Source organism: Eptesicus fuscus, chromosome 5 (assembly GCF_027574615.1).
Source record: "Eptesicus fuscus isolate TK198812 chromosome 5, DD_ASM_mEF_20220401, whole genome shotgun sequence".
Lineage (NCBI taxonomy): Eukaryota > Metazoa > Chordata > Mammalia > Chiroptera > Vespertilionidae > Eptesicus > Eptesicus fuscus.
Genome location: NC_072477.1, coordinates 77,141,052 through 77,267,100, shown reverse-complemented (window position 1 = coordinate 77,267,100; position 126,049 = coordinate 77,141,052). Strand labels below are relative to the sequence as shown.

General features: G+C 48.0%; 8 protein-coding genes across 20 annotated transcripts; 6 read left to right on the top strand and 2 right to left on the bottom strand.

Moving 5' to 3' along the window:
• The first annotated feature begins 4,348 nt into the window (after positions 1–4,348).
• CEBPE (CCAAT enhancer binding protein epsilon) lies at positions 4,349–5,937 on the top strand. The gene is made up of 2 exons (XM_008158510.3): positions 4,349–5,013; positions 5,598–5,937. The coding sequence occupies exons 1-2, from the start codon at positions 4,504–4,506 to the stop codon at positions 5,931–5,933; spliced, it is 846 nt and encodes a 281-aa protein (XP_008156732.1). The 5' UTR covers positions 4,349–4,503; the 3' UTR covers positions 5,934–5,937.
• A 10,822-nt stretch (positions 5,938–16,759) lies between these two features.
• On the top strand, positions 16,760–21,790 carry CIROP (ciliated left-right organizer metallopeptidase). The gene is given in 14 exon segments (XM_054715597.1): positions 16,760–17,054; positions 17,188–17,272; positions 17,363–17,414; positions 17,737–17,880; positions 18,148–18,273; positions 18,782–18,866; positions 18,999–19,144; positions 19,218–19,392; positions 19,575–19,644; positions 19,723–19,819; positions 19,923–20,195; positions 20,393–20,622; positions 20,804–20,983; positions 21,485–21,790. Coding segments are annotated over 14 exon segments (2,166 nt in total). The 3' UTR covers positions 21,693–21,790.
• A 55-nt stretch (positions 21,791–21,845) lies between these two features.
• Positions 21,846–26,477, bottom strand: C5H14orf119 (chromosome 5 C14orf119 homolog). Of its 3 annotated transcripts, none has more exons than XM_028135289.2 (2): positions 26,423–26,477; positions 21,846–23,006 (listed from the first exon to the last, which is right to left on the bottom strand). In XM_028135289.2, the coding sequence occupies exon 2, from the start codon at positions 23,003–23,005 to the stop codon at positions 22,577–22,579; it is 429 nt and encodes a 142-aa protein (XP_027991090.1). In that variant the 5' UTR covers position 23,006; positions 26,423–26,477; the 3' UTR covers positions 21,846–22,576. The 3 variants fall into 3 exon arrangements, with proteins under 3 accessions (XP_027991090.1, XP_008156740.1, XP_054572428.1); XM_008158518.3 differs by lacking the exon at positions 26,423–26,477 and adding an exon at positions 25,965–26,401; XM_054716453.1 differs by lacking the exon at positions 26,423–26,477 and adding an exon at positions 25,574–25,943.
• On the top strand, positions 26,296–59,495 carry ACIN1 (apoptotic chromatin condensation inducer 1). Of its 10 annotated transcripts, none has more exons than XM_008158514.2 (19): positions 26,296–26,607; positions 28,070–28,135; positions 30,093–30,204; positions 30,617–30,736; positions 39,181–39,269; positions 40,447–41,694; positions 42,219–42,434; positions 42,916–43,031; positions 50,098–50,239; positions 53,640–53,682; positions 54,549–54,679; positions 54,818–54,934; positions 55,438–55,579; positions 56,112–56,257; positions 56,606–56,713; positions 56,849–56,956; positions 57,143–57,467; positions 57,578–57,678; positions 58,582–59,495. In XM_008158514.2, the coding sequence occupies exons 1-19, from the start codon at positions 26,296–26,298 to the stop codon at positions 58,912–58,914; spliced, it is 3,975 nt and encodes a 1,324-aa protein (XP_008156736.2). In that variant the 3' UTR covers positions 58,915–59,495. The 10 variants fall into 10 exon arrangements, with proteins under 10 accessions (XP_008156736.2, XP_027991082.2, XP_027991083.2 ...); XM_028135281.2 differs by having other exon boundaries at positions 54,782–54,934; XM_028135282.2 differs by having other exon boundaries at positions 54,546–54,679.
• A 2,559-nt stretch (positions 59,496–62,054) lies between these two features.
• Positions 62,055–70,059, top strand: CDH24 (cadherin 24). Its single transcript, XM_008158519.3, has 12 exons — positions 62,055–62,255; positions 62,437–62,731; positions 62,909–63,028; positions 63,098–63,265; positions 63,412–63,599; positions 63,971–64,224; positions 65,149–65,285; positions 67,660–67,781; positions 67,862–67,973; positions 68,194–68,442; positions 68,970–69,962; positions 70,050–70,059. The coding sequence occupies exons 1-11, from the start codon at positions 62,055–62,057 to the stop codon at positions 69,470–69,472; spliced, it is 2,349 nt and encodes a 782-aa protein (XP_008156741.2). The 3' UTR covers positions 69,473–69,962; positions 70,050–70,059.
• A 5,659-nt stretch (positions 70,060–75,718) lies between these two features.
• Positions 75,719–76,618, bottom strand: PSMB11 (proteasome subunit beta 11). The gene has a single exon (XM_008158558.3). It carries the CDS (start codon positions 76,616–76,618, stop codon positions 75,719–75,721), a length of 900 nt encoding a protein of 299 aa, XP_008156780.3.
• A 6,633-nt stretch (positions 76,619–83,251) lies between these two features.
• PSMB5 (proteasome 20S subunit beta 5) lies at positions 83,252–89,662 on the top strand. The gene is made up of 3 exons (XM_008158520.3): positions 83,252–83,504; positions 84,788–85,094; positions 89,162–89,662. The coding sequence occupies exons 1-3, from the start codon at positions 83,307–83,309 to the stop codon at positions 89,446–89,448; spliced, it is 792 nt and encodes a 263-aa protein (XP_008156742.2). The 5' UTR covers positions 83,252–83,306; the 3' UTR covers positions 89,449–89,662.
• A 15,640-nt stretch (positions 89,663–105,302) lies between these two features.
• Positions 105,303–125,786, top strand: C5H14orf93 (chromosome 5 C14orf93 homolog). 2 transcript variants are annotated; one of them, XM_008158522.3, is made up of 7 exons: positions 105,303–105,334; positions 114,509–115,543; positions 117,620–117,940; positions 122,168–122,229; positions 122,461–122,564; positions 124,660–124,772; positions 125,050–125,786. In XM_008158522.3, exons 2-7 carry the CDS (start codon positions 114,950–114,952, stop codon positions 125,467–125,469), a joined length of 1,614 nt encoding a protein of 537 aa, XP_008156744.2. In that variant the 5' UTR covers positions 105,303–105,334; positions 114,509–114,949; the 3' UTR covers positions 125,470–125,786. The 2 variants fall into 2 exon arrangements, with proteins under 2 accessions (XP_008156744.2, XP_054572418.1); XM_054716443.1 differs by lacking the exon at positions 105,303–105,334 and adding an exon at positions 106,932–106,953.
• The last annotated feature ends 263 nt before the right edge of the window (positions 125,787–126,049 follow it).

Here is a 126,049-nt window from a genome sequence, read left to right as displayed (position 1 = left end):
AATTCCCAGTCAGGGCACATGCCTGGCTTGTGGGCTCTATCCCCAGTGGGGGGCATGCAGGAGGCAGCTGGTTGATTGAAGTTTCTCTCTCTCTCTCCCTCTCCCTCTCTCTAAAAATCAATAGAAACGTATTTTAAAAAGAATCAACCAATAAATGCATAAATAAGAGGAACAACAAATTGATGTTTCTCTCTCCCTCTATCTCCCTTCCTCTCTCTCTAAAATCAATAAATTAAGTAATTAAATACAAAGAAAAGCACACATGTGGCACAGATGTGTGCCCTTCACAGCATCACTGACTGCCCACTGTGGCTGGACTCCAGCTGCTGCAGGCAGGGGCTGATCCTGCCAGATCCCCAGATCCCATGCAGTGTCTGGCACCTAAGTGTTCAAAAGCGCTTGTCAAATTGAAGCCTCAGATGAGGCTGCAGACTGTATCCCTTTAGGAGACACAGATAAACTGCAATGGGTGGTCAAAGGAAGGGCAGAAAGAGACGGAACATTACTTTCCTTGCGTTATCTTATTCAAAGTTTAATTAAACAACCTGATCAAGTAGGCATGACTACTGCCATTTAACAAGATTAAGTAACTTGTCCAAGGTCATGGAGCTGGTGACAAAGGCAGGATCTGAGTCGTTATCTCTGACACTTCCCCGAGGTGCTCACCTGCCTCCCTGTCGGAAAAACTTGGTAAAAGAGGTGGCCTTTGAACTGAGGCAGGTTAGAGTCAGTAAGATAATACACATGCATTACTTCAGTGAATGCAAACAGGTAGCAACTGCAGGAGCAAAGAGAAAATGATTCTGCTGACCTAGGAGGCTTTCTTTCGGCTCCTGAACGATTATACAGAACCCAGGTATACCCGAGCCCTTGATTGGCTCCACCCTCCCCACCCTCCTTCCTGCCCAGCACCCACTCCTCCCCTGCCCAAACATCCAGAGCAGCTCTAGCCTGGCCAAACCCCTCGGTTACTGGGAAACACTGATGTCAGTGAGCCAGCAACGTCAGCCACCAGCCTGGAAGGTGAGAGACCTGAGATCACTTATCTTCCCGGCAGAGCTGTGCGCCTTTCTCATTTCCTGCGGGCTTTATTTGCACACCTCCCTGCTTCCTCCAGCGCCTGTTCGCCCACTGCTGATGCTCTCCCCCTCCCCCAGGGTGGCTGACTGAGCCAAAGAAGGCTCTCTGAGACACACAGTTCCCCCATTTCCCTGTCCCTTCTTGCTGAGGGTATCAAGAACTAACCCATTGCCCTTTCCCCCCAAGATCAACGCAGCATGCTTGAATGACCTTGGGCAGCTCTGCTCATTTTCCTCATTTATAAGGCAACAATAAAAAATACCATCTATGCCGAAACCGGTTTGGCTCAGTGGATAGAGCGTCGGTCTGCGGACTGAAAGGTCCCAGGTTCGATTCCGGTCAAGGGCATGTACATTGGTTGCGGGCACGTCCCCAGTGGGGGGTGTGCAGGAGGCAGCTGGTCGATGTCTCTCTCTCATCGATGTTTCTAACTCTCTATCCCTCTCCCTTTCTCTCTGTAAAAAATCAATAAAATATATTAAAAAAAAAATACCATCTATCTTGCTTACCTTCCTACTTAACTCACAAGGAAACTGTCAGCATGAAAAAGTATATATTTCAATGACTGAAAAAGCATAACACCAGAAAATGCCAGGCCTTCACGGTCATGGCTAGTATTTTCAAAGCTGGGCAAGGAGAGAATTTCTCCTCATTGAGACAAGGCCCTATCAGCCTGTCCACTCTCCCAGTAACGGCACCATAAGTCCTCATCCCAGCTGTGCTCCCTCTTCCTCCTCCCCCACAGACCCCCGTCTGTCTCTCGGGGTCAGGACTGTGGGAGACTGCCCTCTGTCGGCCACCTGATTCCTGACCACAGCAGCCCCTCAAGTCCAGATTTTGGGCCAACATTGCCACCTGATGGTTCACAGAGGCACTGCCGCCAAACTGAATTGGCTCAGCTGTGGTACCTGCTTGCCGCAGGGTCTGAAGAAACGAGGAGAAGGCAGAACAAATCTCCCCATATGGTTCCTGAGATCTGTCTCTGGGATGCACGCAGATCTTCCCATGCCAGGTCAGGGCTTTTATTATTTTATTTTTAAAATATATTTTTATTGCCGAAACCGGTTTGGCTCAGTGGATAGAGCGTCGGCCTGCGGACTGAAGGGTCCCGGGTTCTATTCCGGTCAAGGGCATGTACATTGGTTGCGGGCACATCCCCGGTAGGGGGTGTGCAGGAGGCAGCTGGTCGATGTTTCTCGCTCATCGATGTTTCTAGCTCTCTGTCCCTCTCCCTTCCTCTCTGTAAAAAATCAATAAAATATATTAAAAATATATATATATATTTTTATTGATTTCAGACTGGAAGGGAGAGGGAGAGAGAGAGAAAAACATCAATGATGAGAGGGAATCCTTGATTGGCTGCCTCCTGCACGCCCCCTACTGGGGATTGAGCCTGCAAGCATGTGCCCTTGACCAGAATCGAACCTGGGACCGTTCAGTCCGAAGGCTGGCGCTCTACCCATTGAGCCAAACTGGCTAGGGCCAGGTCAGGGCTTTTATTTATTTTTTTAATATATATATATTAAATATATTTTATTGATCTTTTACAGAGAGGAAGGGAGAGGGATAGAGAGTTAGAAACATCCATCAGCTGCCTCCTGCATACCCCGCACTGGGGATGTGCCCGAAACCAAGGTACATGGCCTTGACCGGGATTGAACCTGGGACCCTTTAGTCCACAGGCCGACGCTATATCCACTGAGCCAAACCGGCCAGGGCCAGGTCAGGGCTTTTAGAGAAAGCACCTCAATCCCTGCATGGAAAGCTCCTGGGGTGCTGTGGTGTTGGGAGGGAGGAAGAGGACACTAACTGGAGGGGTAACTTGTCTGACCTTTAGGCGGCTCTATTTGCATACTTCATTTTAGTGATTAATGCCACACCCATCCCTTCTGCATTTTCCCCACTGGGGCCTGGACCTATAAAACCTTCTAGCTCCCCACAAGGCACTCCCAGCATTTGCTGGTGATAAAAGAGCCAGTAACACACTTCTATGTGTCCTTCCTTTTCACTGAACTATTGTCCCTTTTATAGATATAATTCGACACATAAAAACAGGGACACAGCTGGTGCCTCTGCCAGAAAGGAGTGGGGAGTTCCCAGAGAAAAAGAAAAGGGAAGGGAGAAGGGACCTCCCATGAGACCAAAAGTACAGAGAGCAAGCCCTGAGCTTCTCCTCTTCAGGAGGAGCCCCAGGAAGAGGTGATAACAAAAGACAAGAGCCCCAGGAAGAGATGATGACAAAAGACAAGGCTTCTCAGGCCTCACAAGAGGAAGTGGTCCCAAGAGACGTGCATCGAGGTCAGAAAATGGCTATGCAGAAGGAAAGACAGCAAACCGAGCTGTGGAGAGTGCCTGAGCCCTGCAGCCAGGGCACAGGAAATGGGGCAGAGCCCCAGGTCCAGAGCAGGGCAGAGCTCCAGCCTGAGGCTCTGGCAGCACAGGGCAGCAGGAAGAGAGGCTCTGGAGCCACCAGGAGCGTGTGACAGTCCATTCTTGGGGCAGCAACCTGCCTGTGCCTGGGGCACAGGGTCCAAGTCCTGATCAGGAGCCTCAGCCAAGCCGGGCACTCAGGGCCAGGGCCAGGCTGCTAAAGCTAGCCACAGCTGGAAACATACGAGGGTTTGGGCTATTGCACAGACCTTGTGCAAAAACCTAGCGAATGAGCGGGCTCTGTGCCACCACACAGGCCCTGGGTATGACTCGGTCCCAGAACCTATCACTATTTCCTAAACCCCTCAAACGCCCCCTGGCCTGCACCCAGGAGGATGCCCTGGGAGGTGGGGCTACAAAAGGAACCGACTGCCTCTGGGAGTGGGTGGAGCCCAGCCTTTTGGGGGACTGAGAGAGAGGTGTGTTGAGGGAGGAGCTCAGCCAAAGCCGGGGGTCGGCACTGGAAGAGGGTGTTCTCTGTTCATTCTGACTTGGCACCTCATTCTGCACAGAACGTTTTGGGAGTTGGAGGGAAGAGGACTCTCAGAGGGAGGTGTTGCCCTCAGCAAGGACGCTGGCGTGCCCTGGGCTCCGCGGGGACGGGGCGGTGTGCCCAGAAGCACCAGCTCCTGGGCAGCTCCGAGCTCGGACTTGGATCCCGACCAAAGAGTGCCCAACCGCTAGCTAGGCTGGGGCCCCCATTTCTCTGAGGCCCGCATCCCTCCCTCGGGGTGCGCCCTGCCCCTCCCTGAGTCACCCCAGGGAGAGAGGGGGGAAAAAAGGGAAGAGAAAAGCTGCATTGACTACAGAGGAAGGAAAAGGAAACAGAGGAGGGAGGAGAGAGGCCAGGCAGGAGTGGGTGACCGAGGAGCCCCAGAGGGCAGATCTAGGGCAAATCTAGGGCAGGGGGAGGTCGAGGAAGAGCAGACCGGGCATCCCAAGGTGCCCCAAGAGCAGGGCCCGGGGGCGGGGAGCCCAGGGGGCGGACCGGCCATGTCCCACGGGACCTACTACGAGTGTGAGCCCCGGGCTGGCCAGCAGCCACTCGAATTCTCAGGGGCCCGCGCGGGGCCTGGGGAGCTGGGGGACATGTGCGAGCATGAGGCCTCCATCGACCTCTCTGCCTACATCGAGTCTGGGGAGGAGCAGCTTCTCTCCGACCTCTTCGCTGTGAAGCCATCACCGGAGGCCCGAGGCCTCAAGGGCTCCGGAGCCCCGGCGTTCCCCCACTACCTGCCGCCTGACCCTCGGCCCTTCGCCTACCCCCCACACACCTTCGGCCCCGACAGGAAGGCGTTGGGACCTGGCATCTACAGCAGCCCGGGGAGCTACGACCCCAGGGCGGTGGCTGTGAAGGAGGAGCCTCGGGGCCCCGAGGGCAGCCGCGGGGCCGGCCGCAGCGGCTACAATCCTCTGCAGTACCAAGTGGCACACTGTGGGCAGACGGCCATGCACCTGCCCCCGGCTCTAGCAGCGCCCAGCCAGCCCCTGCGTGTCCTCAAGGTAAGAGCAGGTCAGTTCTCCTCCGTGCCTTCCCGGGGCTGGAGAGAGGCCCCTGTGGATGGGGGAACTCTGAGCTTCCTGCTTACATTCTTTGTGAGTCTGTGCTTGGCGTTGCTTTGTGAAATTGACTCACCCCAAAGCTCTCTGCACCCACCACCCAACCATGACCCTGCTTCCTTCTCTGTGGATCCGCTCCCCCCTGAAGCCCAATGTCCTGCAGTCCCTGTGGCCAGCTGACCTGCCTGACCTCAGGCCCCCCAGCTTCTCTGCCGCCCACCTCTCGTTTCCCTGCCGCCTGCTTCTAGAAGAGGAAATGCTTGCTGATCACAGAATTGGAGACTCAAGATAGATTGAAGGAAAGTACCCTCAGAGAGTGTGCAGCATGAAAGGGAGTTTTAGTCAGAGCCGGGACCCTGTGCATCCGGCAGGCAGAGGCTGCTCGGACTGGGACCCAGGAGCTGGCTCTGGAACCCGTATCCCTTTGAGGCCCAAGGGTGCTCTGGCTGCCGGCCTCGCTGCCCTGCCTCCACTCTGCTTCCTGGCCAGCCCTCACCTCTTGTCCCTCTCTGTGCCTCCCCCTCCAGGCCCCTATGGCTGCTGCCGCGCCCCCCTGCAGTCCCCTGCTGAAGGCTCCCTCTCCAGCGGGCCCCTCGCACAAGGGCAAGAAGGCGGTCAACAAAGACAGCCTGGAGTACCGGCTGCGGCGGGAGCGGAACAACATCGCCGTGCGCAAGAGTCGGGACAAGGCCAAGAGGCGCATTCTGGAGACGCAGCAGAAGGTACTGGAGTACATGGCAGAGAACGAGCGCCTCCGCAGCCGCGTGGAGCAGCTGACCCAGGAGCTGGACACCCTTCGGAACCTCTTCCGCCAGATCCCCGAGGCCGCCAACCTCATCAAGGGTGTGGGGGGTTGCAGCTGAGTCCGGCTGGTAGACTATGGGCACCTTACCCCCCTCCCGCCCCCCCCCCCCCCGCCTGACCCTGGGGACCCCTGCCCTGCTGGCGTCCTAGAGCCCCTCACAGGCCAAGCCTGAGACATAAACCACGGACAAATGGCAGCAGGCGGCAAGGGCGGAGGGCAGGCCTCAGCATTATGGTTCTGAAGCTGAATAAAAGTGCACGATGACTTGGTACTGGGGCTGTACACTGGGCCTGGGCCTGTGTGAGTGTGTGTTTGTGTGTGCGCCTCGGCCACGCAGAGGAAAGGCAGCAAATGGAGCTGTAGCAAGCGCCTGGGAATGCATGTGGCTAGTTCTGCATACCTCTTGCTTCCATGCCCAAGTGAATATTTGGGAATATTTCCAAATATTCAGCAGATACGCTGCCCACAGCTCTCCCCCAAAACACCACCTGGACAGACAGTGTGTCTGCCACTCTGTCTCCCCGCTCCGCCCCCCGCCCCCGTCCTCTGGACACTGAAGGCGCCCTCCTGCATCCCACAGGACCTAGAGCGGCCTCTGGTTACTGTCCTAACAGAGCTCTGTGGCTTGGAGGAAGACCTAGCACCACCCAGACCCTGCTGACCCAAGCCCTGCTCTCCGTCACCTGGAGGTATCACCCGGGAGCTCCTGCCCCAGGTGACCAAGGGGAAAATTCCAGATGACTCTGCTATACTTGTGGACGTTAGCTCTTGATCCAGCACTTAGTCTCTTCTCTCCAGATCCACAGCTTCAGTCTACCCCATTGACGTGTCCCCATGGCTCCCTCCCACCCGCTCCCATCTTTGTCCCTCATCCCCTGGGGCCCTAACGCAGGAGCATCCGAGCGCTTAGGGGATGAATCCGTTGGGAAAGGTCTGGAGGCCTGTTTGTTTATGAGAAAATTGATCATGATCGTGAAACCCCGTGTCCAAAGTGTTTTCTTCTTCACAGAACTCTCACCTAAGACGCACAGTAGTACAATGCTTGAGAGCGTCCATTTGAATTTCCCTCTGCTGCTTACTTAGCTGCGTGACCTCGAGCCAGCTACTTCTCTCCGTGCTGCAGTTTCCTCATCTGCAAAATGGGAGTAGGGCTAGCCCCCACCTCATAGTGCTGTTATGTTCATAGATGAACACGGCCTGTGCCAGGGTCAGTGTGAACAGTTATTATTCCACTTTGCTAGAACTGACAGGACCTCAGAGATCTCATGTAAACTTCTCATTTTTTCAGGTAAGAAAACTGAGGCCTCAGAGACGGGAAGGGACTTAGAATCACACAATTGGTTAGAGGCAGAACCAAGATTAGCTCCATAAAATTATAGATCAAAATAAGGGCTAGAAAAGACCTCAAGAGATCATCCAGTGGGCTTGGCCCTCAGAGAAGCAAGATAATGTGAGCCACATTTTATAGATAACGCGGTTGAGGGCATGAGAGACATTGTCCTAACGCTCACTCAGTCCCTTTGCTGTCTCAGCACAGGCACCTGTCTCTCTACCCTGAGCTCACACCTCCCCTCAGAGGTATACAGCACATGGCAGGGCAACTGAATTCATTCGTAAGTGATCAGGAGTGCCTGACAGAAACAGGGAGACACAATACAGGCTAGACTCTCCTCTAGACCACCAATGACTTGTAAGCCACGGCTGAGAAGGCCTGCATCAGACATCAAGGAAACACTCTGTGAGACGCAGAAAGACTGGGGTCCGGATCCTCCCTGTTCTCCCTTTCTCCACATCCCCAGTGTCAGAGCCTTCCCACATCTTGGGCATTCATGGGCACCATGCCTGCCTTACCCAGGACTCATCCCTCTCCTGCCTTTGCCTTGGTGTCTCTCGAGCACCATCTCTTCTACATCTGTGCCCTGGATCCCCAGTCCCCGGTCTGGTTTGGGCAGACAGATCTGAACTTCACCCACTGGAGCCGTCTGAGTTTGGAAGGGGGAGGTGCCAGTTTCTGTGAATGCCTGGGAGAATCCTGCACCTTCCTTTCAGCCCAGGGGGATGGGTTGCATAAGGGGGGTTTGTACAGAACACCCTGAGTGACTCAACCTCCGGATTTCCTCCTCCCACCTCAAGACCACTGCCCCCTGACTTATTTTCAGGGTTCTGGGTGATGGGACCTGGGTTGCTTCACCATTAACCCCAGGCTTCTTTCCCACAGTTCTGAATTGTGTCTCCTCCCAGCCCCCACCACCCCAGGGGCTCCTCAGGGTGGGTGGCTGGCACCAGGACTGGAGAAGCCCCACTGGGAGAGAAGGGAACACCCGGCCCAGTGTGACACAGAGTGCTGAGCACATCCCATCCTCCGTGGCAGGTCATATTCCAGGGGGAGACGACAGGTAGCCAGATGTCACACCTTTTAAAATTTCTTTTATTTTTTATTTTTTTTTAATATATTTTATTGATTTTTTACAGAGAGGAAGAGACAGTTAGAAACATCGATGAGAGAGAAACATCGATCAGCTGCCTCCTGCACACTCCCTACTGGGGATGTGCCCGCAACCAAGGTACATGCCCTTGACCGGAATCGAACCTGGGACCCTTGAGTCCACAGGCCAACGCTCCATCCACTGAGCCAAACCGGTTTTGGCAAATTTCTTTTATTTTTTAAAGTGTATTTTTATTGATTTCAGAGAGGAAGGGAGAGAGAGAGATAGAAACATCATTGATGAGAGAGAATCATTGATCAGCTGCGTCCTGCATGCCCCCTACTGGATATTGAGCCCATAACCCAGGCATGTGCCCTGACCAGGAATTGAACAATGACCTCCTGATACATAGGTGGATGCTCAACCACTGAGCCGCACCGGCCAGGCTGTTTATTTATTTTTAGAGAGAGAGAGACAGACAGAGAGAAACACTGATCGATCGGTTGCCTCCCAAATGCATCCCAACGGGGTATTGAACCCACAACCTAGTTATATGCCCCTACCAGGGATCAAACCCAAAACCTTTTGGTGTACAAGGATGATGCTCCAACCAACTGAGCCACTGGCCAGGGCCCGATGTCACACTTTTTGAATGAGGCTTTTAACTGACCTCAACTCGTTTGGGCCAAAGTAACACTTCACAAGTATTTATTGAGCATCTTTCCTGTGCCAGGCCCTTGCAAGGTGCCCAGAATACTGTGGTGAATAAGACAACCCCGCTCCCAGCTGAAGGGGTAGAAAGAAAAAGGCAACAAACCAATGTGCTGAGTGTCTTCCTCTGCCCCTCCTTGTCCATCTTGCCACATACCAGCTAAGACAGGAGAGTGAAGTGAGGTGCTTGTCCCCAACCCTTCCCAGGACAAGACAGGTACTCTTCACAGCTCCTCTCACCGGATTCCTGCCCAAATGGCCTGTGGGATGATGCCTCCCCCCCCCCCGCCCCCCGCCTGCTGCCACCAGGCCCACCTCACCACTCCTTGCCGCCTTCCCTTAATCCTGTTCGTTCTCACTTCTATAGAGCACCCTCATTAAATCCATTAATTACTCCATTTGCATATACCCATTGGGGAAATCAAATAAATAGATGGGGAAGGTATTTTAGCTGGAATGGTCAAGAAATGTCTCTCTTGCCCAGCCGGCGTGGCTCAGTGGTTGAGCGTCGACCTATAAATCAGGAGGTCAGGGTTTGATTCCCAGTCAGGGCACATGCCTGGGTTGCAGACTTGATCCTCAGTGTGGGGCTTACAGGAGGCAGCTGATCAATGATTCTCTCTCCTCATTGATGTTTCTATCTCTCTCTTCCTCTCCCTCCCTCTCTGAAATCAATAAAAAATATATTATAAGAAAAAAAAAAAGCAAGGTCTCTCTTGGGAAGGAGACAGGAGTGGGTTGGAGAGGTGTTAATAGGTGGGGGGAAAGGAGGGACATCTAAAGCATTCCTATGGCTTTAGAATCCACAGCCCGGACCCACTTTTCCTTCATGAGCATAGCTGGGGAGCAGGATGGAAGTCCTGTACTGAAAGATGGGATCTCAGGCCCCAGGGAAGCAGCAAGGAGGAAGGCTGTTTGGAGAGACCTCTGAGAGGGGGAAGCTGCCCAAGGTGAGCCTGCCAAGGTCAGTCGCGGTGGAGGCTGCTTGTGAAAGCCTCTCCCCCTGCTCCGTGCACACCTCCCCACCCCACCCCCCATGGATTGCCACATGCCTGGGCCCCCAGGGCCCCCATCCCAGTGTTGCAAGATCCCGGTTGGGGTTGTGGAGGTAGGAAGGGGCCTCTTCATCTCCACCCCCTCCCCTGTTCCAAGCCGGTGAGGGGACTACGGGATGGAGGCGGCTGCAGAGGAGATGCTGAGGCAACAAGAGCCAGGGCGGGCTGAGGGCCTGTGCATCTCCTTTTCCACAGGCCAGTCACTTCCCGTCACCCTCGCCAGCCCCCAGCAGGCAGACCTCTCTCTCCTCTCAGTACTCAGCCCGGGCTGCTCCAAAGTAGCAATGGTCCACCTGGACGGGACTCCTGGTGGCCACTCTCAGCTGCTCCTATAAGCAGGCCTGGCCTGGCCTCAGGAAAAACTTCAGTGGCACATAAAAAAATTCCCCAAGGCTAACCCATGGAGAGATGGTGGGTATTTTCAGAGGAAATGCTTGCAACTGGCCACCAATTCTGACTTCAGGGAGCAGCAGAAGTATCCTAGGACTTGGGAAAAGGAAGGCTTCCTAATGGGGAGAGACCCACCTACAGAGCCTCCCCCTTCTCTTTTATAAATAGAGATCTGGGGTAGGTAGAGGCAAGCCGTACATAGATTGGGTCTGCTCCCCACGCCCCTCAAGCCAAGCTTTGCCCTCAACCCAGCCTCAAACTGTCCAACCCATTGCCCCCACACCTAGCACTGTCACCGCTGGCCAGGCCATCCCACCCTGCTGCAATCGGGACGGTTTGCAAAACGCCGGCTAGCTCCCGCTTTGTCACCATCTGAGGTTAGGACTGTACTCAGGAGATAAGCCCAGGCCCCACCCGCCTGTCCCGAGTGAGACTGCTGGCCTGCTGCAATCGGGACGGTTTGCAAAACCCCTGCTGGCTCCAGCTCTGTCACCATCTGAGGTTAGGGCTGCACCCCAAGATAAAGGCTAGCCCCGCCCACCAGCTCTGCCTTCAAACCTCCCCAGCAGCCTTACTCAGACCCAGAGGTCCTCTCCTCACCTCTTCTTCCCTCCATCCCTAGCCTCACCTTTGCTCATTTTCCTCATCACCATCTTCTCTCCTCACCTCCCAGCTTCCATCCTCACCCTTCCTCCTCCCTCAGCTCCCTCCTGCCTTCTCACTGCAGTCATTTGTTTGCCCCCAAAATACTTAATAACATCGACTCCACACCAGGCACTTTGCTGGTTATGGGAGCTACAGGATAAACAAGGAGGACAGTGCTTGTCCTTGAGGGGCTTACAGATTCGTGAGGGGGACAGACGAACGGAATCTCACAAATAAATATGTAACTCTGAATTGTGGACCGTGCTATGTGGCAAAAGTAAAAAGGTGACTGTAACAGATGTGTATAAGGGCTCTTGATTTGAAAGTGTCAGGAAAGGCTTCTTTGAGGAAGTAATATAAGTGGGTACCTAAAAGGTACGTAGGTGTCAGTCTGGCAAAAAAGCGGGGTTCCTAGCAGAAAGAGTCCTTCCCCGTCACTGACAGAGACTGGGGAGGGGCAGGCAGACTAGACCAAGAGGGGGGGATGAGGTCAGAGAGGGGCTGAGACCACATCCTGCTCCAATCGATGGGATCCAGAGCACCAGAGGGAGGAAACGCCTTCTTAAGGATGATTATTTTTCCTCCTAACGAGACAAAAGGGATGGCAGCAGACACCGTTAGGTTAGTAGCAGGCAGAGGCTGACTTCTCTCTCACGGTGGAAGAAGAGGTGACGGCAAGTGACTGAGCAGGAGGCTCGGAGAGGGAGGCTTGAAGATATACTAGTAAAATCCTAGTTGCCGAGGGTGGAAGAGGAAGCTGATTGCTGATATTTCTGACTTGGAAGCACACAACTAAAGTGGATGATGACAACTTTAGAGTGACAGCAGTCTGTTCTGGGGGCGATTTCCTTCAGTTGTCCTTAGCGGCTCGGCAACAAGTGGATCTTATCCGGGGAGGTGGGATGGACATGACAGACGGGGAAGGGGAGCTGAAGGCACTTGCAAAACAGGGATTTAGTGGTGAACCTGGAAGCTAAGGAGGACAGGACAGATGAAAAGACAGGAAGGGCCAGTGGTTCTTCAATGAGTTCGTAGAACAGCTGCAATGAGCCGACTTGAGCAAACAGACCATAAGGAAAGGAGATCATATCAGAGCGGGATGATTGATTCGGTTATTTCATAGGTGCTACAGTTTCTGGTGATAAGGCTCTGGGCATGACTCTGGGAGTGGCTTGCTAAGGTGGAATTGAGAAGACTTTTAGAGAAAAAAGGGTGAAAGAACTGGGAGATCAGCATCCTAGATGATCAGCCCTATGGTTGATACACCACGTAGGACAACTGCTCTGCTCAGCCACCCTCTCTCCACCTCCCACATTGTCCAACATCCCACATCATCTTTCACCTCTGCCCCTTCCTCATCAACATCACTTCTCCTTATACCTATCTAACTTCCTAGCTCCATGCCCTTTCTCACCTTCATCCCCATCACTCTAACTTCCGTTCTCCTAACTCCACCCTCTCTCATCATAGCCTTCACCTTCTCCTTGCCCATGATCTGTCCTCATCTCCACCTTTTCTCTTCGGCCTCATCTTTCTCATCTTGTTCCGCTCATCACAGCCTTTTTTTAAAAAAATATTTTCTATTGTTTTTTTTGTTTGTTTTGGTTTTGGTTTTTTTACAGATAGGAAGGGAGAAGCATAGAGAGTTAAAAACATCGATGAGAGAGAAACATTGATCAGCTGCCTCCTGCCTGGCCCCCACTGGCTATGTGCCCGCAACCAAGGAACACGCCCGCCCTTGACCGGAATCGAACCAGAGACCCTTCAGTCCGCAGGCCAACGCTCTATCCTCTCCACTGAGCCAAACGGGTCCGGGCTCATCACACCTTTATTTCTCCTCCATGCTGTGCCCTTGAAAAGCACTACTGCATGATGGTTTAAAGCTTGTGCTCAGGAGACTACCTATGTGGGTTCAAATCCCACATTTTACTACCTACCTATGTTGACTAATTTCACTGTGCCTCAGTTGTAAAATTGGAACTATAATGATACCTACATTGTATGGTTGCTGAAAGATTTAAAGTGCTTGGAACAATGGGCACAAAAGAAGTGCCCAATAAAATTATTATCCTCGCCGAAACCGGTTTGGCTCAGTGGATAGAGCGTCTGTCTGTGGACTGGAAGGTCCCGGGTAAGATTCCGGTTAAGGGCATGTACATTGGTTGTGGGCACATCCCCGATGGGGGGTGTGCAGGAGGCAGCTGGTCGATGTCTCTCTCTCATCGATGTTTCTAGCTCTCTATCCCTCTCCCTTCCTCTCTGTGAAGAATCAATAAAATATATTTTAAAAAATTATTATCCTCACACTCTCTCCTTACCTCCTTGCTCTGGCCTCACTTTCATCTCTCACCTCCACTACCTCTCTGCACCTACTTCATACCTCTTCAAAGAGGCAGAGATGAATCAGATTCAGCACCCCCCTCCGCCCCCAGAGTCTAGCAAGGAAACAAGCACAAAAATACATGTCAGGAGAGTATAATAAGAGCTACTTCAAAGATGTGAAAGAAATGCTATTAGTGACCAGAGGATATGCAAACTAACTCAGCCTGGAGAATAAAGTCTCAACAGGCAGCTAACCTCTCTGCTGGATCTGTAAAGACGAGGAAGAGTTTGCCAGGCACACTCAGCAGAGAGGTATTCCAGCAGAAGAAACTCGAGGTGTCTCTTGGGCTTCCTCTGTGAGAAGGTATGAAGTTCTGTGAGTGTGTGTGAAGTTAGGGTGAACCCCTACCCTGGCGGGGCGCACCCTCCTCAGTATGACCACAAGGGGGCAGCAAAGCATAGGAGGGGCTCCAGGTGGGAGCCAGAAAACCTGAAGAGAGCCACACACACCTTGAGTCCATCACCCCAAGGTTTTGTTTACAGTTGCCCTGTCCCAGTCAGGAGAGAAAAGGGCTTCTTCCAACACTTGGAGAGAAAGACTAGGTTTGTCTTAGAGAAAAAACAAGAATCAGTTTTTAAAAAACAGACAAAAAATAAGAGTCCTCTGAAGATTTTTACACATGTCGATAAGAATGGAATATTTCTCCACTGAGTTAAAATGTCTATAGAATATGCACACTTTACTTGACTTCGTTACCATAAACAAGACATTGTTCTCAGCACTTTACAAATCTTACTCCTCATAAAAACACTATCAGGCAAGTACAATCATCCCCATTTTTGAAATGGAAAAACTGGGGCATTTGGCTAAAGTTACATAGATAGAGTGGGCCAGAGTTGGTTTGGCTCCAGAGTTTGGGTACCTCCCTTGTAATGGATAGTGCCAGCCACAGCTCTGGAATGTAAGAGTATAAAAGTCGGCCTCCCCAGCCTTCTCTGTCCTGAATTAGCTAAGTTGCCTTACGTCACCGCACCCTGGACCTGCCTCTTCAGAAGTTAAATAACAGGGTTAGGTTCTGCTCCTTGTCCGCACACTGAAGACTAAGCCCTCTGAGCTATGCCGAGTGCTGTGGACACAAAGCCAGCCCGGAAGCACACCCACCTTGAAAGGGTGCAGGGCGTGGAGGGAGAGCCGCTGAGCCACAACTATAAAAGATGGCAAGTGTCCTGTTGGGAGCAGGAAGGAGAGGTGGCCTCCCCCTCTGGCAGGTGTGGAATTCTGGCTGGAGGTGTTAAGAAAGGCTTCCCAGAGTAATTACAGGGAAGGTAGGAGGAATTAGCCAGGCAGGCAGGGAAGGAGGGGTATCCAGGCAGAGTCAACAGGATGTGAAAGCACAGAATGAGCAAAGAAAACAAAGGGAGTTCCAAGAGTCCGGTGAGGACATCTTTGAATGTTTCCCATCACTGTCCATTTTAAGAGTCTCCTTTCCCGCCCCACATGCCTGTAAGTGGCTTCTGTGAATACAACAGCCTCTCTTTGGAGCTGTCAGTCAACCAACATGTATTTGTTTTTAAAGATATTTTATTTATTTCAGAGAGGGAGAGAGAGATAGAAGCATGAATGATGAGAGAGAATCATTGATCAGCTGCCTCCTACACACCCCCTACTGGGGATCAAGCCTGCAACCTGTGCAGGCTTGACTGGAATCGAACCCGGGACCCTTCAGTCCGCAGGCCAACGCTCTATCTACTGAGCCAAACCGGCTGGGGCATATTTGGTTTTTTTTTAATCCTCACCCGAGGATATTTTTCCATTGATTTTTAGAGATAGTGGAAGGGATGAAGGAGGGGGGAAGAGAAAGAGAGATATCAGTGTGGAGAGAGACACACATCAATTGGCTGCCTCCCACATGCACCTCCACCTGGGCCTGGGATCAAATTGCAACCAAGGTAAGTGCCCTTGACCAGCAATCCAACCTGTGACCCGTAGGTGCCCAGGCCAATGCGCTAATCACTTAGTCCAGTGGTCGGCAAACTCATTAGTCAATAGAGCCAAATATCAACAGTACAACAATTGAAATTTCTTTTGAGAGCCGAAAACCGACTTCTGTGCATGGGCCACGGAGTTTCAATCGCACTGTACGTGTGTGCCCACGCGTGGTATTTTGTGGAAGAGCCACACTCAAGGGGCCAAAGAGCCGCATGTGGCTCGCAAGCCGCGGTTTGCCGACCACTGACTTAGTCAAACCAGCCAGGGCCCAACATGTATTTGTTAAGCATCTACTAAGTCTCCTACACAGATGGAGGAGATGCATTAACCTCTGGCAGTTTAGAGTCCACCCGGCTCTGATATGGGGCTAGTGAAGTGCAGGTGCCTCGTTTGCACATGTCCATGAACTAGCCAGTGATGGCGAACCTATGACACGCGTGTCAGCACTGACACACGTAGCCATTTCTGATGACACGCGGCTGCATGCCGAGGATGAAACATTTGCTGCTCCTGAGGATGAAACATTTGTGACTAGAGTCTTGGAGTTAGTTTTTTCCTCAAAGTGACACACTACCCGAGTTATGCTCAGTTTTTTGGCGAAGTTTGACACACCAAGCTCAAAAGGTTGCCCATCACTGAATTAGGCAGATACCTATGAAGCAAAGAATGTCCCACTACACACACACACACACACACACACACACACACACACACACACCATTATGTTAAAATCCACATTTTAGTTCTGGGAAGGTTCTGAGGTTGTCCACTCAGAATGGCAGGGGAGCCCTGGCAGGTTTGGCTCAGTGAATAGAGCATTGGCCTGGGGACTGAAGGGTCCGGGGTTCGATTCAGATCAAGGGCACATGCCTGGATTGTGGGCTTGATCCCCAGTAGGGGGCGTGCAGAAGATAGCCGATTAATGATTCTCTCTCATCACTGATGTATCCCTCTTTCCCTCTCCCTTCCTCTCTGAAATCAATAAAAATATATTTTTAAAAAAGAAGAAGAAGAAGGGCAGGGGAGTTAGGATGAGAGAAGGAAGCTGATTAGGTGAGTTCCTTCATAGGTGGGCCAGGCCTTGGGAATAACCCTGCCCCTCACCCAGCTCTCCACCTCTGGCACCTCTGGGAAGAGACAACTTTGGCTCTTGTGGTTCACATCCGACCTCCTGGCAGGAATTGTAGATTTAGTCAACAACACTCACATCTTGAAAAAATAAGCAAAAGTGGAGGGAGGAGATATGCAGAGAGATGGTAAAGAAAGGAAAGCCAGAAGCAAGTGAGGCAGGGAAGAAGGGGCCAGAAGAGAGCCTCAGGGCAGGCTGTGGAAGACACGGAAGGAGATGCTGCTGCTGCTGCTGCTGGGGGCTGCCGCCCGCAGGTGTCTCCATGACGAGACACAGAAGTCTGTGAGCCTTCTCAGGCCACCTTCCTCCCAACTCCCCTCGAACTTCCGCTCTTCCCCCCTCCCCTTCCCTGGCTCTCATGATCCTCAGCCCCTCCGAATCCAACCCTGCCATATAAGAGACCCTGTGTCCGGCGGAGCTTGGGATCCTGAGGGAGATGGGATGAGTGGGGAATCCCGAGCCCTGGCCGCAGTGAGAGAGGCTGCTCAGCGACTCCAGGGTGTCCTGGCAGGTGAGTGGAAGAACAGGAGTCAGGGAGGGCTGAGGAACAGAGGGAACTGAGGCAGAAGACCACCACAGAAGAGGAACTGGAACTCCAAGATACTGAGGTGAAATGGACCTTTCATCTTGTTTAGTGCCTCCAGTGCAAGGACCCCTGCTTTTGAGCCGAGACCCTGCACAGTACTGCCATGCTGTCTGGGGAGACCCAGATACTCCAAACTACCACAGGTGAGTTCACGTCATTGTGAATGTGTACAATACCTCTTCAGGGTACCCAGAAATGTCTCCAGCTTACCTACAGATATTCATTCTTTGCAGATGCAGCCTCTTGAACCCAGGGTACAAAGGAGAAAGTTGCCTGGGTGCAAAGGTGAGATTAAATTCTCAGCTTTGGAGATCTGCAGATCTAGAGCCTGCTTAGATCTCTCCAAGACCAACAGCATCAGAATTACTTAATGTGCTCCCTTGCAATACAGGTTCCTGAGCCCTGTGTCCCTTGGCAATTTATTAAATCAGAGATTTGGGGTAGGGTGGGTGACGGTAGAATTCCTTATTCTAACCAGCTGCCTAGGTGACACTAAGACACACTAGACATAGAAACTCTTTTCCCCTCACTCCTAGTACCCAGTTTCCTATTGCCATGTCTTCCAGCACATCTGCTAATCTAGATGTCACATTTCACTCCCTGCCAGATCCCTGATGCCCATCTCCGTGGTTATGCTTTGTGGCCAGAGCAGGGTCCCCCGCAACTGGTCCAGCCAGATGGGCCTGGGGTCCAAAACACTGATTTTCTCCTGTATGTGCGGGTTGCCCACACTTCCAAGTGCCACCGAGAGGTGAGGTTCAAATCAAATCCCTTTTCCCTACTCTGCCTCTCTTCATCTTAAATGAGGGGCAAGGCGCATAAAAGCAGTTTTTATGAAATTGTGCTTATTTGGCGTAACTTTGGACATGCTGATGAAGTTTGGGTGAGGGTTAAAAACCCTCTAAAGTTTATACCATCCCTTGGTAACACTGAACCTCCATTTTCAGGAAGATTTCTTCTGTGTTACCCCACTTCTCTCCTTTCTGCCCATACATTGTCCTGACTCATCCATCCACAGCCCTCTGTCATTGCCTATGCTGCCTGCTGCCAACTGGACTCAGAAGACAGGCCCCTTGCTGGTACCATTGTCTACTGTGCCCAACATCTCACCAGCCCCAGCCTCAACCACAGTGACATCGTCATGGTGACTGTTGTATAGTGACAGGTTGGGTGAGGTGGGGCAGGTCACTCAGCTTCCCATGAAGTTGAAGAACCTATTAAGGATGGAATAGGCTCTCTCCCTCCCCAGAGCACACCGCCCATGCCTTTCCCTTCCCTTCCCTTCCTTTTCCTTGTCTTCCTTTCTGTTCTTTTCCCTTCCCTTCCCTTCTGTTCCCTTCCCTTCCCTTCCTTTTCTCCTCCACCTCCCCACCCAAGGCAAGTTACCATTAGCTTTCTCATTCCCAAGCTCCAAGGATCTTTTCATTATCTCAATAACTTGTTTCCTAAACCTATTTCTTTCTAGGAATTACTTCTAACTCTGTGATTTACCAAACAAATGTTCTCTTACAGAAAAAAAAAAGCGGGGGGTGGGGGGGATGGAATAGAAGGTGTCTCAATTTCTAAGAAGTGATGGGGCAGAGGGGCTATAGAGTGGCTGGCTAATCTTGTTGCAAACCCAGTTCCCTCACTCTGCTGTCATTTGTCCTTAGGCCACACTACACGAATTGCTCCATGCCCTGGGTTTCTCTGGACAACTCTTCAAGAAGTGGCGGGATTGCCCCTCAGGACCCAGCGGTAAACGAGAGGAATGAGGAAGAGGCCTTCCCACAATGTCAACTACAAGGAATTACTACTTTCTCATGAACTTCTTCCTTCCAATTCTACCTCACCTTTCCTCATATTGCCTTCTCCCCTTTCTGTACTCAGTTGGAGAGAACTGCTCTACAAGGCAACAGGTGACAAGGCGAGATGAGTGGGGACAGCTGCTTCTCACCACCCCAACTGTTAGCCACAGCCTGGCCAAACACTTGGGAGTGCTAGGGGTTTCACTGGGTGCCCCCTTGGAAGAAGAGGTAAGAATAAGAACACCTTGGGGTGATGGAAGGAAGAGGGAGTAGCCAGGTAGCAACCAGCTACCTCTTCCAGTAGGGCCCTTTGTCTTCACACTGGGAGGCCCGACTACTCCAAGGCTCTATAATGACCGCTATCTTCGATGGTGCCGAGCGCACTCGACTAGACCCAATCACTCTTGCTGCTTTCAAAGATTCAGGCTGGTACCAAGTCAACCACAGTGCTGCAGAGGAGCTGTTGTGGGGCCATGGTGAGAAATAAGGGAGCATCACAGAGGGCACACATGACCGAAGTCAGCTTGGGGGAAGTGAGAGAGGCTGGAAAGAATATCTGCTGCTAAGATGTAATGGAGGCTGTAAGCATAGCTAGCACTGGAGGAATGTTTGGGGCTTCATTTGTTTTGAATGCTCTTTCTCCGTATCTCTCAAACAGGATCTGGCCTGGAATTTGGCCTGGTGACCACATGTGGGACTGGCTCCTCAGACTTCTTCTGTACTGGCAGGTGTGTGTGTGCTGAGTGGCTGAGGGGCTGTGCAGCTGTCAGTGATCCAAGTGTCACTCTACCATCTCTCCCATACAGTGGACTGGGCTGCCACTACCTGCACTTGGACAAGGGAAGCTGCTCTTCAGACCCTGTGCTGGAAGGCTGCCGCATGTACAAGCCCTTGGCCAACCGGGTGAGTAGGTTAGAAAACAGAGTGAAACTGAGTGGACCTAGAGAGGAGTCAACTTCAAAGACATCGAGACAAACACTACTCTGCCTTCTGCCCTGCTCTTCAGAGTGAATGCTGGAAAAAGGAAAATGGATTCCCACCTGGGGCAGAGAATCCCCATGGGGAGATCTACCATTCCCAGAGTCGTTGCTTCCTTTCCAACCTCACATCACAACTGCTCCCTGGGGACAAGGTCAGACATCCCTCTCAGATCCCACACCCGAAGGAAGAGGAGCTCACTGGCCACTGCTACTTACATCAATGCACAGGGAGGGGAGCCTACAAGGTGCAGTTGGAGGGATCCCCCTGGGTTTCCTGCCCTCCAGGAAAGGCTATTCAGGTGGGTGTCATAGGTGAAAAAGCTGTAACACACTGGCAAAAAGAAACTTGGAAATGTTTGTACAGTGGTATAAACAAACTTCTGTTCATTTTTTACTAAGTAGCCACTGAGCCCAAGATTCTGATCTAGACTGTACATTTTTCTTAGGAGGACTTGAGCAAGTAACTGACTATAACCTGCTACATGTTTCCTTGCAGATACCTGGGTACTATGGTCTTCTCTTCTGTCCCCGGGGTCGGCTGTGTCAGACTAATGAAGATACAGATGCTGTTACTTCCCCACCTAAGAGTCTTTCAACCCAAGACCTGTTATTCAGGCTGTCTTTCGGATTAGCTGGGCCCCCAGGCCATTCCCTAGGGAAGGAAGAAGGAGAAGAGTTGACTGAAGCAATCCTACAGGCTCTGGTGAGCAGAGGAGGCACTGGAAGGTAAAAAGGGGCAATTCAGGCTGAGGATTTTTATGATGGGCCATAGAGAATGCTTAAGTCCTTTACTTCACAACGGTCTTCTGGAGATTTTCTGTTCATCCCACTCCTAAGCCTGCATGTTTCATGAGATATAGCCTTCCAGGGACTAGCGCTCCATTAATAGATCCAAATGTCTATTTAGGTGCTATTTCCACAGCCCTTCACTCACCACTCATCTGGTGTTCACTGTGCATCTGTGGAAGTCCCCTGGTTGCCAAGGGCCTTCGGTTGGTATGCTGCACAGGGCCCTGACCCTGACTCTCCAGAAGAAGCCTCTAGAAGTATATTATGGAGGAGCCAACTTTACCACAGAATATAGCAAGTAAGACAACATTGCAAGTAGATGTTTTCCCCAATTCCTAGTCCAGATGTTTGAAATTTTATTTATTAAGCACCTACTCATGTGTATACATGAGTTTAGACAGGGTTATTTCAGGAAATAAGGATCCCTGACATGATTATCTCAGGCCTATCATTATAGGACACCCCTCTCATCATGATAGTGGAGTTCCCCCATCTCTAGGACATAGGGATCCTACCCACTCCCTTTTTTAAGCACTATCCAGGCACCATGTCTAACTACCTAAACACCAGTTTAGCCAGCCTTCCCCTTAGGCCACTTCCCTCACTGTCAAGTCTCCTTCCAACAATCTAAGATGCTCAAGACGGATATTGGTCATATTCCTATTTTCAGGTTCTAGTCACTCTTATTTTCTGTTTAAAGCAGGGTTTTATGAGCTCTATGTATGATAATAAAGGTAAAGCCCTTCACCTCCTAAGCCTAGGCATTATTCCAAGCCAAATATTACTTCTATGTTCCTAGGTTCCTGGTTACCTCGGGTCATAATTCCTCCATGACCCATCTAGGTCTGTCAATAGTGCTCTGCCTAATGCTGCTTATCCTGGTGGGTGCACTGGGAACCATGGCCTATCAGAAACGAGCTACTCTTCAGGTGGGACCATCTGCCCCTTACCATTCATCAGAGCTCCAAAGCACAAGGGGCTCATTTGGAGGAATAAGGGAGGTGTGATGTTACCCAGAGCATGGTGGGGGCAGGACAGATTATTTCTTGGAAGACAACTGGATGGGAGTCAATCTACTATCTACACTTAATTCTACTTTTCTCAGAATGCCTCTTTTCATACTGGGTTTGCAATGAAAAAAAAAAGGTAGAGACTTAGGATTCCAAAGATTCATTCTTTATTTTGATACCAAAAAAAATAAACATTTCAATCTCTAAAGAATGTCACTTTTTTTCATATTGTTATAGAGCAAACTTACAGAATATCTTCTAACAGCTCCAAGCATATCACATATGCTTTTGGAAAAAGTCATCACTATTTGGATTCAAACACACATCAGTGTGGAGGAAGGAATAACTAATTATCTCCCTCTTCTGATTTTTCCATAATTTTTTCTAAATCATCACAGGAAAGCTAGTAGTTAGGATGTCACATAATTGTGCCTGAATCTGCTAAGAGAGGTGAAACCAGACATCTGAATCCAGCTAAATATAAAAACGGGACCTTTTATTGCCCTTCTCTCCGGCTTCTGGAGTAGGAAAGTTCTACTTTATATCCCCATGGGCCAGCAGTAGGCTTGAATTATGTGTAGGTGCCGTTTGGTTATAGTTGCAAAAGCCATTATATTCTTGAGGGTTTGACATCTCCTGGAAAGAAGTAAGCTAGAGGCAGACTGCTACTCTGGATTTGCTTAGCTGGAAAACATTCACACTAGTAGTCCAGCGGATGTGCTGTAAACATTGCAGTAACCAGGCCTGTACTAGTCAGCAAGCTCAGTCAGTGAATCAGGATACCATCCCCAGACCTTTAAGTGGCACATCTGAAGTTCTCACTGTAGAGTTGTAGTTTCGGCTCCATCAACTATGGTTCTCTTCTCTGATTTTAATGCCTATCAGTCTTTACCAGCTGTAGCAGCCACTGCTTGGTAAAACTTTGCCACGAAGTCTGGCTCACTGACCTCCAGCTGCCTGACAAACTCATTGCGCTCCTCCTCAGCCCAACCTCGAAACCACTGATCCCAAAGACGTAGCTGGCACTCAAAGATACAAGGTGGTCGGTTGGCTCCAGACACACTAAGTTGCTCCAGACCTTCTAGCAATGGCTGTAATTTTCCAGGCACTGCTTTAGTGACCAGGTCTTGTAGGAAACGTTCACGCTGGGGACCTGACCAACTGGCAAACCAGTGAAGAATACACTTCATTTCCTGGGAAGTGATGTAAGACATTGGGGGAAGGGAAGAGTTAATAGAATTGCCTGGCACTGAGGGTAAGAGAGAAGGGAAGGACAGCTGCACCGAAGATGAAGATGATTCCAGTGGCATCCTGAAACATAAAAGCAGTTATATACTCTTTAGATAGATCAACTAAAATATAACTTCCCAACAACAAGGAACCTTATCACATTCAATCAGCATCTAAAAAGAAAATTACTTTGCCTGGCCCACCTGGCCCAGGTTGCGGGCTCAAACCCCAGTATGCGGCGTGCAGGAGGCAGCCAATCAGTGATTCTCTCTCACCATTGATGTTTCTCTCTCTCTCTCCCTCCCTCTCCTTTCCTCTCTGAAACCAGTAAAAATATATTTTAAAGAAAGAAAATTACCAATTCAATTAATTAATTAATTCCGGTAAACAAATTTACCAGAAAACAGGGTCCTTTATTTCAGTTGTTATCCAACTACTTTAGAGAAATCATTCAAGAATAACTTCATTTTATATTTGCCAAACTTCCTCTCTTTTTCAAACCTATTACTCTCCCTAACCACTGTTTCCCTCCATCATTCTTATAATCTAAAAATAACCAACACTTTTTCAAGTAACCAAAAAAATTTTTTTAAATATATTTTTATTTATTTCAGAGAGGAAGGGAGATTGAACTCACAACCTGGGCATATGCCCTGACCGGGAATCAAACCATGACCTCCTGATTCATAGTTCAATGCTCAACCACTGAGCCACACTGGTTGGGCAAGTGACCAAAATTTTTGGACTAAATTCTATTTCATGCATAAGCATGATTCTCCCTTGTTTATTAGACTATAGCAATGAAAAAAAAGAAAAAAAGCAGCCTTGTACAGAACTGTGAAAATGCCAAGGGTGAGGGTAGTTTACACTGTAGGATAAATATATATTTTCTCAAAAAATCTCTTTCCCTTTGGCCATATCAACTCTCAGTTTAGATAATTAAAAATCACTTCTTCACTTCTCCAAGATGTTTGATGCTATCATGATCAACATCTGGCTATTTTCCCTAAATGACATCAATTATGTCATCTATAAAGTCTCCTTGAATGATGATTTCATCCTTATTACTTTGGCACCACAGGAGAATTTTTCAGGGAAAAAGATATTTGTGCTTCTTTAAGATCAATTTCCAATCTGCAAGGCCAAATACTCTTGTTACATACATCTTTGCTCTGGGAATTGTGGCTATGGTAACCTTTTGTGCCAGTCTTCTGTTTTGTTTGACCCCTTCCACCTCTCTTTTGTTTTTTCTTCTCTTCCTCTTTCCCTGCTGTTCCTTGACCCTCAATAATTCCAGCTTCTCCAATACATTTCTTGCTAATTTTCTCCTGCCTATTCCTATGTTTCATGTTGAGTAAAGGGAAAAAAAAATAATTATTAATGTTGGTCTATCACATCTTCCCTAATTGAAAAAAAAAGGAACCCATTTTTTAATCAAGTACATGCAGCTGGTCAGGGAGGACCTAGATACTAATCATTCCAGCAATATCATCAGTGAAGGGGAAATAAAACCATTATATAATATTTATCTATATATATAAAAGGCTAAGCGACCATCCAACTGGCCAGTAGGTATGACACACACTGACCACCAGGGGGCAGATGCTCAACTCAGGAGCTGCCAAGCTGTGATCACTTGGCATCGCGGTTCTCGGGTTATGCACCCTGGAACCAGAGAGGAGGGAGCCCGATTCTGGGTGTGTCACCCGAGAACTGCCCTCTCGCAATCCGGGACCCCTTGGGCCAAGGGACTCCACCTGCCGGAGGGACCCCACTCACTCCACAGATGCCCTTTGAGTCGATGTGCTGCCCCAGGTGCAGCCGTCTGGGGAGGGACCGAGGGAGGTTGGCTCCAGGGCGTGTCCAGCCCATCCCGCCCCGCCAGGCACCTTCTAATTGCACAAATCCTTGCACAGGGGCACTAGTGTGCATATATATATATATGTGTGTGTGTGTGTGTGTGCATATTACTTCTAAAATATGCCAAGAATTTCATATACTTCCTTATACTTCCTGTAAAGCACCAGGAAAAAATTAAACAGCAGAATAAGTGATGGGCGCCTGGCCCAAAATAAGATAACAGAGTAAGAAAAACAAGAAAACAACCTGTTTATATAAGACTGAAAAAAGTCTAGTTGGTTTGGTGGCTTAGGGATCTAACAGTGTTACTACACTGCTGTAGATGACAATTCATGTCTTTGAAAAATTTTCCTTAATGTTTAATATACTACCTATTGAACCCTGGGGAGGTGGCTCAGTTGGTTGTAGTGTCCTCCCATGGCAGATTCGATTCCTGGTCACGGCACACATCCAGGTTGCAGGTTCAATTCCTGCTCACAACACGTTTGGGAAGCAACCAATGGACGTTTCTCTGTTTCTCTATGTTTCTCTCCCTTTCTCTAAAGTCAAATTTTAAAAAGTTAATATAATACCTGTTGATACCCTGACACTGATTTGCATCACTAATGCAACTAGAAGGTCAGCCAACTTGAATAGTTTTCAAGGCCCATAATTGAATCTCCAACAATGAAAACCTTAAACTACTATTGTATATGAGCTATTTTACTGTTTGTGTTTCTTCTGCTGCAAATTGGATTATTTGCAGTAAGAAAGAAAGGAACCCCCAAGCAATAACATCAGTTCAGTACCAAAACAGTCCTGGGAGAGGTTGTCTTTTTTTCAGTGGCCTTAACAGGAAGCAATTCCTCAGAAAGGAACTTGAATCTCCTTTTCGAGGAAAGAGAGAACTTTTCCCAAGTCTTGAGACATGGCTTCCATGGCAAACTCAAGTTCAGTGATCATGAATTAGTTCAACCTGAGTCCGAAGACACAGTGCTGCCACTTGCCCACTTTGGAAGCCACCAAGCCTGGCATTTCAAAGTATGAAAGAACAACGTAGCCTTAGATGGGAGTGGTGGGGATTTAATAGGATGGGAGGCGGCAACTGTTTCCGTAGAAGAGCGGGAGACTTGCCCTACGAGGGTGACCCGCAAACACCGAGTCTCACCCAGCCCAGGGAGGGGCTTCTACCCCGCTTACCTCCCCTTTCCTCTCACAGGGCACCGAGAGACCATCAGAGTACTTAGGCTCCAACTATCGCCACCGCTTCCATGTTTCCTGAAAACCCTAAGCAAGGCCAGCCAGACGGCCCACGCACTTCCGGTCCCGGACCAGCTCCAAACACCCAAGCACCTCAGCGCCTCAGCTTTAGGTCCGAAGAGAGCCGAGTAACTCCGATCATGGTTATGCCAAAGTCGAGGGCTTCCGAATAGATTCGATTCAAAGCCTCGGTGAAACGGAGATAACCGAATTCTAAAAGCAGGGCGAGGGAGGGGGGAGCATCTAGGATGGAGAGAACCGATTGGTGCCGATGTGGGGACGGAAATACCCGAGCAGTTCCGGAGGAACCCGGAGAGTTCTGAGTGGTAATCGAGGGGTTGACTACAGCAGTGGGCGGGGTCAGATCGGTACGTTCGAAGGGCGTTGGCGGAAATTACCGAAGATGCCCGAAGCCGTCGGGACGGACCCGAGTACCTCACGCAAGATGGCGGAGCTGGAGGAGGTGACTCTGGACGGGAAGCCTCTTCAGGCGCTGCGGGTGACCGACCTGAAGGCCGCACTGGAGCAACGAGGCCTAGCCAAGAGTGGGCAGAAGAGTGCCCTGGTCAAGCGGCTCAAAGGGGTGAGGAGACGGCCTTGCCGGGGTGTCGGAGGGGAGCGGACCCGGTAGAGACGAGTCTCTGCCGCGGCGCAGGCGCAGTGTCCGGGCTCGGCGCGAGCTCGCTCAGGCCGCCAGCGCGAACCTCCGGAGCCGCGCGCACGGTGGTTGGCGAGGCTCGCATTGGAATTGAGATAGCGCCGGTTCCCGCCTTAACGGCAGCGGCGCGAGCCCAAAATGGGAGGGTGCGCGCTACTCCCGGAGTGTCTTAAGCTCCTTCCTCCTTCCCCCACCCGCTCCTTGTTTGTGTCTGTGGTTTCGGCGCATGCGCTGCAGAAGGAGTTAAATCCCACTACAACCACCGGCGTTGCTGGCTTAAGGGGGGGGGGGGCGGGTTGGGCTGGGTCGGAGTTAGGGGTATAGTTAGGCGGAGGGGTTGATGGGCTTGGTATCGGTATCCCAAATAATAGGATTGGAGTAGAGTAAAGGTGTCTGATTATTTAGGGGGTGAGGTGAAGAGAACCCTTAATTTGAAGGGACATGGTTAGAGAGGGGTGTATAATTTATAGGGCATTCAAAAGCAATTTGAGTAGATTGGAGTTTGGTGAATATTGGTGAGAGGTGAGGCAGGTTGGTATATGTTGGGGATTTTGAATCGGTTTGAGTAAGTTAGGGTGGGATAATCATGAGGTGGATGGGTGGATTGGTGTGTATAGGTTTGTGTGAATGGAGGGAAGATGAGGATGTCTTGGTTTTAATAAGGGTTAATTAGGACGTGTGGTGGGTAGTATTAGGGCTGGGTTGGCTCAAGGGTTAAGTTGGCAGACCGTTGCTTATACATAAGCTGACATTTCTTGTGCGGGCGCGCGCGCTCGTGTGTGTGTGTGTGTGTGTGTGTGTGTGTGTGTGTGTGTGTGTGTGTTGGAGCATAGTTTACAGAGTCTGAGCTCGTTCTGTTCTGTAGTCTCCTTTTTGAACATTTTTAAATTTGCTAAATCTACGTGTCACTTTTTTGGAAAGAATCTCGAGTAGATCTACTCCTGGGTAACTGTTTGACCTAGTAATTCAATCAGCCCACAGCCAGCAGCCCCATGTTGGTTTCATGTATTTGAAGCTGATTTGAGTATTTGAAGTAATTTTACCTGCAGGGTCAGATTTAGAAGGAGCACTAGTCAGAAGTGCAGAAGATAATAGGGATCATAGCACTGGTTCTGTCACTGATTTTGTTACATAGCCACGTCCCTGATTGTCTCTTGTGTGCCTACATTCTACCTCTGTACATTTGGGAGCAGTAACCATGGCTACCTTTAAGGGTCTTCTGAAGATAAATGAGAACAGTATTAGTGAAGGGCTTTTTAGGTCCCTGGAAAAGGAATACAGTTTAAATGTGTATGGTTAGTTATTGCACTTAACGAAGAGATTGAGGGAGGGGTGGGTGTTTGTTTTCTTTTCCTATTTTCTGACTTTTTGCCCTTTTCTATATCAGGCTCTAATGCTAGAAAATTTACAGAAACACTCAACGCCCCATGCTGCATTTCAGCCAAATTCCCAGGTAAGAAAGCAGGTTATTAGATGGGGTAGACTCTTTAGATGCACAGATACATGGAAGGACACGATGTATATTTGATGCTTAATTCCTTACCAATATTTCCTAAGTTCCCTTGGTCAGAAATGTTCTCATACCAGGACAGTTGAATTCTAATAAAGAATTCAAGAACAGAATCAGAGGAGATGTTAGTTGATTTCTGATACTTGAAATGGTGTGTGCGGAAAAAATGTGGCTCCAACTGATTAAGTGTTGTACTGGGATCTGAAGTCATTTATTTGCCATTGATTTGGGGAAAATAGTGGTCTTTGAATGTAGATATAAAATGTAAGGAAAATGCTTGGCTAAGGAAATACTGTGTTGACATAGATTTTCTAAGTTCAATCTTTTGGAAATCATCCACCATTAAGTGTTAATACTAACCATGAAGTTACTCCTAAACATTATTAATTATTCTGTTACTTAGGGCATACTTAACCTTTGGAAGCCTTGGTTTCCTCAACTTCCCTGTGTATAAGATAAAGAGGTTGAACTAGATCCATAGTACTATAACTACTCTGCTGGGGTTTTGTGGAGTTGCTTTTTGGGGGCTTCTGGGGAAGATACATTAGTCCCAAGTAAGCAGAGATTCACACTCCTCTCTTAAACTAGATTAGATCTATTTTTGTCTGGTTTGTATATTGAGTTTTTGCATAAGATTTTTTTAGAAGAAATCATTCCACAGTTTAAATAAAAAAAAAAACACCTTAAAAGCTAACATTTTAGCTCTATCTTAGACTGTATGATCTCTTAAGATTCTTTTCCGTTTTAAAATCTCATCATTGTAGTGTGTCATGCACTTAAAGGAAAAATCCAGATCTTTGTTATTGCAGTGGTGTGCAGCTCCAGTACTAGATGAAGTCCCAAGATACTGTGGAAAAATTCTTATTCCCTTGTTATTGCCTCATTAAGCTGTATTATAATATAGCCCGTTTACAGAGGTTTAGTTAAGCATAAGACACTGCATAAATTAATCAGTTTATGATTATATTCCTTTTGCATTTTAGTCTTTGAAGCTTTGCTTTTATTATAACTTTTGCAATTAATACATATGTTCTCTAATATGTGCAACCTGCACTTCATCAATGTCCATTGAGTACCAAGAAACTCATCTATATTTTAGGTGAAGGCAAACATTTACTATGCTTAGGAAAGATGACTAGTAACATAGAAAGTATTTAGATTTTTTCCTTTTTCTGGAGTTCTAATAACAGTTGCCAAGCAAGAAGGCTCTCTCGGGTGGGGGATTTGTGGAGAGAAAGCTGAAGGGCAGAAGAGTGATGTGGGAGTCTGTGTTGCAAAAAAAATGATGGGAAGGATTAAGCAACTGCATTTTAAATATTGTTACCAAGTATTTCTTATCACCCAAAGAAAATGGACTTAGAACTCTGTCTGAAGCTGAATGGATATCCCTTTATTTAGTCTCTTGCTTTCATATATTTTAAGTCCTGTACTTGAATTTTGGAGATGTTAAACTGTTCCCTGGATAGGTAGAGATTGGTCTTTTGTTAACAATAAAAGATGAAATAGTATTTTTTCATCTTTTATTTTCCCCTTTTATTTCTTGATATTACTAAAAAATTTAGATTATTTTTAGATAATATTTTCTATTATCTAAAAATTTAGATTAAAAAACATACTTTTACAGGAATTTGTATTTCTTTTAAGTTGTGCATTACTTTTTGGATGGGAACTGAATATTTAAAATAAGAAATTATGTGCTCTTTTTGCCATTTTTTGTGAACCATAGGACCATTTATTTTTATCTTTAACATAAAAGTCACTTAAAAAGAAGCCATCCAACATTTTAATCATCTTTCTTGAGTCCAGATATAAGGGGTAGACCTTTGCTCCATGGAATTTCTTCCTTGCATTTTCCTAGTTTGCTTTCCTAGACTTTTTTTTTTTCATGTCCTCAACACAGATTGGCGAGGAAATGAGCCAGAACAGCTTCATAAAGCAGTATCTGGAAAAGCAGCAGGAGCTACTTAGGCAGCGTCTGGAACGTGAAGCTCGAGAAGCTGCAGAACTTGAAGGTAAGCCCAGACTGTCACTTCTTACAAGGAGTTCTTCATTCTTGTTCCTGTAACTGAGTAGATGGGCCTGTTTAGGCAATTTGGAGAATAAGTCAGCCTAAGACTATTTTATTTGCTTTGATAGTTTATGCCAAGTGAGTTACTATTTACCTTTGTCAGGGAAGAAGACAATTTGACTATCTTATTATAAAAGGATTCCTGCCAACAGGAAGAGTAATAATAATAAGTAAATTAAGCCACCCTTTTAGATGAGGTAGAGCTTAATCCTAGGGAATTTTTCTCTATGTACAGCACTCTTTTTAGTATATACTCTGTATCCATGACTTTGCCTGACCTCCTTCACTCCTCTACATATTCCCACATGCTGAGCCCTTCACTCCCTCCCTGTCCCGACCCAATCTGTACTTTGCAGAAGCTTCAGCTGAGTCGGAGGACGAGATGATCCATCCTGAGGGAGTGGCTTCCCTGCTGCCTCCTGACTTTCAGAGCAGCCTGGAGAGACCACAGCTGGAGCTCAGCAGACATTCGCCCAGTACGTATCTCCCTCCCCACTGCGCAATTTTGTCAATCCTGCGTAGTTGGTGGGGGGAGGTAGTTACACCTCCTTTCATACTAAGCCTCCATTAAAGTCCCAGGAAAACTCTGTGACTTGATATTTGACATGTTTTTTCATGGAAATTATGTCCTTTTTGAAGTCTGCTTTCACCTCTGTTGTGTTAACCTCTCAGAATGTTTTGTAAGGTGGTATGATTTTTCTTCTCATCTGTACCTCTTTAACCTCTTCTACCTCTGAATTTAGCAAACGTCATGACTTTCTTTTAACCTCTTCATCAATTATATATATTTTGAGTTGCACATCCAGTCATCCCTCAAAGGGCATCTGCTACAGTTTATTAATTCATAATTGTTATTGAGCACCTGTTACTCCAGGCATGTGCGAGGCACCAGAAATATAGTAGAGAAAAATAAGTCTCTGCCAGAAATATAGTAGAGAAAAATAAGTCTCTGCCCTAATGAAATCTATAGTGAGAAGATGGACAAAACCAAATTATTACATAATTAATTACAATTGTGCTTTGTGCTATGAAAGTCAGTGCAGAGTATTATGTGAGCTCTAACCCAGTGTGTGGACTAGGTTCAGGCAAGATTAAATTTTTCACATTATTAAGCACTTAGTTTTGCATAGTATCTCAAGCAAAAGTCTGTAAATTGAGCCTTTGTTTGCTAGGGACTACCTATCTAAAACAGTATCCTTTTATTTTTTTATTTTGTTTCTATTTATTTAAATGTATTTCTTATTGATTTCAGAGAGGAAGGGAGAGGGAGAGAGAGAGAAACATCAAAAATGAGAAAGAATCATTGATCATTGCCTCCTACACACCTCCTACTGGTGATAGAGCCCACAACTTGGGCATGTGTCCTGACCAGGAATCAAACCATGACCTGGTTCATAGATCGACACTCAACCTCTGAACCACACTGGTCGGGCTAAGACAATATCCTTTTAGGAGAATATGTATATAAGATGTGTGTACAGTAGATAGCTATATTAAACCAATGTGTAAATTAACAAGTATTTTGAATCAGTGTTATTGTTTTGAATCATTATTAATCATATCAGTGGTCTTGGGGAAGGTGATAATTTCATATTTAACATTTTTGGAATGTTTGAAAGTTGCTGGCTCTTCTGATTAATATAGAATTCTTCCTGAAAATAGATTTTTAGGAGGCATTTAATGATTGGAGAAAAATACATTTTTTAAGAAACTTCTTTTCTCCTCATATATAAAAGTAGCAGACCCTCAATTGATCCATTTTGCTCTCAGCACTCTTTTCCTTGATTGTAAAGCCAAGAGGAAGAGTAAAACTTATAAATTAGTTGTCAGTGTTTCTTAAACAAAAGTCACTCAAAATATGTATTGAATTTCTGCTCCATACATATCTCCATATGTGTATGGGGAGTTAGCACATTTGTAAAATCTATTTAGGGAGAGAAGATAATTGCACATAAAATTAACACTATAATGTGGTATGTCACGTTTTTAAGTGACATATAAGTAGTACAGACACATGTACCATATGAATTCAAGAGTAAGAGCATTCTGAGGACTAGTGTGATTAGAGTGAGCCTCATGAAGGTGTAGGGTTTGAACTAAGCCTTAAAAATGGGTAAGATTTGAATTGGCACAGATTAGGGTATTTTTAGGAGGAAACAAAGGTATAGAGATAGGAATGATTGTGATATCTTTAAAAGAGAGGTATCAAAGGAATCTAGCCAATGTAAAGTATTCTTTCATATTCAAAAATAGAGAAACAATTTAAAAGGTAGATTGGGATAATATTGCAGAAGGCTTTGAAATACCAAGCCAATGTGTATGAGCTTTTTTATTCTAAAGGTAATGGGGGAACCATTGAAAATTCTTGATAGGAACATGATTTGATAAGGAACTCATTTTAAGAAAAAAACCTGTCTCAGTTAGAATGTAATTTGAGCCCTAGCTGGTTTTGCTAAGTGGTTAGAGCATCAGCCTGTGAACTGAAGGGTCTCGAATTCTATTCTGGTCAGGGGCACATACCTCGGTTGCAAACTCCATTTCTGGCTCCCCTTGGGGTACATGCGGGGAGGCAACCAATCAATGTGTCTGATGTGTGTCTCTCACATCGATGTTTCTCTCTATCTCTCCCACTCCCTTCCACTGTCTCTTAAAAAAAAAAAAATTCAGTGGCCCAGCTGGCGTGGCTCATTGGTGAGCGTCAGCCTATGAACCAGGAGGTCATGGTTCAATTCCCCATCAGGGCACATACTTAGATTGCAGGCTCAATCCCCACTGTGGGGTGTGCAGGAGGCAGCCAATCAATGATTCTCTCTCATCATTGATATTTCTCTCTCCCTCTCCCTTCCTCTCTAAAATCAATTAAAAAATGTTTTTTTAACCAATGGAAAAAATATCCTCGGGTGAGGATTAACAAAAACAAACAACCGGAATTTGAAATGAATGTATCCTGACATAGAAATAAGGTTTCAAAAGCAAAGATGTAGAGTGAGGGTAGTTAGTCTCTCAGTACTTAATGTCAGCAGGACCCTGCCTGTGGCTGTCATTAATGGAGGGAGGAGGGGGGACAGGTAAAAGAAAAGGCAAGAGAGAGCTGAAAAATAAAAGAAATGAAAGTAGTAATTATAATAGAGTAAGGGAGAGGGATAGAGAGAGAGAAACACCAATTAGAGAGGAACATCATCAATCAGCTGCCTCCCATATGTACCCCCTACTAGGGATGTGCCCTGACTGGGGAGCAAACCCATAACCTCTTGGTTCCTGGGTCCAGGCTCAACTGCTAAGCTACACCAGCCAGGCTGTTTTGTTTTGTTTTAATTGGTTTCAGAGAGAGCGAAACATCGATCAGTTGCTTCCCATATGCACCCTGATTGAACATGCCACCTTTGGTGCTCACAGTGACACTCCAACTACTGAACCACACTGGCCAGGGCTAGTTTACTATTTTTAAGACTATGGATTCCTGGGCCCTACCCTGAGAATCTCAGGGAATGTGACTTCTGGTTTTAAAGTCCTCTTATAGTTCTATTGATCAATTTATGAATGACTTAAAGATTAGTTTTTCAGTATTATATTTCATCAGGATCCTTGACTTTATTCTGGCAGCCTCCTGTTTATGTGCTGTAGACAAAATTCCAAATAGGAAGGAAGAATCTATATTATAAAAACCCAGTGGCCCTAACGCCGTAACCACCAAAGACCGGCACGGGTGGGTGGGGCTGTGAGCGTGGTGAGGTACACATGGGTGGGCAGGGCTGAGCGGGTGGGTGGGGCTGCGAGCACAGCCAGGCCGCGCGAGTGGGCGGGACCATGCAATTTCATGCGCTGGGCTTCTAGTCTATATATATAAAAGCCTAAGCTACTGGTCACTATGATGTGCACTGATCACCAGAGGGCAGACACTCAACGCAGGAGCTGACCCCTGGTGATCAGTGCACTCCCATAGCGGGAGCGCTGCTCAGCTGACCAATGGGTGCCAGACGCAGGGCTCACAGCTGGCAAGTGCCGTTGTGGCAGCGTGAGCCTCTCCTGATCTGGACTGACAGTGCGAGCCCACCGCAGGCGCAGCAGGGTCGGGATGAGCGGGAGCAGCAGGTGGCGTTGGACTGCCGGTTTCAGCCTAGTCCCCACAGGCCACACCGAGGGACCCCACCAGTGCACGAATTCATGCACTAGGCCTCTAGTTCAGTGGTCGCCAACCTTTTGGACCTCATGGACTACCAGTGGTCCACGGACCACCGGTTGGCGACTACTGATCCAAAGGTTTCCTTAAACCAGCGATTGTCAACCTTTCAGACCTCACGGACCACCAGTTGGCAACCGCTGCTCTAGTTTGTTTATAAACTCCTCCATGGCTTTCCTCCTTGACATTTATTTATATGTGTGTGTGTGTGTGTGTGTGTGTGTGTGTGTGTGTGTGTGTGTATTTTAAAGAGGAAGGGAGAGGGAAGGAGAGATAGAAACATCAATGATGAGAGAGAATCCTTCATTGGCTGCCTCCTGCACATCCCACACTGGAGATCAAGCCCACAACCAGGCATGTGCCTTGATGGGGAATCGAACTGTGACCTCCTGGTTCATAGGCTGTTGCTCAACCACTGAGGCATGCCAGCTGGGCGTCCTTCTTTTTTTTTTTTTTAATATGTTTTATTGAATTTTCTTTTTTTTACAGAGAGGAAGGGAGAGGGATAGAGAGTTAGAAACATCGATAAGAGAGAAACATTGATCAGCTGCCTCCTGCTCACTCCCCACTGGGTATGTGCCCACAACCAAGGTACATGCCCTTGACCGGAATCGAACCTGGGACCCTTGAGTCCACAGGCCGACGCTCTATCCACTGAGCCAAACTGGTCAGGTCTGGGCGTCCCTTCTTGACTTCTTAAGTCTCCATCACTTTGATCCGATTTTCTAAGATGTGGAGAGTCAGTGTCCACCCTCCAATAGTCAGAATTTGTCTGGATTTCCTTAATCATCACGACTGGGTATTCAAAAATCCTTATTAATTTCTTCAAAAAGAGCTTGATGTAGGAAAAGTAGGAAGAAAAATTACAAAATATTTAAAATTGAATATTTAGAATACAGGTTCTTTAACAAAGGGATAGCCCCAGGGGATGGTAGCCAGCCTTTGGCTTACAAAGCATGTGGTACTTACTCTTTTCTCATATTAAATCTGGATGCTGTGGTTCTAGGGAAATGCTAGATAATGTTACTTATACAGCTACCATCACTCAGATTTAGGTTTGGAGTCATTGCCTGGTCTCCATTCTCTTAATTCCTACATTTTATTCCAACTGAAGGATACCCTTTGGCCACAGGCTTTGCTGTGATCTTTAGCTACCTTACTTGGGTCCTGCAGATCCTTCCCAGGGCTTGGTTTTCTAGGATGAAGAAACTACTTTCCAATATGACTCTTACATTCTTCACCTTAATACATTCTACATTGACTAGCAGCTAGCAGCCATCTTTTCCTTTCTCCTGAAAGCTTCTGGCTTTGGAGTCTTGGAGATCTTATAATTGACCCTGACTTGCTTTTCAGTTCCTGAAACACATTTATTAACCTGTTACCACTGTTAGCCCCACCTTTTGCTAAAGGTGCTCAGTTTCTACACGTTACTCACATCTGGTTTAGGACACTGTGTGGCCATCTACTTACAATAGAAGATGGCAGCTTTCCCAGAAGCTTGTCTTCATCATATCAGCTTTGTACAAAGAGCTACAAAGAGATTCCTCGTCTCTTCCTTATATTTTGTATTGCTTACTAAGCTCTTGTTGCATGTTGTCACGTTTTTTACAACTCAATGATGACCAAAACTTTCTGAACAGCCCTGCCCATTTTATCCTCATCTCTTTTTTTCTTCTATATTTATATTAATTTCAGAGAGGAAGAGAGGAAGAGAGAGAGAGAAACATCAGTGATGAGAGAGAATCACTGATGGGCAACCTCCTGCATGCCCACACTGGGGATTGAGCCCAAAACCCAGGCATGTTCGATTCTAACTGGGAATTGAACCATGACTTCCTGGTTCATAGGTCGACACTCAACCACTGAGCCAGGCTGGCCGGGCTACCCTCATCTTTTTGATGACTTACTATTCAAGTGCTTCCCAAGGGGTAATCATCTAGAATCCTGTTACTGCTATTTTACAGTATCAAAATAATATGATCCAATAAAATAGTATGCTGCTTACAATAGATGGAAAAAGAAGCTATTTGCTTATACATACCTAACTTCATACATTTATGTCTGGACAACTTTGTACATGTTCTTCTCCCCCGCCCCCCGAAAATTATGTTTATTTAATCAGAGCATATATATATTTACTGAAAGCCTGTTATTAAACACAAAACATCTCTCATATGACTTTAGATATGTGCTTATAACTCTTGTTTTTATATTGAAAATAAAACAAAAATGTTTCTTATATAGAACTTGCAGTGATAAAAGTATTTGGGATGGATAGGTCTATGAATTTTAGCAGTTTATTGTATTTGAGGAGTATCTGAGAATCTCTGTAGGTTTTCCCTCCAGAGTTTAGGATATTTTTTTAAATTTATTTTTTAATTGATTTCAGAGAGGGGGGAGAGAGAGAGAGACATAAATGATGAGAATCATTGATTGGCTGCCTCCTGCACGCCCCCCACCACGGACCGAGTTTGCAAACTGGGCATGTGCCCCTGACCAGAGTCAAACCCGGGACCCTTCAGTCCACAGGCCGACACTATCCACTGAGCCAAACTGACCAGGGCAGGATTTTATTCTTTTAAAAACGTTTGTTTTCTTGCCCGCTGGTGTGGCTCAGTGGTTGAACATAGACCTATTAACCAGGAGGTCAACGATTTGATCCCCGGTCAGGAAATTATCTATGTATAAGCTTAAAATACCTGCAATTTAAAATTTTTAACCTTCCCTCCAACCTGATTAACTTTTTTTTTTTTTAAACTCTTGAGCACCTGGATAATGGTTTTTGTTTTTTAGAGTGGTTTTAGGTTCACAGCAAAATCGAGAGGAAGGTACAGAGAGTTCCCATATGTCCTTTGCCCCACATATGTATAGCCTCCCCCACTATCAACATCCCTCACCAGAGTGGTACTCTTCTTAAAATTGATGCACCTACATTGACACATCATAATCACCCAAAGTCCATAGTTTACCTTCAGGTTCACTATTGATGTACATTCTCTGGGTTTGGACAAATGTTAATGACATGTATTCATCATTACAGTATCATATAGAATATTTTTGCTGCCCTAAAAATCCTCTGTGCTCTGCCTATGCATCTGTCCCACACCTGCCTTTTTTTTTCCTTTTTATAAAACTATCAATAAATCTGTTCCTCTCCTTTATACTTGCAAAGGAGCTGTGCTTTGGGGAAATACCTTTTTGTTAATTTTATAATTTAACCTATTCCAGGTCATTTAATTATGAAATTATTGATTATTATAGCCACTACATTATTTATTGATTTTTTAGATTATTCTTTACATGTTTACTAAAGAATCTGGCCTGTCACTGTATATCTTAACCATAGATCCTATACACACACCCATAATGCAAATCTTTATTCACTAACCCAGATAAAAAATGGTGTATATGCAGAGATCTTGTTAGTCAGGTGATCATGGAGTAAAGTTTTATAAAATATGTACAGTCTTCTAGTTCATTTTAGATTGTTGAAATATAGAAATAAATCCTGCCCTTGAGTTAGAGATCATACTATCTGCTTTATTTGCCGCCAGTTTAAATACTATTTACCCACAGTTACCATCCTTCATGAAATGTGAGAGAAAGTTTTTTCAGTTTTACATGGAGTTATTATTTGGAATGATCTAGATTGCTAGTTTCCAAGCATTCTTTTTTTTTTTTTTTAATATATTTTATTGATTTTTTTACAGAGAGGAAGGGAGAGAGATAGAGAGTTAGAAACATCGATCAGCTGCCTCCTGCACACCCCCTACTGGGGATGTGCCCGCAACCAAGGTACGTGCCCTTGACCGGAATCGAACCTGGGACCCTTCAGTACACAGGCCGACGCTCCATCCACTGAGCCAAACCGGTTTCGGCCCAAGCATTCTTTTAATATAACTTATTTTTCCTTTAAAAAAATCTCACTTTGAGCTCCATATGTAACACATAATTGAGAAGGGCTTATTTCTGAAACCTTGTCCTGTTTGTTTCTAGTAATTTCTAAGAACTTTAAGGTTCTGAAAACCACGCTTACAAGTACTTACTTCATGAGATTGTTATTTTACAAACTGGCATATTAATCATAATATTTTAGTCAAAACCAGTGGTAGTAATAGGAAATTAAAAAAAAAAATTAGACATTGAACCTAGTGGGATCTTGAGTTTTAATTCAGAATGAGAAAACATTTTATAAAAATAAGTGCACTTTGGCCCTAGCCGGCTTGGCTCAGTGGATAGAGCGTCAGTCTGCGGATTAAAGAGTTCTGGATTCAGTTCCAATCAAGGGCACATGCCCGGGTTGCAGGCTCGATCCCCAGTGTGTGGTGTGCAGGAGGCAGCCAATCAGTGATTCTCTTTCATCATTGATGTTTCTATCTCTCTACCTCTCCCTTCCTCTCTGAAATGAAAAATATATATATTTTAAAAAAGAAAGAACTGCACTTAGTATTTGTACATCTTTGTTAGACAGTTTAAAGCCCTTGGTAGTTATTTTACATTTGAGTTATTTGTACTAAGTGAATTGGCTTTGAGATATTAAAAATATTTCAGACATACATAGCAGAAATTATTAAGATCTTGACCCTTAGGGCTTTATATAGTCTTCTGCATAGAAGTAAAAGAAATTGATAGAAATATGTATTGACCAGTTCATATGCTATGATTGATTATGTTTTAGAAAACAGCCTTGAATGAGTGTTCCATGTCATGAATGTGACTTGATTTTCTTTCATTTGATAGGAAAAGGTTCCTCTGTTTCTGAAGAGAAAGGTGACTCTGATGATGAGAAACCAAGGAAAGGAGAAAGACGGTCATCCAGGGTCAGGCAGGTAAGTCAAATACCTCTTAAAGCCTCTATCTCCTCTTTGATAATGCTTTGGATATCTCCTGCTCTTCCTTCTCAGACTATTTCAGAGTTGGTTTCTCTACATTTCTATTTCTATATACTCATCTTTCTCCTCCCTTTCATCTTTTTTTTTTTTTTTAATTTAGATCTGCTCTGGCCTTAGATTTCTAAGTAATTATTCAGTTAAAACCTTAAAGCTTTATGATATGATGTTAAGTGAGCAGAATACAAAAGTATATATTTAGTCATCTTATTTAAATTTTTCTAGGTGTTCCACTAATAACTTCATTTTTTTCAAAGAAATATATTTTGAACTTATCGACTGATCTTAATGATGGCTGTTGAGGAATAAGGAATGTGAAGAGCAGAGAAAGGGAAGAAGATGTAGCTGCAAATTGAGAATATATAGACATCTACTTTGCTGTTATGGGTTGAATTGCATCCCCTAAAAGATGTTGAAGTCCTAATTCCAAGTATATGTGAATGTGACTTTATTTGTAAACAGGGTCAGGTTAAAATGAGGTTATCAGGGTGGGCCCTTATCCAATATGACTGTATTCTTATGCAAAGGGGAAATTTGCACTCAGAGACAGACACATCCACAGAGAGAACACCATTCGAAGTGTTCAAGGAACTTCTAGAAGGTAGGAGAGAGGCCTGGAACAGATCCTTCCTACTGCCTTCAGAGTTTTGGCTATCACCTAGATCTCAAACTTGTAATAGCCTCCCAAACTGTGAGACAATAAAAATCTGTTGTTAAGCCAAAAAAACACACCCTGTATATATAGTGTAATTATGACTATGGAAAAGAAATAATGGGGGAAAATAAAATATACCAAAATGACAAAAATAATCACATTAAATGATAATAGATCAGTCCCCCCCACTTTATTGATATTCAATTTATATTTATTTTTCAAGCTTGAAGCTAAAAAATGAACCAGAAGGTTCATTATTGTATTCCTTTTGGTCACTATTTTGCTTCTCATTAGAGTCCACATTAGTCATGCTTATCTACTGTCACACTTACTTCTATGTTGCTGAAAGCACGTCATTGAGTTTCTCTTTCCTGTGTGTGTGTGTCATGAGATACTTTTTCTCTTCTGTTGATAGTGAGCTAATATACCTGGAATCGTTGTATATCTGTCTCTTTTTTTTAGGCAAGAGCAGCTAAACTGTCTGAGTGCAGCCAGGCTGCTGAGGAAGAAGAGGATCAAGAAACACCTTCCAGAAATCTAAGGGTCAGAGCAGATCGAAATTTGAAAACAGAGGAGGAAGAAGAGGAGGAGGAGGAGGAAGAAGAAGAGGAGGAAGAGGAAGATGATGATGAGGGGTTAAAATCAAGGGATGCACCAGTTCTGAAACAGTTAGAGGAAGAAAAAGAGAGGGAAGAGATGCCCAGAGCAAAACCAGAAGAGCTGATGGATGAGAGATCCCAAACCATAAAATCCCAGGAACAGGAGGGGCTAGAGAGAGGAGGGAGAATTACAAGGTCCCAGGAAGAGGCTAGTAGAAAAAGTCATTTGGCCAGACATCAGCAGGAGAAAGAGATGAAAACAGCTTCTCCCCTTGAAGAAGAAAGAGAATTAAAGCCTTCAAAAGGCTTAGAGGAAAAATCAAAGTCCCCTTCCCCTCCTCGATTGACTGAAGATCTAGAGAAGGCCCCTGTTATGCTACAACCAGAGCAAACTGCCAGTGAGGAGGAGACTCCCCCACCTTTACTTACCAAGGAAGCATCTTCACCACCACCTAATACCCAACTTCAGAGTGAAGAAGAAATAGAGCCCATGGAAGGCCCAGCCCCCCCTGTTCTCATTCAGTTATCTCCTCCTAATACGGAAGCTGAGGCCAGGGAGCTATTAATATCTCAGCATCCTGTCCAGTTGGCGGGAGGCTTGTCTCTCTTGTCAAGTCCTGCAGACACCAAAGCAGAATCTCCAGCAGAGAAAGTGCCAGAGGAGAGTGTCCTGCCTCTGGTTCAGAAAAGCACACCAGCTGAATCCTCAACCCAGAAGGATCTTGAAACTGAGTTAGACAAATCTGGTCAACCACTCCCTCTAAAAATCGAGGAATTAGCACTGGCCAAAGGGATCACTGAGGAATCTCTTAAACAGCCGTCTTTGGAACAGAAGGAAGGCAGAGGGGCTTCTCATACCCTTCTCCCAAGCCACAGATCGAAACGGTTAGACTCCTCCTCTAGCCGGTCCTCCTCATCTTCATCTTCCAGCTCTAGATCAAGATCTCGCTCTCCTGATAGTTCAGGCTCTCAGTCTCACTCACCTCCAAGATCTAAGCAGAGAGATGCATCTCATGCCAACCCTCGTGGTAGATCCAAGATGGGTTCCAGATCAACATCAGAGTCTAGGTCACGTTCCCGTTCTCGTTCAGCATCAAGCAACAGCAGAAAAGTAAGTATGGGAGTACCCAGAGTGCATTGATGTTCTGTCTGTATGCCAGTGTTTTTCAATCACAGGAGAACCTATCATATTTTCTGGCAGAAATAGGAAAAGCTTCCTTTAGTCCCCAGTTCAGTGATTACTTTCCCCTCATTTCAGAATCTAATTTTCAATTCATTGATCCCTAAATGGGTCCTTTTTCATTTTGAGTCCCTTTGATTCCAAAGAAAAGAATTTGAATTTTGAACTTTTTTTTTTTAGTTCATTTATCCATCTCCTCTACTAAACTATAAACTTCTTGAGGCTAGGAACATGCCTTTTAACATGTGTATTCCAGTACCCAGCACCTAGTGGGGCTTAATAAGTAATTTGTTGAATAATCTAAGAAGCCAGGGAGGTCACTAACTCAAACAGGAATAAACATAGGGACAAAAAGGTTGAAAATATTCAATTGGGTCAGCAGAAGTTGGAAAACCAGTGACCTACTGGACACACACCATATAAAATAATTTGCTTTATGTGTTTCATTTCTTCAGTCTCTGAGCCCTGGAGTCTCCAGGGACAGCAACACCAGCTACACTGAAACCAAAGATCCCTCTTCTGGTCAGGAGGTTGCAACTCCACCAGTGCTACAACCGCAGGTCCTTGAGCCAAAGGAGAGGACTTCCATATCATCCTCTATTCAAGTGAGGCCTATGAGCCAACCTGAGCCAGCCGAAAAGCATGTGACTCAGAGGGTACAGCCTGAACGGGTAGGCTATTATGCCCTCTCCCTAGAGGGAGAGAGAGGATTAGGCATGATTTTCCCTTTTGTCTTAACTATAAAACTGAAAGGTCAATCTGGACAAGGCTCATTAGAAATGTAGAAGGTTGGGGATACCTGTTAGATTCCACTTAACTCATTTCCAATTCCCTGGTTCCTAAGGCTAAATTCTCAGTTCCAGGACTCTCGGGGTCAATTCTTCCACAAAACTCCTTTTTTCTGCTCAAAAGGAAGCCTTTTCCTGGTTCTCTCGAAAAAGAATTCTAATAAAATGATTGCTGGCATGGAAATTCTTTAAGCAATATTCCATTCCACTGTATAAAATGAAATAACAAAGATATATAGAGCTATGTGTAGAGTTGGTACGGTGTATATTCTGCTATGCCTTTTACCAGCTCCAGATTAAAGACAAGAAACCCAGCCGATTTAAGTATGTTGCTATGTTTGTTTTGCTATGTTTGTCCTGACAGGAGAGCCCAAAGAAGTGTGAAGCTGAAGAGGCAGAGCCACCAGCTGCCACACAGCCCCAAACCTCAGAGACTCCAACCTCTCACCTACCAGAATCAGAAAGGATTCATCACACTGTGTAAGTGATATATTTCAACTCGGGTATAATAGAAACTTGGAGTGTGTGGTAGTTCTTGGCTCGAAAGAGTTCTTTAAGCAGTCCTAGTTTCCTTTTAAAGCGTGAAGGCAGAGCTTTACCTGGACAAAGGCTAGACTTCAGTTACTATGTTGGGAGCTACCACCAAAAATCTTAAAGAGAGTCTGAAAAGTGGTGGTGAGAGCGTAAAGAAACATATCTAGGATCACCTGGCCAAAATAGTTGATTCCTTTAAGGAGCAGGCAGCAGAGGCTTCTGTCTCCAAACTCAAGAGTGTGAGGGACTTGACCCAAAACATCTTACTCAATTTTTAACTCATTTACCAGCTACATGTAAGCCCGGAATACAGGTTAATAAAGGATATTGAGGGTCTACAAAGAAAGACACAGAAGGGTGTTGCTATGTTTTAGTTTCAGTATTTTTCTTGTTCATTTGCTATCATTTTATTAGACACAGTTAAGTTAGCTCTTACAGCATACAACAAAATATGAAGTCCACCCATATCAAGTCCAAAGTTAATTCTTGGGTCCCTAAGACTCTTGAATTGATTTTATCATTTAGATAATTAATGTGAGTTTTTTATTTCCTTGTATTTAGTTCTAGAAAAATACGCATGTCAAATTAAATTTGTAATTGAACATTCATTATTCTGAGCCAAGTATTATAAATTAAAAAGCCATTGAACCAGAATTCCTGGCTTCAAATTCTCATGGGAAATGAAAAAGAAAAGCATTGTGAAAATAAGATGCTTAACTTCTAGACATCAGGAATCTGGTACTGCTTTGGTGAATGTCCTATATAGACAGTTGGCCTGAAGTTTTTCCATGATTGTTTCTATGTAATTTTAACACTATACTATCAGTATGATTTTTTCCTTTACGTAAAAGTCTAATAATTTACACTTTTCTGAGAATTTTACACTATTTTTTTACTTCTGATTTTGGAGGGTGGTGGGCAGGTGACATAATTTTATTATCTCATTTTCTAATGACTTTAATAGTAGTTTTATACCCTTTATAGCTTTTACCTTGGCACTGCCTTTGTTACTGTCCATTACAACATTCTTGCCTCTGCTGCCATCTTGTGGGCATTACATTTATTTATTTTTTTGAAAGCCGAAAGTTCATTCTTCCTTTGAAAAGTTTTTGTTTTTCCTTTTTGGGATGAGTACATTCTCTTTGGAAAAGGGTTTTTCTTCTAGGATCATAAAGTGAAAACTCAGCGGATTCTGGAAAGTGTTCAGGATTTCCCCAGCTACACCATCGATGAGGAAATGGGGTGACACCTTCCCTTTCATGTCCATCAACCAGTGATAATACTTGCCTCCCCATCCCCATCCCATGGGGGTGCAGCGTGGCCTTTGCATAATGGCAGTTTGGAAGTAGGTGTTGACAACTTGCTACTGAGTGGGCATGAGAAACTGCCTCCGATGCACTTGGAGAAGCAAGTAATTTTCTAAAAAGCTCTTTGCTTGCCCTAAAATTCTGTGGGTCTGTGAGGTTCTTTCTGGCAACAGAACAGTGCTTTATGCTGTTTTGAAGCACCTTTATTTCTGGATTTTGGAGTCCAGGGCAAATGAGGCTTGGAGTCATATACAGTTTTTCTCCCCAGTGAAAGGTGGCTTTGATCTTCATTTTATGACTAAGGTAATCTAATCTACATGATTCTGGCAAGGTGATAGACAAGTGGCACTTTGGGCAAATACTATGATTGTCCATTGTCGCCTAGACAAGGTTCAGTGGAACAGCCTGTAGATTAGAAATGCATGTGAGTTTAGGAGGAACTCACACACATTCCTCTTACCTGCTTTCCGTCAACTTATCTTGAAATGATCTAGTCAGCAACCTAACGAAAAGACATGCCCAAAGGCCTAAACCCCTAGGCTATTCTGAGAGGTCCTGGTACAACTAATTCACAACACTCCTGGGCTTTCACATCCCTCCTACCCCGCCCCAGTTCTAGTGTTTAGCCAGTGACCTTGGGAACCCTGGCCACTTTTAAAAGTGGGATCTACAGTATTAAATGGGAAAGACCTTTTGTGGCTTAACCTTGGTTTTGCTCCATCTTAAGAAATCACATGACTTTAATAAAAACAGCATAGGGCCTATTGATTCAGTTAAGTGTTAAAAAAAAATTAGACTGTACTTCAAGGACCTCTCACCACTTGAAAGAGATTGCCTAACTTTTTTGCTGTGCTTGGCTAAATACATTCTGATTCTGATTGTGCCCTGAGGAATTTTAGATTTATGGGGTAAGGTATCTTTTTCATTGCTTGGAGCAGGAATCTGTGAGCCTCAGTTCTATTTCAGTTGAGCCCTATTCCAAAATACAGTCTTCTGCCTGCTATGGATATAACAAAAATGTCCTCATAAAACAGAAAATAAGGATATTCTCTTTTTTACATTAAAAAAAAAATAGGGGGGGGGAGAGAGAAAAAAAAAACTTTATGGGAGCAGTTGTAGATTCAAACCTGAAATTTTCTGAAGACAGCCTTACTGTGTATACAAACCTTGCAAGAGAAATTTAGGGCTTTTTGCCTGAATAGGAGGAAGGAAATGGTCCTTTAAGCCAATATGACACCGTAATTGGTACTCCCCAGGGGGGACCTACAGTGCCATTATGCCAAATGATGCATAATAAAAAAGCAGAATTTATTGTCATCAGTAGAATTTGCTCACTGAGAAATTGGTATCTAAGGACATATTCCTCCAAAATCATACTGTCCTTGTTATCTTGAAACTAGTATGCTCCTGAGAGTGTTCTGTATTAAAATCTCAGTGCCTGGTGGTAGTCAAGTCCACTTTTTTTTTTTAATTAACTTTCACATCACCTCATGAATTTTCTACAAAAACTAAACTTCAAACATACGCTTACAAAATTTTCTTTTCCATTAGCCTCTCTGAATTTTACTCATATTTATTTGTTAACTGTAGAGTGATGTTGTTAGCCTCCAAGTAGTAATATCCTTTTCTTCTGGGTTACAAATGCTGTTTAATTATGGGTAGATAACCCCCAACCCTAACCCCCATGCAATTTCACATATATTTCACAGATATCAGAAACATTTGTGTAAGAACTAAAGTAAGTGGGAAGTCAGAGACTCCAAGGAAAAGCTGTGTGGGGCTCTGACACATAGCTAACAAGGCTCTTGGATTGGTCCTGCAAGTAAATTGAGTTCCCTTTTGGGGTAATTTCAAGAATTCTTCTTTTAAAGCCTTGGGAAGTTTTGGATCCTACAAAATTGATTATGGGGCAGTATTACAAACTTGCTGTGCCTTAAGAAGCCCAAGGATAACATGGTAAAATTCTTATTTTTTTAAAAAGGTGAACTTTCCAGTAAAGAAAATTTGTTTTTCTCCAAGGAAACTACTTCTGGAGACGCAAATTGGCAGCTGAAAGTATTTTAGGACAGTTGATGGACAGGGAGTATTTATTTGAGGATTTTTAAAGGTAACATTATTTGTGGGAATTCTAGCCAAAGAAATGTTTTAACAGGAAAACTTACAGTTGAGCAAGCACTTATTAGAGTGTCCACTTGATACCCACAATGACAACCTAATTCAGAAGTATTTACTGAGCATTTCTTTGTGTTAGGCCTTGGGCTAGGGACCAAGGGCTATAGTCTCTGACCCTGAGGAACCCTGCAGGATGGAGGTGAGGGGCAAGTAAACCAGTAGTCATACAAAGTGATAAGGACAAATAAAATTTTTTAAAAAGCTCTATAGGTGACATCAAATGAGATAATGGCCTGTTAATCAGACTTGTATTTACGCACATTCTTACCTGACTTGGGGTGTTGTTCAAGCCAGACCCTTAAGTGTGAACCGTTATTCTGTTCCATGAGATACGTATTGTTGTTATTCCCACTTTACAGTTTAAGAAGGAAATGCACAGAAAGGGTAGAAACGTGCCTATATCACACAACTTGTATGGGCCCTAGCCAGTTTGACTCCAAAGCTCCGAATCTTACTGAGGAGACAGGGGACTTTTATAATAACGGATAAAATAAACTGCATGACCTCTTTAGCATTCATTTGGCATGTAAGATTAAGATTTTAAGCAGCAGGGAGGAAATTTTATTCTTGCCTAAAAGCTCTGGTATTGCAAATGAGATAAACACTAAGCTTTTGGTTAAGTACTCAGAAGTGTTAAACCTCTACTGCTACTAGGATACAAAAGGAGCCCCTTTCTAGTCCACAAATGATTATATTGAGCATCTACTGAATGCTCTATGAATGATGAGAGTCAGCTTCCCGTTTCACATTTAGGCTGGTGAAGATGCCCATAATAATTTCCACTTAGTTCCCAATCACTCTCTGCCCAGCAGATCACCCCCACCTGGTGTAACCGCTCTCTCCTTGCAGTTTCTTACCCACTTCAGAGCCCTCACCTTGGAGCCCTTGCTCCAAGAATTGCCTTCATGCTTCAGCTATCCAAGGTCCCCTTGCCCTGTTTATCCTCTTCTTTTCTGTCTCCAGTGGACTCTGGGGCAGGGTGACCTTATTAAAGACTCTATGAAACAAAGTTGTCTGTCATATCTTCAGAGACACCTTTCCCTCACCCACCCCCACACCACCTACCCCCACACTGGTAATTGGAAAAAGAACTGTTTATCCACTTCTTCCAACATCCGCGGGAAAAGGACAGGTTGGAGTGAAACACGGCACTGTTTGGGGTGAGCAGCCAGTTACTGTAGTGATTGGATGGTACTAATTCTTACCAGCTAGCTGGCTGATCTGGTTTCTTGAAGAGCGGGAGGTGGGCACATAAAAAAAATTGCTTGTGAACCTCCATTCTGTGTCTCTTTCAACTTTGACATTGTTTTCTGCCCTCTAATCGTTTTTTTCACTCCCAGCTCTGCCGTTTTCCTTGCTTCTATTCTCTGGAATCTTCCAGGCAAGCAGCTGTAACTTTGTATGTCCTCTCTACCCAGCCCCCTCCCCGCCCCCTGGGAAGACTAGGAGAGAGCACCCTTTCCCTGCGGGTTAGGCCTGGGTAGCTGTTGTAACCTGAGAAAAGAAGGAAAAAGGCCAGACCTATTGAGCCAGCAGTGAGCGCCCGGTGGCCGGCCGGAGGATAAGAACCGTGCTCACGCAGCGCCGCCCTCCTTCCCCTGCCCTCCCCTCTCCTTCCCCTCCCCTCCCCTCCCCTGCGGCAGCGGGCCCTCCCCTCCGCACACGGGCTGCTGGGTAAGTGGCAAGATGGCTGCCCTGCATGTCTCCGGCTGATCGCCGCTGCTCCGCTAATACAATAGAGCCAGCCGCTACCAGCAGCCTGGCCCTCTTCCTCCTCCTCCTCCAGAGAGACCAATCCAGCCGAACTCGGGGTTTGCCGTGAGGACTTAACGCTTATCTCTTAAAATCCAGATCTATTTTAACCTCCCCTCACCACCACCACCACCTCCCCTTCCATTTACCATTTTTTTGGATCCCCAGTTGCTCCATCTCGATTTTCTCTCTCTGGATCGGGTGGCTGGGGAGGAGGTGATGGGATCTTGGGACAAGGAAGGTGTTTTGTTTTAATTTTTAGGATTTTTTGTTTGGTTTTTGTTATTTCTTCCATTCCAGAAAGGGATAAACAGCACTTCCAGGGGGAGAAAAAAAAATCATGTTATCAGAAAGCAAAGAAGGGTGAGAGCTTCACATTTCCATGTATCCTCTTTCCCCACTGACCTAGCCCACTTCGTCTTCCTTCTCTGCCCCATGGCTTTCATTCCGTCTTTCGTTTTGGTTTGTTTTCAGTCATTCTGCTTTCCCCTTTGTCCTTCCTGCCTGATTTCTAATTGGCCCCACTTGTCCTCTCTCTGTAGGAAATAGGTATTTTTTGGATAAGGCTTTTCTTTAGATTTAGGGAGTTGAATCTTGTGTTTCTGCGGGGGCCTGTTAGCTGGGGGCACAGTTCCGAATTTCCCCTCCCCCCTTCCTGTGCATCCCTCCCTGCTTGCTCTGGGAAGCTGTTCTGACCTCTGAGTGTCAGTCAGCCTGTCGGCAATGCTGAATTTCCTGGTGGTGATTATCAGCCTGGGAGGTTTGGTTTCCCTTCTGAGACTTAGGCCCTGATCATCTCAGTTTGATTTTTTTTTTTTTTTATCCCAGTGTATGGGTGATAGTGGGGATGAGATTAGAGGTAGAAGTTAGGGGTGAAGACAGAAAAAGGAGAGGAAAATGGTTTATCTGAAGTAAGTCTGGTATTCATTGCCTTAAATGAGAGATAACGTGTGTGATTGGGGGAGAGTGGAAGTGGGTTCTGCATTTGTAGGGGCAAGATGCATGAAGTGGGGGAGGGTGTGTCCTGACTGGGAGGCTGCTCTCTTTATCTCTTGGAAGTTGGAATGAGGGAATGGGAGAAACTGGGCGAAAGCAGAAAGTAAGAACAATTCCTACACCTCTGAGCAGGTAAAAGTGGCCTGATTTCTTCTCTGAGCTTTCATACTCTCTCCAGCAGTTTTAGTTTTTCCGTTTAGATGAGAGAGGGTTCTTGTTGAAGCTTGAACCCTCACCACCCCTAACTTCCCTACAGCCCCCACCCCTACCATCTCTCCAGGTGTCTCCAGATTCTGTGGGTTAGTAGGTCTTATTAAGCAGTTGATTAAACACAAGATTGGGATCATTTGCCACAGCCGTGGTCATTCTTTCTCCCAAGAATCAGGCTTCCCTTAGTTTGTATGCAATTTTGTAAAATACAGGTGCCTGTGACTAGGGGACAGAGAGGCCACAAGGTTGTAGACAAATCACAGTCACTTTTGAGGGACTGGGGGCTGTTTGTCTTCATGTAAGAGTACCTAAGAACAGTTGGAGTCCTGGCCCAACAAATAACAGCTTTATCCCATCTGGGGTTGCTCTGATCTATGCACTTCCCCAAGGAAAACTTTCCCACTTTTCCTGAGGGCGGGGTGGGGGGGATCTCTCATCTGGTGTGAAAAGCAGCTCTCCCAGCCCATCCAAGAGATGAGGCATGGAGGTTTCCTGATCCAAAACCTAACATTTTGTTCTCTCTTCCCCTTGGTTCTTTCCTGCTCTTCTCTCCCAACCTCTCCCCATACTGGCAGTGAGGAGAAGGAGGAAGTGACCATGGATACAAATGAAAACAGACCTGAAAATGAGGTGCCAGAGCCCCCCATCCCTGTTGCAGACCAAGTCAGCAATGATGACCGCCCGGAGGGCAGTGCTGAGGATGAGGAGAAGAAAGAGGTAAATCTTCAAGCTGCCCATTGGGTGGGAGGAAAGGAGTGGACCTAGGGGAAGGAGTGGACCACCCTGGTGATCCCTTGTCCACAGTTGGATAGCTAAAGAAGGGGATAAGCAGAGACTCCCATCAGAGTAGGGCCAAGGGAGAGTTCGCTGGTTTAGCAGGGGAGACCCCTTGTGATGGGGACAGGGCTCATTATTTCCCCTTTCCTTGATGGGGAAGTAATGCAGTCCAGACCCTGGAAGTTTGTAACTAATGGGAAAGTCAGTTAATGGCCCTTTATCTAAGACCTGGGCTCAGCTTTCCCTGCCACCTTCTCCAGCTTTTCCCTGTGGGAACTCCTTTAGCTTTCCCTCCTTTTAAAAAGTCTGTTACAGCTAAACGCCATCTAGTGGGCTTTGGTGGTTCTCAGCTGACCAGCCATGCTGAGGAATTTTTGTTTGTCATCTGCCCCCCAGTGGTCTCATTGCAGAGATGTAGCTACTTAGAACCCACACCTGGGTTGATCCCAAAGGCCCCTTCTCCACTTCTGTGACCCCTCTACCTCCTTTTTTGTCATATATATTATCCTCCATCCAATTCAGGGGCCTCCTCCCATCAGAGCCAGCCAAGTCCACCTGGCTCTTAAAGTAACAGAAAGAATTAGCTGGGTTTGGGAATGGGGTAACAGGGTGGGAGGGACTGTTGTGTGTGTAGCCTTTCTTTGGTGTGTGTTGCGGGGGGTGGGGCCGGTGAAAGTGATTTGATGTGCAGAATATTATTTATTACAAGGTCCTTCTTAAAACTTTGTCCAAGTACCTCATGTACGATAATCCGCCCGTAAAATATAACCCTGCCCAACTGGCCAATCGCTGATGCCGCCTCTTCCTCTGGACCCACCCGCTGCTACTGAGCTGCCCAATCAGAGCCGAGTCTGCTGTCCAGGTGTCTTGGCCAGAGGGGGGCATGTATATGGGATCCTGTGATGGGCCCCCTTTTGCCTCCCTGCCTTGCTTACATCAGGGGGCCAAGAAGAGCACTGTTCTGGAGAGACTTGTATTGAGAAAGCAAAAAGCATTTGGAAAGGGGTGGACTTGCACCATCTCCCTATTTGGGACACCCCAAGAAGAACTTGTGTCAGTGCTGGGGCGCCTGCCCACATGCCCTTACTCTTTTGAGGACTGTGGGTTACCTCCTTTGCTGCAGACTGTTGGGATCCCTGTCTAGGGCACCAAGACCTCCTACAGAGTCAATGTTTGTGATCACAGTGCCATGCTGTGAAATACCGAGTGGGGCTCTCGGCTTAAGCTGTGACGACTAGGAACCCTGCTGAGAAGTCTAGGGTCTGAGCCCAGGGATTTAATGCTGATGACAGCCCAGCCATGTGTCATCACTTGCTCATCAGATGGACTTTCCTCTGGTCCCTGTTGTCCATGATGAAGGGCAGCATGTTGGTTGCTCCAACTTCTCCATCCCTGGAGGCAGGAGCTCACCCATCCACCTGACTGGAACCACTGTCTCAGCTGGAGTCCCTGAGAAGATGCCACACACAACTCTCAGAAGAAAAGCCTTCTGACCTTGATGCTGAATGTGTGCCAGGTCCTGGGGCTATCACCTTCTACCCCAGGCTGCCTTCATCAGAGGTTCCATGATCCCACTCGGTGAGAGGACCCCCCTCCCCAGTTACAGGCAGAGGAGAAAGGGACTCTGGAGTCATCACCTGGATCCAAGTATTGGGTGGTGGTCTTGCTGCAGCTTGCCACTGGTGGACATAGGGTCCTGCCTGCCTCACGATAAAAGGCCAGGACCATTCCTGCTTCTCACAGGCCATCTCATCAGGGACTGCAAGATGATGCCCCTACAGAGCTGGGACTGGTGTCTCTGCCCCTTTTTCCCCCTGTACCCCTCGCTGAGCCGGCTACCACCAGTGAACTATATTGACATCATGGAAACTGGGCAGCGTCCCCCCACACGTTTCCCTCCCGCCCCCCCTGCGCCCCTGGGAGGACTCTGGCATTGCCGAGCTGACCACCACGCCGTGCGCCCACCTTTTTTGCCAACCCAACCCCCCACCAATTGCACAGCGCCTAGCAGGGAGGGCTCATTCTGATTGGACCGGCGGTTGACTAGATACAGTACACAGTGAGGTGCGATTGGCTGAACTGAAGATCCCAGGTGTGAGATGGTACCTGGAACATTTGTCATATTCCTAGTTTATTTTCCTCTTTATTTTCTTCTTTTTATTTTATGTTTTATTTTAATTTTTTTTTTTCTTTCTTTTTCTGATTTCTTTATTGGATTTATTTATTTATTTGGTTCATGTTTTTCCTGTTTTAATTAAGACTTTTTTCTTCTTCTCACTAACTTACCCATCAAGAGCAGACTGGCTAGGGGTCAGGCTGGCCCTTAATGGAGACCAGGGAGACTTGGTTAGACTACACAGATGGGGTGGTGGGGGGTGGATGGTGAAAGGGGATCTTATCAAGAGGGTACTTCCCTGCCCTTAAGAAGGGTGGTAGTTCTTAGTTTTTCCAGAAATAAGCATTAAGTCTAAAAATGCTCTATTCCCCTTTTCTCTCTCTCTTCCTCTTTTTGTTCTGTCCATAGTCTTTCTCCCACTGAGTGTTTGGGACAGAAAATTACTTGAAATCAACTTTGGAGGTTTCTGGTCCTTGGCAGAGCCCCTAAGGCTTAAGCCCTGTTCAGAGGAAACAGGAAGGCTTTACTAGAGTTGCACAGTTTGAGTGAGGCTCCTGGGGACAGTCTGCCCTTCGTAGAAACCTTCCTCTACCAAAGACACCTTAAAACTCTTCCGGGCACTTTTCTCAGGGGCCTCATCTCCAGTGGGTCCAGTGCTGCCCTTTTCCAGTGTGGTGGGGGTGGGGGTCTGGACAACCTTGACAGCTGTCTTAACGACTCAGAGCCACTGTGAGTGGATGTCAGCCTGGACATTGAGAAAAGGAGGATGGTTACCGTGTTAAAGTTGGTTTCCTCATGTTTTCCCCAAGTTAGCAAGGAAGACCTAGGAGGCCAGATGACCCAGTTCTGGGCACAGCCTGGGCTTGGTGTCCCCTTCCCCCATAGACCAGTGGGAAAGGACATGACCAACAACTTGGAAGGGCTGGGAGGCTACTGAATTCCTCTTCCAGCTTATTTCTGGTTAAGCTAATACATAGTGTGGTATGAGCTAGAGGATTTTTCCCTGCTATGATGTTTGGTTTTATTTTTTTCTCTATTTCTCTAACTTGCATTGATTCTGCTTCGTTTTTGCCGTTTGCTGCTTCTGTTTTGGTCTCTGTCTGTCTCTGTGTCTCTCTCTCTGTGTCTTTGAAGCTTAAGCTAAGACTGCCCCATCTAACCTCTTTCCCCCCTCTCTGTGGGGTGTGTCTCTTTCTCTTTTTTCCCCTTTTCTTCTCTATACAGAGTTCGCTGCCTAAATCATTCAAGAGGAAGATCTCCGTTGTCTGTAAGTCTAGCCCCAAATCCCTGATAAAGGCCAAGAATAGCATAAAAACCAGAGTTCACAGAGAAATAAATTCCCATTCTCTCTCAATGGCATTCTTGGGTCACCCACTCCTGCCTCATGACCTCCACACAGCAAATCTACATCTTTTTGTCATATGTAGGGTTCCATTTTGAAACTCAAAACAGACAATCCTTGTCATTTTTCCCCAGTCACATTTCTTAACTCTAGTGAGGTAGATTGTGAGATGTTTCACCATTTCTTATTTAGTCCTACATGTATTTAGGCTTTCAGGTGTCTGAACTCTCAAAACCAGGAGTTGGTTTGAGGGAATCCTATATAGTGATTACCAGTTTATGCCTTATTCTAAGAGAGTATCTGAGGAAAAGAGAGTGCCCCACACTTCAAACAGTAACATGTTTAATGTTTTTCCAATGAGGAACTCTAAATTGACAAAAGTGTAATAGATCTTTATAACTTAAATGTCAATCTGTAGCGTGAAAATTAACCTAAAGCATAATCAGATCACATCATGATCTTAACTTAGACTTTAGTTATGGTTTTGTTTTTGTTTTTCTGCATTACCATATCCTCCTCAATCTTTCTTCCCCAGAACTTTAGATATTTCTACCACTAAAAATTTAAACTGGTTACTCTTCCTTGTTGCCTTCAGAGATGAGTAGCTTTCATTTGTCAGGAAGTGGCTCCAGTCCTTTTATTTTGAAGCATGGTTTCCCCAGTCCCCAAATATAAGTTCCTTAAGTTAACGTTTTACTAAAATTCTAATTGAAGGCTATCTGGGTGTTGTACGAACCAGTGGAGGGCCTGAGACCATCTAACTTTTGGGTCCTATTTCTTGGGAACAGCAGCTGCCAAGGGGGTGCCAGGTGGAAACAGTGACACAGAGGGGGGCCAGCCTTGTCGGAAGCGGCGTTGGGGAGCCAGCACAGCCACCACACAGAAGAAACCCTCCATCAGTATCACCACCGAGTCACTCAAGGTGAGGTGAGGTGGGAGGAGCCAGGGAAGGGAGGATGAGACACATTGAGGTGGGAGTAGACATGGGCCCAGTGTAACGGGGTGGGGGGTATCTGTGTCCCAGAGCCTCATCCCCGACATCAAACCCCTGGCGGGGCAGGAGGCTGTTGTGGATCTTCATGCTGATGACTCCCGAATCTCTGAGGATGAAACCGATCGCAATGGTGACGATGGGACCCATGACAAAGGGCTGAAAATATGCCGGACTGTTACTCAGGTAAGGCTCCTTCACCCCAGTGTTGAGGGAGGGATTAGTGGAGGCAGAGCAGGCAACCAAGGAGCTATGATGGAGTCTGCAGAGAGTTGGGTTAATTGGTCCTTTTAGGAATCAGTGGACTACTAAATCCAATCTGTTGCCTGTAATAAAGTTTTATTAGAACACAGTCACACCAATTCATGTACTCTTGTCTGTGGCTGCTCTGTGTTATAAAGTCAGTTGAATAGTTGCAGCAGAAACTGTATGGGTCGCAAAGCCTAAAAATATTTACTATCTTAACCCTATGCAGAAGAAAATCTATGGAACTCCTGGCTTAGTTTTCCTCATGACAGAGTTGAGGCATTAACAATCCCAAGATGTGGTGGAGGTGAACTTAATGATGAAATCTTCCCCTAGTGGAAGACACATGCTGGGTCAACTGTACGGCCCTCTCTCACAGGAAACCAGAGGCTGAAAAGAATATGCTAGTGTTTAAGAATCCCTCCACATCTGATTCTTTATAGGTAGTACCTGCAGAGGGCCAGGAGAATGGGCAGAGGGAAGAAGAAGAAGAAGAAAAAGAGCCTGAAGCAGAACCCCCTATACCTCCCCAGGTTTCAGTAGAGGTGGCCTTGCCCCCACCTGTGGAGCATGAAGTAAAGAAAGGTGGGTGAACCACTCATGAGTGAAACAGTGCAACTCCCCCAATTCCCAGAGCACTTTGTTTGGACTTCTTTTAATGTTTTCCAGCTTTATATAGTATTTTATTTATCTGTCTTTCTCTAGCCCTCCTAAGTTATTAAGCTACTTGAGGGCTAGTTTTGACTCGGTATAATCTTTGAATCCCCTTAATGAGATTAGCCTAGACAATACCTTGCACATTATAGGTGCTCAACACATTTAGATGGAAGAGTAACTCCTGAGTCCAGAAAAGTCATGTTGTCCTGGTCCTTGTGGCTCAGGTGGTTGAGTGCCGTCCCATGTACCAAAAGGTGGGCACATGCCCGGTTTGCAGGCTTGATCCCCAGTAGGGGGCATGCAGGAGGTAGCCAGTTGATACTTCTCACATCTATGTTTCTCTCTCCCTCTCCCTTCCCCTCCCTCCCTCTCTCTCTCTCTCTCTCTCTCAAAAAAAAAAAAAAAAAAAAAAAGCCATGTTGTTCCCTACTGAAAACCATTTGTGTGCTCTATTTGATAGTGACTTTAGGAGATACTTTAACACGACGTTCCATTAGCCAGCAGAAGTCTGGAGTTTCCATTACAATTGATGATCCAGTCCGAACTGCTCAAGTGCCCTCCCCACCCCGGGGAAAGATCAGTAACATCGTGCACATCTCCAATTTGGTAAGTTATTTTTCCCACAGTGCAGACGTGTTGAGTTTGAGCTTTGGACTCATACTTCTTAGGGTCAACTCCTAAAGAGACAGATTGAACAAGTTACTTAACCCCACAATCTGTCTTTTCATCTGAAAAATGGGGAGAAAAAAATATCACCTTGTAGAGTTTTCTTAGAATTTGCAGAAGGGCTGGCATATAACGCCTTAGGGAGTGTTACCGTTCTTCTCACATTACTACCAGAGGATTCCTCACTTCTGTGCCCTCAGCAAACTTTGAAGCTGTACTCCTGTGACAGGGGCTTGGGAAATCTTGGTATTAGTTATCTGAGTATTGTTCTTCCGCTTTGGTTGGCAGGTTCGTCCCTTCACTTTAGGCCAACTGAAGGAATTGTTGGGACGTACAGGAACTCTGGTGGAAGAGGCCTTCTGGATTGACAAGATCAAGTCTCATTGCTTTGTAACGGTGAGGAGCAGATGAAGCTCTAGGTTATGGCATGTTTCTTTTTGTGACCAGTGTGACAGGTTTGAGGGCATTGTAGCAAGTGGGCGAGGTTAAAGGCCTTTTATGACCACTCTGCCTTCTCCCTTCCCCCACCAGTATTCAACAGTAGAAGAAGCGGTTGCTACTCGCACGGCTCTACACGGGGTCAAATGGCCCCAGTCCAATCCCAAATTCCTTTGTGCCGACTATGCTGAGCAAGATGAGGTAAGACACTGAGGTAAAGGCAGGGGAGGCCATCCCCTCCTGAGATTCCTTTCTCTCTCCTCCTCCTATTTGGTTCCTTTAGTTGAACCATGGGCTCCAACACCTCTGTCCTCTGGTACCTAGGCTCCTTCTGTGGGAGTGATGTCACCTCCATCCTGACTGTCCTTGTCCCTCCTCTACTCACAGCTGGATTATCACCGGGGCCTCTTAGTGGACCGTCCCTCTGAAACTAAGACAGAGGAGCAGGGGGTACCACGGCCCCTGCACCCTCCACCCCCGCCCCCCGCCCAGCCACCACAGCATCCCCGAGCAGAGCAGAGGGAGCAGGAGCGGGCAGTGCGGGAACAGTGGGCAGAGCGGGAACGGGAAATGGAGCGCCGGGAGCGAACTCGATCAGAGCGTGAATGGGATCGGGACAAAGTTCGAGAAGGGCCCCGTTCCCGATCACGGTCCCGTGACCGCCGCCGCAAGGAACGTGCGAAATCCAAAGAAAAGAAGAGTGAGAAGAAAGGTACTTAGCTGTGGGGCACACATATCCGCTGGTACATGGCAAAGGGACCCAAGTGGGATGGGACACGGGGGCGCTATGCGTCAAGTCTGACTCATTTTCTTGCATCTCAGAAAAAGCTCAGGAGGAACCACCGGCCAAGCTTCTGGACGACCTTTTCCGCAAGACCAAGGCAGCTCCCTGCATCTACTGGCTCCCCCTCACTGACAGCCAGGTGGGTGCTGGCCTTCCTGCCCTGCTCAGCTGCAGCAAGGCTGGGGCCCAAGGAACCGCCTAGGGCAGTGAGGGGCAACCTTTGGAGCTTGGTGTGTCAGACTTCGCCAAAAAACTGAGCATAACTCGGTAGTGTGTCACTTTGAGGAAAAAACATTTTGCAAATGTTTCATCCTCAGGAGCAGCAAATGTTTCATCCTCGGCATGCGGCCGCCTCAGCGGCCGCATGTCTTCAAAAATGGCCACACGTGCTGACACACGTGTCATAGGTTCGCCATCACTGGCTTAGGGTAATAAGGGAGGAAACTGAGCATCACAGAAAGAGGCAGTTTTAAGAAACCGTTGATGAGACTGCCCTGTAGAGAAGCCAAACCTGAGAGTGTGGAGGGAGACACACAGACAGGAACTGTGTGCACATATCCTGGGAAGCTGGCTGTGCCAGTTGTGCTTCTTAAAAATTAATTTCAGGTAGCAGAGAAATCTGTTGTATAAACTCACCCATTTCTCTGTTTTAATATGTAGGGTTTTTGCTTTTTAAATTTGTTTCTTTGTAACAGGCCTTTTGGGAATTTTAGGTTTATGCCACTCAACTAAAGAGAAAAGAGATTTGTTCACATATAGGCAGCTAGGGAAATACCGGAGGCCAGGTATGGATGGTGCCCACTACCTGCTGTGAATGTAAAAGATAAACACTTGGAGGAACTGGGGCTCTGAGACAAGGACAAATGTCATTGCTGTGCCTCCTCCCCCCCCCCCCCCCCCACACACACACACATTCTTCCTGCTTAACAGCAAAGCCAACAGTGACCCTGAGCGAGGAGTGCCTGGTCTGGGTGCAAATAGACAAAAGCAGGACTGATGTGAGCTGGACTGAAATGCCTGTTGCCTTTCCTGCCGGCTGCAGATTGTTCAGAAGGAGGCAGAGAGGGCTGAACGGGCCAAGGAGCGGGAGAAGCGGCGGAAGGAGCAAGAAGAAGAAGAACAAAAGGAGCGGGAGAAGGAAGCAGAGCGGGAGCGGAACCGACAGCTGGAGCGAGAGAAGCGGCGAGAGCACAGCCGAGAGCGGGACCGGGAGAGAGAGAGGGACCGGGAGCGTGACAGGGGGGAGCGTGACAGGGATAGGGAAAGGGAAAGGGACCGGGAACGAGGCAGGGAGAGGGACCGCAGAGACACCAAGCGCCACAGCAGGAGCCGGAGTCGGAGCACACCTGTGCGGGACCGGGGTGGGCGCCGCTAGCTGGGAAAACAGTAGGGAGAGCTGCAGGCATCAGCCACCCTGCCCCGGGGTGGGGGCTCCAGGCCACAGAGGGGTAGGTACAGTCTCTTTTCATGCCATTTGCCCAGTGCTGAAGTATGGCTGCCACCTGTCCCCGCGTACCAAATGGAGCAGTGGCCATCTTCCTCCCCTGTACCCCATAACCTATCTCGGGATTTAGCCCTCCTCTCATTTCCCATGAAGTCTGTGAGAGAGAAGAGAGCTAGGTTAGAGAGGGAGGTGGTGGCCCAGAGTTGGGGCACAGCCAGGAGCCCCAACTTTTTTCATTTTTTCTCCATCCTGTTCACCACCTCTTTTGGGTACTCTCACCCCCTCTTGGGAACAGCTGGGGCCAGGACTGGGTCACCTATGAGCTGAATCAGCATCTCCTGAGTCCCAGGGCCCCTGCAGTTCCCAGTCTTTTCTGTCCTGCAGCCCTTGCCTTCTGCCCACCAGTTTCACTTTATATCCACCTTTTCCTTTTGTTCAATTTTTATTTTTATTTTTTTTATTATTAAATGATGTGGTCTATGGAAAATAATAAAAATCTGACTTAGTTTTAACTAGTGTGTGAGTGGCTTTCCTTGGGTAGGGCCCTGGGTGACAGCCAAATTGTGGATTTTGGCCGGAGCCAGCATAGCTTTTGCAGACTGCTGCTTCCCAGAACCGGACTAACCGCCTCCCTCCCTGCCTTGGCTCTAACCACACCACAGATAGGGGCTACCTCACTGCGGGGTAGAGGGGAAGGCCCCCTAGTCCCGCTGGAGGCATTTTGGTCACCTGCTTTTCACCTTCAAGGAGCCTCCCACAACTGCCGCCAGGGGGCGGCAGCCGCTCGCTCGGTAGGCGCCTGTTAATGAGCTTCCCAAAAAGGCTCCACTCCCCACCTCCGTTCCCGCCAGTCTGTGGTGCCTTGCTTCCTGGGCCCAGCCCGTGGACTCCCTCGACCTTAAGGCCATCCTGAAGCGCACCCCAGCAGGCTCGCTACCGTGTCCTGCACCGGCTCCCCAAATGACGCCGCCTTACGGTCAGGGTCCATACCCGCCCCCGAGGCCGGTCCCCGCGAGCGCCAGCGGGCCTCTCCGCAGTGGCCCCTAACTCCCCTCCTAGCCTCCAGCTCGCCCCACGGCCCCGCTGTGGGGGGCATGCGGCCCCCTTGGCACTCGGGTGCACCCTCCCGCCAGCTCTGGGGACCTGGCCAGGACGTCCACCCAAGTGCCTCGCTGCGGACCCGGCCCGGGAGGGGTGGTGCATCTGTATGCGCCCAGCGGCCTGGCGGCGCCGCCCCCGCCCCCGCCGCGCGGGCCGGGCTGGCCGGGGAGGGTCGGAGGCTGGGCTCTCCGCTCCCGCGCGGCGCGGAGCTGCCTCGCTCCTCCGCAGGCGGAGCCTCCTTCCCCCGCCCCCTCCGTCTCGCTCCCTTGTTCTCGCCGGGGCCGCTCAGACCTGCAGCGGAGCCGCGGCGCCCGCTCGGATCGGCTCAGGCTGCGCCCCGGAGCCCCCGGGACCCGGCAACGGGGGCGAGCGGGGGTGCTCCCCACCGGGCGGGGCCCTTCGACACCGCCAGGTAAGGGCCTGTCCTGGAGCCCGGGGTCGGGGGTCCGCGGAGGGGCAGCAGGGGGCCCGCAGTCTGCGGTGTCTTCAGAGCAGTGCGCTCCGCGGCTGAGAGCCTGCTGCCGGCTCCCTTCTCCCGCGCTCTACCTCTTTCTCTTCTTCCCTCGCACCTCCCGCCCTCTTTTTCCCATTTTCCTCTCCCTTGATGTCTCTTCTCTCTGCCAGTTTGCCATCTCTGTCCCTTCCCTGTCTCCCCAACCCTTCTCTCTCCCTCTTGACCTGTCTTTCCCCATCTCCACTTCCTCTTTGCCTTTTTCTTCCTCTACCTTAGTCTCTCCTTTCCTGTCTCTCTCCTCTCTTTTCCCGCTCTCCTTCCCTTCCCTTCCCTTCTTCTTTCCCGCTCCTCTCCCCTTCCCACTATCCTGTTTCCCACTCTATTCCTTTCCTCCTCGTCCCGCCTCCCTCTCTGGCCCCCGGCTTCCCTCCGGCTTTCCTCTTCCCTCGGGAGGGGAAGGATTATCAGGTGTGTGTCTGCTCCCAGGGAGGATGGAGGCAGCCACAGCTACCTGCGGGGAACCCCCCTCCAGGACAGAGGAAGGAGATGGCCGTGGGAGGGTCCTCACTCCAGCTCCCACCCCGAAGCCCCTCCTAGGCTCCCCCTCCCAGAATGAAGTCCAGGCGGCCTGGTCTGACCCCTGCAGCCGAGGCTGACCTGCCTGCCCATCACACACACATGAAGCCCCTCTGCCCCTTCCCTTCCATTCCCCAGACCAGTACCTATGACTCCTGTCTGCCTTCCAGACACCAGGCAGCCTCCTTTGATCTCTCCTTCAGTCTCCCTGCCATTCTGTCTCTGTCTCTGCTGGACAGTCCAGTCTTGGTTTCACCCCCAATCACGCGGTGTCTCTTCCTCCTCCCTAGTCTACTGGCTCTGCCCCCAACTCTACCCCCTCTTCCTTCAGCTCTGGCCCCCGACTCTGCCTCATAAGCCCAGGTCCCTTTCAAGGACTTCAGCCAGCAGTGTGGGCCAGGGGCAGGTTCCTGGGCGGGGAGGGACTTCCAAGGGCTCTCAAGCCTGTTTCAGGCTGCACTCCTTGTGATTTCAGCCTGACCCTAGGCAACTCCACGAATCCCAACCCCTGGGTGGTAAGCCTTTTCTGGGTGGTACCCATCTCCTCCAGCCCCCTGCTGCATGTCTAACATGGAGTTTCAAGCCCTCCCAGCACCCCCTCGCCTGTTTTCTTCCCCAGCTTCTCTATTCGGAATTGACTGGCTGGAGATTTATCAGCGTGGAGGGCTGGAGGTGAATACAGGCAGAGCCGGGTGGAGGGAAGGACCAGACTGTCTGCTCTCTGTCTTCGTCTGGGTTCTGGGCCGTGGGAGTCTGGTTCCGTAGAGCATCGACCTCTGGTTTAGGGAGGGTGACGTGTTGCCTTGACCCTGAACAGCTACCTGTCCTGCAGGTGTGGATCCATGGGCTAGCCCCAGCGCGTGTGCCCCGCTGCCCCAGTCAGCTCATGCCTCAGCACCTGGGGACAGGGAACAGAGCCCTGCCTGGCTAGAGCCCAAACATGTGGGGCCTGGTGAGGCTCCTGCTGGCCTGGCTGGGTGGCTGGGGCTGCATGGGGCGCCTGGCGGCCCCAGCCCGGGCCTGGGAAGGGGCCCGGCGGGGCCCGGGACCAGCCCTGCTGCGGACCCGAAGGAGCTGGGTGTGGAACCAGTTCTTTGTCATCGAGGAATATGCCGGTCCGGAGCCCGTCCTCATTGGCAAGGTAAGGATCAAGCCCTCCTATGGCCACCTTGACTCTCAAGCCCTGCCCTGTAACTTCATCATTTCTGCAATGACCTTGGTCCCTCAGGACTCCCAACACTCCACTCAGTCCTCGACTTAGACTCTTTAACCTGCTGTTCCTGTGTGTGGAGCCTGCTGCCATTTGCCTCTGACCCTTACAGCTGCACTCGGATGTGGATCGGGGCGAGGGCCGCACCAAGTACCTGCTGACCGGGGAGGGGGCAGGCACCGTGTTTGTGATTGACGAGGCCACAGGCAACATCCACGTCACCAAGAGCTTGGACCGGGAGGAGAAGGCCCAGTATGTGCTACTGGCCCAAGCCGTGGACCGCGCCTCCAACCGTCCCCTGGAGCCCCCGTCAGAATTCATCATCAAAGTGCAAGACATCAACGACAATCCCCCCGTTTTCCCCCTCGGGCCCTACCACGCCACAGTTCCTGAGATGTCTAACGTCGGTGAGTACCCCACGTCTAAACACGCAGACCCCACCTCCTCTTCTCCCCTTCCCCTTGCTTTCTGCCCCAGAACCTAACCCTTCGATTCAGGCCTGCTCGTGTCGGGGTTCCCTTCATCTACTATTCTTCCCCTCTTGGCCCTGCCCCTGCTGAGTGGGGTGCCGGGATCCCCCGCAGGGACATCAGTCATCCAGGTGACCGCTCACGACGCCGATGACCCCAGTTATGGGAACAGCGCCAAGCTGGTGTACACTGTGCTGGATGGACTGCCTTTCTTCTCCGTGGACCCCCAGACTGGTGAGGACGGGTCAGGAGTGGTGGGGCGGCCATGGGAGAGGCACCCCTTGACCCAGCGTCTCTCCCTAGGCGTCGTGCGTACCGCCATCCCCAACATGGACCGAGAGACGCAGGAGGAGTTCTTGGTGGTGATTCAGGCCAAGGACATGGGCGGCCACATGGGGGGGCTGTCGGGCAGCACCACAGTGACAGTCACCCTCAGCGATGTCAACGACAATCCCCCCAAGTTCCCGCAGAGTAAGGGGCCAGTGCTGCCACCTGAGCCATCCTCCGGCCACCCGCCCCACTCCTCCCCCAGCCAGGCTCCGGAAGAAGGAAGTGCTGGGGGAGGGAGGAGGGCTGGGGACCTCTCTGAGAATGTCTCCCCTCCGTCCACCCCCAAGGCCTGTACCAGTTCTCGGTGGTGGAGACAGCTGGGCCGGGCACCCTGGTGGGCCGGCTTCGGGCCCAGGACCCAGACCTGGGGGACAACGCCCTCATGGCATACAGCATCCTAGATGGGGAGGGGTCCGAGGCCTTCAGCATCAGCACAGACGCCCAAGGTCGAGACGGGCTCCTCACTGTCCGAAAGGTTAGCCTCTCGTCAGCCAACACGTGCAGACTCACTCATACCCACCTCCTGCCCCCGGGACCCGCTTCTCACTGGCCTAGAACAGGCTCAGGAAGCTATGTTAGAGCTCAGAAACCATGGTCATCCCCTCATCCTTCAGAGGAGGGCCTGGGGCTCAAGACTTCATATATCAGAGTCTGTGATAGAGCCGGGGGCAGACCCAGAGTTACTCACTAAGTCGTCTGCCCCCACCCTTGACCACCGAGGCCACGGGCCCTCTCTGAGGCGGGCTGAGCCCTGGGTGCTTGTGGGGAAAGGACGCCTCACCCTCCGGGAGCCTGGGCCTGCCCTGGTTTCTGCGTGTCTCAGTCACTCCACCTCCCCCGCCACAGTCCCTAGACTTTGAGACCCGCCACTCCTACTCCTTCCGTGTGGAGGCCACCAACACGCTCATTGACCCAGCCTACCTGCGGCGAGGGCCCTTCAAGGATGTGGCCTCGGTGCGCATAGCTGTGCAGGATGCCCCGGAGCCCCCCGCCTTCACCCAGGCAGCCTACCACCTGGTGGTGCCCGAGAACAAGGCTCCTGGGACCCTGGTGGGCCAGGTCTCAGCCACTGACCTGGACTCCCCCGCCAGCCTCATCAGGTGAGTGGAGGGAGTCAGGGCAGGGCCAGGCCTGGGGGAAGGGGCCCAGTGGCGGTCTAGTCCCTTGGGGGGGGGGGGTTGTGTCCTTTACCAAAAGTCACACTTGCCTCCTGGCAGAGGTCTCCCTCCCTGGGGGCCTGGGGCCAGGGGAGGGCTGGAGGACCTGGCTCAGCACTCCCGACCCTCCACCCATCCCCCTGGGTGGATGGGAGAGGTGCCTCCTAGTGGCAGTGCAAGCGGATGGGATGTCAGCGGCCGAGTGTGACTGGTCCTGGTCGCTCTCCCTGGGGTCACTCCCTCAGCATGTCGCACTGACGTTTAATTCTCACAACTGCCCTATGAAGTGGCGTGTTCATCACCAGCCTTTTCAGAGGCTAGGCCCTGTGAGGTTCAGTAACGTGCCCAAGGTCACGCAGTCGGTAAGTGGCAGAGCTGGGAGTCAAACCTGGACTGTGCCTAGAGAAGAACCCCTCTTTCCCCCTCCCAGCCAGCCAGGGCCACAGCACTGAGGGAGGAGCTGGGATCATTCCCATTCTGAAGTTGAGGAAACAGAGGTTAAACCATTTGCCCAAGGTCCCACCGTGGGTCTGGGGCAGAGCGGAGCTAGAACACAGATCCCGGGGTCCCCAGGACAGAGCCCAGAGTCTGAAAGACAGGCAGTGTCTCCCCACTTCTACCTCTTTCTGTCTCTCTCCCCGACCCCAAGGAAACCCAGGCCCCCTGAGTTTCATGACAGGTATTTAATGTTGATGACTTCCCAGGGACATGGTCTTTTAAGGGGACCCTATGTGAGTTATGGTTATGGGTGCATGGGGCAGGAGGCCCAGTAAGGGGAACAGAGGGGAGGGAGGCAGGGAGCGAGGGAGAGCAGCAAGCTGTGGCCCTGCCCCCAGATCAGCCCCGATTCTGCTCTGTCTTCACCAGATACTCCATCCTCCCCCACTCGGATGTGGAGCGCTGCTTCTCCATCGAGCCTGAGGACGGCACCATCCGCACAGCTGTGCCCCTGGACCGCGAGGCTCGAGTCTGGCACAACCTCACAGTGCTGGCCACAGAGCTTGGTGAGGAGTCCTGGGCCCCCAGGAGGCCCTGGAGAAGGCAGCAGCCTCCTGGCAGAGGGACTGTCCCTGAGCGTGGGGGCGGGGAGGGGAGGGGACTGCCATCCGACCCTCCCCCGTGTACTGGGTCCCCGGTCTGGATCACCACCATCAGGCAGGCCTGCTCTCCTAGGCTGGTGGGTCAGCTAGAGCATTCTCCTGACCTCAAATTCTCTCCTATACCTGACTTTTCTCATCTCCAAAGTAAGTGTAACCTCAAATAGCTCCCAACCTCTAAGAATCCCAGCCTGGCTCTGGCAGACCTGCCCTGCGTACTCTGCTTCAGGCTGAAGCCAAGGGCCAGGGAAGGGCTAGGACCTCCTCTGGGGGCTGATAGGGGGCCCTGGTGGCCACTCCCAGGGAAGCCCTGCAGGGAATCCTCAAGGTAGGGGAGAAGGCTGGCCCCTCTCCCGCCCCTGTCAGTCACCAGTCACCACAGCATGGTTCAGCGGCCTCTCTCCGGCAGCTCTGGCCCCTGGAGGCAGGAAGACCCCCTCCCCTCTGTCAGTCTCCCCTTATCACCCCTGCTCACGCCCAGGGTGTACTACATTTGCTGTGTCCCGTCTATGGGAGTTGTCACTGTGGTGTGTACATGTTTGCATGTCAGTCAAGAGCTAATGTATGTGTCTGTGTGTTGTGCACTTACGTGTGAGTATAATTCCATGTGTATGGAAAGTACATATGCTCACATATATATTTACGAGTACATGTCTATATATATATGTATATGTTGTTGAGTGTGTAGAATTACGTTTACATGATTTATGCACATGTGTAATTGAATGTGTATCATGATAGGTACACATAGCCGGTTGTATCTGTTGTTTTATATATGAGTGTTTATGGACAGATAATAATAACTTATTGCTTACTGTATATCAGGCACTGGTTTAGTACCAAATGTAGATTTATTCATTTAATCATCATCACAAATCTGTGTGTGTGTGGGGGGGGGGGGTGATTATTTCCCCGTTGTACAATGAGAAAACTCAAGCAAAGGCGAGTTAAAGACCTTCCCAAGGTCACCCAGAGATGAAGTGATGGAGCAGGGAGACCCAGTCAGGCTGGAGAGTCTGAGCTATGTCCTTTCACCACACTGCCGTCGTCCGTGTTAAATCGTACTTGTATAGGGTTGTGTTTATGTCCATGCAGCTGTGTGTCACGTGGCAGTGCATGCCTGTCTGTCCCTGAGTGTTCCTGAGTGTATGTATAGTGTGTGTTATGGCTGCCTGTGTACACATAACCAGCTGTGTGTGTGTGTGTGTGTGTGTGTGTGTGTGTGTGTTTCCCCTCACTGTCTTTTCACCCTTATAGCAAGTCCTGCTCCCCGCTGGAACCCCAGTATCAACTAGCAGATCCTGAGCCCTTAGTGCAGTGAGGGAATGGATCCCAGCCCCATCCCGTCTCCGGTGTATCTCCAACCTTTAGCCAGGCAGCCCGTTCAGCCTCCTTTGCCAGACTGCAACCTTCAGCTCTCTCTGTGGGGAGGGGGCGGGGAAGGCTATATTAAAGGGATCAGCCTGGTGGGGGGAGGGAGGTTGGGAAAAAAAATTTAAAAAGGGATCAGCCTAGGAGCGGTGAGCACTACAGTGAGCAGGGATGCGTGTATCCCCATTCTCTCTTGGGGCCACTGGCAGTGAGGAGCAAGGCAGGTAGTGGTGGGAGCCACCTGATGAAGGGATGGGAGAAGAGGGGCCTGCGTCTGCCTGTCGTGGCCAGGCTCTGTACCCTGTGCAGCATGCAGCTCCTCCCTCCCCAAGGTCAATTCTAAGTGATACTCATTGCTGCACCACAGCCCTCCTCTGATGGGGCGTGGTGTGTGTGTGTGTGTGTGTGTGTGTGTGTGTGTGTCCTCCCACCGATGCTGGGCATGAAAATGCATTATCTGGACCCTGGGGGGTGGGGGATACTGTACCCACTGTGTACACTGAACATCCACTTCATGTATGTTGCATTTATTTTAAATGCTGAGTGTCCTAATATATGATATGCCTGTGCTTGTGTATTTCATGGCTATTGTCTAAATGCAACCTGTATGCACCTTCTGTCTACCCTTCATTTATGCTGTATGTGCCCTACATGTGGGTTATTGTTTATGTAAATCATGGGTGCTACCTTCCTGTCAAATGTATATTGTGTATTGCACATGTCTTGGGCACTACATGACTGTTGTATGCACTTGGTCTTGTCCCATTCATTGCAAAATGTTTGCTACTTGCAAATTGCCTGCATATGTGTTGCATGTGCATGCCATGTGCTGCATGTGACATCCATGCCCATGCACCATGTACGTTGTGTATGCGTGTGTGGGGTGTATGTGTTCATGTTCTGGCTTCAGATAGCTCCGCACAGGCCTCCCGTGTACAAGTCGCCATCCAGACCTTGGACGAGAATGACAATGCTCCCCAGCTGGCTGAGCCCTACGACACCTTCGTGTGTGATTCCGCAGCCCCTGGCCAGGTGAGCTGCTGAGACAGCGGGGTTGGGACCTCGAGACCTCTGGCTGCCCACGCCATAAAGGCCTGTGTTCTTCCTCCCAGCTGATTCAGGTCATCCGGGCTTTGGACAGAGATGAAGCGGGCAACAGTAGCCGTGTCTCCCTTCAAGGTCCTCTGGGCCCCGATGCCAACTTCACTGTCCGGGACAACCGAGGTGGGTGGCCTGCCCGTGCTGCCTCCCTGCTCCTCTCCATCTCCAGCCTGCTTGACCCCTGCCCGCCTCTCTGGTCCCTCCTCCCAACAGAGAGGAGATGTGGATTTGCTCATGTTGGCTGATTGTAAACCTTCCCCAGGGGAAGCTGTCTCCATGGGCCAGCCTGACCCTCCTGGGAAGGTATCCCAGGAGATGTCGGAACACCTCCTCTCGCCCACAGACGGCTCCGCCAGCCTGCTGCTGCCCTCTCGTCCTGCTCCGCCCCGCCAGGCCCCCTACCTAGTTCCCATAGAACTGTGGGACTGGGGGACCCCGGCACTGAGCAGCACTGCTACCGTGACCGTCAGCATGTGCCGCTGCCGGCCTGATGGCTCCGTGGCATCCTGCCGGCCCGAGGCTCAGCTCTCACCCGCCGGGCTCAGCACCGGGGCCCTGCTCGCCATCGTCACCTGTGTGGGCACCCTGCTTGGTGAGTCGGGCCACAGTGGGACATAGACGTGGGGTCCAGGTCCTCGGGGAGGTGGAGAGGCATCAGGACCCTGGACTTAGGGAAACCCATCCTAGGGCTTACAGGGACCCTGGTGCCTGGGTTGTCGCCCTGCCTGATGCATCCCAGAGAAAAGCTCTGGCCTCGTATGCCTGCCCTGCTGGTCTGCAGTGGCAGTAACAAGCCATAAAAACTGTGTATTGAGCCCCAGCTCTGGGCCACATGTGGCACTGGGCACATCACTCAATGGCATTTCGCTTCATCCTTTTGACAACCCTGCGAGGTAAATGCTTTCCCTGTTTTCCATACAAGCGATCGATCTCAGGGTCCAAGAGGCTGGGACAAGTTAGGCGACTTCCCATGCTCACACAACAAGTAAGGGCTGGAGTCTGGATTCACACAAGTTCACTAGATGTCACACCTAGGGCTTGCCGCCCCCGGGGCCGCGCTGCCTTCTCCGTCCGCCCTCTGCCTGCCCGCTGGCTCACTGCCCCTCCGTCCGCCCGCAGCCCTGGTGGTGCTCTTCGTGGCCCTGCGGCGCCAAAAGCAGGAAGCACTGATGGTGCTGGAGGAGGAGGACGTCAGGGAAAACATCATCACCTACGACGACGAGGGCGGCGGAGAGGAGGACACGGAGGCCTTTGACATCAGCGCCCTTCAGAACCCCGACGGGGCCCTCCCGGGCCCCGGGCCTCCCGCGCGCCGGGACGTGCTTCCCCGGGCTCGGGCGCCGCGCCAGCCCCGGCCCCCCGGCCCCGGCCCCGGCCCCGCCGACGTGGCGCAGCTCCTGGCGCTGCGGCTCCGCGAGGCGGACGAGGACCCCGGCGTGCCGCCCTACGACTCGGTGCAGGTGTACGGCTACGAGGGCCGCGGTTCGTCCTGCGGCTCCCTCAGCTCCCTTGGCTCCGAGGCCGGCGGCGCCCCCGGCCCCGCGGAGCCGCTGGATGACTGGGGGCCGCTCTTCCGCACCCTGGCCGAGCTGTACGGGGCCAAGGAGCCCCCGGCCCCCTGAGTGGGGCTGCCCTGCCGGCCCTGGTGGGGCAGCCCGCACCGGCCCTCTGAGTGAACCCCCGTGCCCAAGCAGGCGGCAGCAGCCCAGGGGCCCCAAGCCTTTTCCCCATCCCTGTGTCCCTTGTCCCTGACCCGCCCCTCAGGCAACCCTCTCCTACCTCCCTCCTCCTGCGTCTTCTGTCTCTCTCCAGGGACCTCTGTCTCTGGAACTCTGTCTGGGTCTGGGTTGTGTGGCTCTGACTGAGTCTTCTGTTCTGTCACTGTGATTCCACCTTCTCCCTCGCTCTGTTTTTGTCTCTGGATTCTAAATCTCACACGTGCTCTCTGTCTCCCTTGCCCCCACACACATGCTCTGTGTCTGTCTCCTGCCACATCTGCCCCGTTTCTCCCTGGGTCCCTGTGACTGGATTTCTGTGTTTTGTCCATCCCAAAAGCAAGAGAAACTTCCAGCCACTGCTGCCCATCTTCCTGCAGGGGATGTTCTGCCCCAGGTCAGTGCCCCGAGACTGTGTGGGGCGCAGGTGGCCCGAAGCCCTCCCCCACTCACTACCTCTAACCAGGCTCTCCTGTCTTTACAGACCTTCCCGCATGGTTCCATCCATCACTCATGGCCCATCCTGGCTCTCCTGGCCTCCGGCAGAGAAAGGAGCCAGCCCACCCCCAGGGGAGAGCTCCAGCACCACCCCCCCCACACACACACACACACACACACTTGGCTGCCTCCCTGGAGCTCTGCCAGGCTGTTGGCATCCCAGCTCTGGGCATTGTCTGGTGTGCTTCCCAGGCCCCAGCGGGAGGGGAGGGGAAGGAAAGGGGGAGGCAGCTGGGGAAGGGGAAAGAGGGAGGATGGGGAGGAGCCTCCATCTCTAATTTCATAATAAACAAACACTTTATTTTGTAAAGCTGCAGCCCTGTTCTGTTTCTGCACTCAGGCTTCTGTATGGAGCTTCGTTGTGCCAACGGGCGGGAGCAGAGGCCTAAGCTTATTCCCTCTGGCTCATTTCTCTCTCCTTTGGGGGGCAGTCCACGTCAAGTCCCTCTGGATCAGTGGTCCCCAACCTTTCGGACCTCACGGACCACCAGTTGGCGACCGCTGCTCTAGACAGAGGAGGGTTGGCATTGCTTCCATTGAGGAAGTAAGGAAATAATGACTTGTGCCCCACTCCTACCACCAACTCTTTGGGTTTCCTGTTGTTCTCAAACTGTCCTAGGAAATTAAGATTGGCCAGAGGGAAGGATGGAAAGAAGTAGATGGTGAGGGCTACAGAGAAGAGAGGAGGAGAGATGAAAGACTAAGAAGAGCCCTAGCCGGTTTGGATAGTGTGTTGGCCTGCAGATCAAAGGGTCCAGGGTTCAATTCTGGCCAAGGGCATGTACCTCGGCCTTGTTTGCAGGCTCCTCCCTGGGCCCTGGTTGGGGCTCCTATAGGAGGCAGCCAGTTGATGTGTTTTTCTCACACTGATATTTCTCTCTGTCTTTCCCTCTCTCTTCCACTCTCTCTAAAAAAAAAATTCAATAGAAAAATATCCTTGGGTGAGGATTAAAAAAAAGAAAGGCTAAGAGGAAAAGAAGAGGGACTTCAGACTAAGAAAAAATGTTTGTGTGGGGGGACAAGCCAGTCTATCTTGGGGCCTGTGGTGCCCATTGGGGAAAGAGTGGGCCAGTGTGAGATGGCACAGTCACACTGAACTGCTGCCCCAACCTTTAATCCCCCCCAGTCCGTTGTCTTATTCTCTTTTATATATATACTAGAGGCCCAGTGGAGGGGGGTGTCCCTCAGCCCAGCCTGCACCCTCTCCAATCTGGGACCCCTCAGGGGATGTCATCCTAAACCGGCAGTCGGACATCCCTCTCGCAATCTGGGACTGCTGGCTCCTAACCTCTTGCCTGCCTGCTGGCCTGATCCCCCTAACTGCTCTCCCCTGCCAGCCTGATCACCCCTAACTGCCTCTGCCTGGACCCCGCCACCATGGCTTTGTCCTGAAAGACATCCGGTCTACTTAGCATTTACCCTTTTATTAGTATAGATAGAGGCCTGGTGCATGGGTGGGGGCTGGCTGGTCTGCCTTGAAGGGGGTCCTGGATCAGGCTGGGGGTCCCTTTGAGGGGTGGGTCTGGCCTGGGCGAGGGGCCTGGGGCGGTTTGCGGGGCGGCCTGAGTGAGAGCCTGGGGGTGGTTTGCAGGCTGGCCAAGCCCCTGACTTTGTCCAGAAGGATGTCCGGAAGGTCTCCCGGTCTAATTAGCATATTACTCTTTTATGATAATAGACTAGAGGCCCGGTGCATGAAATTCATGCAAGAGTAGGCCTTCCTTCCTCTGGCTGCCGGCACTGGCTTCTCTCTGGCACCTGGGACCCTGGGCTTCCCTTGCAGCCCCCACTTCATCTGAAAGGTCATCTGGAAGGATGTCTGTTCTAATTAGCATATTATGCTTTTATTATTATAGATACGTTTTAATTGATTTCAGAGAGGCAGGGAGAGGGAGAGAGAGATAGGAACATCAATGATGAGAGAAAATCATCGATTGGCTGCCTCCTGCACGCCTCCCCACTGGGGATTGAGCCTGCAACCTGGACATGTGCCCTGACCAGAAATCAAACCATGACCTCCTGGTTCATAGACCAACACTCAACCACTGAGCCAGCTGGCTGAGCCATTGTCTTATTCTTCATGGAGCACAAAGGAGGAGGGTGAGGACCAGAGAGGCAGAATCAAAGCCAACTGGGATGGGAGCTGAGCAGGAGCAGCCAGCATCTCTCAATGTCCACTCCCTGAGCAGAGAAGGGATCAGTGTGAGCACCCAGGCCTCCCTCCTAACTCCAGGCGGGGCTCTTGTAGACTCGAGTAGGTGGGTCAGGACAGGTCCTCGTGTCCCTCCACTCCAAGTGTGGGGTGCTGGCAATCAGAAAAGCTGCTTCAAGGGTTACTGCCCTCTCTCACACCTCCCACCCTTGCCCCAGTGCTGGAGTTGTCATTTCCTCTGCTGAAGGCTGGAACTGGACCCCTGACTGCCCAAAGGCCTGTGCAAGAGCAGCTGTCTGTCCCCTAAAGGCCTCAGGTGACGGTGAGGAAGCAGCACACCCAGCAGGGTGTCAGAGGAACAAGGTCTTCCAGTTCAGGGCAGGACAGGCAAGATCTCTACCCCTTTGGTCTCTCTCTGATATCTGCATCAAGCTTCAGGAATAAGTGGAGAAAAGGAGAACTGACCGTGGGCCACTCCTAGGTAGTAAGGGGTGTGTTGACGTGAATGCATACCTTTGCCTGCTCTTCCAACCCTCCCCCCCTCCCCACACCCTCTTCTGGGCCAGTCCTCCCCAACTCATTAAACTGAGGGGGGGACAGGGCATGGGGAAACAGGCTTGTCAGCAAGACCCTTGGGCTTATCTCTGATCTCAAATACCTTATCTTCTGGAAGGACAGCACCTGTCAAAGGAGTGAAGAAGGACAGGACCATGAAGGAAAAAGAAAAGGGGAGAGGCCATGGGTAAAGGAGACACAGGAAGCAGGACTCCCCTCCTGGGCTGCTCTCTTTGTCTGGGTTCCATCCTCCCTCCCAGTCCACGGGAAGTGGAGGGGCACAGAACGTCCCAGGAGCCTGAGCTACCTGCAGTTCCCAGAAAGCCTTTTGCTGGGCTCAGCTGGCAATCCCAGGCTCCAGACCACCACTCCCTTCCTCTACTCCTCACTCCCAGGGCCTCAGGATAAGGGTAGGAGGGTGTAGAAGGGGTGGGATGAGCCCTGACCCCACCTCCTCTTTACTCCGGAGCAGTGGGTCACCAACCCATGGTCCTCGGACGACTGGTGGTCCGTGAGGTCCAAAAGGTTGGCGACCGCTGCTCTGGAGCATTTTCCCAAAAGAAGTGACGAGGCCTGGCTTTCTCCCCAGTAAGGTCTTGCTCTCCTTATCCAAGTGTTGCTCCTTCTTTTCCAGTCTGTTTCCTGTCTCTGCCCTCAGGAACCACACATGCATCACCCGTCACACTCGTGTGCACACACCTATCCTGGATCACTCATACCAGGACACAAGACCCACACACATCTCTGCACATGGAGAGGCACTCTCTGATGCCTGATTCCATTAAACACTTGAATCCTAGCCGAAGCTGCCCTTCCTCCTAGGCTCCTCCAGGACTAGGCTAGCCAGGGTCCCTGACCCCCAGTTATTCTTTCCAGAGTCCCGCCTTTCCTTCCCTGAGGCTGAGGAGCAGGCGAGGGGTGAGGAAGGGCTGCTGAACAGGCCACTGGCCATATTCTGGACCCTGGCTCGAAGGGCTGGTCCTCCTGTACTGGGCAACTTTTTTTTTTTTTTTAATCCTTACTCCAATATACTTTTTCCATTGATTTTCAGAGAGAGTGGAAGGGAGGGAGGAGGAGGAGAGAGAAACATCGATGTGAGAGGGACACATTGATGGGCTGCTTCCTGCACGCCCGGACCAGGGCCAGGGATCAAGGTACATGCCCTTGACTGGGAATTGAATCCATGACCCTTTGGTCCATGGGCTGCCACTCTAACTACTGAGAAAAACCAGCTAGGGCCTGGACACCTTTTTGCTTTTAAATATATTTTTATTTATTTCAGAGAGGAAGGGAGAGGGAAAGATAGAAACATCAATGATGAGAGAGAATAATGTATTGGCTGCTTCCTATACGCCCCCCACTGCGGATCGAGCCTGCAACCTGAGCATGTGCCCTGACTGGGAATCGAACCGTGACCTCCTGGTTCACAGATCGATGCTCAACCATGAGCCACACTGGCCAGGCCTGGGCACCTTTCTAGAGCCGCTTTTCCCTATCACAATTTCAGCCCCTTCGTCCCCACTGCTTTCCTTCCTAGGGCTCCCTGACCTTTCCTCCCTCATCTCCAGTCATCCCCCCGACGGCCTGCGCCTGGAGGTCTCCTCTGTCTGGCCAGCTCCCGCCTGGATGACCCCTTAGCCCGAGGTGCAGGGTTGAACTCAAGGAAGGGCTAGGGGCTGGGAGGAGTGTCAGGAGGGGGAAGTGGCTGTTATCCGTGGAATGGACGCTGTAGGAGTGGGATAAGAGGAAGACGGGTCAGCAGCCTTCCTTCAGGTCCCGTCTCCTGGCTGACCGTGCTTTCTCTGGGAACCGGAGGGGCCGGGGTGTCCCTCCTGGAGCTGTCAGCCTGCAGCTCCAAGTCAGGGCCAATGAGGGAGCAGGAGGGGCAGAAGCTCTGCTAACCGGATCGTTCCCACAGGCACAGCCATCTCCCTCTTTCCTGCGTGCCCCAGAGGCAGCTACAGGAAGGAGAGGCTGGAAAGAAGGCAAAGGGTAGACGGTGGGCCAGAAAGGAGGATGAGTCTGGCAGCAGCAACAACAGACCCGAAAGAGCAGCGCACAGGTGAGCTGTGGTGCCGTTCCAGGCCCTGGAAGGTAGGGCACATGAGGCTCAGGGCGAGCAGCCTCCCTAGGCTCACCCCTCCCTCCAGGCCCTCGGGATCCTCGGGGTTCAGTCACCCCTGGCCACTGGCATGGGCTTGGCCCACTACTCTCCCCACCTCTCTCCCCAGGTGCCTGCAGGGCTCTGTCCTGGTGGCAGGGAGGAAAGTGAGGCAGAGGACCTGGGAGGAGAAGTTGTGCTAAAGGAGCATTGGGCTGGAGCCGAAGGTCTGGGTCCAAGTCTCACCCGTGCCGCTCACTGTGTGACCTCGGGCAAGGTTTCCTCTCCCGTAAAACGAGGATAATTTTTACCTCAGAGTTACCTCGAGAGCTGTACTCACTCAGTTAGAATGAAATGGGGGCGGCGGGGGGCAGCGGAGGGGAGCAGATGAGAAGCCCATCGCCACGCACCAGGGGCCCGCAGTGCTCGGCCCTGGGTCCTTCGGGCTACTCCCCTCCTCACCCCCGTCCTGGCTTCCCCACCTTAGCAAGCTGAGAAAATGACAGGCTCTGAAGCTGAGTGAGGACTAAAATGGGAGGAGGAAGAAAGACCGGGGGAGGGGGGAGAAAGCAGAAAAGAGGATGGCAAGATATGAGGGTCTAGCACCTCGCACAGCGTCTGGCACACAGCAGGCACGCAGTAAGGATTTCTGAAAGGACTTGGCGCTGAGAAGGAGGCTGGACCAATCTCCTGGGTGCCAGCAGGAACACGCTGGGCAGAGCCATCAGTAGCTCAGGGTTGCAGGAAGAGAGGGAGACTTGGGACAAATGAAACGGGCCACCCCCACGGGCTGGAGCCAGAGGCTGTGAGGCTGCTCACTCCTGTCCTTCACCCCAAGTCCTGCCACTTCTTACAGAGTCTCAGTCTCTGCAGGGGGCCCCGAGTCTCCTGGTACGAGTCCCCCAGAAAGTCCCCCACCGTCACCAGCTCCGTGGGGGGTGGCAGGTTCAGGATGGGCCTGGCCGGCCTCCTCCTCCTCTTGCTTCTCCGGCTCCGGGAGCTTCTGCAGCTCCGAGTACAGCACCCAGGCATCGTTGCGTGACACGTACTCCCACCCACTCTCCCGCACGTGAAAAAGGTCTACAGAACCCCCAGAATAGGCGTCACGGTGGGTGGCGTGGGCCACGGCGCGGCGAGCCAGGGCGTAGGCCTCCTGAGTGGTCATGTCGTAGCGGTAGCCGCGGTCTAGCACGCCGTAGGCATAGGGAGACCCCGACCCCACCGAGAAGATGTCCCCCTGCAGGCGGGTGCCATCACTGTAGACGTAGAAGAGGGCAGGGCCGGAGCGGTCCCAGCCACAGAGAGCAGTGGCCACACACAGATCCAGGCCCCGGTAGCGGGACATCATGGTTGACAAGAGTTTGGCGGCGCCGGCCACACTGGGCAGCTGGCCCTCCCGCAGGGCCCGCAGCCGCAGCTCCCGCTGTAGCACCCGGTACCACGTGCCGCAGTCAGCGGAGGTGCCGGACGTGGTGCCCAGGAGGTGCTGGTGAACGGGGATGACCTTGCGGGAGGCTGGACACGCCACGTAGTTGCTGCAGGAGGAACGGGTGTCAGCCGCAGCAATGACTCCGTGGCGGAAGCGGAAGGCCAGCGTGGTGGTGCCGTGGGCCAGCGGGGGGCCGTGGGTCTGCAGGAAGGTTTGAGGGTCACAGCCCCGGGGCACAGCCCAGCCGCCAGCCGGAGACAGGTGAGGGGTCAGTCCCTGCGCGTCCGGAGCCTGCCACTTGCACACCTCCTGCAGAGCCATCCCTGGAGCTGAGTGAGGGTTGGAAGGAGCCAGACGGGGCTTTGTGTGTGCGTCAGGCGGGGAAGGGACGCTACAGGAAAGCTGTGCTGCAGCCAGAACGGGCAAGGAAGGCATGTGATTTGTGGCTTCACTTCTCCCTCGTCCCAAATTAGGCTTGGGGACTGGCTGCGGGAGCAGCCCCCTCCTCAGAGGAGGAGCGCTGAGGCGAGACAGGACGAGGCCAGCGGAGTTTCCAGTGCTGGGAAGACGCTGCCCCTGACACACCTGAGCTTCACCCAAGGAGTCTCCTGTCCGTCACCCCCCAAGCACCTGGAGCGAGGTGGGGCTGGGGTAACTGCCAAGGGAAGGAGGTGCGAGCCAAAGGGACAGAGCTGGCTTCCTCTTGTTTTTCCTGTCCCTGCCCTGAAAGATCTCCCAGCCTCAGAGGATGAATAAAGACAAGTCAGTCCTCTGAAGTAGTCGGAATAGGGTGCTGCGGCCCCACCGAGACGGGGGTTCTGAATATGGGGTTTCGCGTCAGAGGTATGGGGCCCGAGAACCATGATGCTCTGTCAGCTCACATTTTCACCTCATGGTCAAGGTGGGGAAAGAGAAAAGGGCTGAGACAAGGACAAAAGAGAAAAGAGCAAAAGAGTCTGGGGGTGGGGGAGACTCAAATACCTTTTGGAAAAGTAAGGTACTGAGGGGCCAGGGGTTGGGGAGCTCTCTTTCTCCTCTGCTTTGGGGATGTATATGAACCTCCATCTGCCTACAAAGATGGCACCCTGGCAGTTGTCCAGCAGCATAGCTTCTCTGACTTGTGTTATAATTCTGAGTATGGAGCTGAAAAAAATCTAATGGTTCCCCTTCTGCCCAATAGTTCACAATGGCAAGAGATTGGCTTGTGGTTCTAAGGCAGGAGAAACAACTGACCTTGACCCCCTTATGCTGAGTCTAAGTCTTAGGCCAACCAGGGATGGTTGAGCAATGAAGTTGGTGGACCCTGACAGCTGGCCCTACAGAAAGACAAAGTAGGCTAGAGCAGAGTGACAAGCTACAACTACTTCTAGCACCACATCCTATATAATAAAGAGGTAATATGCAAATTAACCATCACTCCAACACACAAGATGGCTGCCCCCATGTGGACACAAGATGGCTGGCAGGGGAGGGCAGTTAGGGGTAACCAGGCTGGCAGGGGAGGGCAGTTAGGGCGACTGGGCCTGCAGGGGAGGGCAGTTTGGGAGCAACCAGGCCTGCAGGGGAGGACAGTTTGGGGGGACCAGGCCTGCAGGGGAGGGCAATTTGGGGGGACCAGGCCTGCAAGGGAGGGCAGTTGGGGGGGACCAGGCCTGCAGGAGAGGGCAGTTAGGGGCAATCAGACTGGCAGGGGAACAGTTAGGCATCAATCAGGCTGGCAGGGGAGTGGTTAGGGGGTGATCAGGCTGGCAGGCAGAAGCGGTTAGGGGCAATCAGGCAGGCAGGCAGGCAAGCAGTTGGGAGTTAGCAGTCCTGGATTGTGAGAGGGGTCCCAGGTTGGAGGGGGTGCAGGCTGGGCTGAGGGACACACACACCACCCCATACACAAATTTCATGCACCGGGCCTCTAGTGGAGTATATTTTACTAAACATTGCAGCTTAAACGGGTGCCGTGGGAATGGCTTTATTCAAAGAAACAGACCCATACACAAAGAAAAGGGCCTGGACCCTCCAGCCATCATGATGGTGGGGCTGTGGCATCAGTTACCTGGGGTCTCAGTACAAAGGCAAGGGTAAACATGTCATGGGAAGACTGGAGAAACCAGGAGGTCAGGCTAAGGTCCAACCAGCCCTTCTCCCTTCCTTTGTGTAGGACCACATGGAAATCTTACTACAGAGATAAGAATGTCTACTCTTTCTAAAGACTAAGTCTTAAAACTCTTTATATATGGATGGATGGTCACCTCCCTAGGTCAGGCCAATATCAAGTCAGATCTGGACAGTTGAATGGCCTTATAATTAGCCACCTTTCAATCTCCCATCTAATCTTATCCTCCACACTGATATATTTTCCTAAGTTATTACTCAAATCCTGTGTTTTTTCTACTAAGAAACCTTGAAGGGTACAAGATCAAATCCAAACACTTCTCCACCCTAGGCTGGCATTTAAGGCCCATTATGGTCCAATCCTAATCTATCCACCACAGCCTCTTTTCACACTATCTCCCACCTTCTCTTCATCTATTTGAATCCTATCCTTCAAAGTCTGGCTTAAGTACCACCTATTCTGAAAATTCTTCTCAGGTATGGATTGAGAGAGGAGAGCTTGTGGGTTTGAGGAGCAGTGGGACCCCATTAGGGGAATAAATCCAGACCTCCTTGGCAAAGCCTTCCTGGACCCCCAACCTCACCCCAGTCTATTCTGACCTCCTCTCCCACCTATGAACTTACAGAATTTATCATTTTCCTCCTCCCATTACCATATTGAGATAAAACTGACATATAACATTGTGTAAGTTTAAGGTGTACAATATGATGATTCAATACACACACACACATACACACACACACATTAGTGTCCCGGTGCATGGATTTGTGCACATTGAAAGGAAATTAATTAGAAGAAATATTTTAATATTGCTATTCACCCTTTCTCTATAATAGAAGTGTCAACCAAATTCACAATTGACAATGACAGATCAAAGCACATGCAGGCGATTGGCACGAGCAAGAGCTTTATATGTATAGTACATGTGCAAGTCATATATATATGTAGATAAATTTGCTTAATTAGACCTGTTTTCTGATTTAGCTAAACTTTTTCCAGCCCAGGGAAGCACCCCAACTTCTCTTTCAGGTAATTGTTAGCAACATAGCAATAAATATCTAAACGAAGCAGATTATTATTGTAGATCACACAGGGAGAACAAAGGGTAAAATATTTAACTGCAGCAGTGTTTGACTATATTCTGCACAGTGAGAAAACCTGAAGTCATTTTCAAGGTCCACCATTTCTTACTTCTTTTCAGTTGGGTCAAGTTTCTAAACTTTCTAAATCTCCATTTTCCAGCTAATGAAAAGAAACTAGGATTCTACTGAGTTTCCTATCTACCTACTCCAGGACATCTGTGAGGATCAAATGAGATGAGGCACGGGAAAACACTTCACAAACATTTGGTTAAAGTGTAAAATGTTTGCACCTGGCTATAAAGCAAGTCAGGTTCCTGCCCTGAAGAAATTCTAAGGAGGCTAGTCGCTAGGGAGAGGAAGCCGGGCATTGCTACGTGACGTCATTACCCAGCACTCACAGTGACTGTTTCCAGGCTGGGCTGGGCTGTGGGCCACATTTTGCACCATGGGATCTTGGAAGTGTTGGCTGTGATTTGGTGGGGTGTCACTCTGGGGAGGTGGCGGGGCCTCTGTCCCACTTGGGGGAAGCCCAAGTGTTGGTTTGTCAATGCCAGGTCCGTGGTGCCATTTATTTTTAAATGGCCAGTGCACGTCATGGCAGCTCCTGCATTGAGCATCTGCCCTCCAGTGGTCATAGCTACCGGTCGGATGGACACTTAGCCTTTTATATATATAAAGATTGCAAAATGTTAACCACAATAAGTTTAGTTTACACACACTTCACTGCACATTTTTGTTATTGTTGTTATGATAATATTTTAAGATCTACTCTCTTTGTAACTTTCAAGTATACAATATAGTGTCATTAGCTATAGTCATCATGCTGTATTTTAGATCCCCAGAACATATTCTTCTCATAACTGGAAGTTTGTACCCCTTGACCAATTTCTCCCCATTTCCCTAACCCTTGTCCCTGGCAACCACCACTTTATTCTGTTTCTATGCATTCAACTTTGTTAGATTTCACATATATGTAAGAGCATAGAGTTTTGTCTTTCTCTGACATTCCATTTATAATAATAAAAGCGTAATATGCTAATTAGACTGGACATCCTTCTGGATGACCTTCTGGACAAAGCTGGGGCTGCAAGGGAAGCTCGGGTCCCAGGTGCCAGAGGGAAGCTGGTGCCAGCAGCTGGGGGAAGGAAGGCCTACTCTTGCACGGATTTCGTGCATCGGGCCTCTAGTTTAGTATAATGCTCTCAAGGTTCATTCATGTTGTCATAATGGCAGTTTCCTTCTTTTTTATAGCTGGATCATATGTTGTATTTTTAATTTTTTTATACCTTCACACTGTTTTCCATAGTGGCTGTTTCTATTTACATTCCTACCATCAGCAGCTCTTTTAAAAATATATTTATTTTTATTAATTTCAGAAGGAAGGGAGAGAGAGATAGAAATATCAATGATGAGAGGGAATCATTGATTGGCTGCCTCCTGCACGCCCCACACTGGTGATTGAGCACGCAACCCAGGCATGTGTCCTGACCGGAAATTGAACCATGACCTCCTGGTTCATGGATTGACACTCAACCACTGAGCTACGCCAGCCAGGCCCAACAGCAGCTCTTATCATTTGTACTTCCCTTTTCTGGTCCCCATGAGTAGGGACTGTGGAACAGAAAACTAATATAAAGTAAATTGGGAATTGATCATGGAAGTCCTTGAATCCCATGCTGAAGAATTAAACTTCATAGTACATTTTTTTTATTTAAAAAAATATTTTTATTGATTTCAGAGAGAAAAGGAGAGAGCAAAAGAGATAGAAACATCAATGATGAGAGAGAATCACTGATTGGCTGCCTCCTACACACCCCACACTGGGGATCCAGCCCGCAATGCAGGCTTGCGCCCTGACCTGGAATCAAACTGCGACCTCCTGGTTCAACCACTGAGACACACCAGCCAGGCCATAGTACATTTTTAAGCAGGCAAAGTGATAAGATCAAGATGCTGTTTTATGAAAATCTATCTGGTGTTTTGCAGAATGAATTAGAGAGTACATTTTTGGGCCCAGAAAATCAGTTAGGAGAACATTTCAGTGATTGAAGAGTGAGGAGACAAGTCAAAGGAAGTATCAGCTACCATGAAAAGAAGGTGGGATACACTGTAGAGGAAGAATCATCAAGACTTGGCAACTTTCTGTATGTGGAGGAAAGGAAAGGGAGTTGTCAAAGCTGAGCCAGGACATCAAGCCTGTGGCTGGAAGAACATTATTGTCATGCTTTCAGGTACTCATTTGGCAAACATGTATTAAGCACACGGTGGGCACAGAGATGAATAGCAGAGAAATGCCTGTCTTTAAACGCTCACAGTCCAGTAGGAGATAGATGTAAACTTAAAAGTAGGTAAAATGTGAAAGTGCTTTAAAAGAGGTGCAAATGCTATTACTGGCAGAGTAAAAGAACCATTGAGAGAAGTCAGGAGGAGGACTAGTTGCAATGCAGAGGTGACTGCAAAATAATACCTGCTCAATGCCATCCAAGTGTGAGACGCGGGTAAGGACCTTCTGCTTCTTACATTCTGATGGTGGAGGTCGGGGCGGGTTGCCAAATTTCAGCTCTAAAAATACAACACACGCAGAATTTGCTGGGGAAGAGAAGGGGCTGAGCTGGGCATCAGAGGAAAAGTGGAATTTAGATATTGATGGGTGTTACTGCTGGAACCCAACAAGAAAGGCCAGACGCTGACTTCATAAAGCCATAAAGCTGGAGGCAACTTTCACACCTTTGCCCACTTCCTTGTTATGGTTCCCAAAAGGCTTGGAAACTGAAGGTGGGTGGAGAGGGAGAGACAGTTAACCACCACATTCCTGAATAAAGAGCTCGTCTAACAACCTTAAGTTAGGAGAACCTCTTGGTACACCTTTCTTCTTCTTCTTCTTCTTAGTATGGAGCCACAACTCTCTCCAGCCTCTGAGATTGTAAACGACTCCGTTATTCAGGAGACGAAACGAAAATCTAGTTTGTGGATTAACTAAGCCCATTGCTTTCCCTTCTTGATTCTTCCATCTGCCTTTAGGGCACTTCATTACTCATTAGCATTTCCACCAGAGGGTGGGAGTAAAGAGAATATGAAATCTTAAAAATTGGTTACTTAAATAAATTAAATAAATAAATAAATAAATAAATAAAAATTGGTTCCTGCTAGAGAACGTGGGTATGTGGTGCTTAACGCTATCAAACAAGAAGTATAGCGCTTTTATTTTGTTGCGCCTTTATCTCTCTTTTTATGTTTTCTCCTTTTTGTTGCGTTTTTTACCACAAACAAATGTGGTTTAACTAACTTCGTAGGGAAATGACCTCAGAGTAGATCATTATTTTATCCAGTAAAACAAAATGGCATTTTCCATTTCAGCGGCGTTACTTGGGTGCTGAAGCAGCGGAGACGTGAAGGGAGGCTTGGACCCCCGGCGGGGCGGGGACAGCCCACAGCGGAGGCGTCCGAACCCTTTTCCACCAGTCACGCCCTTCTCAAAGATGGCCGGCCTCGCGTCCCGCCCTCGACGTGGGCGTTTCCGATCGCTTCCGAGGAATTTGAGGTTAATCTAATCCAGTACCTCTTGCATGACAAGACCTAAAATGGCAGGCATATCCCTTTAGAATGTAAGGGGAGTGAAGCCACTTTTTTTTTTTTTCTTCTCCCCGCTCGGCGAAAATGGTCCCCTGCATCTGGCTCTGGTCTTTGGAGGCGTGGTTGCCAGGAGTTAAAATGGCTCCTCCCTGAGATTTAATAGGAAGTGAAGCTGTGACGGCGAGACGTTGCCCGGCCGGCGTCTACTAGGCGTCCTCGGAGGCGGTTCCTGTTGCCCTGACTAGACATGGCGCTGGCCAGTGTGTTGGAGAGCTCGGTCCCGGTGAACCGGCACGGGTTTTTCGGGCTCGGGGGTCGTGCAGATCTGTTGGACCTGGGTCCGGGTAGTCCCAGCGACGGGCTGAGCCTTGCCGCGCCCAGCTGGGGTGTCCCAGAGGAGCCGAGAATCGAAATACTTCATGGGACCACCACCCTGGCCTTCAAGGTGCGGACCCCGCCGCTGAGCCGGGCTGAGGCCCGCGCGTCCGCGCCCTTCCCGGACCCGAGCCCGCCGTGGCCGCGCCGCGAAGCCCAGGCGGAGGCTCGGGTCGCTCGTCCCGCCCCTGGGGGTTTCATTGCCCCGGGAGGCCTCGGGTCTCGCTCAGGCCGGGAGGGGGTGGGCTGGGGCCGGGGGCTGGGGGCTGGGGCCGGGGGCTGGGGCCGGGGGGCTGGGGCTGGGGGCTGGGGGCTGGAGCCGGGGGGCCGGGGGCTGGGGCCGGGGGGCTGGGGGCCGGGGGGCTGGGGCTGGGGCCGGGAGGCTGGGCCGGGGGGCTGGGGCTGGGGGCTGGAGCCGGGGGGCCGGGGGCTGGGGGCTGGGCCTGGGCCTGGGGGCTGGGGCCGGGGGGCCGGGGGGCTGGGGTCGTGGGGCTTGGGGCCTGAGGCCTGGGGGCTGGGGCTGGGGGCTGGGGCCGGGGGGCTGGGGGCCGGGGGGCTGGGGCTGCGGCCAGGGGCCGTCCCCGAGGCTGCGTAGGTTGATCCCTTGGCGACTTCGGGTTGCTTCTTCCCTGAAAAGGGGAGGCAGCCCCAGCAAGGAACTTTGGCAGAGGGAAGGCGGTTGTAACCATTCACCAAAGGTGTTGGAAACGGATCGGCCCCTCTGGGCGAGGACAGCGAAAACGCTGTGACAAGAGGGGACTCTGGAGAGGGAGCGCTGCAGTACTAGGGGCCAGGCTATTGGGATTCCTGGCCCAGCTTTGCAATAACTAGCTCTACGGTCTTGGACTAGTCATTCTCTCTCATGAAGCCTTTTTCCTCATCTATACAATGAGAGAAATACTGTTTATACCTATGTCACGGTACTGATGTGAAGCTCAAGTGACATTAATATGTGGAAAAGTATATTGCGGTGATTTTCAACTTTTTTTATCTCATGGCACACACAAACTGATCACTAAAATTCTGTGGCATACCAAAATATATGTTTTTTATATATCTGACCCCCCCAAAAAAATAGGTATAATTTTGATTCATTCACACCGGACGACTATTGCGTTGGCTGTTGTCATTTTTTGACAATCTAAGGGGAAAGATGTCAGTGCCCCTGACTAAATAGGTGTTGCATGTTTTAAAATTTCTTGCGGCACACCGGTTGAAAATTGCTGGTAAGTTGTGAAGTGTAAAATGACAGGAAGAGATGTGCTGGGTTTGCACGGATGCAAAAAGAAATGTCAGGGATGTGTTTTCGTGGTCTAACGTGGCCTGCTTCGTGTTCTCCTCTGATCTTAACAGTTCCAACATGGAGTCATTGTGGCCGCGGACTCCCGGGCCACAGCGGGTGCCTACATTGCCTCGCAGACAGTGAAGAAGGTGATAGAGATCAACCCCTACCTGCTGGGCACCATGGCTGGGGGTGCCGCCGATTGCAGCTTCTGGGAGCGGCTGTTGGCTCGGCAATGTCGAATCTATGAGCTTCGAAACAAGGAACGCATCTCAGTAGCAGCTGCCTCCAAACTGCTCGCCAACATGGTTTATCAGTATAAAGGCATGGGGCTGTCCATGGGCACCATGATCTGTGGCTGGGATAAGAGAGGCCCTGGTGAGTTAAGCTTCAACCTCATAATTCTTGGGCTGACACTACAGAGGGGAGGGACTGGATGAACAGATGAGTGAAAGAAAAGGCTTTGGGTCACTTCGGGGATCTGTCGATCGGTTTCTCAATCCTCTTTGTTAAAGGAAGGCACTGTGGTGTGGAAAAGGGCATGGCGTTAGACTAGCTGTGTCTTTGCCTACCCATGTGACCTTAGGCAGGTTGCTTATTTTCTCAGTATCTGTTTCATCATCTGTTACATGAAGTAATACACATAAAGCATGTAGTTTTTGGCACATAATATTTTTGCTTCTATTCTGTCTCCCATAAAGTAATAAGACCTACCAAGAGTATATTTGAGAATTGAAGTGCATAATAATAGACATAAAAAGTCTAGTCAGTGTGATCTAATAGAAATATAAGGTGAGCCACACCTGATTTTAAATTAACAATTTATTTAATCCAAAAATGCCTAAATTATCATATTTCCACAAGTGATTAGCCCCATTTCAAGTGCTAAATAGACATATGTGGCTAGGGTTACTGTATTGGACCCCAAATATATAGGAAGTAGCTGCTCAAAAGTTAGTCATTTCTCTTTCTTTTTTTCCTTTAGGACTCTTTGGCCTAGAAGGGGCCTTCATGTACATCTTCTTTCCTTGCTTAATATACTCACCCTAGGTCTTGTTCTGTCATCTCTGAAAAGAAATTCCTTGGCCTAGTTTCCTTTCCAGTACATAAAAACTTGGCCAGGAAGTTCAACCTTGTATCTGATGTCAACTTCTTTTCAGCCAATTTTTAAAAATTTATATTTTTATTGATTTCAGAGAGGAAGGGAGAGAGAGAGAGAAAGAGAAACATATCAGTGATGAGAAAGAATCATTGATCGGCTGCCTCCTGCATGCCACACACGGGATAGAGACCGCAACCCAGGCATGTGTCCTGATTTGGAATCGAACTGTGACCTCCTGGTTCATAAGTCGATGCTCAACCACTAAGCCACACCAGCCACGCTCAGCCAGTTTTGAATGTTTCTTTAGTCAAATTGGAATACAGGTAGTCACCTTCTGTGTAATTTTCCTCCTTAATGCTTAAAAATAGTTATTCTTGCCCTTGCTGGTTTGGCTCAGTGGATAGAGCCATCCGCCTGCGGACTGAAGGGTCCTGGGTTTGATTCCGGTCAAGCACATGCCCAGGTTGTGGGCTCAACCCCCACTGGGGGCAGTGTAGGAGGCAGCCAATCATGCACAGCCAATCAATGATTTTTCTCTCATCATTGATGTTTCAATCTCTCTCTCCTCTCTGAAATCAATAAAAATATATTTTTTAAAAATAGTTATTCTTTTCTCCTATTGTTTTTGCTTCATTCATTCACCTGCTTACTAACTGCCTAGTTTTCCTTTGCCCAACAACTATGGGATACCCACCACTTTTTCACTTGCTTTCAAGAATATCAATGGAGATGAATGAGGAGATTAAAAAGTGGATGTGGCCGAAACCGGTTTGGCTCAGTGGATAGAGCGTCGGCCTGCGGACTCAAGGGTCCCAGGTTCGATTCCGGTCAAGGGCATGTACCTTGGTTGCGGGCACATCCCCAGTAGGGGGTGTGCCAAGAGGCAGCTGATAGATGTTTCTCTCTCATCGATGTTTCTAACTCTCTATCCCTCTCTCTTCCTCTCTGTAAAAAATCAATAAAATATATTTAAAAAAAAAAAAGTGGATGTGAAAGAGAAGCTCAGATTGTTACTTTGGAAATTGAGACACTTTTCTCTTTGAAAGTTGTGCAAGAACAGTTCATACATTTTGCATAATCTAGGGAAGCACCTTGGAAATGCTGCTTTAAACCTTTAACTATTTGGTTTGTTACAACTGATGGAAATAGTGTAACAGTGTACAGAAGCTGACTAGCAAGAAAAATCTAGGAAGCTAGAGCATAACTTAAATTGTACCTTCTCAAAGCCCTCCTGACAGCCTGTCCCATTCAGGATAAGTCAACCCCTTGCTTCAAGAAGCAGACTGAGCCCAGCTAGCATGGCTCAGTGGTTAAGCATTGACCTATGAACCGGAAGGTGGAGGTTCAATTCCCAGTCCGGGCACATGCATGAGTTGCAGGCTCGATCCCCAGTGTGGGGATGTGCAGGAGGCAGCCAACCGAGGATTCTTTCTCATCATGTTTTTATCTATCTTTCCATCTCCCTTCCTCTCTGGAATCAATAAAAGTATATATGTATATATATTTAAAAAGAAGCAAGAATGAGAAAGGATCATAGATTACTTAATATAAGGCTGAAAGAGATGAATACCATTTTTTCTTTTTTTCTTTTTTGTTTTCCTCACCTGAGGATATTTTTCCATTGATTTTTAGAGAGTGGAAGGGAGAGGGAGAGACAGTAGGAAACATCAATGTGAGAGAGACACGTTGATTGGTTGCCTCCCACACACACCCGACCAAGGCCAGGGATTGAGCCTGCAAATTAGGTATATGCCCTTGACAGAATCGAACCTGGGACCCTTCAGTCTTCGGCTCGACGCTCTATCCACTGAGCCAAACCGGCTGTGGCTGAATACCATTTTTTAAATGGTGACGTTTTGAGGAGGAGATGATTACTTCTGATGGGAGGGATTGGGGAAGATTTCATGGACAGATTGCAATTTTCTAAGATGTGGAAATGAGAGGATGGAAACAATGAACAAAGGAAGGGAGAAGCATGAGGGCTGGGGGGAAGTATTAGGAAGTCCAATTTAATCGGAACTAAAGGAATGTGAAGAGGAGATCCATAAAGCCAGGAAGGTAAACTGGAACCAAATGGTGAGCCCGCTAAGCAAGGTAGAGGCAGTGGGACTGAGGAGGAGATAAATTGGGGTGGACATTAGAACCATCTGAACCTGAAAATCGATGAGAGCAGTGATTCTCAACCTGGCTTGCATTAGATCACCCAAAGAACTTAAAAAACAAGCCCTGTGCTTATCCCTCATCCCCAGACCAATTGGAAAAGAATACCTTGAGTAAGTCCTAGGCATTTTTTTAAAGTTTCCTTAGATTATTCTAGTGCATAGTAAGAGTTGAGAACCATTGAAATAGGAAAAAGATTAGTGAAACTATTACAGAACTTGAAAATACAACAGAAATTGTCTCTTGGTAGATAATGGAGAACATTGATAGTATTTGAGGACAAGATGTTTGAATCTGAACATGGTGACAAAAGCAGCTGGAATTGATAAAAAATTTTATTAAATCTTTGTCTTAAGTTTTTATCTATACAAGAGGTCAGCTAATTTTTTCATAAAGGGCCAAGTAATAAGTATTTTAGGTTTGCAGTCAATATGGTCTTTGTCTCAACTACTTAACTGTCCTTCTTTAGAGCAAAAGCAGTCATAGACAAGTGATTGTGGCTGTATTCCAATAAAACTTTATTTATAAAAACAGGCGGTTGGCCTGGCCAAACCCTGGTCTATACCAGCACTGCCCAGTAGAAATAAAATGTGAGCCATATATGTAATTTTAAACTTTATAGTAGCCACATTTAAAAAGTTAAAAATAAACAAATTTTCATAGAATATTTTATTTAACCCAATAGATCCAAAATATCATTGCATGACGTGGTTCTAGCTTCAAATGCTCAGTAGTCACATGTGGCTAGTGGCTACCACAGTGGGAAGTGATTTGGAACTCTGGGCTTTATTCTCTACTGTAGGATGTAGGTCTTGTGCCCCAGATAGTCTAAACTTTGAGGGCTAGGATTGTTTTAAATACTGTCTCTCACAGAAGTTCTGTGCTTGAAACCTAAGTCATTTGAATTATACTTGCTTTTTGATTATACAGAGAGGACAGAAGGTGGTTACTACAATGTGAGGTGAGATGGGTTGGTATGTTGTAAAATCCCGGAGTCTTAATATTTAATTTGATTCCTCCGGCCTTTTTTTTTAAAGCAATTTTATAGTAGTGCTTTTTTCTTGTATTTCTGCTGGTCTCCCTTGGGTTTCAAGAGTGATGGAGATCTGTTGCCTTGGAGGGTGAATTAGATGTCAAAAGGGGTGGTCATTTGTTTTCCTGCTAACCTCATCTCTCTTTCCAGGCCTCTACTACGTGGACAGTGAAGGAAACCGGATCTCGGGGGTCACCTTCTCTGTAGGTTCTGGCTCTGTGTATGCATATGGGGTCATGGATCGGGGTTACTCCTATGACCTAGAGGTGGAAGAGGCCTATGATCTGGCCCGTCGAGCCATCTACCAAGCCACCTATAGAGATGCCTACTCAGGAGGTTCGGTCAACCTCTACCATGTCCGTGAGGATGGCTGGATCCGAGTCTCCAGTGATAATGTAGCTGATTTACATGACAAGTACACTGGATCTACCCCCTGAAGGAGGGTGGATATAGCTACTTGTGTTTGGGGTGACTGTTGTTGGTAATATGGGTGCAACTCCCCATTCTATAGTGGAGGGGTCCCCAATTGTATTGATTGTTTTTTTAAGCTCTGGTGCATTGACCTCTGTTGTTACAGTTGTTAATGAGCTGTTGCGGAGGTGAAGATTGGTTTTCCTTTCTTGGATGTTAACATTACACTACTGGACCTCAGCCTGTGTTGTGTCTTTTTTCCAGCCTGTCCCTCCTCTAAGCACTTTACAGTCAAATAAGCCAGGACAGTGGGAGGGAAGTGACTGTAATTACCGGAAACAGTGGTGTGAAAACATTGTCTAGTGAATGCATTAATGTCCCCACTTAATAGCAAAGGAGAAGGAGAGAGGAGCAGGGAGGAGGGAGAGACTTCCCGATTCCGTTTGCAAAGATGAAAAGTTGATGAGGTAGAAAGATGCACAGGGCTGTACCAGGCAGAGCTGCAGAGGCTCTCACCCTGTGGTGGGGGAGGGTAGACTGGTGTTACATGCAAAGCAGAAAGGCGAAGAAGGTAAATCTTGAATTTTACACCAATTGAGAAGGGAAAGCTTAGACCCCAGGAAAAGAGAAGACAAAAAGGTGAATGCGAAAGCAGTAGTGACCATAAGCTTGGTAGCCCTACAGTGCGTATGTGTTGGGATAGAGGGATGATGGTGGCTTATATACTCCTGGGCAGGAAGCAGCACAGAACTGGCACTGGAACATGTGGGTGGGGAAGAAGCAGAGAGATGGCTGATTCATCACACCCAGCACTGAGAAGGGGTTCCCAGGCTAGTGGTGGCAGCAGATGGCAAGACCTTCTGTTAAAGAGAAGGCATAGACAGGAAAGGTGGAGGTTGACGGGAGAGGAAGGCATAAACAATACTGCTTTGTATTTAGCAAAAGTGAAGCAAGTGGTTGGTGACAATTGGGTGTCATGTTTTGGGAGGGGTCATTCATAGAAATAGAGGGGTAAAGCCTCCTCCCCGTGCTGTGGCTCCCTCTCCTTCCTGCACCTTCCCTTCCCCTCAGCCTATGCAGTCGACTTATTGATTAATGAGGGCTGTCCGCCAGGAACTGATCGAGGCTTGTTAATTCCATTTGTCAAATGCATGGAAATTGGGAATTAGTGAGATTGGAGAAGGGAGTTTGGAAAACAAATTACTCTGGTGCCTAAGGAGATTCATTTTGCTGAAAAGGGCCTCAGGATTCCCTGGAGTCGGGGAGCTGCCAGCATGGACCTGGACCTGCTCTGCGGGCAAAGCAGGGAGGAGCCATTGGCCAATGGTGAACTGTGTGAGAGGCAGAGGTACAGTCATCCTCTCACTTAGGACACTGTTTTTGCAGATCTTTTTATTTTTTAAATATGTTTTTATTGGGTTTAGAGAGAGGAAGGGAGAGGGAGAAAGAGAAACATTTGTGAGAGAATTATCATCGATCAGCTGCCATCTATACACCTCCCACCTGGGATCAACCCTGAAACCAGGCATGTGCCTGACCGAAAATTGAACAGGTGACCTCTTAGTACATGGGTCAATGCTCAACCACTGAGCCACACTGGCTGGGATGCAGATCTTTTAAAAAATTAGAACCCAAAAAAAAAAAAAAATTAGAACCTTTCTTTAAAAAAATTCTTATGAGAAATCCCAACATCTGAAAGAAATTAAATCAGGTTGAAATAGAACTGAGGGGTCCAGAGCCTCAACCATTGAACTTCCCCGCCCCTGGAGCTACAATACTCCCTTTCCACCTCCCCCCGCCATACATACACATACTCCCTGGCACTTCTTTTTTTTTTTTTTTAATATATTTTATTGATTTTTTACAGAGAGGAAGGGAGAGGGATAGAGAGTTAGAAACATTGATGAGAGAGAAACATCAATCAGCTGCCTCCTGCACTCTCCCCACTGGGGATGTGCCTGCAACCAATGTACATGCCCCTGACCAGAACTGAACCCAGGACCCCTCAGTCCACAGGCCGACGCTCTATCCACTGAGCCAAACCGGTTTCGGCTCCCTGGCACTTCTTAAAGCCCCAAGGAACACAAATATTTTTTTTAATACTTAGCCAAGGATAAGTTTTTCATTGATTCCAGAGAGAGAAACATCGATTGGTTGCCTTACACATGTGCCCCGGGGTATCAAACCCACAACCTGGTTATGTGCCCTGCCCAGGAATCGAACCTGCAACCCTTCAGTGCACGGGACTATGCTATAACCAGTGGGTTACACCAACCAGGGCCCAAGGAGCACAGTCTGAAAATACCTGCCCTGGAAATAATCTTAAGGGTGGAAAGAAAATTGAAGATTGTAATTCTTTATGACCCCAGAGAGCATAAAACTCCCTAGGCCAGTGGTCGGCAAACTCATTAGTCAACAGAGCCAAGTATCAACAGTACAACGATTGAAATTTCTTTTGAGAGCCAAATTTTTTAAACTTCTTCTAACGCCACTTCTTTAAAATAGACTCGCCCAGGCCGTGGTATTTTGTGGAAGAGCCACACTCAAGGGGCCAAAGAGCCGCAGTTTGCCGACCATGGCCCTAGGCTCTTAGCCCATGATTGAAAAATCAGTCTTTGGAAAGATGGTCTTAAAGCAATGTTGCCCTTGCCCTGTTTCTGTCTCTCCCTTGGCTTTGGCAGTGGTTTGGGTGTTTAATCTAAACACCTTCACTAGCTGAGTCTTATGTTCAGGCAAGAAAAAGCATAAGCAACAGTCCCATGTTCTGTTCTGCCATACCCCTGCTTCTGTCCTCTCCTGGATCTTCGATAAAAGGAAAACTCACTCAATGAAGAGATCAGTTTGTGGTAGGTTTTTTGGAAAGAGAGTAGAGAAGAGGTAGAGGAAAACTGCAAGACTCTAGGCCAATCCTATCCCCCGTGTGCAGTGTGGTTTCTTGTTGCTGGAAACTGGTGGGAAGTTGGCTTTGCAGCAATGTATGTCTCCGCTTGTGTGGGATGATGGATGCCACATAGGGTTGGAGAGATGCTGTTGAGTGGAGTGTACCAGTTCAGGGACTCCCATCAGATTCAATTTCCCAATGCAATCCTCTTGACAAAGGATGATGGAAAAGAAATTGCCTTAAATAGCTGGAAGATTAATTTCTCTCGGCAGTTCCCAGGCATCCAAGGGACAGGGCTCTTTAAGTGATGTCTGACAATATCTCCTCTTTCCACAGATAGCACAGTAACACCAAAATCTAATTCTTTCTACTGATGGGACTAATCTAAATAGGGAGCAAACACTCCTAGAGGCCCCGTGCTTTCTCTTGCTAGCAGGGAATGCTGTGGGGTTGAAGCATCTCCACACCAGGGAAGGGGGGCTGTGGGGAGCAGCAGTGCACTGTGGGGTGAGTAGAATGCTCATGAGGGAAGGTGACAGGTAGGTGGGGAGTGGGGAGGAAGGGCACAGTGAAAGCAAATCAGGGACTGAAGCATAATAGTCGCTGATTGTTCCCTCTTTAGGCAAAACCAGAAGGTCAACGTCTCTTGATATCTTCCTCAGCTAGCAAATGAGAAAACTGTCAAAGCTTTGTGGGGAGTGGAAGGTTATATCCTTCAAGGGGGAATAAAACAACAGATTTATTCTGGTCCACGGATTCTATGTGGTCTGTCTGTCAGGAAGGAGGTGGAATGAAAAGGGAGGAAGGTGAAAAAAGGTGGAGAGAAACGGGGGAGCGTGTCCCTTGTCTCCTAAGTAAAGAGGGTGATTGGGTCAATGAAGAATTTACATGAGTCATGAGCCTATCTCATTTGGTGAATACAGTTAGGTTTTTTATTTTCTGTTATTTTTGTTTGTTTGCCAGGGCTACAGCAGAAAATGAGTTATCTTGAAACTGACCAACAGCAGTGACCTCAAGACATGACCAAGTGCTTTATGGTTTAAAATATACATAAATTGCAACCAAGCATCTCTGCTGGTTTGTTTGTTTTTTAATTCTAGTTTCCCTTTAGGAAGCCAGAATCATATTGGGAAAGTTTTAATTATAGTGAGCAAGAGGAGAGCAAACACAGCAATGGGAACTGCCCTGATCAGCAGCTGCTGCCACCTCCCGCCTGACCCAGGCCACCCCCTCGGTCCCGCTCCCACGCTCCCACGTGGCAGCTGACTGCCTGCATTCCTGCAGTGCTCCCCAGGCTGGGCCTCAGAGCCAAGTTCTTGCTTCCAGGGGCTATGCCCCACTGAAGCATTTAAATAAAAAACATTTCTAAAATGTCCCATTCACAGCTGTTAGTGGGTCAGGCAGAAGAAATTCTACCCATATCAGCTTCTTGGGTTTATTTAACCCAGCTCATTTCTCCCTGAAGCTTTTTCTGAGTTAGGTGCCAAGCCTCACTGATCTTAACACTTTATAGTCCATATTTAGCTGTCATCAGCCATGAATATCTGACTAGGTTATTTGATAGGACATCAGACATCGTGAATTCAATCTTTTCTGATGCCTCCCCCTACTCACCCCTACCATCCTCTCAGGCTGCCTCTTCTTTCTAATCTCCCTTTGTTTGATTTCTTTATAAAAAAAATTCTCCCACTTTATAAAAATCCCCTTTTCTTTCCTCCGTAGAATTTAAATAAAAACCAGTCAATCAATAAACCAAGTGCTGCTTATACACTTTAATGTAACAAGAAAAGGTTATCACTAGCTGCTGGGAACCCAAAAAAGCTGGTGTTACAGAGGGAAACACAGATAGACTTCGAGAAAGTGAGAGAACAAGAGACAAATGAGAGACAAACAGAAGAGCGACTCATGGACAGCAAAAATAAGATTGAGCAAAGTGGAGAGGGAGACTTGGACATGGCAGAGAAGATGGATGGAGACACTGATGGGCAGAGGTGGACTGTGAAGGGGGGTCAGGGAGTGAGAAAGGAGACTCAGAAGGACAGTGATAGAGAGAGTGGGCAGAGGAATAGGGAGGAAGGAGCGGCTGGAAGCTAATGCACAATGAAACATGTGCCCCTGGAGACAGATAATTTCTCTGGCTGTACATAATGGGCACGAGCCTCTGTGTGTTGCCCCTGGACTGTCACAGTCACTTAGATTCCGCAAGAATCTCTCCGTGTCTACACTGCTTGTGCAAGGTTGGAGAGATTTGAGCTCTCTCAGAATAACCTCAATCCAGCCAGGCCAAAACCAGATAAGTAGAAACCTCCCTCAGAAGAGGAGCAGGCTAACTGAGTCAGGATCACAGATTCGTACCTTTTAACATTTCATTTTTAAATTTGTGAAGAGATCCTCACCCACATACTCCCTGGCTATGCATCTCACACATCGCTAACACATACCCGTTTTTCTATACATGCTCAGGGCCAAGGCTGTTCAAATAAAGAGAGGGGGACCACAAACTCCCAGAAAGACAAGAATAGCAGGTGCTTTGAGTAAGAAAGAAATAAGTAGGTCCAAGTAGGAATGTGGGTACACTACAAGGGACCAAAGTCAAGGGGATATTTTTGCAACTATTGCAGCTCTTCTCGCAGCCTAGCCTCAACACCATCACCATCCCAGGACATCGTACATTCTAAGCTTCCCCATGCACACAGAGCAGCACATAGGCCATTGTGTATTACTATAGCAACTCATCTCAAGTGCTGACATACAGTATTGTCTGATTAGAGGGAATCCACTAAGCACCAGGGTTCTATGGAAGGTTCATAATCACCCTATGTCTCTTGGCTGCACTCACAGCTTAATCTTTTTAAAAATTTATCTTTATTGTTGAAAATATTACAGATATCACCCCCTGTTTCCGCCCCCCTTGACTCCCTTCACCCTGCACCTTCCAAGCCTTCACCACACTATTGTTTGTGTCCATGGGTATGCATATCTACACTAATAAAAGAGAAAGATGCAAATTGTCCATACCTTTGTGACGTCCACCAGCCAATCAGGAGTGAGTATGCAAATTAACCCAACAACGCTGGTGGGTTAATTTGCATACACAGTCGCAGAGCCACCAGGGCAGGACATTGTGTCATCACCATGGTGACAACGCAGGCTTTCCGCACTGCCCCAGCCGCTCTGGGCCTCTGGGCAGCGTGGGAAGGCGGAAAGGCGGCTCTGGGCCAGAGCAAAGGCGGTGCCGGCAGCCAGGGGAAGGAAGGCCTATTCTTGCACGAATCTTCATGCATCGGGCCTCTAGTCCTATATAATAAAACCCTAATATGCAAATCAACCAAACGGTGGAACGACTGGTCGCTATGACTCACACTGACCACCAGGGGGCAGATGCTCAATGCAGGAGCTGCCCCCTGGTGGTCAGTGCACTCCCACAGGGAGCAATACTCAGCCAGAAGCTGGGCTTACGGCTGCCGAGCGCAGCAGCAGTGGCGGGAGCCTCTCCCACCTCTGTAGCAGTGCTAAGGACCCCTCGGGGGATGTCCAACTGCCGGCTTAGGCCCGCTCCTCGCAAGAGGGCTCAGGCCAGGCTGAGGGACTCCCTCCCCCGCCAGTGCACGAATGTCGTGCACTGGGCCTCTAGTATGCATATAAATTCCGGTGAATCTCTCCCCACCCACCCACCCCCACCCCTGCCTTCCCTCTGAAATTCATCAGTCTGTTCCATGATTCTATGTATCTGGATCTATTTTGTTCATGAGCAGATGAGTGGATAAAAAAGCTGTGGTACATTTACACAATGGAATACTCGAGCTTAATCTTTAGAAAAGAGAGTAATAGAGCATTTTAAACTAGAACAACAGATTAAGCATAGTCCCATATCTCTAAGTACCTCCCTAAGAGAAACAATATGCATAAAGATGGGTCAGCCTTAAGTCAACAGAGCCCAAGTGTTGTCCTTGACTAGGGTAACAGTGTTCCACATCTCATTTGAACAGCCTTAAGCATGTATATTTAAAGAGCATCAATGTAGGGTCTCTGGTTGTTTCATGATATGTCTGTCTTATTTTCAGTTAAACACTTACTATATTGTACTTTGTTCCCCAATGTCTGGCATGGTCCAGGCTACTCAGTAGAAATAATATAATAGATGTACTTTAAAGAACAAATGAATGAATGAATGATTTCACTATGGTGTCCTTATGCCAGTGATTCTTACTTACCTTTCTCAGTATTGTGACTCCGTATTATTTTGGGGGGATGGGGAACACTCTGGGGTGCTAGGGTGGTGACCCCAGAGAGGGCAGGGGTGACCCCTCTTCCTCCCATACCTTGCCCCGCGCATTTCTTCTATTTGATTGTTTCTGAGTTGTATCTTTATTTTTTATTTTTGTTAATCCTCACCCGAGGATATTTTTCCATTGATTTTTAGGGAGAGTGGGAGAGAGAAGGAAAGACAGAGAGAAACATTGATGTGAGTGAGACACATTGATAGGTTGCCTCTTGCATGAGCCCTGACCAGGTCCCAGACAAGGGAGGAGCCTGCAACCAAGGTACATGCCCTTGACCAGAATCAAACCCAGGACCCTTCAGTCTGCTCTATCCACTGAGCCAAACTGGCCAAGGCTGACTCCATATTACCGTTGAAGTTCAAGATGCCATTTGCTGTTCTTAAACATACCATAAAACAGATTAATTTTTAAAATTAAGACAAATTAAAATTACTTGCTTTAATGAAGTAATTTTTTTAATGTTATGCCACCCCTCCTTATAAGTGAAGACAATTATGTATCATAGAAAGTGGTTTTAAGAAGTCCTACCCATTCCTGGTATCTTTCTCTTCAAATGGCAGGATTAGTCTCATACAAAATATGGTCAGCCCCTGAAAAACTGACTCTAGGTGTAGCTCTGTAGGTTATCTCCCTTAGCATATTTTGTTTGGTTTGTCTTAGATCCTTGGACAGAGGCTTAGCCACTACCCAAGTCTGGCCCCTGGAAATGCTTTGATATCCTAGGTGGTGTTTATTAACATGCACTTGGGAATTTTCTGAAGCATTATAATGGAGTCCTAAAATCAATTAAGGAAACCCAGAGTCCACGAGACCATTTCCTTGTCTCAAAAATGGGCTGAATCTAAATAGCTAAAGCAAAACATGTTATTTGTTTATATTTTAATTTTGAAATGTTTCAAACTTCAGAAAAGTTTAAAAATAGTATAGCAAATACCCATATACTCTTCATATAGGTTCACTAACATGTCATTTTGCTACATTTGCTTTATCTCTCTATATATCCATTTATTTATTAACTAGTGACCCAGTGCACAGATTCGTGCACATTGAAATTCATTAGAAGGTGGCCGGTAGGGTGGGACTGGGTGAGATGGATGGACACGCCCTGGAGCCAACCTCCCACGGTCCCTCTCCAGTGTCTGCAGGGTCCCCCTGGCAGGTGTGGTCCCTCAGCCTGGCCTGCGGGGATTGGGCCGAAACCAGCTCTCCCACATCCCCCGAGGGGTCCTGGAGTACAAGAGGGCACTCTGCAAAGTTGCTGTCATACAGGGTGAGTACAGTAAACCAGATTCTGGGCTGACAGTGCCCCAGCAACAACATAACCCACGGCTGAAGGTGGAATCATGTGGCCCTGTGAGGAATCGGGCTCCCTCCTCTCTGGTTTTTGGGTGCGTCACCCAAGAACCACTGCTGCCAAATCACTGCAGCTCGGCAGCTCCTGCATTGAGTGTCTTCCCCCTGGTGGTCAGTGCACATCATAGCAACAGGTCAACCGGTCGGACACTTAGCACATTAGCCTTTTATATATAGATATTTATTTTTACTAGATGGCCGGTGCACATATTCATGCACATTGAAAGTAAATTAATTAAAAGGTGGCCGGCGGGGCAGGACTGGGCAGGAAGGGCTGGACATGCCCTGGAGCCAACCTTGCATGGTCCCTCCCTGGCCAGCCGCACCTGGGGCAGCACCAGGGCTCAAAAGGCATCTACAGAATAAGCGGGCCTGGACTGCGGGGAATTGGGCCGAAACCGGCAGTCCAACATCCCCCAAGGGGTCCCGGAGTGCAAGAGGGCACTCTGCAAAGTTGCTGTCGTCGGTAGCTCCTGTGTGGAACGTCTGCCCTCTGGTGGTCAGTGTGCATCATAGCTACCGGCTGGCAGGTTGGCCAGTTGCTTAGCCTTTTATATACTATATAGATATTTATTTTTACTGAATCTTTTGGAAATAAGTTAGAGATCATGACATTTTACCTCTTAATGTGTCTCCTAAAAACTAAGATATTCTCTTTCAAAACCACAATACCATTATTACACCAAGAACTTTTATATAAATATAATTATACTAGAGGCCCAGTGCATGAAATTCGTGCATGGAGAGGGGTTGTCCCTCAGCCCAGCCTGTACCCTATCCAATCTGGGACCCCTGGAGGGATGTCCGACTGCCCGTTTAGGCCCGATCCCACCAGGATCGGGCCTAAACGGGCAGTCGGACATCCCTCTCACAATCCAGGACTGCTGGTTCCCAACTGCTTGCCTGCCTGCCTTCCTGATTGCCCCTAACCTGCTTCTGCCTGCCAGCCTGATCACCCCTAACCACTCCGCTGCCAGCCTGTTTGCCCCCAACTTCCCTCCTCTGCCGGCCTGGTCACCCCTAACTGCCCTCTCATGCAGGGTTGATCACCTCCAACTGCCCTCCCTTGCCTCCCAACTGCCCTCTCCTGCTGGCCATCTTGTGGTGGCCATCTTGTGTCCACATGGGGGCAGGATCTTTGACCACATGGGGGCAGCTATATTGTGTGTTGCAGTGATGATCAATCTACATATTACTCTTTTATTAGATAGGATAGAGGCCTGGTACAGGGGTAGGGGCTAGCTGGTTTGCCCTGAAGGGTGTCCCTGATCAGGGTGGGGTTCCCTTGGGGCATGGGGCGGCCTGAGCAAGGGGCCTGTGGTGGTTTGCAGGCCAGCCACACCCCCTGGCAACCCAAGCAGAGGCTCTGGTATCTGGAATTTATTTTCCTTCTACAATTTAAACTTTGTAGCCTGGAGTGGAGCCAAGCCTGGGGCTCCCTCCGGGGCTGGCAGCCATTTCTGTTGGGGTTATCATTGAAACTTTGTAGCCTTAAGCGGAGGCCTGGGCCCGGCCAAGGTGTGCAGAAAGCTTTGCTTCCCCTGTTGCCGGGAACAACCCTGGCCTGCTCTCTCAAGCTCCATTCTGCCGCCATTTCTGTTTGAATTTGTTTACCTTCTATAATTGAAACTTTGTAGCTTGAGTGGAGGCTTAGGCCTGGCAAGGGCAGGCGGAAAGCTTGGCTTCCTTTGTTACCTAGGAAATCTTGCTCTCTGTGGCTGTAGCCATCTTGGTTGGGCTAATTTGCATACTCGCTCTGATTGGATGGTGGGTGTGGCTTGTGGGTGTGTAGGATGTATGGTCAATTTGCATATTTGTCTATTATTAGGTAGGATTATCTAATATCCAGTCCATATTCAAATTCCCAACTGCCCCAATAATATCCAGTACAGCTTTTTTTTTTTCCTGATCCAGATTTCAATCAAGACTCGTACATCACATTTAATTGCCATGTCTTTTTAGTTTCCTTTAATTTAGAACTGGCCCTCATATTTGTGTGTGTCTTTTATGACATTTATGCTTTGTAGAGTTCAGGCCATCATTCATCTTGTGCAATCTGGATTTTTCTGATTCTTTCTTCATGATGAGATTCAGGTGAGATTTTTAGCAAGAATATTACCTAGGTGAGTCCGGCCGGCCAGCGTGGCTCAGAGGTTCAGCCTCGACCTATGAGCCAAGAGGTCACGGTTTGATTCCAGGTCGGCAGGGCACATGCCCAGGTTGCGGGCTTGATCCCCAGTGCTGGGTGTGCAGGAGGCAGCCGATTAATGATTCTCTATCATCATTGATGTAGCTATCTCTCTCCCCCTCTCCCTTCCTCTCTAAAATCAATAAAAATATATTTTAAAATAAATAAATAAAATTTAAAAAGAATATTACCTAGGTGATATTCAACCTTTTAAATGCACCACATCAGGATGCACGTAGTGTCAGTTCATTACATTATTGGTGATGCAAAGTTTGCCTGCTAGGTTTCTCTATTGTAAAGGTATGCTTGCCCTTTGTAATTAATTAGTAAACTAATAATAAGTCGATTATTTGAGATCATATGAGTATCCTGTTCTCCCACAATTTTTCACCCATTGGTTTTAGCATCTATATTGATGCTCCTTTCTGAATCAACTTTTACATTAGTGGTTGTCAAATGTTGGTTTTTCAAATTCTGTCATTTCATCTACATCTATTGGCTGGCAATTTATCTTTCTTCTTTTCCTCTTCTTTTTTGTCTTCCTCCTCCTCCAACTTTTTTTGCATTTATCTCTTTAATTTTTTTTAATATATATTTTATTGATTTTTCACAGAGAGGAAGAGAGAGGGACAGAGAGCCAGAAACATCGATGAGAGAGAAACATTGATCAGCTGCCTCTTGCACACCCCCCACTGGGGATGTGCCCGCAACCAAGGTACATGCCCTTGACCGGAATCGAACCTGGGACCCTTGAGTCCGCAGGCTGACGCTCTATCCACTGAGCCAAACCGGTTTCAGCTCTTTAATTTTTTAAATTTTATTGCATTTTAATGTTTTTGTATTCATTGTATTTTACTGGTTTTTAAAGAAAAACTTCCCAGCTGTTAATATAATTTCTTTTGCACTTAATAATCAGCCAAATTTGGAACTTTTTTTCTTTAAAATCTAATCTGCCCTCATTCCAGCTACAACATGAATGCCTTCTTTACTCTTCTTTAAGCATTCTTCTGGGCTGCCTGCTGTCTTCCTTCTCTTTTCCTTTGTATTATCTTCCATCTTTCTGTAACCTTTCTTTTTAAAATTTCTTTGGGTTTTAAATATTTATTTAATTTTTCAATTATAGTTTACATTCAATATTATTTTGTGTTGGTTTCAGGTATACAACATGTAACCTTTTTCAACTCTATCTCAGCTTTCTCAGACTCTTCTCCTTGTCTCTGAGAACATATTCCCAACTGGCTCTGGGCTCTGGGATTTCCCTCTACTACTGTTCTAAAGTGCTCACTGATGTGTTAATGAATGATTGTCCAAAACAACTTCCTGGCCTCACTCCAGGGGAAGTTAGATTTCACTCTGTGGAGGTCCCTTGGATATCACTGAACAGAAACAGCTTAAAATAAAGAGATCTGCTTTATTCAAAGCCAAATAAGCAGCTTTTCCTAATCAAGTCACCTGTAAAACTTAATATTTGAAACTCAAATGTTTTAGAGTTCAAAATTGTAACTTTTTAGGTGATTAAGGCGCATCTTCTCCCTATTCTCATTACCTAATAGCACAAAAATGCTTTACTCAAACTTTCTATCAAAGTTCCCCAGTGATCATTAGGGAAATAAAAGAAACTTTAAAAGAAATGGCTTTTCCAACTTAACTCTGACCTTTGTAGAAATGGACTCATAATTAAAAATATATTGCAGGAGATGTATGGGAGTTATGAACATTCTATTGATCATCAGGAGAAAGATAGCTTGACTTTCATGGACTCAGAACAAGAGAGCAAAAGAAGGTAAGACAGCAAGACAGAGCAGATTTCAATTTAGGCAGAGACTATTCTGGAGTCAGTGGACCTAGATTCAAGTTCTGACTCCACCATTTAATGAGTTTGATTATTTTAAGGTAAGTCACCTTTCCTCTCTGAGTTTCAGTTTTCTCATCAATAAAAGAGACAGTATAATAATACTTATCTCATAGAATTGACTAAATATAGTGCCTGACATCAAATAAACCCTCAATAAATGTTGATTATAATAATTGTTGTTAACAATTCTGTTTTTCCTTTATCCCCTAAAATTTATGAAAATAATCACTTGTACACTTGAGAACATGAGCTGTCCTAGTATATTACTATCAAAAGTTACTATGTTCCTAGTGATTTCCTGTTTATATTAAAAAAAATTAATGGAGCTCTGGCCTGTATTGCTCAGTGGTTAGTATTGGTCCACACACTGAAAGGTTGTGGGTTCAATTCCCGGTCAAGGGCATCTGGGTTGTAGGTTTGATCCCCGGCCCCAATTGGGGCTGTGTGGGAGGCAACCAATCAATGTGTTTCCCTCATCGATGTTTCTCTCTCTCTCTCTCTCTCTCTCTCTCTCTTCTCTCTCTTTCTCTCTCTCCCCCGCCCCCTCCCTCATTCCCTTCCACTCACTCTAAAAATCAATGGGAAAAATATCCTTGGGTAAGGATTAACAATAACAAAAAAATTAATGGGAGTCATGGGAAGGGAAACACAGATTCTATAACCCTTAAGAATATAAATACTAACCCTAGCCGGTTTGGCTCACTGGATAGAGCATTGGCCTGCTGACTGAAGGGCCTCGGGTTCAATTCTGGTCAAGGGTACATGCCCAGTTTGCAGGCTCAATTCCCAGTAGGAGGTGTGCAGAAGGCAGCCAATCAATGATTCTCTCTCATTCTTGATGTTTCTTATCTCTCTCCCTTCCTCTCTGAAATCAATTTAAAAAATAAAAATAAAAAAAGAAACTTTAAAAAAAAAAAAAAGGATATAAATACTGCCACCTCATTTTTCATGTAACAGGGAAATCTGTTGCCTGGGTTGCCTAAGATATAAGTTAGTGTGCTGCTAGAGTAAAAATAACACTAAAGGTCTTTCTGCTGAGAACCAGATCCTATCAGAACATTCTAGACTTTGAGAACCAACGAGTGTATGGAGGAGGACTGACTAACCACCAGTGCTGAAATGTGGGGGCTGGAAAAGTCAGCTGGCTTGGGGTTTCAAGTCTGCCACCTGTTAGCTATGAGAACTTGTAGTAAACTCTGATTCTGTCTCTTGTAAATGGAGATGCCAATAATCCGCCTGTTTAACACTGATACAGTCAGATCATCTAATTTCATATATTTTATTTATCATATTCAATTTTGCCCAATTATCCTGGTAAAGTCCATTATAGGTGTTTTTTCTGACCCAGATTCCATCAAGAATCCTATTTTGGATTTAGTAATGTCTCTTTATTGTCCTTTAATTTGGAACAGTCACCTTGGTGTGTGATTTCCTTACATTGATATTTTGGAAGTATTCAGGCCATCTATCTCGTGGAGTGTTGTGAGGATGAAATCAGGTAACAATATTTTTAAGAGCTGTGCTCTTGAGCCAGTGAGGAATAGTGGTTAAGAACTTGGGCTATGGAGATGGATTTTTCTGAGTTCAAATCCCAGGTCTCTCTTATTAACTGTATAACTTTAGTAAAATTATGACTCTCTGTTCTTTCATCTCATCTATAAAATGAGGGTAACAATACCTACTCACTACTGTGGAGATTAAATAAGTAAATATATGTAAAGTGTTCACAACAGTCCCTGCGCAGTAAGTATTTATCAACTGTTAGTTGCTATAGAAGGTAAATTCTTGTCATGGGATCTGAATTTCCAAATTCATGTCTTCGCCAGGAAAAAAAAAAATCACTCACTTAATTATAAATTACTAAAAAAAAAAATTATAAATTACTTTTTCCCCCCAGTGTTTACTAAATGTCTATTATGCCAGCTGGTGCAGTAAGAATGAAAAAATAAAAAGATTCTGAATGGAAAACGAAGTTTAAAAGATATGATCCCTGATTTCCAGCCGCTCACTAGTGTGAAATTACTGAAGTATGTAAAACAATGAAGTGCAGCTTCCCTGAGTAAGCTTGAAGTTCACGCGGAGAGGAGGACAGAGAAGGAAGCGGTCCGTGTTGACTGAAACAGGTGAAGAATGGATACAAACTGGTCAGAGAAGAGGCAGCCATTATTCCAGGCGCAGGAGACCACCTGGGCAAAGGAATAAAAATCAGGGGTGAAAGGTGAGAGCCGTGGGAACTCAGAACAAGCAGGGCATGGGATCAGAATATGGGGGCGCGAGCGCAGGCCCAGCCCTGGCCGGGCGGTGGGGGCACTGCCCGGGGCACCAAAAGGCGGTGGGTCCACGTCCCAGGCAGGGCACACACCCAGGTCGTAGGTTTGATCCCCGGTCTGGGCGCACACGGGAGGCAGCACATTCTCTCTCCTCTCTCCTCTCTCTCCCCTCAAATCCTTAAACCACGTCCCCGCCCGCGGGGCGCTCAGGGGGGTGGCCTCCACCCGGGAGCCAGAGGCCACCGCTGCTTCCCAGTCTGGGTTGCGGGATCCCCAGGAGGGGCGAGCAGGAGGCAGCCGGTCACTGTCTCTCTATCCCTTACTCTCTTTCTAAAATCAATAAAAACATATTTACAAAACAAACATATTCTCAGGTGAGGACTAAAAAAAAAAACCAAAAACAAATCCAGGTACAAGCAACCAGGTCTTCAGGCAGGAGGTCAAGAGAAGCCATTTTATTCAGGTTCCTAAGAAAGGAGTCAGTCCAACAGAGAAAACCGGGGAGTCAGGATGAGCAACAACACCCCCGAGAGAGGGAGACTGCTTTCTCCTGAAGAAAGGTGCATGTTGCAGGCATGTTCGCTTAAAGGCGGGAGCGTTAGGCCGCAGACGTGGCCGGAGACACTCCGCCTGGGAACCTTGAGCGCGGCCCCGCGGGCCAAGTCCCCGTCGCTAAACCCCCGTAGGAACTTCACCGACCGGTTGGCCAAGTTTAGCCAATTGCCGGCAGGAGCTCGCTCCCGGGGCCATGTCTCCTGCCCCGGGGCCTCCCGGCACTGAGGAGCCGGATGGGGACGGGAGAGGGGAGGGCTGGGAAGTAAAAAGAGGTGAAGTGGGTAGTGAGAGCGGGCTCCAGGCCCCGGGCCCCGGGGGGAGGGCGTTGGGGTCGGGGGTCGGGCGGCCCTCAGGGGGCCCCACTGGGCCCGCGCCTCCGGCGCGCGTGTGCTCGCGGGCGGGGCGCCCCGCGGCCGCCGGCGGCCAATCCGGACGGGCGTCCGGGGGGGGGCGGGGCTTGCCGGCTCGGGCTCCGCGAGTCCTCCTTTTTGCACACACACGAATACAAAGAGCCATACGACCTTCGGGTATCCTTTTTCCATTTTCCTCCCCCTCTTTACTCTGTGTGTGTGTTCAAATTTTTTAAAAATAGAGATCTGTGGCAGTGCTGGGGCGAGGAAACCGTGGCTAAGGGGAATTTGCGCTTTCCCCCATGTCTTTTTCTGTCTCTCTTCCTCTTCCTTTTTCCTCGGCAAGGTTTTAAATATACCAAGAAGTTGAGAAGCAGGATGATCGTGTACAACTGTTTCCAGTCAAATTTATAGAGTTTTTTTTCTTTTTCTTTTTGCTATCACATTTTAAGAACTGGTAAATTTTTATGGTCGAGGGATTTAAAAAAAATGTAGCTGCTCGGGAAGTCTAGATTTCGTTTTTTTAAGCGGGCTGAAGGGATAATGTGAATTTCTGCCACCGGCAATGCCGAAGGAAGCGGAGATTTACGACTCCACAAAGCTGCTGGCGTGCGTTTTACACACTCTCACGCAGAACCAAAAACAAGTGGCTCGAATGTGGCAGTTGTCCAAGGCCAATAGGTTAAAAATGTGTGGATATTATCATGTCCCTGGGGAGTGGGTCAGAGCCCCCTTTACAGCGTGTCTTACATGTTCATGAGTACGTGTGTATTTCATAAGCGAATAATATCGGAAAGGTTTATCTCGGGGCTTTGTGCTTTGTGTATGTGTACAGTGTGTATACATGCCACATTAGGTTTTGTTTTCAAAAGTGATTGCCTTTGGTTTTGTGTGTGCAACGTAGCCCCTAGACTGTGATTTTTTTTTTTTCTGTTGCGTTCCCAAATGTGATCAACACAGGGTTTTGTGTGCAAATTAGAGTTTAGAAGAATTTCTACACTATGTAGCCTATACTCAAGCACCTCGTTCTGTATGCATTTACTGTATTTTCCTGCTCCTCTTCTAAAGGATCAGATTGGTGAATAATTAAATAATTGCCAGGAAGTATACAGTCCGTTTGGCAAATGAGGGTAGGCAATTTATTGAATCTGTGGTTCAAAGCCTTTTTTTAGTGACTATTTTGCCTAAGTGGTTTTGCTTTTTATTGTCTCTGTTCTTAAGTGTACAGCTGTGTATGTTTTGGCCTCTGTGTGTGGTTTGGTTGGTGTGTTCAAGGAGGGAAGTTCTCTCTTGGCTTTTTGACAAAATTGTCGTTTATAGGTTGGGATTTGTTTGAAAAGCCCCACAGCTGGCCAAGTATCAGGAAAATAATCCAGTCAGATCCGGTTCTCAAAAAGTGTTCCTGGTGGTAGGTGGGGAGGGGAAGGGGTCAGAGGAGGCAGAGGCAAATAATACATAGGAGGGATGAGAAATGCTTTTTTACCCTGTCACATTTCTGGGATAAAAAGTCTGCTCAAGTCTCAGTTACGGAGGAAAGTAGATGAATTGAAGGACAACAAGCTTAGAGAGCAGAACCTCCAGTTATCTGAGCTGCGTTCTCATTCCATTCTGTCACAGAGCCACTGTCTCCTGTTAGGAGTCACACGAACTATATTCCCGGTCAGCCCCGTGTTTGCAGACTGGAGTGAAGGCACTGCAGCAGACGGGGTGGCGAGGGAGCAACGGGAATGTCCAAGGGTGGCAGCACCAGGAGAAGGTTAGGACCTACCGCAAAGGTCAAGGGTCGTTACCACAAGGTGAGGATGGCCATGCCTTTCCATCCCTCCCCTGCCGTCCTGGTTTCAAGCAATAACTGAGACACCTAGGTAACCACGGCGATGAAGTTATTCGTACAGACCTTGAAATCCCATTACCCTGCAAGCGGCCCTGTGTGGGCTCTCTGCACTTCGTACCTGAACGGAATGTCTTTTTATTCCCTCGCAATGCAAGCCAGACCAGGGCTTAATAGCTGTTCTCAAACGTGGACCGTGCTACAAGTTGAGACCCGCAGAACTTGGAAAATCTAGTCCATTCTAGTGACTTCCGTAGTGATGGCAGGGCTGGAAATTTCGAATGGAGTCTCGCCCTTTTTCATTCCTCTCCGCAGCTCTGCAGTCCTCACCCTCACTTCTCGGATTCATTCCCGGGAAAGGGCGGGCTCCGCCGGGCGCGGGGCGCACCCAGCCCCGACCTGGAGGCGACCGGGTTTGACCGGGGCCCGAGGCTCACGGCCGGTAGCCTTGCTTTGAGTTTCTCTCTTTGTCAGAAAGGTAGTTCCTCTCACGAATATATCGTGGCTTGCTCTTCCTACCAAAGCAAAGCAAAGCTGAACTTAGTTGATTTTGTTTGGGAATCCGCGAGGCCCCTCGAGGTGAAAACGCCTTGAAACGCAAGGGAACTGCCACTTTGTAGGGATGGAAAGGTTTGTGACCAAGGCCGGCAGGACCGAAAAGCCTCCCACCACCAAAGGTGTGAAACTGATTTGTGTGTAGGGGGAGGGGGGGACCGGTTTGTGGCCACTGTGTTTGTAATGTTGTACACGCAGCTTTGTAAGAGAAACAAAAGCGAGGAAATTAAAAAAAAAAAAAAAGAAAAAAAAAGTTAAAGATGGCGCCTGAGCGGCCTTGAAAAAGCCTGCCGTCGTGTCCCTCCCTGAGGAGGCCCCTCCCTTCCCTGCTCGTTGAGTGACTGTGGATTGGAGCCAGTAGCGTCCCTGGCTCTGCTCCCCCCACACTTCTAACTGCCAATCATAGGGAGCCAGAGGGCAGGCGGGGCGGGGCCTCCCCGCGTGCGCGCGCAGGCCGGGTACACGGGCGCCGCGGTCTCCCTCAGCCGCTGGCGTGCGGGTCTGGCGGCGCTGAGTCAGCTGGCGCGGTGGTGCGGGGCGTACGTGGTGGGACCGCGCAGGGCTGCCTAGCGGGGCCACAGCGGGAATTCCGGGGCCTCCCTCAACTGGAGTCCGCAGAGCTTTCGTGGCCACCTTGTCTACCCCCGGTATCCCAGCTAGATCCCGAGCGGCTCGGGCCGCTCTGCTGGCCGCCACCTCCCCGGGAATCACGCCTTTCCCGGGACTCCCAGGATTGGGCCCCGGGCGGGTCGCCCTGTTCCCTGTGGCTTCGGAGGCAGTGCCTGAGCTCTGAGCTCTGTTCCCCCTTCATCCCCGCGGCCACCCTGCCTGTAGCTGAATCACACTGTCTCTTCGGAAATAGTTCTGTCCCTGGTGCCCACCTTGACTAATATTTAATCAACTAACGTTTGCTGAGGGCTTTCTGGGCACATGATATAGCTTTAGTTTTTTATTTTTCAGTTTCTCCAGAAATGCAGGCTGAATCCTTATTATCAGGCATATTTATATAAAAAGCTTAAGCCAGAAAATTTAATTTTACCAAGTTGCATATTAGCAAATGTAAATAAAAACTGCTATACTGAGTTAAAAACTCATACCACTCTACAATTATTCTTGGAACTTTTTTGATTAGGTAAAATCCTTTTCATTTTACCTGATTCTGCCTTCTAGGTCTACATCTCTCTTTAACCCCTGAAAATGAGGTCTTACATTTTTTTTGCAGGACAGTAGTATTTTATGGTATTTGCTTACCTACTCTTGTGTGATAAAGAGATCATTTCTTTTTAAAAAAAAATATTTTTATTGATTTCAGAGAGGGAAGGGAGAGAGATAGAAACATTAATGAGAGAGAATCATTGATTGGCTGCCTCCTGCACGCCCCCCCACTGGGGATTGAGCCGCAACCCAGGAGTGTGCCCTTGACCAGCCTTGAACCTGGGACCCCTCAGTCTGCAAGCCTATGCTCTATCCACTGAGCCAAACCAGCTAGGGCAAGAGCTCATTTCATAGAAGGAGGTTTCCAGAGGACCTTTTAACAAGTGAGCCATTTTGCACCTTCAAATGGAGGAGCTGGGCTGACCAGCACAGCAGCAGCTTTAAGTGGCATTTTCCTTTTTTATTTCTTAAAATGAAAATTATGGCATGAATTGCTATGCTTTTAGTAATCACATTTAAGGAAGTCCTTTGCTAGCATGACCCTGAATGAGTCAAGGGCCCATTATAAAGCATATATCATCTGAATGATACCATATCATACACATCTAGTAGTGAAAAAACTTTTATTTTTCATAGTTTGGAGGTGAACTCAGTCATGCAGAAAATTCAAACTCAAAATGGGTAGAAAGCAAGCAAGGGAGCTGCCAAGAGTATGATATATTTAGTTCTAACAAAAATACATGTGACTTGGGAAGAAAGGAATAGTTAAGATTATGGATAGTCTCACCCTGAACTGTCTAAAGAAGATGAGTTTTCTTTCTTTTTTTTATCCAAATATTTGTGAGGAAAATATCAAAATTATTGAAATGTACATTTCTTTTTTAAATATATTTTTTATTGATTTCAGATAGAGAGGAAGAGAGAGATGAGAGAGAATCATTGATTGGCTGCCTCCTACACATCCCACACTGGGGATTGAGCCCACAACCTGGGCATGTGCCCTGACTAGAATCGAACTGCCCCTCCTGGTCCATAGATCAATGCTCTACCACTGAGCCACACGGGCTGGGCTGCTTTGTTCTTTAGACATTCCCATTCTCACATACACTGTTAGTTCCTTGCATATCGGGATTTTGTCTTCCCTTCGAGTACTTAGAAGTGGTAATCCATTTTGGTGACTCATTCTTTAGTGTGTTACTACATATAAAGGATTTTTAGAAAAACTTCTTTTTTAAAATAATGTTCATTTTCTGTAATGGAAATATATGTAGCTAGTGAAATTAGTGTTTTTTAAAATATATTTTTATTGATTTCAGAGAGGGAGAGGGAGATAGAAACATCAATGATGAGAGAGAATCATTGATCGGCTGCCTCCTGCACGCCCCCTACTGGGGATCCAGCCAGCAACCTGGGCATGTGCCCTTGACCGAACTTGAACCCGGGACCCCTCAGTCTGCAAGCTGATGCTCTATCCACCTAGCCAAACCAGCTAGGGCTAGTGGTTTGTTTTTAATCACTATCCAGCATTTATCTAGCTAGTAAATGTTATAATGTGAAATATTCCTTTATTCCATGCTGACCCAGTTTCTTTCCTTGTCCTTTCATTTCAATGTCTTAGAGTTTATGTGGGAGACTATTGCAGGAAGCAGGGAAATTAAGTCAGCAATAATATTTATGGAAATCAAAAAAGAGTTATTTGAATTCCCATTGTGCTACAGTGCACTGTACTTAATTCAGGAAAACACCCATTTGTTGTCCTGAATCTGACATTCTAAAATGGACAAAGTATATTAATACACAAAATAGAAAAGCAGAAAAAATTTGAGGAACAAAGAGAATTCACAATAGGAAAATATATTTATTATTAAAAACTCAGTTTCATAATATGCAAGAAAAGTTGAATATTATTCTTAGTCGAAAGCCAGATATAGTAAATAAATTGCAAGTACTCTGTTTTCTTAATTATCTTTCTGATTTGCACAATAGAAGGTTTTGTACCTATAAATGCATCTTTGTAGACTTGAATTTATTCTTAGAAATTTGAGACTACATTTAAGGGAAATCACTCAAATTCCATTTCAAGCCATTGCATTGTTTTGTGTGTGTTTTTAAGATTAGGAAATCAGGATGGGTGTCCAGGGTGGGACACAAATGTTTCAGGAATAGTCATAATATCATCCAGCTGCTATTGTGGAGCACTGACCGTGTACCAGCACTCTGTGGGTGCCTTACTCTGTGGATGCCCTACTCTGTGGGTGCCTTACTCTGTGGGTGCCTTACTCTGTGGGTGCCTTACTCTGTGGGTTCCTTACTCTGTGGGTGCCTTACTCTGTGGATGCCTTACTCTGTGGGTGCCTTACTCTGTGGGTTCCTTACTCTGTGGGTGCCTTACTCTGTGGATGCCCTACTCTGTGGATGCCCTACTCTGTGGGTGCCTTACTCTGTGGATGCCTTACTCTGTGGGTGCCTTACTCTGTGGGTGCCTTACTCTGTGGGTGCCTTACTCTGTGGGTGCCTTACTCTGTGGGTGCCTTACTCTGTGGATGCCTTACTCTGTGGGTGCCTTACTCTGTAGATAATCTTAACAAAAGCACTCAAAGTAGGCAGGGATGAGAACTCCGGGCTCAGAAAAAAAGTGATAATTTGCCCAAATTCACACAGCTCTTAAGTGAAGCAGCAGGATAAGGACCTCCCTCCCCGCCTTTTTTTCCCCCCATTTCCAGTTTAGTGCTGTTTGGGAAAGATGACCTGGGAAAGATGGTTTAAAGGGGAGGGAAGGCTCAAGGCAGACAGCATGTAGGCAAGGTAAGGACCTCAGGCAGGTGGGATAAAGGCCTCTTGCAAGAAAGAGTGTTTGGTGCAAGAGTATAGCAGTCACCAGTTTGTCCCCACCCAGTGTCCCAATTTGATGCATCTTTTAAAAAAATATATATATTTTTAATTTATTTTAGAGAGGAAGGGAGAGGGAGAGAAACATCAATGATGAGAGAGAATCATTGATTGGCTGCCTCCTGCACGCCCCCTACTGGGAATATAGCCCACAACCTAGGCATGTGCCCTTGACGGGAATCCAACCCAGACCCTTTTGTCCGCAGGCCGATGCTCTGTCCACTGAGCCAAATCAGCTAGGGCAGATGCATCTTAATTTCTGATTTTATAAATACTGAACCCAACTGACAAGCATTAGTATGTAGTGTATTAGTATCTACATAACTTAACTTTCTTTGTCTTATAATGCCCATGTTTCAGACTAAACTCCTTGCATGATGTTGGTTAAAAAAATGAAAAACCCTATAGGAGCAGTGTTTGCCCTTATTTAGAAGGAAAAGGAGATAGAAATGATTTATCCATGAATTGACATAGGAATCACTTAGTGCTTTCCTTTAACCTTTAGTTTTAATTTGGCTTTAACCTTTCATTTGAGGCTTAGTTGTGCCTTCCAGTGACTAATGACAGAGAGGCTATAATGGATTTGAGTTCAGCTCTTGCAAGTGAATATCTGGCACAGAAAAGCATTTCTTTCTTTTTTAAGATTTCAAATGCTCCAGAGAATAACAGTTTTATTTCAATTTTTATTGATTTTAGAGTGAGGAAGAGGAGAGAGAGAGGGAGGGAGAGAGAGAAACATTGATGTGTTGAGAGAAACATTGATCAGTTGCCTTCTGTACGCACTCCAACCAGGTATCGAACCCACAACCTAGGTATGTGCCCTGACCAGGAATCAAACCTGCCACCTTTTAGTGGACAATGCTCCAACCTACTGAGACACACCGGCCAGGGCAGGAAAGCATTTCTTGATATAAAGGGTGAAAAGAACAAATTAAAGACTATTCTTGCCCAGCTGCTGTTACTCAGTGGTTGAGCATCAACCTATGAACCATGAAGGAGGTCATGATTCGATTCCCAGTCAGAGCACATGCCTGGGTTGTGGGCTCGATCCCCCGTGGGGGGCATGCAGGAGGCAGCTATCAATGATTCTCTCTAATCATTGATATTTCTATCTCTCCCTTCCTCTCTGAAATCAATTAAAAATATATTTTTAAATTACTATCTATACTAATAAAAGGATAATATGCTAATTAGACTGGGTCAACCAGCCATCTTCCAGATGTCTGACTTCCTTCTGGAGAAAGCCATGGTGGTGAGGGCCAAGGCAGAGGCAGTTAGGGGCGGCCAGGCCAGCAGGGGAGGGCAGTTGGGGGCATTAGGCAGGCAGACAGGTGAGTGGTTAGGAGCCAGCAGTCCTGGATTGCGAGAGGGATGTCTGACTTGGGCCTAAACCAGCAGTCGGACATCCCCCAAGGGGTCCCGAATTGGAGGGGGTGCGGGCTGGGCTGAGGGACACCCCCCCCCACCGTGCACGAATTTCATGCACTGGGCCTCTAGTTCTTTAATAACTAAATGTAGTGAAAATGTATTGTCAGGTTTACACTTTAGTACCTCAGAGGCATTGATATTACCTGTTTCTGAAATGAGATTGCTGATTCAAAAAAAATCCCAAACTAAACTAAACAAAAAATCTCAATATGCAGAAATTTTTCCTAACCTCCTCCTCTCCTTTTAATTGTGATGTTATAATTTACAGGGTAAGATAGAAATGTATGTCTTGAGGAAATTGTAAACATACTTAAGATTTTGTCACTTGGGGAGCTTCAGGCAGAAGGATTTTTTTTTCTATAATCAAGCATCATTTAGAAGATGACAGTATGAAATTCCTTTGAGTGTTCTCAGTGGTACAAAGCAACCCTCCCACACCTTTTTCCCCTCTCTCTCCTGGAGTAGTTTAGTTGCTTAACTACAGTGATTCCGAAGAGAGGCAGTTTGGTTTATCATTGATATTCCGGTTTCTCCTTTTACAGGGACTGGTCATGTGGCAGTGGCAGCACTTAGCTACTTAGACATTCCAGTTGAGCTTTGCCTCTCCCTTAAGGAGCATGTGAAGTGGAGATGAAGGATCCCAGGAGGGATCTCTCGGGGCTATAGGCTGAAGGATTGCAGAGGTGGAGGCCCAGGTATGCAACACAGCAAGGGGCGCTGCGCCCTGGTTTACCGCAGCTCAGTTCTCTGATCCAGCGTTTCCTTTCATTCCCCCCCCCCCCCCCACCAAAGCATTCATAATATGATAGTGTGAGGTCAGTGACATATTGGGGACTGCAGTGATCAGCATATTTCCTTTTTTTTTTTTTTTAATCCTCACCCGAGGATTTTTTCCATTGACTTTTTGTTTTTAGAGATCATGGAGGGGAGGGAAGAGGTGGGGGGTGGGGAGAGAGAGAGAGAAACATCAATATGAGGGAGACACATGGATTGATTACCTCCCACATGTGCCCCGACCAGGGCCTGGGATCGAGCCTGCCACCAAGGTACATGTCCTTGACTGGGAATCGAACCCAAGACCCTTCAGTTCATGGTCTGATGCTCTGACCACTGAGCAAAACCAGCCAGGACAGCATATTTCTTATTTACTAGTAGGAGTCTTCCTCTGAATGCATCTTTATGAAAATTACGGAGAGGACAGAATTATGATTCTTTATGTCAACAAAAAGTGGTATCAATTCAGAAAAATAAACACTAGGTTGAAAATAGATAGCTGGATTCTGCTGTCTTCCTCTGACCTTGAAAGGAATATGTGACTTCTTCACATTGTCTCTTCTCTGGACCTGGCGTAACGTGCTTGCTAGAGCTGCCCGATGGATGAGATAACCTATGTGAAATGTTCTGAACTCCTTAAGGCATGATGTCAAAGCAATGAAATGCAATAGTGTCATTACAGATCTACATTGTCTTCCTTAATCTTCTAATCTTTTCAGATCCTGGTGGGTTCTCTCCAGTCCCCTCCCTGCTCCTTAGGCTGGAGTGGTAGGGGTTCCCTGCTTGGGTGCAGGAAAAATGCCTTCTGCCCTCTGAACTGTGCTCATCAGGAAAGCCTGTGAAGGCACCCCCCTGTCGGTAACGGATGCATGTGACACCCGGTGTGTGGTGCGAGGGGAGCACAGGATCTGCGGACAGAAGGCCCCCCTCTCTCTGAAGGACGGGGAGAAGCAGCCATGAACTGTGTGCTCCTCCGCGGCTTGCCTACTCCTTCGCAGAACACACCGCCTGGTGCCCAGGCTCCGCTCACCATCCTCCACGAGAAAGAAAAGTGAATCCAGAGGCCGGTGTTTCCTACAAACTCGTGAAGTCCAGTCGACCGGGGACAGCTTTGGGAGCAGCCCCGCAGTGTGAGCGAGGTGGCTCCTTATTCCACCAGCATGTCCTTCAGTGCCACCATCCTCTTCTCCCCTCCCAGTGGCAGTGAGGCCAGATGCTGCTGCTGTGCCTGTAAGAGCGAGACCGGTGGGGGCACCACAGGCTCTCAGAGTGGGAACCCTCCTCCCAGCACCCCCATCACAGTGACCGGACATGGCCTGGCGGTTCACAGTTCCGAGCAGCTCCTGCATATTATCTACCAGCGGGTGGATAAGGCAGTGGGTCTGGCTGAGGCTGCGCTGGGTCTTGCCAGGGCCAACAATGAATTGCTAAAACGTCTCCAGGAGGAAGTGGGTGAGCTGAGGCAAGGCCAGGGGTCCACCCCTGATGAAGATGGGGACGGCCAGGCACGTGGTTCACCCCTTGAGGAGCCTGGGTCTCTCAAGGAGAGTCCCGGGGGAGCCTGCAGGACTGTGGCTGCCACGGAAGAGGAGCGTGACGGCGTGGGCAGCGGCGTGCAGGTGGTGCTCGAGCAGCAGCTGGGAGCAGCCTTGGCTGTAGGGCCTGGCCCTTTGGGCTTCCCCGCCGCTCAGAGCGATGGGCGGCTCCCGGGATGCACCCCGGCTGCCAGTGAGGGGGCCCCAGTGCTCAATCCCGTGAGTATATTGCTGCAGAGCAGAACACGAGTGCTGTTGCTTCTTAGTGCTTTTCCTGGCCTTTTCCTTTTTTCTCTCTTTCTGTATTTCCCCCTCCTTAAGCCTTCCTTTTGTTTGTACGTGTGATAAAATAGAGACAGTACCAAGTCTCCTTTGTCTTCAGGGTAATCAGCACTCCTGTTTCTCCCTGAACCATAGTCTCTTTGGCAGTCGGTCATTTCCGGTGTGTGTGGTGATGGGGTGCCCTTCCCTCCCTCTCAGTAGCTGTGCGGCACCTTCTCCACGGCTGTCTCAGCTGCTCCATGCTCTCTCCTCTCCTGGCGGGAATGCCTGCCATGCACAGACGGCTCATTTATATTTCATCACGGGCCCTCTGCTTGCCAAGAGGAATTCAGTACAGAGAGATGGGAATGAGAGGGGAGAGGCAGAAGTGGTAAGAGAGACAGAAGGAAAAAGTGAGAGGGGAAGGACAAAGATAATAGAAGAGAAGATGAGGGAAAGAGGAAGGCGGAAATGAAGGGTTGAGGAAGGAGAAAAAGTGAAAAAAGAGCACAGGAAAGAAAGGTGAGTCTAAATGGAAAGAGAATTTATGCTAGAGGGAATATGAGGTGAGGTGGGAAGAATGTAGAGGAAAGGAAATGAGGAAAAGAAGTGGGCCACTAAGAGTTAACAGTAAGAGAATAAGGTGAGGAGAAGGAGGGAGGCAAGCCCGCATATTTGTGAGCAGGAAAAGACATTGAAGTACTTTGTGCTATTTCAGTTTCTTTATTGCTCAAGGCCATATGAGCAGGCAAATCCTGGCTGAGGAGAGTAAAAACTGCAGAATGTCACACATGGAAGTATGAGAGGGAGATGGAGCAACTATAGAGATCACAGAGATGGGAACATATCAGATGTGCAGCCGCTTGAGAGACCGTGGGAGGTCTGTCAGCTCTCCCCCACCAGGTTCTTCCTCTCCCCGTTCCCTTTTCCTCTCCGGCCAAGACAAGTCAAGAGTTGAGGAGAACACACAGGTGGATGGAAGGGATGCAATGCCCAGTCCATCGTGGGTCTGAGAAAGGAATGTATCAACTCCCCTGTGCCCCCCAGTGCACACTGCAGCTGGTCACGGCTCCCCAAAGGCCTAGCTATGTGGGTGGGTGACAGCTACTCCTGTGTCCTCAGGCTGTGCCTGGCCAGGACTGTCCGTGGTTTGGGGCCGCAGGAGGAGGAGTTGGGAAGGTGGTAGGAAGCAGGAGGGTCCCAGGCCAGGCAATACCCTGAGCTGTGCTTCCTCCAGGCAGGGAAGGCGTCCAAGCCGGCAGGATGGAGTTACAGTTCCCAGCGCAAAAAGCAGCTCACAGGTCTATCAGTCTCAGCCTTCTCCCCCACCCCCACTTTCACTGTTTCGTTTTCTTAGCTGCAGAAATCCCCCTCCTTCTTCCCTCTTTCCCTTCCTCCCTCCTTCCTTTCCCTGCCCGGTATGTCCTTGAGTGAGGGCACAGGCAGGCAAGTAGATGTCAAGACAGTGCCAGTTGGATGTGACCGAGGCAGGATCAAGGTGAGGGCACAGACTGGCCCCACAAAGGGCATGGGTGTGTGTGTGTGGAGGGGGGAGTTGGTGCCAGCTTCTCTAGAGATTTCTGACGCTGTATCTCTTCCTTTGTTTCCATTTTTTCTCCTGTTTTCCTCTCTATTATTATTACCATTTTATTTTCTGTTCCTTCTCTTGGTTTTCCTTTCTTGTCATCACTTCCTCCCCCAACCCCTTTTAGGCAAAACACTTACCTAGCTACAGTTCTTATACCCAAGAGCAAATCATAAATGACCCCTCACAAATAGAGCATCAGCAACATGCCTTATCCTCGTCATCAGTCCTATGGTAATGATCCAACACGAGAAGCCCTGTACACACAGAAATATTTGCCCAACACTCTTATTGGAGTCCCACAGAAACAAGCCATTGACCATTAAAGACTGTGCTAGATTGCCCCCTGCTTTCCACTCTCTGTTCATTATCCTTGGCCAAAGATTGATGGTTAACAAGGTTCCCCTAAGCCTGGCTGGCTAATAGGCTATTCTTTTTTATGTTCTTAGCTGGTGGATGATTATGTGGCCTCTGAGGGTGCAGTACAGCGGGTGCTGGTCTCTGCTTATGCCAAGCAGCTCTCACCAGCCACACAACTGGCTATCCAGCGGGCAACTTCAGAGACAGGGCCAGAGAATGGAATCAAGCTGCCACTGCCTCGCCCCGAGGACATGCTCAGTGCTGCTGCTGCGCTGGAAGGTGCCTTGGAAGAGTCAGGCCCAGGGGGAGCTGGGGAGCTGAGACACTCTCTAGGGTTTACTGCTTCCCCGTGCAGGACCAGAGGGAGTGGGCAGAAGAACTCCAGGCGCAAGCGGGATCTGGTACTCTCTGTGAGTGAGCTCAATTTCTATGAATTTTTCTTCAGTCTGGAAAGATAAATGAGGAGTAAAGTGTGGGTTGATTTTAAACTTCCCATATTGAATGCATGGTATCCTGAATCTTACTGGAGTGGGAGAGGCAAGAAGGAGATTGTTCCAGAGCTCTAGGGTTAGGCAGTCCCCCACCTATCAATGGAACTTTAAATATATATATATATATATATATATATATATATATATATATATATATATATTTATTTCAGAGAGGAAGGAGAGGGAGGGAGAGAGAGAAACATCAATGATGAGAGAGGATCATTGATTGGCTGCCTCCTGCATGTAACCCGTGGTTCATAGGTCGACACTCAACCATTGAACCATGCCAGCTGGGCTCAATGGAACTTTTTTTAGGCTTTTCCAGATAAATTTATATGTTCCATTTAAAAGTGGGGGCATCCTGGCCGGCGTGGCTCAGTGGTTGAGCCTCGACTATGAAATAGGTCACAGTTTGACTCCTGGTCAGGGCACATACTCGGGTTGTGGGATCAACCCCCAGTGTGGGGCATGCAGGAGGCACCCAATCAATGATTCTCTCATCATTGATGTTTCTATCTTTCTCTCTCTCATTCTCCCTTCCTCTATGAAATCAATAAAAAAATATATTTTTTTAATAAAAGAAACAAAAAGGGGAGCATTATATCACATCTCCCAGGGATCTAATAATCCTAATGGGAAGATCTTTAAGGGATTGAGCAGTTTGACCACTGAAGGCACTGGAAACGGCCTGAAAATTACCAGTGTTCAGGGGAAGCAGCAAGGGGCCCTTTGGGCAGAAGGTCTGAGTGTCCTGAGGTGGTCCCAAAACCCGAAGGTGCAAAGGCCCATTAGACACTAAGCTCAGTTGTAAAAGTTTGGGGATTTTAGTGAGTCTAAGGGCTCTTGGCAGAAAAAGTACTGACCTGATCTAGTTCTGTCGAAAGCCGTGGTATGGAACATTGTCCAGCATCCTACAGAGCACAGGACGGCCCCCTGCAGCTATTGGGCCCAAATGTCAATAGGGCCAAGGTTGAGAAACCTGTTCTAGGGTGACCATAGTCCTTTGGATCTGTGCCCCGAAATGTCTTTCTGGGGTGTTCTTTAGCCATATACTGTAATGTTCAGATTGACTATAATGGGTTTCCATGCCCTGGATAATGGCTAATGGAGTAACTTCAGAGTTCTGGTTAGGAGTGGAGATCACCACTCACATCCAACCAAAATCTTATCACAATATATAGTATTGCCCATTTTTTCTTGTTACAGTCTTAGCAAAGATTGAAAACATTTATACCTCCTTTATTTACATTACTTCTTTCTTCCTTTTCCTAAGGGATCCTACCTTATTCTCCCTTTCATTTGATTTGTTTTTACATTGAGGGATTTTCCTTAGGAAGGAAGACACCATAATCAGTTTTAACTGGTTTCTAACCTTCATTTCAAATTTTGGTTATGTTCCGGGATATCTCCTCACTTATCAAGAACAGGGAATGGGTGTAATTTCTTTGTCATGGATTCCTGACCCAAGAGGTCCTCTTTTGCTGCAAGTGATAGAAATTGAGGGATTTCCCCAAACTTCATAGTGTTTATAATTTATGAGTAAATGTATGATAATTCTAATTTGCATAAAATGAGGATTTTTTTTTTTTTCTGTCACTTCCATTCCTCTCCTGCCTACTGCCTCCAGTAAGAGGTTCAGTGTTGAGGCCTGGTTTCTTCCTGCCCTTTGGAGAGTCTGGTGGAACAGCAGACCTTCTGGGGGGTATGCAGTATGTTCATTCATTATAGTACTTGCAAAGTACTGATCTAGAGGGCCAGTCAGGGAACTTTGCTGCCCATCGCAGAAGAAAATTTAAAATGTTCTTGTGCCAGACTGGGTTTAGAGGGAGAGAGATAGTTGCAGATCTTCACTAGTCTGTGGATTGCTTCTAGGGACCCAAAAGGACCAAACCAGAACTCTTAATTTCTTGGAATGCTGTGCATCCCAGCCACCCCTTGTGGAAATCCATTTACTTTTAGCCAGCAGCCTTTACACAAGTTTTAATACTATTGTCTAGAATATTGTCTCTTTCCACTTCAAGCCTGGTTTGATTTTTATCAGCTCATCTCTTCCAAGCCACTTGAATTGGAAACTATGTAACTCCTTTTTTTTTTTTTCCTTTCTTTCTTCTTTTGCAATTCTTTCAAATTCTTTCTGAAGCATTCTCACATCTCCCTGTGATTCCTTAAGTTTGGACTTCTAAGAGGTAAAATACCTCTATCAAATATGAAGCTAGTATAATAGTCTTTTTCATAGAGTGGAGATCATAGCCACAAAAAAATGAACAGTAATTTCCTAACTTGATATGGTCAGTCAGCCATAGAGGTAGAAGGGTAAATTGGGCATTTCTGAATATGAAATTGAAGTGTTTTTTAAATATAATTTTTATTGATTTCAAAGAGGAAGAGAGAGGGGGAGAGAGATAGGAACATCAATAATGAGAGAGGATCATTGATTGGCTGCCTCCTGCACACCCCACACCGGGGATCAAGCCTGCAACCCAGGCATGTGCCCTTGACCAGGAATCGAACCCGGGACCTTTCAGTCCACAGGCAGACACTCTATCCACTGAGCCAAGCCAGCTAGGGCTGAAATTGAAGTTTTGAGGTCAGGATATGAGTCCATCAACTCAGAACTGGGTAGAGCTCACCTCTCACATCCATTAACTGTGGGAGCTTTGGATGAAAATATAATCAGAAACAACAGAACTAAATTTAATAGGAAGAAATTTAAAATCCTACATTAAAATTTTTTTTAAAATCTGCAGAATGGTAGAGATAGTTAATCCATGTGAAAAATGAGCTTGACTACAGGTTCACTATGAATGAACCCTATGACACTGCGTAGGGATGGGGTTGCTGAGAAAGGTAACACCATCTTGGGTTTCGTTCCTAGAAGTGTAGAGTTCCACTTGGGGAAGTGATGCTCCCTTTGGCCAGACCTCAACTGATGAGTTAGATTTGGTTCCAGGTGCCACGTTGTAAGAGAGACACTAGCAAACCAAAGATCCTCACAGTTTCATGACAAGTCTGTCGGGAAACTCTGTCACGAGGAATGGCTAAAGGATGTGGGAGTGTTTAGACTGGGTAAGAGAAGGCTTTGTGAGTGCATGAAAGCTGTCTTCAAATATTTCAGGTGCTATTATGGTTAAAACAGGTCAGATTTTGGAGCATCTAAGGCAGAATTTTTTAACAGAAATGTTCAACCGTAGAATAAGCCGATTCAAAAACTAGTGGGGACCTGTCATTAAAGGTGTATAAGCAAAGCTGAAAGACAGCCTGTTTAATGATGTGAAAGGAAAGTTGGGTGACAGAGTCTCCAAGGACCTTTCCACTTTACATTTCTGTTATTTTAGGTTTCTGTTTTTCAGACCATGGTGTGTGTACCCCTGAGATTTGTGGTGATGTACAAAGGGATATACCTGGAACATTTTCCTGGGTCATCAATTTTACTAGAAAAATTTGGAAGATATTTTTTAAAGCATATTTTTATTGAGAGGAAGAGAGGGAGAGAGAGAAACATCAATGAGGAGAGAGAATCATTGATCAGCTGCTTCCTGCACACCCCCTTACTGGGGATTGAGTCCACAACCAGGCATGTACCTTGACTGGGAATCAAACCATGACCTCCTGGTTCATAGGTTGATGCTCAACCACTGAGCTACACCAGCCAGACAGATATTTTTATATTAAAAGAAATACAGATAAGGTAATGGGGTGATGAGGACAAATATGTAATACCTTAATCAATAAAGAAATTAAAATGCAAAAAAAATACAGATATGTTGTGAAGAAATTTTTAAAAATTGCAGGAGTAGGTGGCTTCAAGAAATTGCCACTTATAATAGCCCTGATGTATATCTGTTCTCTCCTTGCTACTGGGAGTATGTTTGTGGAAATGTCTGAGACCCTCTGCTCTAGTGATCATATTCCTCAGGAGCAGAAGCAAGGCCAGGGATGATTTTGGAGTCTTCCCACAAATTAATTGAACGGGAGGGCATTAGATATGTAACTTGCTTAGGCTCTTTGGCTGAGAAAGGACGTTGACAGAAAGGATTCCGAAAGGAAGAGAACTGTATGGGGACAATGCATAGGAACCAGAGGAGGGTTTCATCACATCCACCCCTGGTTTGATTCTGTGTTTGTTTATTTGTTTGTTTCCCCTAGAAATTGGTCCACAATGTGCATAACCACATCACCAATGACAAGAGGTTCAATGGGTCTGAAAGGTATGATCCACTTGAGGGAAAGGAGTCACAGCATACTTTGCCGAGGAAGGGAAGTTGAGGGGGCCGCTCTAATATAACAATGAGGCTAAGGCTTTGGATACACAATTGCCTCTTATATCCTGTCTTCTGCCATGGAGGAATTTATCACAAAGTTGATTAGTGCTGGGAATCTCTATTTGTCTAGTTTCAAAAATGCTGATTGCTTTATTCACTCTCTTTTCTTTGTGGCAGCATCAAATCCTCTTGGAATATTTCAGTAGTGAAGTTCCTTCTGGAAAAGCTCAAGCAGGAGCTGGTGACCAGTCCCCACAATTACACTGATAAGGAGCTGAAAGGTGAGAAAAACCAAGTTAACTCCCATTTCATCCTTTCTCCCTGTTCCTGGGCAAAGGGGAAGAGGCATAGTGGAGATGATTTAGGTGATTTGAAAAGAGTGGATTTAAAAAAAATTATTTTTGGTTTCTTCTCATCTACAATATTCACAGGATTGCCTCTAACAGCGTTTTTATTCCCCTACTCAGTCTAAAATGAAAATGGGAGAAGGGAAGGGCTAGAACACTATTTATGCGTGATGTTTATATAGGGCCTGAATCTACAGTGTTATGAAAAGGAGATCAGAATCCAAGGCCAGCCCTTTTGTCCCTGAGTTTTCTGTCCTGGGCTTTCTATTTTCCTTGCTCTTCTGTTATTTGTCTGTAGCTAACCCTGAAGCATTAAGAACACTTCTGCTGAAGAAAGCCAATGTCATAATTCAGTAGAGTTGGAAACTTGACACCTGTCTGAGTCAAGAGGACTCCTCAGAGTTCTCACTTGCAGGCTCGATCCCCAGAATGGGCAGTGCTAACCAGAATACAGACAGACCAAGAGATGAGAAGCAACTTGCTTAAAACTACCCCGCAAATCAGACGCAGAACCAGGATGGGCCTGGTGGCTCTGTCCGCTCCAGTCCAGGGCATACCACATCACATGTAGCTTTGTCAGACCCAGTCCTGAGCAGACCTGACACCTCCTCTGGTCTGCTTGGCCCCATCCATGGGAATGCTATGGCCTCTGACACCAGGGCAGCAGTGGGCAGGCTCCTGGGCTCAAGCCCCGCACCCCCTCACCCCCCTACAGCCCCGGCCTGCAGCCTCTAACCATCAGTGGGACCCTGACACTCAGGCACGTGGCCTGTGGTCTGTTAATGACCATGGTGGGCGGGACTGACCCCAGCTTCCAGGGACTGTCACTGTATATGCCAAAATGGCGTAACTGAGATAAAAAAAAGAAAGCATTGAACCCAAGCCAATTTGCTCAGTGGATAGAGCGTCGGCCTGCAGACCAGAGATCCTGGGTTCGATTTTGGTCAGGGGCACATACCTTGGTTGCAGGTTCCTCCCCGGCCTGGTTGGGGCTCTTCTCTCACATCGATGTTTCTCTCTGTCTTTCCCTCTCTCTTCCACGCTCTCTAAAAATCAATGGAAAAAATATCCTTGGGCAAGGATAAAAAAAAGAAAGCACTTGTAATCCACTATCAGCAGAGTAGGATGGGGGTTAGTTTAATTGGGGAAGGGGGAAGGAGTTACAAAAACATTGGCGTTTTCTTTTTCCAGCACTTAACTCTCCAGAGGAGTTAGTGTTAGAGAATGATGTGGGCAGGGAGAGCTAACCCTAAGAGGAGGTTTTGAAAATAGTGGTGCCCTTCTGTCATGCGAGGACATAGTGAGAAGACAAAAAAAATATATGAACCAGGAAGTGGGCTCTTGCCAGACATGAAATCTGCCAGTACCATGACCTTGAACTTCCCAGCCTCCAGAACGGTGCAGGAACAAAGCTCGTATCACAATATGAATGTGTACGATGGGGAACAACACTGGAAATACATGAGTAGTTGAGGACAAGCAAGGTTTGAAATGCATGGAGACAGAAGCTAGTCTCTGGAAATTATTCCAAATATACAGTGTATAAAATTATAGGTGGGTGATTTAGTTTTCATTAATACCGAGTCTAGATTATGAATAATTAAGCAATTTTCATCAGTTATACTAGAGAAAATATAAAAAATGATGGATTTTTAAAAAATTTGTTTACTGATGGGTGATTACTCCAAGAAAACCCATCGTCTAAATAGTGATACTTGCCCTGGCTGGTTTGGCTCAGTGGATAGAGCGTCAGCCTGTGGACCAAAGGGTCCCGGTTTCGATTCCGGTCAAGGGCACATGCCCGGGGTTGCGGGCTCGTTCCCCAGTGGGGGGCGTGCAGGAGGTGGCCGATCAGTGATTCTCTCTCATCATTGATGTTTCTATCTCTCTCTCTCTCCCTCTCTAAAATCAATAAAAATATATTTAATAAATAAATAAATAGTGATACTCACCCTCCCAGTAGTGTTAGGGGGGAACAAAGGGCTGAGGACCACTGCTCTTTGCTCCCTCCCTTCTCTCTCCCTGCCAGGAGCCTGTGTAGCCTACTTCCTTACTAAGAGGCGTGAGTACCGCAACTCCCTGAACCCCTTCAAAGGACTGAAGGAAAAAGAGGAGAAGAAACTGCGAAGTCGCAGATACCGGGTAGGTTTCTAGGCCTTCCTTTCAAGATGCTAAACTCTAAACCCTAATGAGCACCAGTGGGAAGGGCCAGAGGTCATGGCATCTAAGAATAGAGTTGAGAGCCAAGAATGTAGGCAGATAGAGGAGGAGGAGGGTGAGTCAGTTCTAAGATTTGACTTGGGGGCTGGGTTCTCTCAGGCACATTTTACACAGACTTCCTCCTACACAAACCCTCTCCCCAAACCTAATCCATAGTTTTTTCTCTCTCCCTGATCTCTGTCCTGGGCTCCTACTATAGCTTTTTGCCAACCGATCCAGTATCATGAGGCATTTTGGACCTGAGGAACAACACCTGTGGAAGGATGTGACAGAAGAGCTGATGTCAGATGAAGAGGACAGCCTTAATGAGCCAGGTGTCTGGGTAGCCAGGCCTCCCCGGTTCCGGGCCCAGCGCCTCACAGAGCTCTGCTACCATCTGGATGCCAACTCTAAGCATGGCACTAAAGCCAACCGTATATATGGGCCTCCCTCAGACCGATTACCTTCTGCTGAGGCCCAGCTCCTTCCACCAGAACTTTATAATCCTAATTTCCAAGAAGAGGAAGATGAGGGAGGTGATGAAAATGGACCTGTCTCCCTATCTTTTGACCAGTCCCATAAAACCTGCTGTCCGGACTTGAATTCATTTATTGAAGTCAAGGTGGAAAAGGATGAGTGAAATCTATAACCAAGAGTAGCTCTGGCTTCTGCCACTCCCCATGTCCCAGAGTCAGGGCTATTGGGCTTCCCAGAAGAAGGAGATGTCCTCTGCAGTCTGAGAAAGCAAGTCTGCCTCTGTTCTTAGCACAGGCCCTACTGGAAATGAAAGCTGGCAGCTCTGGGGGATAAAAGACTTATCTGAAAGGGGGAAATTCCCCCCATTGTGAATGGCAAGCCGGAAAATGCTTATTCCCAAGCATAAACAATGCCTCAGAAGAGCCTGGGATGAGAGGAGGAGAAGGATGGGTCTAAGAAACATGAGGCCTTCTCAACATATGCCCGGGTCTCTGAGTTTTTTGTTTTGTCTTGTTATTTTTTGGGTTTCACTCCAAGCTCTGGGGAAGCAGTCCTGGTTGCACCTTCTGCTTCCCCAGGACCGCGGGTCTTGCGCTGCAGTGGAAGCCGCACAGAACCAGTCCAGGGTAATACTGCCACCTGGTGGGCAGTTTCAGTCTTTGATTCTTTTGAGCAGAACTGGGGCTCCATCCCTTTTTGGGAATTAGGGTTTAGATGTAATAGCTTTATTGAATTATATAAAG

What these genes read in the sequence shown, in the direction of transcription:
- CEBPE (XM_008158510.3), top strand. Translation starts at nt 4,504, where the DNA reads ATGTCCCACGGGACCTACTACGAGTGTGAGCCCCGGGCTGGCCAGCAG. An exon ending in AGCCCCTGCGTGTCCTCAAG is followed by an intron (nt 5,014 to 5,597) that starts GTAAGAGCAGGT and finishes CTCCCCCTCCAG; the next exon opens with GCCCCTATGGCTGCTGCCGC.
- C5H14orf119 (XM_008158518.3), bottom strand. Translation starts at nt 25,999, where the DNA reads ATGGTCTCTCGGTGCCCTGTGAGAGGAAAGGGGAG. An exon ending in CCTGTGAGAGGAAAGGGGAG is followed by an intron (nt 23,007 to 25,964) that starts GTAAGCGGGGTA and finishes TTTATGTTTCAG; the next exon opens with GATGCCACTGGAATCATCTT.
- ACIN1 (XM_008158513.2), top strand. Translation starts at nt 26,296, where the DNA reads ATGTGGGGACGGAAATACCCGAGCAGTTCCGGAGGAACCCGGAGAGTT. An exon ending in TGGTCAAGCGGCTCAAAGGG is followed by an intron (nt 26,608 to 28,069) that starts GTGAGGAGACGG and finishes TTTCTATATCAG; the next exon opens with GCTCTAATGCTAGAAAATTT. An exon ending in ACTATGCTGAGCAAGATGAG is followed by an intron (nt 56,957 to 57,142) that starts GTAAGACACTGA and finishes CTCTACTCACAG; the next exon opens with CTGGATTATCACCGGGGCCT.
- CDH24 (XM_008158519.3), top strand. Translation starts at nt 62,055, where the DNA reads ATGTGGGGCCTGGTGAGGCTCCTGCTGGCCTGGCTGGGTGGCTGGGGC. An exon ending in TCCTGAGATGTCTAACGTCG is followed by an intron (nt 62,732 to 62,908) that starts GTGAGTACCCCA and finishes GATCCCCCGCAG; the next exon opens with GGACATCAGTCATCCAGGTG. An exon ending in CACTGTCCGGGACAACCGAG is followed by an intron (nt 67,974 to 68,193) that starts GTGGGTGGCCTG and finishes TCTCGCCCACAG; the next exon opens with ACGGCTCCGCCAGCCTGCTG.
- PSMB11 (XM_008158558.3), bottom strand. Translation starts at nt 76,618, where the DNA reads ATGGCTCTGCAGGAGGTGTGCAAGTGGCAGGCTCCGGACGCGCAGGGA.
- PSMB5 (XM_008158520.3), top strand. Translation starts at nt 83,307, where the DNA reads ATGGCGCTGGCCAGTGTGTTGGAGAGCTCGGTCCCGGTGAACCGGCAC. An exon ending in CCACCACCCTGGCCTTCAAG is followed by an intron (nt 83,505 to 84,787) that starts GTGCGGACCCCG and finishes TGATCTTAACAG; the next exon opens with TTCCAACATGGAGTCATTGT. An exon ending in CTGGGATAAGAGAGGCCCTG is followed by an intron (nt 85,095 to 89,161) that starts GTGAGTTAAGCT and finishes CTCTCTTTCCAG; the next exon opens with GCCTCTACTACGTGGACAGT.
- C5H14orf93 (XM_008158522.3), top strand. Translation starts at nt 114,950, where the DNA reads ATGTCCTTCAGTGCCACCATCCTCTTCTCCCCTCCCAGTGGCAGTGAG. An exon ending in AGCGGGATCTGGTACTCTCT is followed by an intron (nt 117,941 to 122,167) that starts GTGAGTGAGCTC and finishes TGTTTCCCCTAG; the next exon opens with AAATTGGTCCACAATGTGCA. An exon ending in AGGTTCAATGGGTCTGAAAG is followed by an intron (nt 122,230 to 122,460) that starts GTATGATCCACT and finishes TCTTTGTGGCAG; the next exon opens with CATCAAATCCTCTTGGAATA.